General features: G+C 38.7%; 4 protein-coding genes across 12 annotated transcripts; 1 reads left to right on the top strand and 3 right to left on the bottom strand.

Moving 5' to 3' along the window:
- Positions 1-12,787: 12,787 nt before the first annotated feature.
- On the bottom strand, positions 12,788-17,068 carry cdca7a (cell division cycle associated 7a). Of its 2 annotated transcripts, none has more exons than XM_015055670.1 (10): positions 16,937-17,068; positions 16,265-16,402; positions 16,064-16,183; positions 15,784-15,984; positions 15,566-15,646; positions 15,300-15,491; positions 15,089-15,217; positions 14,852-15,001; positions 14,639-14,775; positions 12,788-13,876 (listed from the first exon to the last, which is right to left on the bottom strand). In XM_015055670.1, exons 1-10 carry the CDS (start codon positions 16,955-16,957, stop codon positions 13,840-13,842), a joined length of 1,206 nt encoding a protein of 401 aa, XP_014911156.1. In that variant the 5' UTR covers positions 16,958-17,068; the 3' UTR covers positions 12,788-13,839. The 2 variants fall into 2 exon arrangements, with proteins under 2 accessions (XP_014911156.1, XP_014911157.1); XM_015055671.1 differs by having other exon boundaries at positions 16,265-16,399.
- Positions 17,069-19,438: 2,370 nt separating this feature from the next.
- map3k20a (mitogen-activated protein kinase kinase kinase 20a) lies at positions 19,439-43,533 on the bottom strand. The gene is made up of 20 exons (XM_015055669.1): positions 43,326-43,533; positions 40,084-40,302; positions 39,133-39,220; positions 35,338-35,439; positions 33,766-33,831; positions 33,633-33,661; positions 32,937-33,074; positions 30,674-30,760; positions 29,534-29,608; positions 29,333-29,439; positions 25,641-25,776; positions 24,815-24,859; positions 24,707-24,737; positions 24,484-24,623; positions 24,321-24,383; positions 23,428-23,517; positions 21,576-21,692; positions 20,804-20,878; positions 20,549-20,693; positions 19,439-20,455 (listed from the first exon to the last, which is right to left on the bottom strand). The coding sequence occupies exons 2-20, from the start codon at positions 40,240-40,242 to the stop codon at positions 19,758-19,760; spliced, it is 2,391 nt and encodes a 796-aa protein (XP_014911155.1). The 5' UTR covers positions 40,243-40,302; positions 43,326-43,533; the 3' UTR covers positions 19,439-19,757.
- A 1,516-nt stretch (positions 43,534-45,049) lies between these two features.
- On the bottom strand, positions 45,050-80,002 carry LOC106961733 (rap guanine nucleotide exchange factor 4-like). 8 transcript variants are annotated; one of them, XM_015055660.1, is made up of 31 exons: positions 79,825-80,002; positions 75,107-75,249; positions 74,927-75,015; positions 73,223-73,378; positions 61,440-61,509; positions 60,125-60,189; positions 59,019-59,069; positions 58,840-58,946; positions 56,853-56,974; positions 56,568-56,751; positions 56,384-56,468; positions 56,018-56,078; positions 55,867-55,943; positions 55,634-55,780; positions 55,122-55,237; positions 53,782-53,867; positions 53,104-53,182; positions 52,870-53,014; positions 52,354-52,442; positions 52,207-52,237; positions 52,047-52,125; positions 51,349-51,495; positions 50,488-50,585; positions 49,978-50,103; positions 49,641-49,819; positions 49,444-49,534; positions 49,319-49,369; positions 47,643-47,730; positions 47,455-47,519; positions 47,285-47,339; positions 45,050-47,153 (listed from the first exon to the last, which is right to left on the bottom strand). In XM_015055660.1, exons 1-31 carry the CDS (start codon positions 79,890-79,892, stop codon positions 47,026-47,028), a joined length of 3,078 nt encoding a protein of 1,025 aa, XP_014911146.1. In that variant the 5' UTR covers positions 79,893-80,002; the 3' UTR covers positions 45,050-47,025. The 8 variants fall into 8 exon arrangements, with proteins under 8 accessions (XP_014911146.1, XP_014911148.1, XP_014911147.1 ...); XM_015055662.1 differs by having other exon boundaries at positions 45,050-47,136; XM_015055661.1 differs by having other exon boundaries at positions 73,232-73,378; positions 79,825-80,001.
- A 6,587-nt stretch (positions 80,003-86,589) lies between these two features.
- On the top strand, positions 86,590-112,199 carry LOC106961731 (neurabin-1-like; the record flags this gene model as incomplete). Its single annotated transcript, XM_015055656.1, has 19 exons — positions 86,590-86,780; positions 88,338-90,359; positions 101,215-101,347; positions 102,015-102,135; positions 102,350-102,454; positions 102,800-102,926; positions 103,534-103,698; positions 103,807-103,860; positions 105,119-105,348; positions 105,473-105,569; positions 105,663-105,783; positions 105,881-106,032; positions 106,343-106,667; positions 106,741-106,798; positions 106,890-106,964; positions 107,768-107,963; positions 108,527-108,571; positions 110,055-110,171; positions 111,960-112,199. Coding segments are annotated over exons 2-19 (4,233 nt in total), but the record flags the coding sequence as incomplete, so codon positions are not given.
- Positions 112,200-112,203: the final 4 nt, after the last annotated feature.

The following is a 112,203-nucleotide window of genomic DNA, read 5'->3' as shown; positions in this document are numbered from 1 at the left end:
CCCCCCCCCCCATCATTTTCTTGAAATAGATTTTATTATGAAAAGCTGGAATGTTTAACGTTGTCTCGTCTTTGCTTTGCTTTGCCTCATTTCAGAATCGTGTGCCGACTCATTTCAGTGCGGCGATCCTTACATGTATGTCCAGATTCCTTATTGCAAAAGAAAAATGTCTCATGTTTTATCACTTATGTCAGTCACCCCAGTATGCCTCGTGACTTTCTTGTCCTTTCTGAAACACACTCTCGAAGATTCACCTTACAAAGTAAAAGCTCCATCTAAACCTGAACCTGGAAAGGACAGGAGCTCTGTGGGAATGACGGAGCACAGTTTGCACCCAACAGCTTGTCTGGTGGTCCTCGGGGTGTTACCATCACGCGATGTGTGAAATTCAGACTGCAGCTCCCCCCCTCCAACCTCCTTCCCCCCCAGAGGGCAGGGAGATCAGATCCCTGGACGATACTCATTAGTCAACATGCTCCTCACCTTCTTCGTCACATTTATCACCAACACACAGTGAAACTTCCTTGCACAAGCATATTATATGCTCATTAATAACCTGCAGCAGCATTCATCTTGCAGAGAGGAAATTAATTCCCTTGCTCTTATGCACTTGTTCATTTTAATGTCAATTGTCAGAAAGCTTTTTCTTTGTTTTGCTAAGTAGGCTTTGCAGTGTCCGTTCAATCATAGTTAAAAAGCTAATGGGACAAATTTTATTTGGCATTGTTACTCTGAGTAAGTGTTTTGAAAGGCTCAAACTTTAATTATTTTTAGGGTAACAAACTTTTACAGAGTGAAAGGAGAAACAAAGGGGGGCTTTTCAAATGGGAACACACCTGCTGAGAAAGTTTAATCGGAGAGCTGTATGTATAACTCACTTCTTTAAAGAAACGAATGCCTCTTAAGAAGAGAGAAGGATAAAATTGCACTTTTAAGCAAACAAGGTGATCAAATGCAACTGAACTGCACATTAACGGAGTAGGATAGCATGTAATAAATGAAGATTCGTGTTTTAGGGCAAAAATAGCATTTTTTGCACAAAATTTAAGTGAAAATCACAAAGTACTCCAGTATTATGCTGTGGGGATGTTTTTCCTTTCAACTGAGAGGAAAAACAGGTGGAGGTGAACAAAAGAAAAAAACAACTCAATACAAACAGCCTTTTATCTACAATAAAATAATTTGGATCAAAGCATATGTATGTATTAGAATGTCCTAGTTAAAGTAGTGACCAACATTTAATTGAGGATCTTTGGCAAGACTTGAAAACCGATGACTCAGCTGGAGCTATTTTGCAAAGAAAAATGTACAGAAATGTATGTGTTTAACACATCCTACGACTTATATATTGTTTTATTTTAGGGCAACAAACTCTTAAAGGACAAAGGAGATGGTGGGGGGGGGTTGGGAGCTGGAGTATTTTACATGTGAACCTGCTGCTGAGTAAATTTAATCAGAGTGAGTAAAACACTCGGACTTAAATACCGGGATGCTTCTTAATAATAAAACGTCCAAACTGAGATTTTAAATGAACAAGGTGATTAAGAGCGACCGAGCTGGGCATTTATGAAGCAGGGCTGCATGTAATGAATGAAGATTCATGCTTTAGTCCCAAATTTGAATTTTTTTTTTTTTTTTGCACAAAATGTGCCCGAAGAAGGCAGCTGTTAATCACCTTACTGACAGGAGTAACTGCTTTCATTTAACCTTGACTGAAGATGGTGAATTCTGAAGCGTTTAATTGGATACATCATTTAACAGAATGAACAGAGCAAATTTTCACGTATTCAAAGGCTCAGATTGACAGACAGTGGCAGTAAGACCCACCACAATTAAAGCTGATCTGTATTCACTGGCCCTGTCACCCATCGCCATTAGTGATGTGACTGTTTGATCATCTCTGCAGAGAAACTTTGCTGAACTTCACCTTGTTTTGAAAGGAATAGACGTAGAATGAAAGACGAAGGTTGAGGAGGGGTAGGGAGGGGTAACAAACCACACACACACGCGCGCGCGCCCACACACCTCTGGGCCCAAAGTTCCCCCTGACGCACCTTCAGTCCTGAAACTGGACATGACAGGACAAAAGAAAACAGTGAGATTCTCACGCCATTATGTTTATTATCTCCATCAGTGGCTTAATTGAAATGTTTCAAAATCAGAAGATGACAAACGTTGGAAGTAATGGCTTTGTCTCGACGCTCTCGGCAGACAATTGCCCCAGCGATGTGAGAAACTGTGTCAAGCGGCACTCAGTGAAATGTGCGGCAGACACTTAATTGTTTTCCTGCCTTTGACTTTGGAGAGAACAAATCCAATCTGCATGCCAGACATTTCCTCTGTGACTAAGCCTAACCAGCCAAAGCATGTTTGGTTAAGCAACAAGCCCCAAGGTTACATTTCAGATTTTGCAATTACACTTTTTGTTTAATACACAAACTACATTGTGTTATTTAAATGAACATAGCTTTGGGATGTTTCTGGTAACCAGATCCGGTGTTGAGTCTTTATAGTGGCTTCCCTCAGGGCCCCTTTGAGAGTGCTGGGGGGAAATTCGGCAAAAAAATGAATTACATTTTTGACTTACTATTGAAGAAGTTTGATTTTTAGGTCATCAACAAGACGTCTATATGCTCAATGGTGGGAAATCAGCTTTCTGAGGCAGTTTAGAAAGCCCTTATCATGTCTTACTTAATATAAATATTTTTGATTTGTATGAAATTATTCATACGCTACCTGTAATTATTTATATAAATTCAACTTTTCCCATTTATACCATCACAACAACTAATTTGCTAATTGTAGCGTTTATTCTGATGTCCCTAAATACAATCCATTGGCTGGTTGGTAAGCAGAGTTTGCTCATGTGTAATGTAATCTCAGTTCAGATCCAGCTGTCTGTGAAGGTCTCAGAGGTTTGTCAGAGAACATTAATGAACACAGAACATCATGAAGACCAAGAGACAATATTTGTGATATTGTAAAACAGTATCACAAACTTTGAACATTCAGCAGAGCACCTTTCAGTCCATGATTCAGACTGCAGTGGTATGGTACATTTGCAGAAGGAGCCAAGAGCCCGTTATCAACTCTGGAGGAGCTGCAGATGTACAAACATCTCCACTTTGCAAATCTCTATACATGAAGAAAGTTATTGTTGAAGAACAAAAGTTGTCTTGTTTGGAGTTTGCAGCAAGTCTTATAGGGACACAGCAAACATGTAGAATCAGATGCGCTGGTCAGATGAGAGCAAAACTGAACTGTTTGGTCTACAGTCAGCTGAACACATGCTCAGCTGAGCACATCACCATAAAGTCACTGTTCCCTCCTGAAACTGGGCGGTGTTAGCATCATGCTATGGGCCGCTTCTGCAAGACTGCAAGATATAAGTGCTGGTATGCATTCTTGCTCCATCATACCTGAATTAAATAAATAGTAAAAGACCAGGTTTTTGCAAAACTTGCTGACATGCCAAAAGACATCCAGTCCTAAATTCAAGCACAAATATGTAGCAAGACGGTGCATTCTCTCCATCCAGTCTGACTGAGCTTGAGTTGTTTATCTATAGATGTGCAAGGATGGTAGAAACGTTCTCTAGATGACTTGCAACTGTAATTGCAGTGAAATGTGGTTTCCACAAACTCAGGAGAGCTGAACGCAAGTGATGAACTTACGTATACGAAGCAATTATGTGCTGCGTTGTGACGGTCTATCAAATAAAATCCCAATAAAACCCATTAAAAGCGAGGCTGCAGTGTGTCGGCATGAGAAAAAGTCGAAGGGGTTTGAATTGTTCTGCAAAGTGCTGCAACTGTTTATACAAATGCAGAAACATCAAACTCGGCAGCTTTATTTACTTCATGCCATCCTCATGGGAAAAATCCTCTCAAACGTTCAGCAACTGTGAGCGATAACAATGTCCTGCAGCTGGATTTGATCATCGCTGCCATTTTTCAAGCAGAAGAAAGGCATGCTAAAGGAAATGCAGATTGAGGAGACCAAGAGTCAGATCCTCTCGACTGTTGTTCATTCTGCCACCACCACAATACAAACCATGTGTGCTGCTTTTAAGTGGTGAAAATAATCTCAAGATTACAGAGTGGTCCATGGTGCTAATTGTCTAAGAGCTGTTTTTGTTTTGCTCCCAATAATTCTCCCTTCAAGAGCTCACCCAGAATGCCTTTTTTTTTACTGGATTTGGTCAAACTGTTAGCTTTGGAGATATTATCTGATGTCAAATGTAATGAGGGAATCATCATTTCAACATGTGCGGTGGAAACAGAGCCTCACACATGTTCTGCGGGACAGCTGTCGTAACAGATTTGAAATGTGAGGAATTTCAGACGAGAGGCTCTCAGCGCCGGCTCGCTGATGTGTGTGCTGTTCTCATGCTCACTTAGGAAGCCGGCGTGGATTTATAACGTGTGAAAAAACTTCAGTCATGAGGCTGGTCTATGCTGAATTATTTATTCTTGTTGGGTGAACACAAATCTAACAATTTAAAAGGAAACTCTCAAAGAGAGATTTTTGTTTTATGCTCCTAAAGAGATCCATAGTTGCTCAGGCTTTCTGAAGCTTTCTGAAATGCTTTTTTTTTTTTTTTTTTTTTTTTGACATAATCTTAATTTTTCTTTTCTTAAAAAAATTAAAATGTTGAGGACAAAAGAAGTATCAAGTCCAAGATGTTATTCACAGCGGCTGATGTTGAAGAAATGAACAAGTTTCCGCCTCTCTGAGAATCACTTTTGGGTGCAAAGCACAGTTTTGTTAGTCAAACTGTTTTCTTAGATATTTTTCCTAGATTCTGTTGAGGCATTGGGGCTCAGCTGTGTCTTTGTAAAAAGCAGCTACTGAATGTCTGAAGATCTAATTTAAATCAGGTTGGCTAAAATCTATTTTTATCAGTTGACAGTAAGACACTGCCTCGTCGTTTGAGATATGGAGTCACTTTGTGCGTAAATATCACAGTCAGTCACTAACAAATGTTCCTCTGAATAAGATCATGAAATGGGATAATAATTAATGAAAATTGTTCAAAGTCCAAAGGAAAACACAACTAAGCACCACTTCTTACAACAACATAAAAACAGATACAAGAATGTCTCACTGCTTCATGGAAAACAACAAATCATTGAGATTTTAATTTAATGTGTGGGTGTGCCTCAGTTTTTTTTTTTTTATATGTGATGAGTGTAGAATAACAGTCCATCTTCACCAAATCTGCACAAACCACTCATATTTAAAGTGGTCCTTATACCAAAACTGCAAAATGAACTTTCTTTTTCATTTTTTTTTATGTATTAACAAATTTCATCACACTGAACAAAGGTTTCATAAATCTCAAACTGTTTTAGAAAAAAAATCTCTGTTGAATGTAGACCAATCCATCTTAGGTCTCATTGTATAAATTTAGAACTCAAAATAGTCTGATATAGTAAAAAGTGAAAGAAAACTTTTTTTTTCCAATACTGCTGTGACGCCCCTGTTGAAATGGCTCCCTTGGCAGTGAGCCACATCACCCATATCGAAAACCACCCAACCTGCCAACAACTGTTGGTGATCCATTACCTGGATTGATCAGAATTACTTTGAAATGTTTATTTAATCACATCAATTTTGTCATATTTTAACCTGTTTGGATGAATTTGTCAAGGCTCAAACATGAAACAACCAAATTATTCTTGCCAAAAAATTCATTTTATTTCATAGACCTATTTTAAACAAATGAATCTATACTTACTATATTAAAACAAGTACAAAGGGAAGGTTTAATTCAGTTAATAAGAATTAATTTTAAAAAGAATTAAGTGTTAATCTAGCCAGTATATTTAAACGTAACTGCTTTATCATGAAAGAAACATATTGTGAGAGAATATTTTTGCATATTTGGCATAGATTTAAACATATTTGGTACATTTAAACAGTTTTTTTTTCAATGATGCCTTAACGGATAAGTATTCAGATTTAATTTGCTTTTAAATTGATGCACCATTGTGTTCCTCACAGGTTTTAACCAAAAAAAAGCTATTTTTCACATTCGTATATGTTTACCTTATGAATAAGTGTATGTATTTCCGTGTGTCTGCAGCCTTGTCAGTCAAGACAGCCTTGTCAGTTTGCACAAATGTCAAGAGGGAAATCTCAGCACTGTATTTCACACTGTGGTAAAGCCGGGCTTTTAGGAGGTGTAGGACACATCTAGGCGAGGAAGAAAATATAAGAAATACAGGCAACAAATAAACGGTGGGCATTTCTTGAAATCCAGTGTGCTGCATCTTAATTAAATCCAGGATCAGACAAGTTTCGTTCAAACTTTTCACAACAGCTTCTTCACATTGTCGCTTCTCACCCAAAAGACTCTCCTCATACACCTATACTGTTAGTAGAAGGATAAAGGTGAAGGAGGGTGAGGGTGGAAATGGTCGAGTTGGGTGGAGGGGGTGTGCTGCCACAGCAAAGCAACACCATCCATTTATTTACCTCCAGACAGCCTCCCTCTGCTCTCCCTGCGATCCAGCGGAGGCCGTCACTTCTGTGGAGTTAATGGCGATGCAGGGCATAGCAGCGTGCATAGGCGCTTTCATGACTGATTGATATTGTTAGGTTTAAGGCTATAATATTAAACAAATGGTCCATTCTAAAGGGAGGCCCACCGGCGACTCTGAAATTCCTCGCTGTGAGACAAAAAGCGACTGTCGAAGCACCACTCAGGCACAAAAAGTAAGTGAAAATACTGCTGCAGGAAAACAGAACGGCTGCCTTTTGAATAAAGGTGTGTGATTGTGAACTGACTTCATGGTGCCTTCTGTCTGTTGCAGGACTTTTATATCCGTTGCCGAATTAACTGCCCAGTCTAACTTTCTCCATTTTTTTACGTCGTTTTATTCTTTCTGAATCCATCCACAAGAACCGAGTGCACAAAATAAGGTTTGATCCGTGGGGTTTTTGCTCCTTATTTGTTTTTGACAGTGTCACTCTGTGCATCCAGCAGCTTGTGTCCGTTTTCCCGCAGCCTCGGCTTCGTGACCTGAAATGAATCCTATGTTGTAGGCTCTGAAGGAGAGATTTAATGAAGTAAAAATTAATGAAGCAGATGAGTAGCACCATCTCAAGGCTGCTCGGAGCTCCTCCATGCCTCATTTATAATGCATGATCTCAATAAAATCAATCCAGTGTACCAGCTCTTTCACTTTAAGAAAAGATTTACAGATCAGAGCTCTGGTCTTATTCATCCCCCAAAAGCAGCTTGCACAAGCTTCAGGGCTCTGCACCCGGTGTTGTAGCTGGACAACATTTTGCTTCAATATTTTGTTCAATCCCTGAATATTTCACTCTCTGAAATTAAATTAAAGCAAGAAAAAAAACTCTCTTGTGTTTTTTTTTAGATGTAAAATATTTTATGTCTGTTAAATGTGTAGTAGTTCAAGCATTTATTTTACTTTTTTCCTAAACACTAAAGACTTGTTGAAAGTTGAGACTATAGAGACGAGGAGGTTACCTGTATTAGAGCTCCCCCTTCAGGTAATGAGGAGAACTCGTTATCTCAATGTCAGCCTCTTAAGCATGCTTTGAATGAGAGAATAGGAGCAGGATTTAGGAGACGTGTAGATATGTCTCCGTTTTTTAATATTTTTTGTTTGGAAAATGTTTATTCATACTTGGCTGAATTTCTGTAGCATCTTTTTTGTTTCTTTGATTTAGTTTTAGTTGATAACTTAAAAATTAAAACATGTCTCTAACCAAATTACTATTGAAAAAATTTACTTATTTAAATTGTATTATTATTATTATTATTATTATTGCATATTTTGAATTTATTCATTATGTATTCTAAATGCATTTTCTCTGTTTGTTCTTCCAGATTTCCTGCCATCCTGGGATTCATCTGAAATATTGCGATCAGCAGTATTCCCAAGTAGGTTATGGTTATAATATCTGCAATTAAAGTTTAACATATCTCCAAACGTGCGACTCCCCTGCAGGATAAGCAGCTGATGTTGTTCCAGACAAACCCACAGAGTCTTTTGGACGTGCACCCGAGGAACTAAATTGCCAAGTTCAGCTGCCTGATGTGCCGAGCCCTCCACCTCTTGCGAACAATTCTGTATTTATAATGTCATCTTATCACGCTCCCCTTGAAGGCAGCAGCAAGTGCACTTATGCCTTTCTTTGTTAGGGTGAGTTGGCAATTTCCTGCGAGATGGAGCAACTACAGGCAGCCCTTTTCTTTGATAATGTCCCTGACACCTGGACCAAACTGCTGTTTCCATCACTTTCCTGGCTGTTCCAGCCAGGAAAGGAACATGTCATAAGCCTCCTGCCACCCAGAGTCACTCACTATGCATTTAGCAGCACTTTTCTCACTGTACTTCACAGGAAGTAGAGGTCAGAGCCAGTGGGGGAGACTTTATGTGGAAAGTCTTCATGATGAGCCGCATCAAAAATAGAAACAGTCGGTCTTTTCCCCTCTCCGAAATGTTTGTGTCTATTGTATTTGTCCAGGCAGTATTGTGTGTTCGGGATAATAGAGTAGCTTTAATACAGTCCACATTATTGTACCATGTAAAGCTGGTTATTAAGCAGCAAGCCTGAACGAGTGTTTATTACAGAGGCCTGACAGATTGATTCTAAATTATAATTAATCAGTTGATTTTGACCCACAGATTGTGATTGTGCCCTGTGAGTTTCATTTATTCAGCTTTTCTTCTGGCTCCGCTACAATCACCGTAGACCTGCAGGACTCTCAGGCAAATTAACAGTGTTCACGCTACCCTGCAGCCATAATGAAAATATCAATCAATCAAAACCCATATTATGCTGTGAAATCCTACCACATATCTCCAGACCTGCATGCAAATAAATCTGCACCCTGTTTTAGCTCCATGGCCTGCAGAATACCAGCAAAACAATGTTTTAAAAGCCTCTGTAGAGGGAATATGTGTCTTTAGGTGCAATATGGCGACGTATTTAGACGTGACACGTCCAGGTGTTGGGTCAAGCTGGAACGCGAGGTCCCATCTGCGGGTCTGGTTGTGAACATCTGTGAACTGGACAGCCTCAGCCAGCATCTCCGTATCGCTGCTCGCCGCGCCGTGCTACTCAGGGCACTTCAACCCCCAGACCCTCCTCACAGGTACCCCGCAGCCCACCACCGTGCGCTACTCATTTACTGCTACACTGGTTTTCATAATTAGCGCCGCAAGGCCTCATTAAATCTGCTCTAATGAATAAATATTGTATTTCATAGCCTGATTACCAGATCAGCTCAATGCTCGAGCGTTGTAAACAATTACTTCCCTAAATATTCATCACCCCAAAGTGGATGATCATTGATATTTAATACAGGACCAGTATTCTCAAGTGCATCTTTATTATACTAATAATAGTTTTCGAAATGCCCCTTTTGGAAGGAAATGCATAAGAAAAAGAGGTGACATTGTCATATATAGTGTCTAAAAATATGCATATTTAAGATTCAACTGATTGATAATTACTAAATCATGTTAATATTTAATTCAAAATGACAGAAAACTCTACATTTATGAAGTGATTGTGATTTTACAAACATTCAAAACCAAAAGGGAATATTTGCACTTTTTCTGACAGCTAATGAAAAATTTGAATTTGCTATTCTTCTTGCTTGGAAGATCTTCGAATTTTAGTCAAATACATTCTTAGCATAAGATAAACACAGAACTACACCTGCTAGACAATCCCCCCTAATAAATCACTGTTTAAAAATTCATATTGGCACAATATGAATTAGTATTAGGGAACCTTCTATGTTCATCTGCATGTTTTCCACTCTATTTACAAATAGCTGAATCTAATCCAATTTATTTATCTATTTACTTATTATTTTTGTCATTTACTTAATTATTTTAAAGTTGCATAAAAACAGATGCTCTCTTTACAGCACATGCTGCACAATAAATGGCCAAGCTAAAGTAACTTAAAAGAATCACAGACAAAAGACTAAGAAAACACTTATAATATGCAAAAAAAAATAAATAATAATAAAATCTAGAGTGACTACAAGAGATTCATAAAGAAAATGAGAAACAAAATGATCATGTGTAACAATGAATACTTGAGAAAAGGCAACTAGGAAACTATCACAAAGTGGTACACATTGTGTGAAAAGGTAACAAAGAATGGATCGCTGTATGCAGATAAACACACTGGGTCAATAGATCTAAGCTTGCATTTGGAGTGGCGTCTGCATATGTGAACTTGGTAACAATAATATGTATTGTGCAGCTCTGCTGAAGGTCTATCACATCTATTCTCAGTGTTCTGCACGACTGACATCAGGCAGCTTTAGTTCTGCTAAAGTCTTCATTTCTGCTAAACAAATGGCAGCATCTGTTGAGCAGGAAAACCTGAGGGCTGTAATAATAATAATAATAATAATAATAATGATGATGAACAGATGGGCCATAATGTGAGCTGTAAACACAACACTAAGTCTGAAAGTCAACGCTCAAGAAAACCATGAGCAGAAAACATTACAATAATCCATATTCTGTCATCAGTGACTTTAAACGGATGGATATTCACAGAACAACTAAGGATTTAGTTATTTAAATGTTAGTAAAAGTACAATACTGTTCTTCTCCATTTTTATAGGCTGTTGTAACCATCCATTTTCTGTACCTACTAAGTCCTTTTCAGGGTCACAGAGGCAGAATTAGAGCTGGACTTTGGACCAGAGGTGGCTGATCCATCACAGAACCAACAGACACACCTGAGGAAATTAGAGTTACTGGTTAACCTAACACCAATTTCCTTAAACACTGACAGGAAGCTGGAGCGCCCGCAAAGTTCAATCACTGTGACCACCCAAGAAGAATGAACATGAAAAGCTTCTTATAAAACCGGTGAAATGCTGTACTACTGTTTTTCCAAAAAGCTGAATCTTCATAGAAATGTTACAGGTAGCTGTGAGATATCTGTGTAATGAAACGTGAATCCCTCATTTTACTGCAGTGCTGCTAAATCTGCAATATAAATGGGTCAATTTTGGATCACACAAATATTCATCTTCTGACATGTTTCCAGTTTGATACTTGTCCTCAAGCATCACATCTGATTTTTGTGTGAAATAAGATTTCTTGATAAACTGCAATGATACAAATTTTCAAGATATACACCAATATGAGTCTGTTACATTGTTATGGAGGAATTGTACCCCATTCCTCTGTACAGGACTGAATCAGTTCATTGAGATTTGAGGGCATTTCTCCTTTGCACAACTTTCCTAAGATCTGACCACAGCAATTCAATCATGTTGAGAACTGGACTTTGACTGGGCCAGTGGAACATGTAAGGGACTGCACAAACTAATCAGAAAAACAAGACAACATTCCAAAAATATATTCTTAATCTATGTACAAAAATCAACTAAAATATTTTTCAAAAATTAAAAGTTGGGTCCACAACATAGGTCAGCACAACAACATTAGTAACATAGTAAACTCTAGCCAAACTGATCTAACAGGGAAGCTTAAATACAGGCTGATCAGACCGTTGTTGACACAACAGGAGACATACCAACTGAAAACTAACCAACAAAAAAAAATACAAACACAGGTCAGAATAGCACTAATTAGTAAAAAAGAAACAAAAGAAAAATGAATTCATTGGGTCAGGATTATCAGGTCAAAGTAGAAGATAAACTGAACAAATAATAAGCCGTCCTTCCTCCCACCCCTCACAGACAGATGGTGGTCTGATCCACTTCAGTGATTCTGCTATTTAAGGAAAACAGCTGTGACTCTGTACCTTGAATCCTCTCCCGACCTCAATGGCTCTTTGTGTCCTCTTACGAAAAATTTTTCTCACTGTAAAGTGACAGACTTCAAACTGTTTGAAAATGGCCTTACTACCCTACACAGATTGATGGAGAACACTAGTTGCAACTCCAAAGTCATTGCTGATGTGTTTCCATTAGGGCTGTTTTAAAAGAATATTTCTCTCTCTCTCTCCCTGAAACGTTATCCACGCAGTTGTGACGCAGAAATTCAACGCCATGCTGCTAGCACGTAGCAACAACTCATAAGCGGAAGTGACAGCGCTGGCCACCGCAAATAAAGACCCGGGCGGAAGACGGTGCGCTAAATAATAAAACATAATTTAACGAAGCTTCGATGCGCATACATTTTCCTCGAGGAATTTTAATAATCGAGGTATTTGAATCATTCGAGGAATCATTACAGCCCTAGTTTCCGCCATTGTTCTCACACATCTGGCTGCTATCTTTATGCATACTCAGTTTTTCACTGTCACAACTTGTAGCCTGTGGCTCTCTCAATTGAAGTTTTGGGTCTTTTTTCTGCCCCTTTGCATGCTTAAGGTCTTACAAAAAAATAATTCTAGTACCTAATACAGACCAGATCATTTTTAATATAAATAAAATAACTGAGTGGGAGGTGAACATTTTTTCCCTTATCATTTTTATGAAAGTGCAAAAATGTGGCTTTTCGTTTGTTTTTAAACACACCCAATACAGATTTCAATTGCACTCTTAATGCAGCACTGAGCTGATGTAAACGGTGATTATCTGACCCACTTAGGCTTGTGCATGTGACAGCCTACCTCACTGCTCGAGTGTTTGTAGGACATTGGCTCTGCTAAAATTTACTGTGAAGGAACGAAGGTCTCACCAGCTGTCCCTTAGTAACATTAGGAATAAGCCTCATGGTTTCATGTCTTTAGTCACTGGATTTTCTCCGTCTTTCAATAACAGTAATTACAGCTGCCACTGTTACAGAGAAGACCACTGACATGATTCTGCACCGATTAACGCTTTATTGAACATGTACATAAAACACAATGAACCCCAATCACATTTCCTTTGTGTTTAGCACATAGAACCAGCAGTACAACAACCTCCCCCTGCAATTACAGCAAAAGATTTAAAAAATGATATCTAACCGATCACATTTTTTGCAACAGCGTCGCACGATGAAGTATCCTCAACCACAGGTCAAACCAAGTACATTTCAACAATGAACAGCACCAAAGGTTAATTTTATGTCATTTCATTTAGAGGATCAGAGCTGTGAGCAGAAAACGCAGGCTATAACTCTGCTGCCACTTCAGTGGCACCTTCGGCCATTTCTGCTCAACAATTGAACGGCAGAAAATGAGCCACGTAGGCTGGTGCAGAGCGAGAACGTGCTTTAACAGGGGAAAGTGATTTACAGGTATGAGATTCCCATTAGAGTGTGCTAATTGTTTCCACACCATTAGTGACAGTTATCTAATGAAGGATATTTAACCAGGCGCTGCAGTTTATCACAGCTCCTCACGGTTTAGAGGAGGAAGGCAGTGGACCTCGCTCTATATGCCCTTTTTTCAACCTACAGCAGGAGGATCACTGGGCCATTTCTAGAACACAACAGGCAGGAAGGCTTTCTTTGATTTCAGCAAGCAACTATAAGCGCAACTTGTAAAAACACAAGCATTAATGTGAAGCAAAGGAAAGGGCTAATTTGATTTAACAGCATTTAAAGAGAAATACATTTAAAACAATGTACAGTACAAGTGGATCAGTCCAAAGGCAATGCTAACATCACAGGACTATTTCATTTGATCACAGGTAAGACTGCAGATGGTGTACTGGGCAATTTTTTTTTTTTGCTCAGTTATATTTTACAGTCTTAGTCAAAGGTTTAAAATCTTTAATTTTATAAGTCTGAGAACAACTTTAGATCTAAAACCTGAACAGAAATAATTAGCGCTGAGAGTTTCAATGCTTCAAACACTGAGCAATATAAACTGATCAGGAAGAGCGTCAGTCTTCAGGGGTATCTGCAGCAGATTCTCGTCCACTTTTCACTTGCTGCTTTCTTCCTCCAGCTCCTTTTTCAAGCTGCAGAAGATACAAACAATACATGAACTCAAGCTTTTAATATACATAAAAAAAAATTAATAAATACTAGAGACCTTAACGTCAGGCTCGAGGATTTTTAGTTCAAATGGCTAGTCAGTCAATCTTTCAAAGTAAGTGTAATATGCCTAATGTTGGTGCTACCGGGTTGCCTTGGCAACTCCCTTTGATTTAGAAGCCGTCACTGAGAAAGAAAAGTCAAAGCTAACAATTTTGGGAGATTTTTAGAAATTATGTCAGAGATTGCCAGAACTATTTAGAAGAAAACTGATGTCTATATGTCCGCTGTTCATTCAGGCTACAAAAAAGCAAGAGAGAGCAAGATTTTCAACAAATAACAGGAAGGATGAATGAATTTACAGTAAAATTGATTGCTTTTATACATTTGAACTTCCAACCCCTGTCTGTCAGACTCTGGATGTTTTTAGTAGTGACATGGACTTGAAAATTACAATGAAAGTGACAGTAAAAGTATTCAAAATTCCTCTGTCTCATTGACTGGAAATTGGTCCAGATTAGATTAGCTGCATTGACAGTAAATATAAATGCACATAAAGGATTGATATTAGATTTTAAAGAGGCAAAATCTTTAAAATGGGACATCTCTAATCCTTTTGTGTTTTAAGAAAGTAAAAAGTTGTTTCACAACAATGGTTCTCCAGTTATCAAAGCTTAAATAACCCCAAACGAATGGAAAATTGACAATTAACCCTTTATTGGGGCATCTCTTAAAGGCGTCCTCACCTTTTCAGGTAAGCGTGCACATTATCAAAGCCATGGTACTTAGCAAGGTAGACCAACACTCCAGTGGCACAGCGGCCTTCTCTGGCCCGACAGAAGCTGCAGTTACAGATCCCTCTGCACGGCGGGCACCACCACTCCTAACAAGCACACGATTTATTAATCAACACATTTATTACGAACGGTGATCACGGCGCTAAATGACGTGGTACTTACTGGATTCAGCAGAGCATCTCGAACCTCCTCTCCATATCGGTTACGGAGGCACGGGCCGCAGAATTGACCTCTCACCCCAAAACACTCGGGATTACGGCAGTTGGTTTTGGTATCGGTCGTCTTCTGGCGACACTGGTGGCAGGTGGAGCCCTGAAAACAGAATAAATTGACAATATTTCAGTCACACGGCTGCACCAGCGCTGACTTTAATCAGAGGTTCAATGATGCGGGACTCACAGTGGAGCTGTTGTAGACTTTCTCTCGGACGTTGTTGCAGATTCTCTGCAGCTCCAACTCGGTAATTTCCTCCACAGGCCGCACCACATGAGGAATGGTCCGCTGCCTGTTGCAGCAAAAGCGACGTGGCTGCGCAGAAAAACATTGTCATTACGAGACTACGAAAGCACAGGAGACGGGGTGATTCAGTGGTGTTCATGATTAGACTTACAGGTTCGTCATCTTCCTCGTAGTCGGGGTTTTTGCGAACCAGGCTGAACTTATCCTCGGTGTCTTCCTCAGGAGGCGGGCTGGGAGGGGCGTCCACTTGCGAGCGGGACCGCGTACGGGGAGGGAGCAGCCGCTCGGGGGCTCGCCGTACACCCCACGGTTTTCTAGGTGACCTCTCAGGCGCCTGTCTCAGCTGAAAGTAGAAAATATTAGTCCATGCCGAGAAGTAGATTTGTAACTCAGCAAATGCATTATAAGTCATATTACCGTGGTCAAAGCTGACTTTGCCATCCGTTTCCCTGGAAGGAGTCCAGGCACTTTGTTCAATTCTGCTAAGAGCTTTGCAAGCTGAAAATAATTAATAAATATATAAAGCATAATTAAGATATTTTTGCATGTCAGGGCTTTATAAAAACTGGTAGAAATTCTGATCAGTGCATCTCTGGCTTCAATAATTACTGTGACCTAGAAGACACAGATCATACCATTTCTTTGTTCTCCTTAATATTCAGAGCCCTTTTAGCCATGAAGTTCTCCTCTTCCTCGGAGTCGGAGTCCTGCACTTTAGGCTGTGGCAGCGGTTCAGATGCAGGTCTCTTCTTGCCCGTCTTCTTGGTGGGGAACGCCATGGCGACTTTCAGGACATTTGACCTGCGGCCAAGTTTTGGGGCCTCACTGCCGACTTTCTAAAAGAAAAAAAAAATTTATAGCCAACAGAAACCGAAGAGTTTTATTGAACAGTTTTAACATTTCAGCATTACTTACCATTGCTTTAATCTGCTTGCTGATCACGTTCTCCTCAAACCCGCTGCATGTGTCCTCCTCTGACGTTGCCTCGGACACCTTTGGTTTTTGTGTGGTTCTCGTCTGTTTCAAGCTCCTCCTCTAAAGTCAGAGACAAGCATCAGCTGCAACGATCGCAACCACTTGGTAAGTTCGCAGCCAGATGTTAAAGATTGCATTTACCGTATTCGCAAAACCTCCATCAGAACCGAAGCTGTCGCAGCTGTCGTCAGAAGAAGACGAGGTCTCCATGGGGACCAGGGGGACACTACGGAAGCTCCTCAGGCTCATCCTGGTTGGTGGAGACTGGGCAGCCAGCTTCTTTAAGAAACAACATGAAACAACCATGCAGTCAGATGAGCTTCTGTATTTAACTTAGCAACTCCTCAGTATGGCTGAGAGACTGTAAAACAAAAACTTAACATGCAAGTATTGTTCGGCACTTATAGCGTAATTAAATATCTTCAAAATTATAAATCAGGTGCATTAAAACCATCTTTGGATCATGTTGTAAATGCAACGATGCAGTGCGTAACTAATAAGATCGTGAGAAAATATAGCAGAATATAAAATGGGTCATTTGAAGCTGGTAGGACACACCCCTGAGCACAGAGTTCAAACTAAACCAGATGATGATCACCAAAATTAAATATACATTTAAAACCACATTCTTAGTCATAAATAATGGAAAATGTTAACGTAGAAATTGTTTTAATACTTAAAAAAAAGTTAGTCTAAAGATGGCGGAAAGTTAATGTCAAATCTAATTCCGCTTATGACCGATGTTTTTTTTTTTTTATTTTTGCAAGTATATGAAAGTAATAAAGATGATTAAAAATGAAAACGCAATCTTACCTTGGAGCGCGTCAGAGGCATTTTTCTTTCTTTTCGAAGCGGTTTAACTGTGCGATAAGAAAGCTCACCGTGCAGCAGCTCTGCAGCGAACAATGCAGGACCTGCAGCTGCTTGCAGTCAGCCTCCGTTCATTTCCCGCGCCACCGGAAGGTCCTGGAAGCTACATGTAAACATTCCGCGGGCGTTTAACTCCATTAATAAACAGATTGGTTAAACTGTAACGTTCGTCATAGTTTAGACTTCATTTTTTATTCTTTACTTGAGTCCAGCGTGTATTTGAATTTTGATACATTTCTGATTAAAACATTAATGCGAGGTTTGTTATGCATCTTCCATGTTCTTGGCAGTGGCGCGAACATTTCATTGCTTAATTTGCATACAAGGCGCGTAAAATATTGTAAACGATCCAAGATGTTATCAAGTTTCAGGTCGATATGGAGAAAAAGAATCCCCAGGGTTATGAGATTTTCTTTCTTTACAATTTTTTTACATTTGATGTGAGATAAGGTTTCCTATAGAAATAAAGGAAGTGCCTGATAAAAAAAGAAATCCAAGAAACAGACAGAAATAGAAGACTTCCTGTTGCGAAATCTGTGGTATAAATCACTTAAAGACCTACATTACAAAATTAAAATGTAGAGGAGATAAATGTGTATTATATGTTTTCTGAAATCAACTGGGAAGAAACATGACCTAGCCACTAGTGAGGGTGTAACTTGCTTTTCTATAAGCGGTGTAGCAGTGCATGATTTCAGGTATTGTTGAGAAAATATTTTACAGCTTAGACTACATTGTAGTTAAGTATTATGGAAAATTGTCATAAATGGTTAAAAAAAAATCTGAAATCTCATCTAATATCAATGCACACAGAATATTATTGTCTGAACACTTTGCTTTACACTCTGTTCCGAATTACAGTGGTTCTTTTTCCCTTTTGGATGACTACATATACCTTTATATTTTCAAATTATGCTTGTTTGTCACCTCTTGAAAATTAACATGTTTAAGCAAGTGTTAAACCTTTCGTTTATTCCACATTTCTAAATTAATAGTTTTTTCTATTGGTTTGGTGTGATATGCTAACCTTCAATGTTGTGATTTAGTCAGCTGTAGGTGGAAAATCATAATAATTAGCAAAAATAAAGGCTGCTGCAGCATATTTTGATCTATTCTAATTAGAATCCAATGGACGTCTTCCAATAAGGCAAATTTCCATATTGGCAATGTGGACGCTTGCTCAGATTTGCCAACATTGTGGTTTTAAACTTTTTAGATGAAACCAAGCTATCTGAAAACAACATTGCAAAAGTGGTAAGAAGACAATCTCCAAATTGACAAGGTAAATAAAAGCAAAGACTGAACCCCCCCCCCCACCCCCCCCCCCCCCCCCAAAAAATATTTCTTTTAAGATGTAGCATACCATCTGCAGGCTGGGTTTGTTTTAATGTTTAAATATCATAATAACTTGTCTGTGTTTCCACAAGATAGAACAACAAGTTTGATGTTGCTATGTAATATTTTTAATGTTCAGCATTCACACTTTGACCAAAGAGCCATTTATGAAGTCAACTGATGCAAGCGGTATTTCTGCAGTGTAATATTAAGATATCATACGGTTGCCTTTCCTTCATTATCCACTCTAGGCTGCATGGTGGTGCAGTTGTTAGCACCACCTGCTTATCACAGGGTAATAAGCAGTCACCCTGGTTTCCTCCCACCATGTATGGAGTTATTTGCCCTTGCTAAATTGCCCCCTACGTTGAGTGGATGGTTATAGAGGCCTGAGATAGATTGAGGACTTAGTCAAAGTGTGCCCTGGCTCTTGGCCATCAGCTGATGCAGACCCATGGAAGGATTAAACAGGCATGGACAACGGATAGATTATTCATTTTAAGTGAAATATTAGCCATTAAGTAATTCAGATTATGGATTGTGTTTTTTAAGACACTTTCTGGAGGCCAGTGTTAGACATTTGTCACTGTTATCTATTTTTGAGGTTGAAAAGCTAACCCCATATGTTGATTCAAACACCAAACTCAACCCTATTGTGTTAAATAACTGCAGGGCTGGGTTAGCAAAATAACCCAGTGGGTTGTGTTTATTCATCAGTTTTAAGAGAAAGATGGGTTGTAAGATAATGAAAGCTCACATGTTTGAAATAAAATGCTTTATTTTCAATGTCCAATTAAATAAAAACTTGGAATTCATTACAAGTTAATCAGGTAAACGATGAAGTGTCTCTCAGCTACCAGGTTATGTTTGCTGGATTTTTGTGTGTTTCAAAAATAAATAAATCGTAGATCCCGTTTTGACTGAATGGATAGGCCTTCTTGGCCAGACAACTTCTATTTTTGTGCTTTACTTATTTACTTCTCTTACTCTTAAGGCAGTGACTGCACAATGTGTTCATAGCTACATATGAATACATATGTTCATAGCTATAAGAACTGGACAGAAAATGATGTAAAAAAACAAAACAAAAAAAAAACACAGCAACAGTTCACAGACAAACCTCTAAAACTTCATTGTATTTTATTTTGGTATTGAGCTGCAATTTGCATACAACAACAATTATAAATAACCATCTTAAAACTAGTCTATTAGTGGATACAACCAGCCCGTAAAATCAAATGAATTAAAGACAAAATGATCTGTTTTGTGCAATAAATACATTCTGAGCATACGGACTCATTCATTTTATCCCGAGAAAGGACATGTAAAAGTAGTTGAAGCTTGACGGAGACGTCTCATGCCTCAGTATGGTTCTCTTCCGGCATGCGCTTCATGTAATTCATGTTCTGATAGAAGTAGTTGGGCCACATTATGATCTTCCTCCAGCGCCACGTCCTCCCCTGCCTTCTCTCCTCCCTCGACCTCTGGCTGGTTTATTGTCCTGGCGGGGTGGCTTTTTGTGTCGCTCTACTTTGATCCACCCTCCGTCACCGGCTTTGCCCCCCTCTTTTTCCTCACTGGGGCTTCCTGTCACAGACCATATACCCGGTATCAGCGGCGGGCGGCTCTGAGGTGTGACGCTGTAACTGTTTGATCGCGGCCTCCCCGGCTGCCGTGAGCCTTTTCCGCCCTTGTTGCTTCCTCTGTTGTTTGTCCACCAATGCCCCCTCCCCTGCCCACCTCCCTCTGCTAATGCCTTGCCGAAGTAGCTGTTCCTCCGTTGGTCGTTCATCCCTCCGGCGCTGCGCGGGCGCTCACGCTCTAACGTGCTTTCTGACGTAGTGCTGGACGGACTGCTGCCCTTAGACCCGAGGGTTAGCGGTGACAGTTTGGCAGACAGGCTGCCGGTCGGCGATGAGCAGCGAGAGTCGGTCCAGGGAGAGGAGCGCAGGTGGTTTGGAGAGCGGCGCAAGGCGGCGGCGTAGGAAAATGCTTGGCTTTCATGCACAGAGAGGAACTGAGGCAGAGTTTGGGCCTCAGACCTGTTCAGATGAGTCGTCTTGTGGTTTGACTTCTGCGTCATCATGTGTTTGTGCCGCACGTTGTTCATCCACGCAGGATCAAAATCTTAAATAAACAATATGCAATGCACTTTGAATATCTTGATTACTCAAAACAAGAGTATTACTTTAAAGATGCCTTTTAAGAGAAGCAACTTACTACAGTTTGTTCTATCTCTGGGGTCCGCCATAACTGGAGTCGTTTCGATGACCAGCTCCACGTTTTTGATCTCATCTTGTCCACCGCTGTGGGTCCACACCAACATGCAGCTGTGTCTGGTCGACTTTGGTGACTTCACGTCGTTCTAATATGTCAAGAGCGAAAAGAGCACAACGGAAATAGATATTTAAATAAAGATTTTAACCGTCACACAGGATTCTAGGTTCATAAATTTGCTGTGATGGAATGACTCGCCTCGTAATTGACGGTGTAGTCTATTTTCTGGTTCTGCTCCAATCCAACGATCCATTTATCCATCAGGAATGGTGGCTGCAAGAATAACATACAAAAAGTTAAACATTTGATAACTGCAGGGACAGTACATTCATCGTGCAGGCTAATTTACAATGCTTTGCAAAAGTCTTCATGCCCCTCGGCGTGTTTTTCTTAAATTGAGGAATTTCAATCTTGTGAAGAGGTTTAAAGCAGGACTACATCATAAAACAATATCCCAAGCTTCAGCATTTTATGGAGCACCGTTCAATCCACCACATGTAAATGAAAACAGGACGACACTTTGGCAATCTACCAAGAAATGTCAGTCCACCTAATCTAACAAGCCTGGCAAAAAGAGAATTAACTGAAGAAGCAAAACCTATGGTAACTCTGGAGTAGCATCAGAGGTTTTCCGCTCAGGTTGATGTATTGTAAACTTGTCAAAGTCATAAGAAGTCCAATTAGGAGTTTGCCACAAGCCATGTGCGACACAGCAAATCTGTGGAACAAATCTAAGTTTTCCCATTACATGCAAAACGCTGTTTTCTATAAAAAAAAAAAAAAAAAAAATTTATCAACTCATGCAGAAGTCATTTCATAGTTACGAGCCCAGCTCCCTTTTGTGTAAACCCGGAGGATCGCTGTGACCTAGAAGACTGAGGAACTTGACTGACATCGTTCAGGTAAAAATATTTAGCAATTCTAAAAACAAGGGAGAAAAGGAAAAAAACAAACGATTTTCTGCCAACACCTTAGTCATCCGCAGAACTTCCACACCCGGTCTGTTGGCGTTAAAGATGACATCTTTGATGTAGGTTACGGCAACCTCATCTCCATCAAGCTCCATGTACATTTTCCATTTGCAGTCCTGGAAAGAAAAGAGGTAACGGCGGGATAATGTACCTCTGCTTCACACGCATGACAAAGTTTCTAATTACACCATTATGTTGGGGAAGAAATGACTTCTTCTTGAACATAAATCAACAGCACAACCTACAGGTAGTTAACTGTAGCGGCAGTTTATGGCTTGTGAAGCCTCATGCACACGGTGAGACACAGCAAACTTTTAAACTCACAAAGAAGAGGTTTTTAAAAATGCAATTTGATTAAAAGGTTTTAGAGAAGATTTCAGTCTTTCTCTAAATGATGATTACAAATTATTAAATAAATTCAAATTAAGAAGAACACTGGATTTTTGGAAGAAGCCAGCAATAATTGTCCATCACAGGTCGATTTCTTACAGCGAGGAGTTTTTTTTGTTTTGTTTGTTTGTTTCCCATGAACTGCTGCAGCCTGCGTACATCCAACTCCCTGGCACAAATCAGTGCAGTCTCTTTCTGCATGCTGAGTGCTGACATTGCAGTAATGAATCCTCCTATCCTAAAGAGGTGGCCGCGGAGCCACAGGTCACCGCTTAGCCGTGCTGGGTTCACGGCTCGGGCCATTTCATTGTGTCGAGATCACAGAGAGAGACATCAGAGGAGTGGCGCTAACACACTCGTCTGAGGAGCCTTCGACCTCTCCTTCATCGTCCCTGGGGGCTGGAAGCGGCTCAAAGCGCGAGCTTCGGCAAGCCTCTGGCTCAGAGACACGCCAGTGGCCCCTGCGTTGGCCCCGGCGTCGGCCCTGGACGGTCGCACCGGGGGCTTCCCAGGTCCGCGCTAGTCTAATCACTCCAGCAGAAACAATGTCTGGTAATGATGCCTAGGACCCAAGTGCGTCTAATGACAACTCATACATAATTCAGCACCTTTCACTTGGCTGCACGGTGATATCCTCATTAGTAGGGGACCCTCAGTGGCTGTCAGATGGTGGCCGCACAATCGCAGGCTCTCATTTTGTCTTTGAGAAGTGCAGCTGCTTCCATGACATCGCCAGCAAAGAGGGGCAAAGGGAAAAAAAAAAAAATGCAGCGCGGGTTTGTTTTATTTAGTGCAAAAAAACCTTCCAGTTTGTAAAAACAAGGCTGACACGGAACCTGACACCAGGCAGGGGAAAATAATTAGCTCTCATTTTCTCAGCCTCCTGTTTCCTTCTCCCTGCTGTGTTTTCTACCCACTAAACCACCACATGTCAGAAGAAATGGGAGGCAATTAGCAGGCTCGTTTCAGCCCCGCCGAACACACTGAAAGAGGACTATTTATGATGGGACAATGAACAGCTGAAAGATTAAATAACGTTTGCCTTTTAAAGGAAAATGACTTCTGGCTAAATGGGCTATTTTTGATTAAATTCAAACAGCAAGTGAAGAGCGGCCGCTTTCTCCACAGTTTCACACCCCAACAAAGGGGCTGTGAGCCAGTCGAGGTGGATGCGGTACAAGGCTGAGAGTGAAATGTTTATTTGTCTGGTTTAATACATGTCTAGTGATGCCCTCAATGGCCAGTTTAACAGGCCGCCGTCATGCATCTTCAGAACAAACAGCTCCAGCAGCAAGCGGGCCGAGGAAAGTATCCATTATTATTGCCCAAATGTTCAAAGTCAACTCAGCATCTCTGTGTGGTATTCATTAATTGTTGGTTTCACAGAGCCAATAAGGAGCCGCATCAGACGCTCACAGCTGCAGAACATGTTGAAGTCAATGTGTCTCTGTGCAAACTTACAGATTTCCCTGTTCCTGCTTTCCAGTGGTACCCAAACACCAGCTCCAGATTGACGGTTTTACTCTGTTCCACCTCCTTTTCCAGCTCATCCTTACAGGGTGAAAAAAATACAACAAACCCAAATATGAGCAGAAAATAGAGATGTACCAAAATAAAAAAATCAATCAGTCAGTCAGTCAGTCAGTCAGTCAGTCAGTCAGTCAGTCAGTCAGTCAGTCAGTCAGTCAGTCAGTCAATCAATGACTGGCTAGTAAGAAACTCAAAAACATTAATTCAGCATAACCAGTAAGTCATAAATAACCACAAAGCTCTATCTGTTCGATGTAAAATAAGTATTAAATTTGGAAGATGTTACGGAGAATAAATGACTCAAAGCTAACTATTTCGGTCACCGTTCTGTTTAATCTGAAGACAACAAATTTTCAGCTTCATTCTGTTATGTAACACCCTGGATTTGGAAATGTTGGCAGCGTTTTGGAAAGCTCAGTTTTAAGCTAAGCCTCTACATTCATGGCTGTTTTCGTAATGCTAGCTGGCATTAGGCTAACGCTGAATAATTGGATGCAACTCAATTTCATAATACATGAAATTAACCATCTTTTTAGACTATGATGTAATTTCATCAGATTAAGTACTAGAAAATTTAGTTCATAATTTCTTATTTCCTCCTCTTTTGCCATTGTTGCTCTTAATAATGGGCATTTGCCAAATAACAACTTAACTTTTGCTCTTGAAAAGTTTGATGCAGTCAGTTCTTACAGATCATCCATAAACACAACTGGCTAATATCGGTGCTGTCAAGTTAAGGTTTTCAAAAAACAGGAGATTTTGATCAGCGCACCTCTCACTGAAAGCAAACAACACTTGTCAATGGAAAAGAAGAAACTCCATACCTTCAGCAGTGGTGGGAAGTGGAGAAACCCGAGGTAATCATTAGTTAACTTTTCAATCTCTGCCTGTTAGGAGGACAATCTTTGTCACTTTACAGTAATGACACAAAGGAGTAGTCTTTGAACCTATGCTTTATAGGTTATCAGGTTGTAATGAGCGCCTTGCCTTAAGGTGCATGACGTGACCTTTGGACTTGACTCCCATGTCCTTCATGTCGCTCTCTGTGAGCAGCAGCAACCTCTTCCCGGTGATGTGGTTTTCTTTGAATAGGTTGGCGTAAAGCTGCATGTCACACGTTCCATCTCCTGACACAGACAAACAATAAGTTAAGAGCTTAGAGTCTGAAATGCCCACACTGATACTAATAAGGTGCGAAAAAGGAACAAACCTGCACCAAATAAGTGCTGCATCCAGAAATACTGTAAAGGTAAAACAGGAACTGCATTAGTTTTAGTTGTTAAATGAAAAAATAGTTGCAAAAAACAGTGACACTGACCACATGCTCCTCTGTCCATGTGTATATGTCGAGGGTTGGCAGCAACTGCAGAGAAACACAGATTGAAAGATTATAGCAAAGGATTGTGTGTGCAAATAAACATCAGGTGTGTCTACAATATAAGAAAATGTCCAAATGGATTATGGTGATTTTTTTATAGCAATTTTACCATTTATTTTACTAGGAGAACTCTGCTTATGCGATTTAAAAACTTGTCGCTAATATTGAAGTGCACAAGATTTATCTTCTTATTTACAGAATTAATATATTGAAAATTATTTTTACACTATTTTGAATGTAAAATTTCTCTAAAATAATAAAATAAATAAAATAGACCCCTTTCCTCTGTTTTGAGCCGAGGTCAGTCAGATAAAGAAAAAAAAAAAAAAAAAAAAGAAACAGCTTGAACTTTTCTTACCCAAGTAAGAAAGTGCGTCTCAACAACTGCACTCCACCACATCCAGAACAAATTGGCCAATCTTAATGTCAGCAAAATGTCACTTCATCATAAAAGCCTGGACTTCTCTAAGCAGCCGGCTCACGCGGCTGTTTCTGCACAGCATGGCACTATACATCCTGAACACAAGGCCCGCAGGACATGACATCCATAATGTCCGCAGGTGGAGGGTTTTAAACATATCTGATCATTCCTACTTGATTCTTGCAGTTCTTAGAGAGAGTGGATCATAATATATCTAAATCAAATTAGTAAATTATTTGTGAGGCATTGTAAAAGCACTCACGAAGGCATGGCTTTTGCATTCAGCCTCTTTATCCCTAGATCCTAAGAAGGTTGAGAGTGAACACCGGATCACGAGAGACTCACTGGAGTGTTGGACTGTTCGATGAGTTTGCGCTCCCACATCTTCAGGCGGCGCTCCCGCTCCTTCAGCTCCTGCTCCTTGGTGCTGAGGTCCCTCTCCAACTTCTTCAGCCGCTCAAGAGTAGCTTCAATCTCACACCTTCAGCACAACAACAAACATCAGCTTTTAGAGGTTGGGCTCATCGAGATGCTTCCCCATCAGCAGACATGTGTCTGCACTGCACACTTTAACATACAAATCATCTTCCAGAGTTTTTGCAGCAAACATTTTTAATCTGCAACAACGAAGAAACTGGAAAGAAGGAAGGGAGCAAGGAAGGGCAGAAGGATCGACACAGTGATGGAAAGAAAGAGGAGACGATAAATAGCAGAAAGGGAGGTACGAAGAACACACAGGCAAGAATGAAGGAGACTAGGAAGAAAGAAAGGACAGAAGCAAGCAGGTGAGGAACAAAGGAAGGACACGAGAACGTAAACAATCAAGGTAAATTCACCAGTGAGCAGCAGAGCTAATGTAAGAGTTTTAATTAAGACCCTTCTGTTGAATTTTCTTGAATTATTGCACAGTGTTAAAATAGAGAAACAAACAAAAATATCCTAAAAATTCCACTCTTTACTTCACACATTACATTTTCTGGGTTTCTATATGCAATTGGGGATGCTACAATGGCATGAAAATATATTTTTTTTAAAGTTAAAAATTGATAATTTAATGTTCCAATTAGCACTGAGGAGAATACTCTCTACATTTTAGCAGCAGGGACTCATTTGTGTCTTTTCTAAACATAATCTTTCTTTTGTTTTTTTAGGATGTTACTGCACTTCCGATCCAGTTGCATTGTGGAGATAAAAGCTGAATCTTCATTTTGTTTCGTTGTGAATGTTGAGCAACAGCTTCACCAGTGCCTTCTTTGAATAAAACTACCTCTTTATTTGCTTAGTAATACATTTTGCCTTTATTGTTGATGGCATTCAAAACTGTTTCTACTAGAATTGCGGATGTGTCCTGTCGATGTTGGCAGAAAGACACTGATAACACACCTGTCAGACAGGGAACTCAATTGATGTGTTGAGCTATCCCAGAAAGAATCGTGAATTAAACCAGAGCAAAGCTCTGCTGGAAACCCATTAGTCCTTGGAAATACCCAGTGCATTATGCTCTACTCACGTTGGATAACTTTATTCTTGTCCAGCAGGTGGAGCTGCACAAGCTTCTCACATGGCAATGATAAGCAAATATTCTCCAGGCAGGAAGGGCAAACCTTGCTTTTCCTGTTCTTTCAGCTCTGAAGCTCTGAAGCTTCCCACTAGAAATAACCCTGTGTGTTAAACCATGTTACACCTTCCAGAGTGATGAACCCTTTTTTTTTTAACCTTTTAAAGTTGTGTGGATAAATACTATTTAAGGCTTTCTGGATGTCTTTCAAAAAATGTTTTTTTTTTTTTTGGGGGGGGGGGTTTTTGGTTAATTTTACAATTATGTGTGTTTAAAAAATGGAAAATTGCAAGAATGGAGTAAAAAAGAAGGCTTTAAAACTTTACCAGATGAACAGCATGGGAAAGATGTGTTGTAGACAAAATTAACTATTACCGGACAAAATCTGAAGGGGATTTTATTAAAACTTTTTTTAGCAAACAATTCTTTGGGAATCACCTTTTTGGAGATAAAATCCAGATTTATGTTTCAAAAAGTGTTTTACCTGATGCTTCCCATAGATTTAAAAGCAGAAATGGGAAGAGATTATGTTTTTGTGACAAACTGTTGGTAAGTAAAGTTCCTTTTTTTTTTTTTTCAAAATTGGCATTGTTAAACCTATATGTGTTGAAACAATGACAATGACTCTTCATTTGAATTTATTTAAGAGGTAGTAGCTAAATGGCTTAATAAATAATAAAAAAAAACCATTCATCTGAAAATGGTCTAGCCAAAATAATTCACAGGTAAAACAAAATTTTATTTGGATTTGTGTTTTCTGTGGCTCTGAAGGATATCCTTAAGCTCATCATTAAAAGCTGCACACTGCAATGAACATCAAAAATGAACTTGAGGGAAACGAGACATGCACAGAGATGCAAAACTGAAATTCCTAGTACGGGGCTCAGGGAACATATTCGGCTGTGAATGGCTAAAAACTTGGGACCTTTTCTGAAAATGCTTAGAACTGCCTGTTTTGTAGTTGAAGCACCAAAATATGCATTCATGCACACAGTGGAAACCAGCTTGGCTTTACCGCAGAAGCCAATATCGATGGCCTTCCTAATCTCTGTTCTCTAAGGTCCACCCAGTCAGCACCAAGGAACATAGCGTGACAAAATACATCCGCTTCCCAAAATATGCAAATATGTGCAGGTTCACTGTCACTGGACCCAGATGATAGCTAGGTGAGAATGCAAAAGGTATACTGATTTTGAAAAACGATGAAAGTAACGCAATAAGAACTAGCAGCTAGCTTTGATAACACCCAGTCTTTGCCTTCTGTGTAGAAGATGTTGCTGACTTTTTCAGTCGAGTATTTAAAAATGAGATCAGACAAAGCACGGTGTTGATAGAAGTTATCTAAAAAGAAATTATGTTTTCTCAACATGTCGAGAGATGATTAGTTTATTAGCACAGCGAGAAAAAGAGGTAGACTTTCAATAGATAACAGGAAGGCTGAATACAGAATGCAGAAATGCAGAATGTTCAAAACATCAACTCCATAATAATTTTCAGTTTGTTTTAAAATATTAGCAAAAGCCTATTCTTACAGTAAATCTCCACAAACTCTTTATGCTGTCACCTCTGCTCCTACCAGGAACCTACATAAGGACACTAATTCCTAGAAGGTTGGAAAAAATAATAAAAAGAAAGAAACAAAATAAAATTTGGCAAAGATCCAATCGAAATGTTGAAACTTCAGAATCATCTGCAAAATGTTGATCGACATATTTCTATATATACATATTTTATTCAGCTAAGTAATATTCATTTAAAGCCCAAAGAGTGAAAGCAAGATATGCATGATTATGCTGTCTTCTTAAATACAAAATCATTAGAAAAATGACATAAAAGCAGTAACTCTCTTCAGTCCAGCCAACACAGAACCTCTTTATCGTCCTCGCCGGAGCTCCCTCCTGCTCTCATCAGGCACAAGTCTCTTCCTTTATGCCACCATCCAGCAAACTTTCTGTGCAACACATTCTCGCTTTATGCTTTCCAAATCTGAAATTCCTCCACCTGCAGATGGCTGCCTGGACACGGTGCAACCAGCACAACTTCTCAGATGAAAAACGCAAAAACTCCTCAGCGAACAGACGAGGCCCGCAGAGAGGCAGACAGAGAATAAAGTGACAGCTGAGCCTCAGGCTGTGCTGAACATCACCAAACATCCAGCTGCTCATACAGGCCAATTAAACACTTCTACTTGAAAAAGATGGTTATTATTTTTAGGGTCTTATGGGTAAAGAGAGGAAGTATATCCAGATGGATCATTCTTTGGGGGTTTTCATGTCTTTATGTCGCTATCAGTGTAATTATTAAGGATCTATATGCACGATCTCAAGCTCTTTTTTATGCCTGGCGGCCCCCATCAGCTACATTTCCACATCATTCTTAGCAAACAGTTGCGCATTATCTTAGGCTGAGGCAGTATACTGGCAAGAGAAAAGCGTCATAAATGCATTTACGGGCTGAGCAGAAGAGCTGATCACATTACCTCCATTCAGCCTTGTTGTGAAGGAAAGAGTTGCACTGTTCAGGAAGTCGGCTGTCTTTAGCCATAGACTCCAATGTGCACAGGATCTGCTTGAACATCGGCCTTTCCTGCATGAATATATAAATGTACATATATTTATTCTGACTCCCAGCAAAACACACATTCTGCATGTGTTTGAATTGGACTGCGAATGCGACTCACTTTTGGCTCTGCAGTCCAGCACTTCCTCATGAGCTCTGCAAAGCTTTCCGGACAGCAGCTCGGGATGGTTAGCCTCTGAAATAGCCACAGGACAGAGTAACTTTACTCAGAGTGTCTATTACTTTGACTTAAAACATTAAATCAGAGAATTAAGGCTGCTTTCTTCCTGCTGAGTAGTACAATTTAAATGGCAGTATTATGTATTTTCCAGGCACATGGTGCAATTTTAGAGCACAATTAAGTAAACAAGTTATGTTCAGTTTTTATAAAAATGCTACATATATCAAACAAAAAAAGAAATTTTACTCTGCAATTTATTGCTTTGAAATTGTCCTCTGTCTCTTTAAGAAGCTTCTAGTGTTTCTGACACTCCACCTCCAACAATTCGTCACAACAATGGTTCTATTACAGCCGTTCTTAAGAGCGTTGGACTTAGAAGTAGTTTGTATGATGAGCCCAGCAGATGCTCAGTTCCACCAGGTGTTTGCTAATTGCTGCTGCCGCTAGTCTGGAGGAGCAGAGTGGGGAAGGCTTCAGGGAGGGGTTTTCTGTGAGGTGGAAGCTCCAAGGAGGAGGTTTGTGGAAATAGGCATCCAGAAGAGATCCAGCATTTGTTGCAGGTCAGTGGGCGTGGCTGTATTTGTTTCTCTGGCACTAACCAAAGAAACTGATCTCACAAGTCAATACAGTTTAGATCAAGAGATCAAGACTGCAGACAGGATATTTCTTCCTCTCTATTTCCAAACTAGTAGTCCATGATAAACTCTGCTTTGTGGGTTGAGACCCCTGAGATCTTGGAGAACTCAGTTTGTCTTCAACAGTAGAGATAAAGGGCTGCAGAATCTCATCTTGGTATCTTTGAAGTGAAATTGCGTCCAACAATAATAAGGCTGGTTATCCAGTAAAGACCATCACACTGTCTCCACCACAAACGGCTTGGCATTGACTGAGAAGTATTGGCAAATAAACAGTTTTACTAGTAGAGCTATCATTACATAGAACCGTTGTTACAACAACAAACAAAATCAACACTTTTACACTAAGTGTTTATGTATTAATTCATGATAAAAAAGCAAATAAAGAACCTAAAGCTCACAGGGTAAGAAATGTATGTCTGTATAAAAGCACATAATAATATACCTCATTTTTCTCCACCACCAGCCAGGCTACTTGCAGGCCTTCGAGGCCTTTAAAGGGTATTTCACGGGTTAGCATTTCCCAAAGCACCTGCCAACGAAGGTTAGGTAAAAGAGTCAGGAAAGAAAGTAATAATGCACACACATGTACAGTCATTACATCTATACATGCAAATAAATGTATTTATGCTAACAGCGCATTGTGTTCCACTCAGGATTTCTAAAGGTTAAAGATTTAAACAGTGTAGGTCCAGAATGTGGGGGGTCTGGCGAGATGTCATATGTCCTTTTCTTGACCCTAATCATGTACAAGTCCTGGATTCAGGGAGGTTTAAGCCTGGTCATCCCCTCTGCACACCTAATTATTTGTTGTTCTAGAGCAGGTTGAGCTCTGGGTGGTTCTGACCACACCAGTGTACCAGCCGGTCCAGATTCTGTCTGTATGCAGATTAATTACTGTCCCAGATCAGCCCCGTGGCGATAGCAGCATCTGCAAAACTGAGATGTTTCAAGTCCGCTGAGGTGTCAAGTCCATTGTGTAATCCTGTAATTTCAAATGTTGCCTCACTCACATCACTACAGAAGCATTTGAACAGCAGTAATATTGGTCTGTTTTCCTGAGGCAATAAAATGCTGTATTTACCTTTTCTGATGATAACGTGTCTGTTCATTTCTAAGTTAATGGTTATTAGGTTATTTAAGGCGCTATGTAATTTTAGTTATTTAAAGATAATGTCACTTTGTACTTAAAATGTTATTAAAACTTTGTGATTCAAAGGGATTTCACAGCCGATTTGACCAAGAGTGGGCAGTAATAGTTGATATGTTTAGGGTGATTTCTTTTTACCACATAGGATCAGGTTGGTTTAGATCATTTTCCTCCCTTAATAAATAAAACAACGATTTTAAAAATCTATTTTGTACTTACTCATAATGTCTATGTTTGATAATTACATTTAATTGGTGATCTAAAGCATCATCTCACGTGTGGGGGAAAAAAAAAAGGAGCAAAAACCAGAAGTAAATCCGGAAAGAGGCAATTACTTTTTTATGGCACTGGTACCATATATGAGTATGAGTGAAGGGATTTGTTTGAAAATGTAATCTACATACTGAAGGGACCTTTCTACTGAATACTGGATCGTATTTGCACTTACTGTGCAAATTAAGAGTGACTAAATAAGAGTCTAAATTAAATGTTTTTTTTTTTCCTGTCCTGCAGAAAGTTTCACGTTCTCCAATAGAAAGTTTAAAAGTGTAACTGAGAAAAGACTCATTTTATGTTTACTCCCAAACACCCCAAGGAGCTTTTAAGACCAATGGAAAAAACACCAAATTTCTAAGAAGTTGTTCTTCTGCAAAGGTCACAACTCCTATTTTTGACCACCCACGAAGAAAAAAAAAATGTATAAAGAGTGCCTGGCAGCCAAGAGAGAGACTAAAGTGCATTTTTGTGCAAATGTATTTACCGTATTAAAATTTTCCACAAGTTTGATTCCTCTTTGCTGGAAGAAAAAGCCTGTCACTCAAGTCTTCACTTTAGAAACAAAGTAGAGTCCAGATTCTTCAGCTCGGGCTTTTATCTTCCCAGTTCTCATCAATCACTCTTAAGACCTTTCACTTTGCATCAGATTGCCACTTAATTGCATCGGCTTATTTGTAGGACAAATCAATCAATCAAGAGGAAGAAAACTACAAGTATTTACAGGAACTCTGTTAATCTCTGAATTAAAAACTCAGATTTAGGAATGATGTCACATTTGATCAAACTGCGATGGAAAACTAGTGAGATTTGTTAATTGATGTGATCAATCTGCATCCAGAACCAAGCAGAAAACTGCAAAACGGCTGAAACACTGCGTTCCTTTAAATCTAGACTAAAAATCCAACTCGTTAGAGTTGCTTTTGAAAGAAACATAAATTAAACACCACAAACATTTTGATGTGTAATGATGGCAAAATGTAATATTCACTGGTTTTCTCAATTGATGACAAAAAAAACAACAAAAAAAACACACAAATTTGCAGGTTTTATTAGTTAGTTGCGTTACTATTGTGGATATTAGGGACTCAGCATCAGTAGTTTTCTGACGTCAGAATGTGATTATTTCAAGGTTTAACAGGCGTTAATCTTGTGTGCAAGATTTGTACAAAATCAACAGGCATTAATCTTCATCTTAAAGAAAGTGGTATAAACAAATATGCACATTTTGAACCTGAAAAGTGGAAACATATCAACTTTACACCAGTATGTTTTATTAACTCACCACACCGTATGAGAAGGTGTCGCATGTCTCTGACACAGGGAGGCTCTGGATAACCTCCGGAGCCATCCAGGGAAACGTTCCCACTAAGGACATGTGCGTGGTGTGGGATAAGAACTTAGATGCCCCAAAATCACATATCTGAGTTAACAAAAACAAAACGATTAGAACTGCTTAGTGATATTTAACATATAATAATTGCATCGTATTACAAAATAGGATGAACTTCAATTTTTTTCACACAATTTAGGTCACAATAAAAATAAAACAAATAGGAACAATCTTGAATTATTAAAGCAACTGTAATCAACAGTAGATAAACAGCTTATGCCTCAGACACTCATCAGCGAGCCATAACCTTGATTCTTCCAGCTACCAGATAACTAATCATAGAAAAGCCTAAACTCAATCTCGAAAACCCTCAACTGAAATGATAGTAGTAATTTTTGTTTTACATAATTAAATGTGATTCAATCTGCCCGGTAAGTTATACGGGCCGCACTTCCAGTGACTAGTTATAAATGTAAAGTTAGTCACTGCCCTCTTGTGTTCAAGCTGCAAATAAATACAAATACTTGTATTTTCCTCCTCTAAAACTTAGATAAAACATGACTGAAATTTTGTAAAATATCACATTTTAATGTTTGTATTATTATCATTAAAACAAAAAAAAGAAGCACAAGGAATCTAACGACTTACCTTGAGAACTTTGTCTGCACTCAAAACAACTAAAAAAAAAAAAGCAAACACATAAAAATACCGTCTCTAAGTCATAAGAGATGTAAATGTTGTGGACTTGGTTTAATTCATGTGTAGATATGAAATCCGTTACCATTCCTGGATTTCAGGTCTCTGTGGATCACCTTAATCGGGGCCTCTGAATGTAAATAATGCATTCCTACAAAAGAGGAGAGGAGTGAGACATCAGCGGAAACTCGCTTTGCATGAATTGCTTCTTGTCCCTAAACACAAGCTGCAGGTACCAGCAGGAGCTGCGAAATGCCCAAAAGTGAAAATGTTTAAAATAAAAATGCTTTCTAGCATTCAGCAAGTTTTCCTGCTGAATGCTAGAAAAACTAAACAACTGTGTTGTTGTTTAGTAAAACTAAACAACTGTGTTGTTTAGTTTCACAACTAAACAACTCAGTTAATGGCAAATCAAACATCATATCTGATTGTATCACTTTAAGATGAATTTAAAGAAACAGTTACACCTCTTTTTCTTCTTCATTCATAAAATCATAAAAGTCATGTTTTGTCCCTTGATAAGATTTATATGTAATGCTTTATGTTAGACTTAAGTAAATAGAATAATTTATGACTTTTTATGACTGTGTGTGTGTTTTAGTGGGTTATTCTGTTATTTAAACCATGTGGGTGGATTTGGATGAGTCATTTGCTTCAGGTTGCATTACTAATCACAGACGAAGATACGCCATTTAAAACAAACCGGTGACGTCTGACTGGTTTCCAATTTATTTGTTACTTTTTATGAGTCAGCACAATACATAATTACCCAGTAAGAAGGTTTCTAATCCATCTCAAAACTAAATACATGTCCAGACTCAGATTTCTGAACAGTTTTTAAGACATCCCGGACAATTGAGTGCAACACATTTACCCTGAAAATGCACACTCGATAGTCAGATAGTCAGATTATCTGATAATAAATAGTCGGATAATAATAATAAATACAATAATAATAAATAACAGCTGGTCTGTTCATCCCAGAAATTATGAAGTTGGCGTCTGATTTGATAGCGTGACGTTTGGGGCCAATTCACAGTTTTTTGGTATCAGCTGCTTTTTAAATCCTGTCATGTTTTAACTTGAATTAAATCTGGACAAAATTCTACAATATATTTTTTATATCTTTATACTCACAGTCAGAGATAGTCTCAAGTCTTTTTGCAGTTTCTCACAGGTTTTATTCCATAATGTTCCTATATTTAGCTCCAACCATCTTTCCATCAACTGTGACCACCAGATTCCCTGACTGTGCAGAAAAAAAGCAACCCCACAACATGATGCTGCCACCACTGTGGGGTGTGTTCAGGGTGATGTACGGTATTAGTTTACCATATATGGCAGAATGTTTAGTTTTGGTTTCATCTAAACAGAGCAATATTGCTTCATAACTTTGCCCTACTTTCAACATCTCCACAACTTTTTTCCTCACTGATCTGCACACCACACATTTCCGTTTTTATTTGTAAAACATTTGAAAACTGTCAAATAATATGTGTAGTTGTAATGAGACAAAATGTTGACAAACTCTAGACGGACGAATACTTTTAAAGGCACTGAACTTGATGTCTTGTCATCACCTCCAGATGTGTGTTGAGAGAAAGAATACCTCCTTGTTCTTCTGTATTACAGTGAAAAATAAATAACTCATGTTTACCTTTAGCAATCTCTGCAGCCCAGCTCATGATCTGCCCCATGTCCATCTCCTCGCTCTCATCGCTCGACAGGTAGTCATAGAGGGAGCCACCGCTTGCATACTCTGAGGAAACATTTGGAAATGTGTCTTTGATAAGAGGAAAACACCAAGAACTCAAGTTTTCTGAGAATTGCTTAAAAACTGACCCCACATGACTGCCAGTTGACCGCAGCGTATAGCTCAACCATTGAACTTCCTGTTGCCCTTTGTCTCCTCTCGAGGTATTTGTCACTTTCTTACAATCCCGCAAAACACAAAGGAATAACCTCTCTGGCCTGTTTTCAAAGGCTTCACTTGCATACTTCTAATGAGCCATTAGCAGGATATAAAACTTGACAATCACACTGCGCTCTGCAAAATCTGCTTTGCAGAAGAAAAAAAAAAAGAAAAAGCCCAAGACACTGGAAGAAAGGCTTTGATGAAGCTTCTGTATATCAAAGATATGTAGAGCAAGGGAACGTTTCATTTGTAGACAGGGGCTATTTAGGTGCTTCAATAAAGATAAACAAGCAGCAGCTAGAACAGCAGGAAGGCTCTGTTTGTGCATAATAACCAACAATATCCTAATGCGGTACTGTAAACATGCAGAGGCACCAAGACAGGAGCCTAATTAACAATCATAAAACACAAAAAAAAAAAGACTCATTATTACAGCGCCCGACTTCGTGGGGCTTCTTTCTACTTTCACAGCAGAAGAAGAAGAAGGAGAAGAAGAAGAAGTGTGTCTCTAGATGTAAATACTTGTTCCTTACAAAATAACTTCCTTCTTTCGATTAAAGCTTCTGCACTTTGCACCTGAACAAGTTTGTCCACATTGCACAGATAAAAGTGACAGCTCAGTTGTAAAGCGTACTTTTCATTTGAGTTCAGAGAGATGAAAAAGGCTAAGTTAACGTAGATTTAGTCAAGCGGGCAAACCCACCTTTACCCTCAAACAACAACTCAGCGAAACTCATCAAGTTTATATTGCTGCTAAGTGACAGCAGGTACGGATAAACTCCTGCAGGTCCCTGAGAGACTTCATAGAAAGAGGAAACTGTTTGTGTCAACATTCAGGAGCAATTTCCAGCAAGGTCGGTGAATGAGAACACGGCAAAGCAAACAAGTAAAGCTTTTTTTTTTTTTTTCTGTTGATTGTGTTAATTAGATTTTGCCGTCATAAACTCATACCGCTTGCCTCGCCGCTGCTGGAGGGGAGCTCAGGACTTTCTCTAACTCTTCTGCGGGTTTTCCTTCACTGTAACCAGAAAAGCTCGCCAACACGGTATCTCGTAAAAGTAAGAGTCTGTGAAAGGTCCAGCAGGATCATCCATGTTAAGCATGGATGGTATGCAGCTCTTCTGGGAATAATAAATAGTTTTTCTTCTGCTGCTGTTCCAAGAAAAAGGACATTATTTCAAGACAAACATGTTTCACTTTTACTGGAAAACCATCGCTAACATTAGATGAATCATAATTTTAATTTAAAACTCTAAAATATACCCAAAGATTTATGAGCGTGTACATTTTGCTGCAATGGTTTGAGAAAGATTTATTCTTGTCATTTTTTTATGGCAGTTCTGTGAAAAAAAATTAGGATATTTTGCTTCCAGTTTCGTTTTTTACTTTATGCCGCTTAAATTGCATTTTACACAACTTCACACGCACACCCCTGTTAAAAAAAAACAGCATTTTGTTATGGAAAAAAATGACACAATTATAAATTATTTCAAAATATTTTCACTGTATAATAAGACATATATGTTGAACAATTCAAGTGATCATGAAGTTAATTCATATCAGTACTTCAACTCAAAAAGGAAAACTGGGTCCCAATCACTTGAGTGGTCTTTGCTTTTAACCCCTGTAGCATGAATATATTTTTGTACCACACTTTTTTCTTCCACTCAACTTTCCTTGAAATTGACGCTTTGTTTAGCAGTGACATTTTCTGGCTTTTTCTTCTTGTGAAGAGTCTCAGTGACTGCTGGACAACGGTCAGGTCATCACTGTTATGTAGGTCATAACATACCCTTTTATTGAAACCTTGTATTCCATGTATTACAAGCTATTATATTCAAAATGACCAGAAATAAACTATTTAAAAGTATCTATTTTTGTGAAACGGCTGAATTTCAAATTTGAATTATGAGAACAATAACGTTATGGTTACACTGCCAAATAATTTATTGGTGTAAACTCAAAGCCTTGATGAAAGGAGGTGAAAGGCCTTGCTCAGGATGTGGGTGCGACTCTTATAGCTTTCATTCACAGCATATTTCCTCAACAAAAGCCGATCTTTGTTCAAATATGGACAGGACATTAAAAATGTGGGAGGGGGCTCTGCTACGAAGAATGCAATCCTTTCTAAACTTCACAGATTTTTACGCGCTGAGTCACCAAACACAAACTGTTTGTTTTAGGTTATTTTCGTTGCACGTTGAGCAACCAGGTCCAGGCAGCAACGTTTTCTTGATGGCTCATTTTCACATCTTCTGTGGCTGCTGTCTGAACCGATGAGAAAATCAAACTGCACAAGCCTGCGCACGTTCACATCTGCTGCTGAGGCGTGAGGACACATCGTTCTCCAATCCCAAAAGATCCCTTAGGATCAAACCACATGATCTACATCAGACGCAGCAGATCACCAGCAAGTCAACTGAGGTTTCAGTAAAGTTGCAAATGAGTAATTCATTAAAGTATATCAATTCTAATAAGGGAGAAGAAGAGTTGTGAATCTTTTTTAACTGTTTCGTAGATTGTTTTATATCTTTTGGTGCAGCCACTGTGCTTCTGTTCACTGGCTAAATAATCTTTTTACCTCAGTTCTTTGATTCTAATTATAGGACTTTTTTCTTGGCCTGACTTTCTTACGTTCTGTTTTATTTTGTTGTTGTCGATGATGTTATTTCCTGATAGAAGCCTATTATTGTGGTTTAGTATTCGTCGTCTGACTGGAATTTCTTTCCGTAACACTTCGCCAGAGCTGCAGAGGAGCCTTATCAGATTTCACAGAAATAAAAGACCAATAAAAGCAACGTTTAGCTCAAACTGCTGTTAAATAAAACAAAGCTAACTGAGATCAATAATGCTTCTAAATCCATCAATGAGGCACAACAGGCCTGCAGTAATCACCTCTATATCGTCAATGACGTCAGCTACAGGAACAACAGCTGAAGCGTCGTCTAAAACCAAAGAAAGGGTTTTTTGAACCGTGGTGAAGTAAAATAAACTGTGTGGACAGTTTTGCCACCATGGTCTTCCAGTAAGTTGAGTGCAGACGATGCAAAGCTCTTCAAGGCTGGCCAGTCCGTGAAGAAAACCAAGAAAGTCGTATTAAGTATTTTACAAAAGTGTTTAAAGAAATATAAAGAAAGTTTCAGAGTCAATACCAACATTCAACTTTGGTGCAAACATGCAAACTATTGTTGCTGCCTTTTAATTTCTCATTTTATTTATGATTGCATGATTCAATAAATCTTTGAACCATATTTATTACTTTAAGAAGGATTTTAACCCGTACTTTGTGGTTTAAACAACTGCTTTACTTTTTTTGCCCTTTACATTACTGGCCCTGAACCAAAGGAAGTAAATAATACTGTCAGGCACACAGAAAGGCTGTATGATCATTTGCACTAAACATGATTAAGTTTTTCTTTGTTTGTTTATTATTGCTTTTAAAGAAATGTATCCAAGACTCAGCTCTTTTTTTATGTATTTTCGTAACTTTGTAGTGTTTGATTTCTCTATTGGAGGAGGATTGATGTTTAAACTCACCAGTGACGATTCCATAGTTGGGAGCCTCGACAATCGCACCAAAAAACTGGATGATGTTCCGGTGGCTGAGGACACTGAGGATTTCTGCCTGAGGAAGAAGAACAAGAGATAAAAAATAACTTCAAAGATGAAAGTAGGTTAAATTGCTTTTGACTTGGTCTGAATAAAAACAGCTACCTTTAAGAATCAAACACATGAATTGCTTACATTTTGCCTGCAGGACTATTTGCAGACATATTTTGACAAGAAAATGTGTTTAAAAGTGGAAAAAAAACAAAAAACAAAAAAACATTTTAAAAATTATCCTAAAAAAAATAACTTTTAATTGCCTGTGAATGTATATTCCATCAATTGATTAAAAGTGTAGCATATATAAAGAACTACTCATGTCTAATTTTTGCCCAGAAAAGCTTGCGTCTGGTGGTTTCTTGAATGAACAGAAACCTGACAGAATGAGTTCATTTAATTGTTATCACAGTCTATAATTAAGGGAACAATTGGTTCAGTGTGAAAGGATTACATTATCATTTTCACTGAACAATCATCTCTTTAGCAGCTGAGTGAAGTTGAATGGATATCTGTGATCTCTTACAGTTTCATGAAAGAAACAATGGGCAATATTCAAACGTTCAAAGGCCAACATGCGTAAAACAATTTGCCCTGAAAAGATTTCAAAGATAAATCTTTTTTTTTGTCCTCAAGAGAACTAGGGTGTGCTTTCAAAGAAATTTCAGGAGCAGTCCCTGCAGTAATTGGGCCAAACACTTTCTTTCCTTTGGCAATAAATGTTTCTTCTTGCAGCACATTTCTCAGAGTGGGCGAGCATAATGACCATGAGTGATGGGTAAAGAAGTCACCACATCCAGCTAAATGGGGTAGTAATTAAAATGATTACCACACTGACAATTAAAAAGTATATAAAAGCGGCCCCCGGGGAATTACATCTCCTACCTCGTTCTCAATCTTTAGCAGTTTCTTCACTGCTACCTCTTTGTCCTGGGAGATCCACCTGGCCCGGTACACGCTCCCGAAGCTGCCGCCGCCGCAGTTCTCGTAGAAGAGGATGTCATCGAACTGGATGTGCACGAAGGACGCTCTGGGAGACGACATCTCATAATGACGCTCGGCTCCAACTCAGCTTCACGACAAGCGGTTGAGTCCAACCTACAGCTGCGTGAAATAAACAGACACATTTAGTTTTGATCAAACTCAGCGAAAACGAAAAGGCTGCTTCTCCGCTTGTATAAGGATGCTGGAGGCGATGCGGCTACAGACAGACTTTTCCTTTTTATTTCTTTTTTTGTTGTTGTTGTTTGGCTCAAGCACGGATTGTGATTATAAACCAATGCAAAGGCAGGGAGGGATCCTCATATTCTCTTTATCTTGCCAAGCCAAGAATGAGACAGCTCTGCTCATGTTGAGGCCAAACATGATTTGTAAACCCATGTTGGGAGCTGCCACAGCAGAATCCACAGATTGATTTTCACCTCCCTTGTTTGTCTGCAACAGCATAAAAGCATCTTGTACAAAAAAAAATAATAATAATAATTCCATCATTACAGGAAATTGTAGCTCTGTTATTGTTCCTGGGCTTCCCCATTTAACGCCGGAGCAATTACAGCTCTTAAAAGGCTGTTACCTTGGTCTTCATTGGGATTACTATCCATCACAGTGGGAAATGTCTCCATTGTCACAGAGGGGAGTCGCCGCTTTCTGCTGATTTACTTGTATTCATGCTATACTTAGCTTCAAAGCAATTTGCTCAGTAGCCCAGTTCCCCACCCTCCAGTATTGTCCGACCACTCAAGAAGCCAGGGTTACTGGGATATGGTGGCACTCCTCCGGTCGTTGCTGCAGGTTTCTCACCTGACAGCAAACACCGCTTCAATGTGCAATCACATCCGATGGCCAAATATCAAATCCAGAACCAGCCTGAGGCATAAGCAAACTAAGCTGGTTAGCTTAGAGCCTCTGGGACAAAAGAGGCTCTAAAATATGCTTGACTTATCAGCAGAAATACAGATATAAAGATATTGTACTGAAAGGTTTTATTAAAAATAAGCCTAATTTTGAACTTGATTACAATTTTTCTGTACATCGGGTTTAAAAGAAACATTTAAAAGAACCAACAAACACATTACTTGTCATCAAACTAAATCAAACATCAATTGCTTAAAAGTTATGTTAACAGATAAAATACAGTAGTTAAATAATGAGCAGCTAAATATGTTTTTCTACTTTCTGACTCACCTGAAAAAGGAAAGATGTCAACAACAACAAAAATTCAAACACAAATTTTTAAAAACAGCTCCAATTCTGCACAGCTGAGAGTCAACAAATACTGTAAAGTCCCATGTTTAAAGTCCTAGCTCATCAAAATAGTTTTTCATTATGAAAGCATAACGTGAGCCACATCAAAAGATATTCAAAAAAGTGGTGAAAAAAGCTTTAATTTACTGGTATGTGTGTGATTCGCCAGGAAAAAACAAAGAACTTTTACTGTAATATGTTCAGATTTATCTACAGATGTCCGACTGTCATCCTGAGCGAACAGATGGCATACATGAAAATGAAATACCTTTCCTTTCTAGTTTCTTAGAGTTTTTGCACATCCTCTGACTTTATGACCAGCTGAATTATAAACTGATTTTTAATGAACCGTATAACATAAGTTCGAACCAGATAAAATGTAACTCTAACTAAAAATCCATTTTCTGTATGGTTGCATTAATTCGTTCTAATATTTTTTTTTTTTTGTAAATAGTAAAGTTAATTTTTTTTATATAGCACTTTTTCAGCAACAAGACAATACAAAGTGCTTTACAGGAGTTAAAAGGAAATACAAACAAAATAACAAGCCAAAGGAATGAGCAAAAGAAGAAAAATAATCTAATGTTGATCTAAAGTATGTTTGTAACTAGGTGCTCCTGTTGCTAAGTATCTTCTGGTCTAATTCCATTTCTGGGTTGGAAGAACAGGAGTCTAAAAAGTAGTCTCGATCCAAAAGTGTCTCTGCATCTAGATAGTGAGTACTCTACAGTTTCTGAAAAAATAAGCTAAAAAGTGACTAATCTAATTCCTTTTCTGTGTTAAAAGTGAGTACTCCACAGTTTCTAAATAACTGATAACAATCTAATGATGAGTAGCTAAATTATAAGTTTGTTCTAGTACCTTTTCTGGATTAGAAATGAGTAGTCACAGTTTCTAACAAGTAGTAGTATAAAAAGTAACTAAGTAGTGACTGCTCCTGTATTTCTGGATTCTAAGTTTGTTGTAATTCTAATTCCGTTTCTGGGCTGTAGCAGTATGAGTCTCTCTGCATAAAAGTTATCTAGGAAGTATAATGTTGATCTAAATCGTGCGTAGTCCACAATTTCTGATATTACTAATGAACTAAAATAATCTAAAATAAGAAATGGGACCTGTTTGTCCTGTAACATCCCTTTAGATGACATTTGTCATTAATCCACTTCAACATTAACTAAAGTGGATTACTTTTTACAGCAACAACTTCCTCACTGAAGAGTGGTCTAAAGACACCTGTTGGTGCTCATGTACGGTGTGTTCACTAATCTGCATCTGGATAATTGATGACCAGTTTGGGCCCACCAGACGTAAAATTGCGTGATTCTGGTCACCATCTCATCTCTCAATGTATGTCCAAATTTAAAACCAATTTAATAATATCTGCTGGTTGTGTCTGTGTTGATAATCAGTTAAAGCTCACCATAACTATGGATACATTTTAATAAATAACGGACAATTCTCTGCCTTTTTTGTTTGTTTGTTTTTTACTGAAAACCCAGTGAACACATATTTGTCCACGCAATTTATTCATCGACTTAGTTATAACTCAGACTGTCACGTCACTAGAGTGGTGTTGTAGCAAAAGCCGTTCTATAATATCAATTCAATAGTTGGGCCCAGGTCAAAAATCACATGCAGACTTTACTGTATATGATAAATGGATAATTGCTGCTTACAACACATACAGGCTAGTACTGAATTGCAAATAGTAGATATTACGCAGCAGCTCAACTCCTATACGCCCTAAGAAATGCATCTTACTACAACTTGTCCGTCTCCACATGGCAGCAGAAACTCTTCCAGCCTGTAAATTTGCCTTCTTTTCCCACTCAAGGGGGAAGGAGGGGAAAGTCACAGGCTGGGAAGTTGTTAGAAACTTTACATACCAACATTCAGAGTTCGGCGTGAAGCCTCGCAGCAGCGGCTCGACTCGGTTCTCCTGGTCGCGCCGGGCACGAAACAAACTTAAAGGAATACAACTGGCAGTCCCGGAGAAATCACGTGTGACGATCTTTTATTTCTGATTTCCCTTTCCCTACTCCAGTTGTTTGACTGGTTGCGCAACTCTGGGGACGCGGTTATTTCAGCAGAATAACCCATTTTCCCAGCGACCAAACCGATGACAACAGCTCCCCCTGCTGGAAGACAGTGGGATAACCCAACACTTTTACTTCCGTATATTTTTTCTTAAATAGAAGTACAAAATTATACATATATTAAAAAAACACAGATAAAAAAGGCCAGTCTCGTACTGAGTAATTGCTTGATTGTAACATCTTTTTAAACTTGTGAAAATAATGTAACAGGACAGACTAATATAAAAAGTCATGCGCAAATTGTGATATTTTAAAGGAAAACAATGTAAAAATACAAATGTCACATTGATGCAACTAATTAAGACAGAAGAAACACGATAAGCTTGAAATCAGTACTTACAAAGTATAAAACTGCTAAATATTCTTTCAGTGACAAGGTGTACTGTGCACTGAATATTTACTCTCCTCCAAAGGGCTTAGATAGAAAGGAACAGTTGAACGATTAGGTTTTTGCACAAAAAAACCCTCCTCACTGAAAAGCATGCAGATTCATAGATAGGTACACAATAATAATAATATGAAAGTCTTAAGAGACTGTACAGTAAGAGCAAATTTACAATATGAGAAGTAATATAATGTACATTTATTAAAAGGCGTACTTACATAAAAGTAGAATAATTTAAAAATGCACAAAATAAAAAAAATGTACAAAAAACAGCTCAAAATAATATACTTCAAGTCAAAGTAAAGAAAAAAAATAAAATGCAGCAAATTGTTCCTATGACAACTTTTATTTATTTATTCAAAAATGTACTCAAGTAAATTTAACTGAGTAACCATAAATACAATAGTTACTATTGACCTCTGGAGAGAAATAACACTCAAGTAGGAAATACATTATTGTAAAATTTACTCAATAGGAATAAAAGAGTATTAGGTGAAACTGTTACTCAAAAACTTTACAAAGTACTAAACAATTTCGAGAGGTAATCTGTCATGTTTTTGGACTGTGGGAGGAAGTCGTGGTACCTGGAGGGAACAAACGCCATGCAGAAAGAACCCAGGCTGGGTTTGGATCCCAGCCTGGGGGAAGGGAGTTCAGGAGTGTCTTTAAAAGTTCAAATTACTTCCAGTCACAACATTTTTATTTAGTCTCATTCCCATCCTTATAAAAATGTCAAATCACCAAAAACTTAATTAATTTTAGTAATTAAATTCAAAGACTCAATCTTGTGTATTAATATAACTTGATTATACACAGTTATGCTTATACTAAACTAATTCATTCATACAGTATTTTAATATATGTAACCTATGAATACAAAGTCAGCAATATGTGACAAGTTGAAGAAGGAACACATACAAACTTAGAAACTTCAGAAAAGTTATTAATAAACATTCAGATAGTTTATCTCCAGCTTCAAAGCTCATCAACTCATCAAGCTCAGGTAATTTCACAAACCTTTGCCACCCAGACCCCAAACACTGAAAACCATCATTTGATCAGGCACTAAAACTCTCATCCAACATCCTTAAAAGCTTATTAGCTCTGACATTATTTTAAATGGCTGGGTTTTTTTTTTAACAATTTTTATTTTTATGAAGTATTTTCAGTGACTTCCCACGCTTCCTTTGTGAGTGCAGTCAGTTTTCTCATTCTAAATTAAAATCAACGTTTGACTCCCAGTGAAACGATTTTATAGTTTAACATGTTTTTTTTCTCCTTCATTGATTCTTTTGTCGTATAAGGAAAGCAACACATCATGTTTTAACACCACAGCACCAGAGCCGTTACTATTTGTTACTCTCAAGTATTTGTCTTTTAACCATCCCAATAAACCTCTTGAAAAAGAAGGAAAGAACACAAATAATAACTGGGAGATCAATTAAAAAGTAAATTTATTTCAGTAATTCAACCCAAAAAGCAAAACTCTTAAAATGAAATTAATATAATCTTACTTTACATTTAATTAAAAAAAAAAAAATTAAATACTGTTGAGCTGGATTCAACAACAATGTTGTGCTTGAGGCAAAGTGTTCATAAACTTTACTTTCTGAAGCTGCCAGAGGAGTTTCATTCAGGGTTTTTTGACTCCCTGTTTTCGTTTAGGTCCATATGGGACTTGACACCTTTAGTCATATTTGTCTTGGTCAAAAAAGAAAGCAGAAAAAAAATCTGTTCACCTAACTGTGTCCATATCTACCCTCAGAGCAGTGACAAAAAAAAAGCTTTAAACAACTGGAAATTTGACAAACAAGGCTCGACAAAAACCCAATTTTATCTTCATAATCCACACAGTAATCTGGCTTTTTTTGTAATTAAAGATCATTTTAATTAGTATGTAATCAATTTCCAAAAATCTAAGCTAACATAAAAAGTGACTCTTCATTAGCTCTAACAATTAAACTCTATTTTATAAATGCAAGCACTTGGATGGTATTTTCTATACCAATTTATTCCTCCCATAGCAACAGGGAGCAGGGGCAGATACCATTCTCCAGTCATTACACCCTGAAAGAGACGCCACAGTGTCACATAACCACTTCCAAAGGGCAAAATAGAGTTAGGCAAGTTAACGTGGACGATTTAGGATTGAGGGTGGAAGACAGTGTCCCCAGCAGAAAAATGCAAACTGCATGCAGAAAGGCCCTCAGCTGGGATTTAACCCCTGACCTTCCTGCATGGCAAAAGTGTGACCAACTTCTCCACTATGCAGCCTTTGAATGGATTTCAGAAAATCCCATCACATTACATGAAACATGGTTTGCAAAAAAAAAATACTTTTGTAAATTTGTCTCATTCTTCCATGTCTGTGCTCTCAGATTTTTTTTAGGAGAAATAAACAGAAGAAACAATGCCTCACATGTTCAGACTTCAATAATTCAGAAAATTATCCATTTATGAAAACTCAAACTGCACACAACTAAAGTAGGAATAAATACAAAACTGAACAAGCTGTGGTTGTAAACTTCATAACAATAAAACAGCAGATACCAACTGAGTTACAGTACACAATACAACAAAAATATTTAATTTTAATATCACGTTTAAACCTTAAAGAAAGCCATGCTGAATTAATAAAGTCATGCTTAAGTCTAATAAATATCTGTACAAAATTTACAACAAACCTAAATAGGAGTAAAAAACGGTTTGATAGAAAAGATACAAAAAATGAACGTCAGGATAATTGAGGCTAAAGCGTCACATTTTGTTTACATCTGAGAGATTGTACACATTGATCCCATAAATTAGACTCCCACCACCCAGAAGTCATCATTTCATTTGCCTGTTTGGGTTGGACATGATATGATATCTGCATGACATCGATATAAGAGGTACTTCATCCCACAACAATTACGGTTGTTGAAAAATCACAAATGACTGTAATAAAAGGCTCAAGGCGTTGCTGAAACAATATCTCATTATCAGACACCTCATCAGGTCCTCCATGTGATTGCCTGTGTCGGGAGTAAAAATGATACGAGCACAAGTGCTGCGTTACGTCGTGAAGCGGCATCGGAGGGAAAATGTCTCTGCCCCCGGCTGGTTTCAAGACCTGCGGGGCTCAAGTCCATGAGAGAGCTGAGTTAGGGTCCTTTGGTTGTCGATCACGCTGAGCTGACGAACGTAGGTCCAAACGTCGGGGTGATGCTTCCCAGCCTGAGGAGAATCCGGGCCTGATTTGATTAAAAAATGAGAAAAGTTATTAAAAAAAAAAAAAAAAAAAAAAAAACTAACAATGTGAAAGAGGATCCTTTGGATACCTTTTAGAAAATAATAGATTTGAGGATTTTACTGTAGCACTTACTGAATGTTTGGCTCCTATAATATCTCACTGTCTTCACTGTCTTAGCTATCATCCGCTGCAAAGCAGAAAACTACAGTCAGCGGCAAATATCTGCAATTGCATGAAAACTAAAGAAGGGAAAGAAATTCACACCAACTGTCAGACAACAACCTGCACCTGCAGTGCCTCACCATTTTCTCAAAATTGACCAAATTGTCGATAAATGTTTTGTTGCCCTCGTGAGTGAATGTCATGTCTGCGGGAAATAAAAAAAACAGGAAAACAATCGTGGAGAGTTAAAGGTACTGGAGAAGCAGTGCAACACCAAAGTAATCAAAGTGCAATAAAAATGAACAGTTATCGAATCAATGGGGATGACCTTTTATCATCAGCGGCATGAAGGGAATGACGGGCGGGGCCAGTTTGGCGACTGTGAGTCGATACGCCCGGTGATTCCTGGACGGATCCTGCAGAAACATTGAGACGGTTCTGAGATCGGCTTTCAGTGCCTTGCAAAAGCTTTCATAAACTTGAACCTTTTCACATTTTGTCTCCTTACAACAATGTTTATTTTATAATAAGTGTTAGGTCAGTCCAAAGCATCATAATTACTTTTAGTAAAAGGAAAATTATATATTGCTCTCTCATTAGCTCCATGACGGTGCCACCCCCACGTTTCCCCGATTGTGTTATTTTTCTGTCACAGGAAGTGTTTTGCATCTGGGTAGAAAGAATGATTAAGCTCTCAAAAATTAGTTGTAAATAAAAACATAAAAAGTGTGATGCCTATGTCCATGTAGGCCATGTTACTGCAACACTTCTAAATGAAATCCAGTGCAACCGTTTGGCTTCTGTTGCCTAACGTGTACATAACTTGACGCAGTTTATTCTCAATACGAATCCAGCTGTTCTGTGAATGTCTCAGAGGTTTATTAGGGAACATCAACGAATAAACAGGAACCAATGCACTGTAAGTAGGTCAAGGAGAAAGTCGTCAGAAATGTTAAGTTGTTATACTTAGCATGTTTACACTTAGCATGAAACATGCTAAGCATGTTTTTCTTCTCATAGAATATATAAAATGTGTGCATTACACGTTTTTGTAATGTCCTTTGGGCTGTACTGCTGATTGTGTTTAAAAAATAAAAAATAAAAAGGAAAGAAAATAATAAGACAAAATCTGTCCTGAAGTGCGGCTTGTTGATGAGGAATAAGGCGCGGTTTGACCCAGAGTAAGGTGAAGGAAAGACTTTAATAATATCCATAAGGTTCACAACACCAGGAAGACACAGGTACAAGATCATTAACTCAGGAAGAACAACGACGTGAACTATGACAAGGAACCACAAACTATGACTAAGACTAACAAATGACAAAGATCCAGCGGGGAGCAGGAGACACAGGTGAGGTTAAATACACAGGGGACAATCATGGAAACAAGAAACAGCTGGAACAACTCGGGGGCTAGACACGACAACTAAATTAAGTAATAAACACACACAAAAACCCTCAACCTTACGCAATCAATCTATCACCAGGAGAGAAGTAAAGACCCATCGACGTTCAACAGGGGTCATGGTAACATATCTGTAACTGATGATTTATTGAAGCAGCATGGCAGCTTCTACTGCTTTACCCATTCTGAAACGTAAAATGTTGTTTGTGTTTGTACTAAATGCATTTTCAGAGGACTGTTTTGTATGCACTCTGTGTAGTGCATTAAGTTCATATACGCATTCAATAAATTATGATCTGTGTTCCTGAGGCTTGTTTGAAATATCAAAAGTATCGTTTAAGAAAAACAAACAACTTAAGCAGGTATTAAATATGCTCTTTGTTAACTCCGATTTTGTTTTTTATCAGATTGCTGTCATATTTAAACCTTAAAATGTATAGGCAATGTGTCATTGTCCTTCCACCTCCCGGTTACGCACTGCTTCTTGTTTGTAAAAACCCCAATTAAATGACTTGAGGTTTGTGAAAAGTTTAATGGGTGTAAATACTTTTGCAAGGCACCCTAACTAATAAAAAGGGAAATTTACATTAAAGGCGTACCATTAGGTTTTCAAATTCTCCGTAAAACTTCTTAAACTTGCTGGGAAGTTTCTGCGGACGTAAACAAAATGGGAAGGTTAACCTGCAGTTTCAGATAGAGGACGACCAAACAACAAGTCACCCACCTCCCACGTCTGACTGAGTCTGCTCACTGCTGGGTGACTCAGTCCCATAATGACGGCAAAAAAGGCATTTAGATTCTTGTACTCTTTACAGCTTCACAGAAGATATAAGAGGGAGGGTTACAATAAATTTACAATAAAAGTTCATTTTGAAAAAGCAACAAACTGGCCAATTCCCCAGAGAAAAGAGATCCACTTACTGAGCAGCGATCTTGATGAACTTCTTGAGGAGCTGAACTCTCTTGTTCAGCTGGGAACACAGACAAACCTCTGTAATTACCCAGAACTGAATCTCATTAAATCTCTGGAGGAAGAGATCCAGATTCACTGTGGTTTTCTTGACGTGCTGTCTCCCAAACGTGTGATGGATGAGTTCAAGCTGGAAGACATCAGAGAATTAAAAAAAAAAAAACAACAACAAAGAAAAACAAGCTAGTATCACATTAGGGCCAGGAAATAAAGACAGTGTGTGCCAGCCTTGAAAGCAAATTTGATTAAACAGAACCTGCTAAGGCGTCCTTATTGCTCTATAAATACCTCGTGTACACAGTGGAAAAGCTCCCAGTCGTAGAAGGTCATGTGGTAAGCCACATCCTTGGAGCTCATCAATTCAAAATTGGCAAGAGACCCAAGAGACAGACCCTCCTGTTCAGACAGGGGCACCTGGGAGGCACAAGAGATCAGATTAAACCCTGAAACTTTCCACTCTTTTTTAACTTTGCAATCACAAATGCTAATGGATTGCATTGGGATTTTATATGATTGAATAAAGTGATATGTAACTGTGAGGTTTAATACAAAATACGAAACTTGCGCTTGTGGTTGAAATTTGCCAAATGATTTTAAAAAAATTCAAGTGTTATGAACATTTTCGCAAAACGCTATAAAACTGAAAAAGGCAAAGACACTTGAATCTGACTGTTGGTTAAAAATATAATAATGAAATTGTCCGTATGTACGATCAAATGAAAGTAGTTTTTTGGCATTAATGTAAGAACTGTGATGTTGGTATGTGATCATGATAAGTATTTGATTAAATCAACACACCAACACATCCAGCTGGTCCCTCTGGCAGGCAAAGAGCCGTCCGTTTATGCTGAGTGTGGAGAAGATGGAGACATCGTTTGGTTTGAAGACAACTTTCTCTGCCAAAAAGAAAACAAACCATAGTAAGATTTAAAAAAAAATAAAACAAACAAAAGAACTAGATTTATGTTGTCTCAACATAAATCTAGTTACGTTAAAAATAAGAACTAATTTATGAATGCCGACATTCAAATACCTTTAACCATCTAAACCTAAAATATTGAATTTAGTCACACGAACTAATTACTTCAAATAAACATAACATTGAGAAAACTCTGGCAACTTCTCTCAAAATGTTAATAGCCAATCTTGACAATAAATTATCTTTCTGTGCTATACATTTTGAAACAGCTTCTATTGAAAAGCACCGCATAAAAGCAATAAATAAAGTAATGACCAGATTTGATGGCATGTCTTTTTAAACTGCAGTCTGGTTTTAAAGTGTGCTGGAAATCTCATTGTAGCATTTATCCAGAATCCTTCTAAGAACTGTTCTTATTACATCCTTACTTTAATCTCATTTTGTAATAATAAACAGGAAATTAGCTTTAGGAATACAGTCTGATGATGGTAGTTTTTTTCCTCACAGTTTTATTGTCACTCTTTTCTAATCAGCTGAAAGAAAAGTGACCAAGTTGATTGGGTTTTTTCTAAAATTTTTCTACAAATATCATTTAAAAAGAAATACATTTAAAGACTCAAATAAATAAAAAAAAATATGCAAAGGGTTTTGGATTAAAAAATATATTTTATAGTTAACTACATTTGTGTTTCATGTTCAATCCCAACCATTTCCTCGTCATGTACAGCTGCTGCTCTCACCTCCTGCTGAACTGAGGCCGACCAGGATGAGATCCTCCGCTGACCCCAGCTTGTCGGCCACGGCCTCCAGGACCTCCCTGACCGAGGAGGCGACCGGGACCCGGATGGTGGTGTAGGTGTGGTCGCAGCAGTAGACTTTGAACAGGACTGGATGTAAGAATGGGAGGAAACGGAAGAAAAAGTGGGATACAGGATTCAATCTCTTATCTCATCGGTGATGAGAAAACAAAGGCACACCCTTTTTTGTGAATTGGAGTGAATATACGTATGAAATTGTAAATTATTTGCGAATAAAAATCTGGAAAAATGCAACAACGGCTTACATTAAGACTTCTTTTCGGTGATACGTGTAAATAAAATGCAGCAGATTCTACACACTCGTTATTTATTAAATAAAGGAGGTAAAAATGCACCTCTGCATTCACAATGTTTTAAAATCAACATCAGAAGCAACAACATACTAGAAGCCATTTTTCAATGACTACCAGTTTCTCACAGTTCCTCTCTTTATATATTTCTTTCATTGCTTGCATGATCCAGATTCAACCAGTACGCAGCTGTCACACACTTTACTTTACAGAAGAGCTTATGGTCTTCTCAGTGACTGCAAGGTTACACTTATTGTATTTCAATAATTACAACTAAAAGTGGATGTCCTTTATTTTTACCATAACTGCACAAGACTTTTCCGCACTTACTTTCATCGTCTCCTTTGATGGGTTGCCGTTTCTGAAGTTTCTCGTCTACCATATTGAAATGCTGCAGAAGGACTTTGTGCTGCAACAGAGAACATGTTCATAAAGCAGCAACAGAAAACATCTGCATTAAAATGTCAATCTAACTTAATTAGCTGTCTACCTTTCTCTGTGAGGATCTGGCATCGTCTGCACTAAAAAAGTAGAACCAACAGATGGGTTTGATATGTGTTAGTCCTATAATTTACTAATGGAAAACAGTATTTAGACCACATATCCATACAATTTATAACAGCTAATCCTAACTAACCTGCTTTTTATGATTTTCTCCAGCTCCGTCAGCTGATCCCTGAGGGCTGGAAGCACTTTGGCATCTTCTGAAACAGCCACGAGAAACTCCTGTAAAAAACAACAACCTTTGAGTGCAAACAAGACTTAAAACGAGATAAAGTCACGCCAATTTGAATATTTGGCCAGCAAATATTGACACACCTTTGGGAAACTGAAATACAGAAACTTATTTATTTATTCATTTATTTTCCTGGCAATCCAAGATAGAAGAATCTCTAAGAATTTGAGTACTGAGACATCATAATTGATCCATTAATCCAAATCTCCTAAATATGTGTATTTCTGAGGCCTTTTTTAAAAAGTTAGTTTTTGCTGTTTTTCATAAACATGCTGAAATGGAAACCATTCTGTTTGGATTGAAATATCCACTAACCAGATAATTTTTTTAACATCTAAATCTTAGCACATCTGTGACATTTCCAGAGGTGATTACAGTCAGCTGCTTTTGTCATGACTGTTTTAGAGACCCACTGACCTCAAGGAAGACCATGTCCTGCTGCTGCAGATGTTCTCCATGCACAGCAGCCCATTTCATCACCAGGCGGATCACCCGGCGCTTGTTGTTGAGCGTGTAGTCCAGCTTCTCCATCTCCGAGTCCTGTGAGGCCTGGGCGTGGTAGCTGCACTGCGGTTAAAGATCAACTAAACTACAGCAAAAACCACATTTCACTGGGAAGAAGACTTTTCTTTAATGTAGGCAAAAGGATATTGGTCGCTCAGCACAGGACATAGCCGACTGTTCGGGATGAAGACGCAGTGCGTGAGCACAAAATCATCTAAGGCCGAATCTGAGACAAATAACAGCGAAGATTCAGTTAATGGCACATCAAAGACACCTTCAAACACATGGCCGGGTCGGTCCCCTCTGCAGGGAAAGTGAAAACCATATGCATCGCCACACATGATGGTAATTAGATCAGCTTTGCGATGTGGAGCTAATTATAGATGGGAACAAACGGGTCATCGCAGCGGAGACCACAGAGGACAGATCAGAGAGATAAAACACACGGCATATCTGAAAACTGCTGGGCGAATTTGTATTCAGCCTCTTTACTCTGATACCCCCTAAACAAAACCCAGAGATTCAGAGCTTAGGTGGGGAAAATCAATACATGTCAATTAATTATGCATCCCCACAAAGGCCACAGGAGGATGGAGGAAGGCGCTCAGCTCAGACCAAACCACAACATTACGCAATGAAAGAAATATATAGAACAAGAAAACTGTCTTTTCTCCACTGCTCATTATAATTTGAGGTTGCAATATTATGAAATGTGAAAAAACCCAAGGCAGTGTGGCTGAGAACTCTTCACAGTAAATGATAGATATCATTAAATTATATATGGTAATAACGCAAGTCTCTTGTGTTTGACACAATGGGCAGCACCTGACTCAGTGAACTGGGAATCCGACCGCATCATCTCGAGAAGGTGCTCCAAAATCTTCTCCGGCGTCCCGGACATGATGTTGTATCTGAAGCAACACGACACACACACACACACACACACACACACACACACACACCCTTCATTAATCAAGATACACAGACTCTTAATGCCTAGTGGCACCACTGCGGCCCCTCAGCTGATTTCTCTTCCTTCGGTGTGTGGCTGTGATTGGCTCATTTGAAAACAATCCTATTTACAATCAGTGCTCCTGAAGATGAAGAAGAGGAGAAGAGCCACAAAAATAATCCTAGCAAATATATTTATAAAAAAAAAAAACAAAAAAAACTTGGAGCATCTCCCCCACACATGAAGGGGGACGAACACAAACCTCCCTTGGTTGTTTTTATTACTTGATAACAGCGTGGCAAGAGGGAAGGGCGCCATGAAAGCAGGGACGTGTCTTCCCTTCTCGCGGGGTAGTCTTGACACTCTTGTGTGTCAAGAGTGGAGTTGATTAGAGGGCAACCCTGAACAAGTAATTGTGGCTTGCCAAGCCTCCTTTCCCCCCCAGGAGCCAGGCCATCATTACCATTAATGTGTCTCTGTGCATCTCAGCCACCGTGGGGCAGTGACAGATGCCTCTATTAGGAGGAAACACTTACTGGCAGCAGAGCATCTGATGCAGCTTTACTTCATACTCACTCTTAGGATCAGACTGAGACAAATGACTCTGCTTTGTGACAATTATCTATCTATCCATCTATCTATCTATCCATCTATCTATCTATTGCAAATCAGTCACAGGCTTTAGCTGCTTGCAGTTTGCATCTGAATGTCATGAGAAGTTTGTTAATGTTTTGTCATCTGATTTACTTTGAGTGCGAGTGCTGCAGCATTGTTACAGCACTTACACAGCTGGTACAGATTCTTTTTACTGTATGCTTCCAGTCTATGGCTGTAGACTGTCACGCTGAGATGAAGCTGCTTTTATGTCACAATGGAGTTGGATTGAAACGACTCACAGCTGAGTTATGGTGGGAATATTTGATTTGTGTTTGTATGACTAAAGATTAATATGGTGAAAGTAAACTGAGTTTTTGTGAGGGTTTCAGATGGCAGGGAGTGACATTAAGCCAACACAAATTTTCTCTTAAGACAACCATCATGATACATCACCATCCGAAACGTCGCTGGTGAGTGAGTTTAGTGTACAATAATACAGACCATGCGATGCTGGTGAAGTGTCGCGCACTTGAACGCTACACATAAATGGCTCTCCTTAAATGCCTGTGATGGGTGTCCAACATCCATCTCTGAACTGGTTGGTGTGTTTAATTACTTGTGGTGAGCTGCAGAGGATCCCTGGACAGAGTTTCGGCTGCTGCTGAGACTCTTCTCCAACACCAGAACATCTTGGCCGTGCTCCTTCAGACGCACTGTGTTGGCCTCCACATCCTTTGTAGTAAGTACAAGCAGACAAAGTGAATACATCTATGTTGTTAATTAAAAAAAGGAAAGGTTGGAAATCTTATAGAAAGTGTTTGAAAAGCTGCATTTATTGTTTTTTGCAGACTTTGATGTTGGTGATTTGACTCTCAGAAAGCCACTCTGTCAGGTGAGAGAGTCCTTAAAATACAGCTTTTTCTTTTTTGTTAAAAAACTTATAACAGGATATGTGGTTTCCCATAAGATGATTTACTCTAAAAGTTGGTATTTAACACCGAACAATCAGCTGTAGCCTCATTTCAGAAGACAAACTTTTGACTGCGTTGCTACGTAATTTCCAGCAGAGGGCGATAGTGTTTTTTCTGATATTTGCAGAGCATCACAAGACGATGACCTTACACTCACCCTTAAAATCCTGTTGAAGTCCTCCTTGTCCACTCTCAGGAAATGACAGTCGTCCTCTCGAAGGACAATGGAGGCAGCTCTGGGGGCGTCATTGACCAGCGCCAGCTTCCCAAAGTCGTCTCCTTCGTAGAGCGTGCAGACAACACCCTGCGCAAAGCAGCACGCTGATCAGTAACTAACAGTCCAACAAAAGTAAGAATCAGAGGACCTTTATGAGGTGAATAATCACCTACTTTTCCATAGATGACAACATTCACCGAGCCTTTTAATATAATGTACCAGGATGTGCCCTCTTCTCCTTGATGGAACACTGGGAGAAAAAAAACAACAACATTCTGGGATTTGCCATATTTAACATCAGATAAATAATCTAAATATACTCACACACTGTTCCTGCCCTTTCATGGGATTCAAAGATGAGAACTCCTGCTAGTTCCCTCTTTACCTGTCCAATGCAGGAGAGAATGATTAAAATGTGGGAGAGACCTATTCTAACCTGAACTCAAGTGTTTCCTTGAGTACAATAAATTTTACAACAGATAAAAGTAAACGCTGTAGCACGCCAAGTGTTTTGAATCGACTAACACAGCAGTAACACTAATTTACGATTTACTTTTTGGCAGGTGTAGTGAAATAGTCACACATTTTGCCACATTGCAACCACTAATTTCAGTGTGTTTTATTGTGATTCCATTGGAGAGACCGACAATTATAGATTTTTTAGGACACAGAAAACTGTTAGTAACTCACAGTGGTGGACAGGTGAGATAAGGCCTTTATATGGAGCAGTTCTTCATAAATTATCTCCAAGTCATCCGGTGTTCTTTCAGACGGCCTAAAAAAAAAAAAAGAAAGAAAGGAAACAGGCTAAAGAAACCAAAAGCTGTCTGAAAGATCTCACTGTTCTGTGGCGAGAGCCGTGTCAGAGCCCTACGGTTTCCTCAGGATCATCCTCATAAGAGCATCTGGCCCAATTTGCGACAGGAAGAGCAGAGTGTCCTGCAGCTCCTCCTGGCTCTCCCTTCTTTCCTCCTCACTGGGTATCAAAGCGTCCTCCTGCTCGTCGTCCAGGAAGCGGTAGAAAAGGTACTTGTCCTGGAAGACCGTCTCTCCATCCACTGCATCACAGCGCAGATAGTCAGACTATCATTTAAAAACATATGTAAAAAGTTTCTGTGATTGTCTCGCATGCCGAGGCAAATGTCGTGCAGGTTCTAACCGTGGTTGAGGACGCCTTCCTCCAGCAGCACCTGCCACATGCCCACAGCCTGAATGCGGGAATGGACGCAGGAGCACTGCAGCATCTGCCAGTCCACCAACTCTGTCCCCACACAGCACTGCCTGGAGAAAACAAAAGTCTCCATAAGAACTAAGAGGAAGATAAGAAATTATGTAATATTTTAATCACCTTGGTAACACTTTAGTTGAAGGGGTGTGCATAAGACAGACATAGTACTGTCATAAACCTGATACAACACCTGCTATGAACGTGAAGGAGTTTTTATGAATGGTTATGACTGTTCGATAAATAATGACACTTCCAATGCAAAGCTAACACTTTCAATGGACTTTTAGTGCAAGTGTCATTAAAAGTGTCATTATTTACCAAACAATGCACAGTTAGTCATCTTAATGCCCTTTTATGAAACAATGCATATTAAAAGTGTCATAATTTACTGAATGACACTTTATGACAACAGTTATAAACATTTATGAAGACGTTTTCACGTCCATAACAGTTTCTCTTGATTCTTTTTATCTGATTGTCTGCGTTGTTCACGTCAGTGGGATTTGCTGGTATTTCCTACAGTCGCTGGACAAGAGGCGGATTCCTGGACAGACCTCCAATCTATCTCAGAGACAACACACAACCCTCTTCTTCATTATGCTCTAGTTTAATATGAATGAGGAGCCGTTTGTAACCAAGCCTCTCACTGTCAAAGTCTGGTCACTGAAAATAAACTCCTGATAAAATAAAAACCATAAAGAAAAAAAAAAAACTGAATATGTGGAATGATGCATGGCAACTTATTGGTGAGAAAAGGAATGTAGTGAGCACTCTGGCCACAAATATCACAGAAAATACAAGTTAAAAGAAGAAATTTCTTCTCAATCAAAAAAAAAATTGTTTTTTATTTCGGAAGCAGTTATTTTAATAGAATGACTTAAAATAACTGTAAATAATTATTACACAATTACAATGAATCTTCATTTAAACTATTTAGGCCTATTGTTTCTAAGGTTTGAGTCTAAAAAAAGCTTCCCTGTGTTTAAGGGAAGGAACAACCCAAAGCAGAGGGAAGAGGAAACAATACAGTTCATGCCACAAATAGGACAGAAAACTCAAATAGGAAGTCAACAGCCAGACCGTCAAGACAAGTCAGGAATCAGGATCATGATTTCATTTATTGTGTGTGGGTTTTTTTTCTTTCCCTCTGTCAATATAAAACATTTGCTGATATCTACAGATTGTGTTAAATCATTATCTACTCCCACTATCCACCTGTATGTTTCCCCATGACAATTAGCTTACTGCGGTTTGAGATGTTTTTGTGTCCGAGTCAAGTGAGAGTGTTTGACTGCAGCTACCGTCTGATTGTGTAACACCATTTCCTCTCTCCTTCCAACCACCATTTGTGTTGCATCAACTTTTTTAGGGCCAAACCACTTATCAAGAGGTCTACAGACTGACAGTGGCATAACATACAGTGTCCTCATAGTATTATTTTCACTTTATTATTGTAGCGCTGCCAAACCCTCTTGAGTAAGACTTTAGACACATTGGGTCCTTCATCGCCGAGGTGAGCTGTAGGCAGACTGGAATCACAACCGAGTGCTTTTCTCAATAGTTTGGTTTCCGTTTGGTTTCCAAGCTACTGCTCTCAGACAACATTTTTCCTGACCTCCTCCCCCTCACTGAATAAATTGGCATACAAATTCTCATTTTCTGAACTAATGGAAATGTCACTATCCCTACTTCTGCACTGATGTCTGAGTCTAGCTTTCAAGCTTGGCATCGTCAGGGTTCAAAGACTTTCATCTATTTTCTCAGCTCGACTCTGCTTTTTTCTTTTAGATTCTTGTAATGGAAGCAGATAAATCGCACGTATGCTACAACTCTGAGCACAGTTAACAGGGATTAGCTGTAAAGTTGCGTTGTTCATAGTCTTTCATCAGAATCCCAGAGTTACAAAATGCCAACTAACCTGTACGTTTTAAGATGATACTTTCTGTCTCGGATCATGTGAGGCGCTCTGGAAAGGATGGCATGGCGGAGAATCTTCCCCGCTCGCAGGATCTTCTCAGAGGGAACCTATTATTGTAATAACATTCATATTTTACAACTGAGTTCTGAGTCCTCTGAGATGAGGACTGAAGTTTCTACCTGAGTAGGACTTTTAGTATGAAGTTTGGCCGGACTTTCAGGAAAGGACTTCTGCAAAATGAAATAAAACAGAAAAGGTTTTTTCAACTGACTTGGAGGAGAAATTATGGCTTATGGAAAAAAAGACATAAAGAGTGAAAAGCCATTGTATGCTCAGGAGCCCTTCGTCTAAATCAGGCCATGTCTGCCTTTCTGTACAGTCAGGTTTTTATGAATCTTGAATAAAGTATTTTCTTGCTGCAGTTGGACACATAATATATTTTTCCACCACTTTTGTCTCTTGCTGAGACCAAAGGAGCTGCAAACGTCTGACATTCAAGAAGCTTTGGGAATGACCCAGAAATCATTGCAACTCAATCATGTTCGCAGCTGATTTTGGGCTTCATGTTTTATTTACATCAATGAGGAAATTTACTGGCACTATTTTTTCTGCTAGGCAAAAAGCACATTTGCTTAATTGCAACAAAAAAAGCAACCATACACTTATCTGCTTTTATTTTTATTTTTTTTCACAAAAGTCAACAACTCCGTGTTGTGACTAAACTTCATGTCTGAACAAAGCAGACACCATAAATCTGTTGCGGTGCCACACTATCAAGCAGGAAATGAGCGCCGGGGAAAGGTGGGACAGGAACTATTCAGGATGGAGACAAAAACTCCAGTCACCTTGTTTATTTTGGGGCTAAGCTTAAAACAGCTTTCTCATTCTTTATTCCCATCCAAGCATAAAGGAGTGAGTAAAATACTAAAATATGTCAAGGGAAGCAATTCACAACTTGTCTGCTTTCTCTAAGATACAAGGTAAAAAAAAAGGATGCATCATCTTAAGCTCTTTTGATTTGCCTTTGCATGATTTAAAATCTAAACGCAGCACTCTTCAAATTGATTGGCACAACTGATGAAAAAAATCTCAACAGAATCTTGAAATCATAGTTTAGTCTAGTAGAATAATCTCACCCTGAAATGTTTATTACTATTATTATTAGTTTCTGGCTCCGGTGCTTAAATAAAAGATTATTTTACCTTTATGAGAGGTGATTAAAAGTGATGTAGGTACAGTAATACAAAGACATTGAGATATTGTGTCGTTCTACCATAAGAAATACCTTATTTGGATGTTTGGACACTGACACAAATGAATTGCTGCTTATGTTCTCCTTTTCTGGCATTCCTATTGGAAAAGAGAGAACACAATAAAATATGCAGAGTAAAAAAGTAAAACAAAACTGATTTTTTTTTTAGGAAAAACAAACAATCCACAGGCAACACTTGATTGATTCAAAACCTTATTTGACAAACAAGACAAGTAAAGAAAGAAGTTTTGTTTAAACGTTGCGAGTTATGAGGAGAGTTGTCAAACCTCTTGCTCATTAAGTTTTCCACAATCCAGGTGGCATTGGGGGATTAATTACTGCCATCATTTCAGCTTTGCGAGATCAAATCAAAACAAATAATTTATTTGGTTTTAGCACTTCACTGCTGTGAATAATTAAAAATGCCAGTCTCCGCTGCTGTAAGTGTTAAAACCAGACTGTGCTACATGCATGACTGGAATAAATCAAGCATGGCCGAATTTAAAAGCACCTTGCTGTTAGCGCCCATATTGCGTAAAGGAGCAGGACTTCAATGGCAAGCTGTTAAAACATGCTTTATTTATATGATGCAGCTACAAATCCATTCAGCTGCTTTGAACAAGAAAGAGTACAGCACTTTCCACCCTGCGACTCCCGTTCAACATCTGTCACAATGTAAGCAATCATAAAACATAAGTTGTAAATCCAACAGGAACTGGACTGCAAGTTACAAAAACAGAGAGAGTATTTCTTCTTCAATGCTGTTGCATGATGGAAACAAGATTACAGGCTTCCATAAAACCTCAACTTGAGAAGATGAGTCTATTATAAAGCAACCATTTATCCGTTACGCTTGACAAATATTGAGCAGCATCTAGTTCGCCCGCCACCTGTAAACCAGCAGTTTCTGGATTTTCTTCCCGCACACTGCTGCTCATCATTTTTATGATGCGTGATGTAAAATCTGGTTACAACAGCTCTCAGAGCCAATATTGAGTTAACTTGCAGCAGAAAACTGTGTTTCAGATTTTATCAAAACATCAGAGGATCGAGTGGGGGATTGGGATCACGGAGACAGAAATAACACTGGGTTGTTTTCTGCTAATTCTCAGTTTAGCTGGCTTTTATTAAACAAGAACCCCTTCAGTATAATCTTCTTCATGTACTCTTCATCTATAATAGTTTTAGTTGACTTTAATCTTTCTAATTTAAGTCTTAAATGTGGGCTTAATCTCCAATAAGTCACAATATAAGTGTAAAACAACCATGAATACTGTAAGAACTTAAACAATAGAGAAAATTCCATAAAACAAACAAACAAAAAAAAGAGCATCTCTGAAATACTCACTGTCAGATCCACTGCTGTCCATGACGCCATAGGGTGGAGCGAGAAGTCCAGCCATGCAGTGGTGAAATTTCTGCAAAACAAAGCCATAAATATGGTTTTAATTTGAACAATTTAAAGTCAAATCAATAATTTAGCAATCTTTATACATATTCTTTAAATAAAGTTCAATACAGCATTGGAAATACTGACATAGAATTGGAACCAAATCTATAAAGTACACACACTACTATTAAATCATGTTATTCCTGTTTCTAGTAAGCCAAGATTTTAAAACCATATTGCTACGTTAAAATATTTAGTCTGATTCGGGGTCACATTAAAGCAGCAAAGGCTAGCCAGCAGCGCAATCTGGTGTTTATCGGCTACTTGAGCCCAAATAACATGCTCTGTTATGTCTGAACACATAGGAACAGCAACAACTTTCAACTCATCCAGAACCAGGTCAACAATATGCTAGTGAACTATTGCAATACTAAAAAACTTAACTTGGAGCGAACAAAAGAAACCCTGATACACTCAGTAATGCATGAGCTGCACTCTGTGTCTCTGCTGCAGCAGTTCAAGTGTGCACTCAGTTTGTGGGTGGGGAAATTAGATAATTTAGGGTTCTAGCCCTGAGGGGCACATCTACACAGAGCTGGAGTTTAATGTAAAAATCATTAAGCCTGTTTACCAGGTTTGGCCATAAATCAGAGTAAGCTGCTTCCTGGTACTGCTGATGGCTCTTGAATGCAACTTAAGAGACCACCAGAATGATTACTGTACCCCCAGTGGGAAGCATAAATCTGGGTACAGAATTTCAGAGCAGTCCATTTGGTGAGTGTCAGTAAATTCCTCTGTGGACTACAAATATTAAAAGTAGTTTTACGATTCAACCTACAATGCCAAACAGGAAGGCAATGAGATTTAACACAAAGACAGAAAAATCTGTCTTTACACTGTTTTTTTGCACCTTACTATATGTCACACTTGGTTATGTCACAACCAACTTTTGTGGATCTGTCTGCTACCTTTTGTTCAGATTTTTCATTCCCACCATGTTATCTAAAGTAAACAAATGCCTGCCTGATTCTTACTGGTTAAATGTGCAATGTCATTCCCTCAGTGCTAAGCTACCGTGCTGTGTTGTGTTAAAAGAGAACATGGTACATGCTGGATGTCACATGAATGGCATGTTTTCCTTGTTAAGTGGTGTGTGTGCTTCGCTTTCCCTTTTCTTTTCCTAATATGGTAAATTGAAAATCAATGGGATATGTCAGCTAACACGTAGGGGGCAAAAGACATGCGAATGGCCAGCAACACCTCCAAGCCCCGGACCTCACCCGACTCTAAACCAAACTGGTTTCTCGAACATGACAATGAGTTCACTATGCAATCTCTGAAAGCTCAGCTGACAAATCTGCAGGATTCTTGTGATGCTATCATGTCAATATGAAGCGAAACCTGTCAGGAAAAGTTGAATCTATACCATGAAAAATTAGGGAAGTTTTAAAGGTGAAAGTGCCCCATAAGTGTAAGTATCTTTTGTTTGCAGAGCCAGAAATAATATGAAGTAAAACCAGAAAGGTAATCTATTGATCTGGGGTGTAACCAACTCATCTTGTTTCCACATACAGAGCACTCAGCTGCAATCTCTTTTGTTGTGTATTTTTTTCCTGTTGCCTAAAGAAAATATCCTGCCTCTCTGCTTCTCATTAGTGTACTCTCTGGTGAAAGAGACCGTCCTCCATCAAGCAGTCCAACATGCAAAAGAAAAAGGAAATCATTCTCTCTGTCCCTGCATGTTTCCTTGGAGGTTAAGAGTGTTTTTGCAACTTTATCCCTGTTGGTGTTAACATACAAGTAGGACTCAATGCCTAGAGGACAGTATTATATAAAAATAGTATTCACTGTTTAAAGTGAAATTTAAAACCTCTCTTGTTTTTGTGGGAGTAATGTCCAGTTTTATTCCAGATCAGATATGGTGAGATTATTAAGCAACTTCTGTCTCACAACCCCGCAGTGCCCAGTGGCAACATAGATATTACATAATGAACGCAATGAATAATCGTTCTGCACCACTGCGTTCATGCAAATGTCATGTTTTTGTTTACAATGCTGATGCAACAGAAGGTCAACTCGTATGCAGCCAAAGAGCCAAAAGCAAATCATGCTTTATATAGACTAGATTGTTATTAATACATTCAAAGATATTTCAATATTTATAAAGACTGTGACTGGATATGTGAGTATAATGTGAAATCCTGGATATTTATAAACCAAATTTCTCCTGTCTAATAGAATATAAACAGTCACTTTGCAAATTATTCTTATTTCTTTTCACAAAGAAAAAATATCTGATTTCATGTGGGAATTTGAGTGTGGGAAATGCTTCAGTTTATTTCTGATGGCAGGGACCAAATATATTCTAAATGATTCACACAAATTCAAACAAGCCTCTATATATTTTGAAGAAAGATAATTTTAAATGGTCATGCCTAATTTCAATACAAAACAGTGAAGGACTTAAATTCAACCTATGCAACAAAGTCTCATAAGACCAGACTACACATCAATTCAAAGCATTGCTGGTTGTCAGGCAATGTTGAACATTCAGGTACATGAATCTGTATTAGTCCAGCCAAAAAAAAACCAAAAAAAAACTAATGTTTTTCCAAGTCGGTTTATCACTTCAACCAAATTTTCAAAGCGGTATTTCTAACAGAGTCTCGGTGATTGGGTTAAATGGCACAAAGTGGTTATGTGCTGCAGAAACTACACTGCAGGTCAATCAAAAACAGATTGAGAGCCTCTTAGCAGCAAGCTAATAATCTTTACCTTTCTATCTGATGGTCAGTAGAGACTGAAGGAAAATATAAACACAGAATTTCTTTGCTCCCCCTGAAGGAAATGTCCTGAGAGGTCATGCTTATAATTCAATTCTGCAGGCTGAAGTCAGTAAATCGCTTTAGAAAGCCATAAGGGAACCAAAACCAAATAAGCTGGTAACTGTTTCCTTAAATCACTCGTTCTTAAAAAAAAAAAAAAAAAAAGAGTTATGTCATTGTCAAGTAAGGTTTATGAAATATGTGCCTTAGGGTGGTTTTGAACAGATGCAAACAATAGATTTAATTACTGAAATCTAATCAATGCAGATTCACTGAAGCCTTCAGAGTCAATTCAGCCGTCATATCAATCTTTGTTGACAATTAAAGGATTAGGATTAACTAGAAGCACTTAAACTCAGGAGCATATGAACAAATGAACCAAGCCTCTTTGAGCCCTCAAAGCTGCTCTCCCAGAGAGACAGGCTCCAGGGTGCAGAGTTGATTTAAAGAAGGATTAAATCCGCAGTCAGGTGTTAAGAAAAAACACTTAAGAAAGACGGTCTCCAAATTTTGTGGAACACAACAATTCAATTGCAATTAGCTACAGTTCGGTAAAGAAGTGCCAGTGTCCATGCAAATTGTTTTATGTTCTTACTGTTATTACATTTAAACATTTCAGATCGTTAAACTAATTTAATCTCAAATAAATTTAACCTGGGTATAATTCAAAAATCCGTTTTCATGGCACCATGTATTAAGAAAAAACACGCTATCCAAACCAGCCTGTAACCTCTTTGTTTGTTAAATCAGAAATTAGCTGTCATTACCCAATGTTTTTGGAAAACACAGTTCAATCATATCAGCCACACCCAGATCAAATTAGTACAAGACCTGCAGAATCAAGAAATCGCCTAAACAAAAGCTGTCTGTTCGCACCAAAATACAAGCATCAAAGAAGAACAATCATATCTTAATAAGCATGAATGTTTTGAATGAAATACCTCAAAAAACAACAACAGTGAACACTGAATCTCTACCTCCTGTAGACCAGCAGCACAGCTTGGTGCCGTGGGAAGTAAGAAAAGTAGCAGTGTTAAACGTCAAAGTTTGTGGGATTGGTTATTAACCTTTTACTGACATTTGTCATCTGGGAACCAATCAGGTGGATACTACAGTCATTGTCGTTCAGCAGTTTTCAACACTGATGCTCGTATGACTGAGCTTTAAATCATTATTTAAAATAAAGGGATAGTCTGAAAAAGCAGAAGCATTAGTTCTCTGCTACTTGCAAGGATGGTATTGTGCTTTAAAAGCCTCAGTCAGGGATCTACCCACATTTCCCCAAAAAAGTCTCCTTCCTGCTCACATGTGAACAGTTCTTAAAATATTTACAAGTCTATAAAGCAACGTCTGTTGCATCTGCGATTCAGTTTACGTTGTCACTTCATAGCCCTATACCTGACAGAAAAGTCCTTAGTAAGGGGAAAACGTAATGGTAAACACTCTTTATGATCTCTTAGATGTTCCAGCCCATCAGCTCTATTGACAAATGGACGATCGATAGTTTTAAGGCACAAACATGTCCTACTGAGAGACACAGGCAGCGGTTCTGCACACTCCATCCACTGAAGAATTAGTGCTCCTTCTTGTGAAAAGAATGGATTAGATTGACAAAATATCATGCTGTCTGTTAGGTAATGCTGCATGGTTACATTTTTATTCAGAGAGCGGTCGGTTAGCGCATGTTTAAATCAGAGTTGCTGTCAAAAAATGTTGTTTTTCTTAGAACCGATTCAATGAGGGCGACTTTGGACAATTTCATACAGATAAATTAGTCTATGAATACTTGCATGAGGACAATGTAAATAAGTTGTCACCTTACTGAAATGTAAATTTCATCAATTTCCTTATTTTCAGTAGAATTACCCAAGAAGTCCCACCAATATGCTTTTCCTGAAGATTTCAGACTTTTTTTTTTCGTTATTTCAGTTTAAAACTCATTCTTACTTTCACAGTTAAGAGCTCACTGGACTAAATGTTTGAAGTTCAACCAGGTTAAATCTTCTTCAAAGTGCTGAGTAATTCTGTTCTCACCATATCTACATGATGTCATAGATTTGTGTGTGATTTGTGCTATTTTTAGTCATAATAGATGTGGGGTGTCCCAATTTTAAATATTGTAAAAAAAAAATTATCACATTCATTACATTTTTTAAAGAATATTTTCTTCTGGTTTTTTTTTTTTATATTACTTAAATTTTTTGGTATTGATAAAACTGATCCTAACTGGCCTAAACCCAGAGAGTTGCTGGATGTGAAAACTTTTAAATGTGACTGCATACAAAATGTACATCTTTTAAGAAGTAAAGAGGTAAGTTTGGCTTTACCTTTGGCTTTAGACGAAGCATTCATCCCCTCAGTTCATTCTTACTTCAAGCGCCCCCCGCTTGAGTACTTCGATGCACCATGAGCATCACTAGGCATTAATGCACGCCTAAATAATTTGCAACGAATTACATAATCAGCATGGTGAGAACTGCTCTTAAAGTGCTCAGTGTTTACTCTGAATCCTCAGAGTCACACTTCAGGATCTGTGGGAGGAATATATGAGATACCTTTCTAGGAATTTAATTTTGCATCTTTGAATAGAGTAAAATAACTGTGGCATTTTAAAACTTAAAGGAGCAGGAATACAGGTTTTTGACATTTCAGCTGATAATTTCTACATTTTCTACAAATTACTCCAAGAGAATGTTGATTTATAAGTACCGAGCTAATTCTAATAAGTCGTTCTTGTGCAATATTGCATTAGATTTTTTTCAAAAGTTTAGCACAAATTACCTGCAGATGTTACCGTTAGCACCCTGAGCCGCTTGCTGTTGTTAATGTCCAGTCTCCCCTAATCCAGGTGTTACCAAACGCTCCAAGCAGGTTCAACTGGCTTTTAGAAGGTTATTCAGTCTTAGCAGATCCAACATCATCCAGCTGCGCCTTCCAGGCTTTCTGAGAGCAGTGCAAGCAGACTTTCAGCCACACAGCTCAGCAGAGCAGTGGTCAGCTGCTGACTTCTTCTGAGCAGCAGTAACTGCAGGATTATTCAACTCCACTCGCCTGAGCACACAGCAGAGTTCACTCAATCTCTCCTCCTCCCCTCAGTCCGTCACAAATACGAGCTAATCTCTACGCACAAGGTGGGGAAACTCCTCGTGTTGCAGCAGGTTCATGCTCAAACAAAGAATAAATCTGAAAAATATTCATGTTGCAAGTGTTGAGATATATATGCATACATATTTGAAGAGTGGCTCTTCAGTATATGTATGTTTTTTTTCTTTCTTTTTAGCCTTTACAAAACAGAATTTGTATGCGCCGATGTCATTTTGTCGGTGTGACTTTAAAATATTAAATCAAATGTTCTGGTCTGTTCCTCGGGGCTTAAGTAGCTCTTTTACCAATTTATTTTTATTTTTTTCAGAATAACTTGAGTAATTTCTTGGACAGCTACTTCTCAATCGAGTGAAATCATGCTGGAATGGTGCTACTCTTACTTAAGTACAATTTTTGGTCCATCTACTCGCCTCTGCTTCTAATCCAACATTCAGCACGTACAGTTCAAATTGTCAAGTCAAGAAATCTTGTCAACAGAATGATGTGTTCATCCTGACTCGTAAAAGGTAACAACCAAGAAGAATAACATAGGCTTTCAGACTTTTCAGACTAAGCTTTTCAATCATGCAGCAACTCTGTAAACAGAGAAAAAAAAAAAAAGAAAAAAACTGCACAGATACGCTGTGTGCTGTGCAGAAGATACATTTTTCCCCCTCAAATCTCCCCCTCACCAGGCTTCAAACTCCTGAGGGCATTTTACATCCCTGCCACTTCCTTTTCGTCAGGTTTCTCCTCTGGCTGCTCACTAGTCTGACTCCACAGGCCAACAATAGTCACATGCCACACTCCAACCCTCAGCTTCGTTTCTAGCACATGTGCTTCGAATGTAAAAAAAAAAAAAAAAAAAAAGCATTCAGAGTTCAGCTGTAAACATGCATACTTCTATTTCACTCAAAGGATGCAGAGGTGCCAGGTCTAATGCTCAGAGCAAATGTTTCCTGTCCAGACCCGACGCGGGCTGAAGAGTCTACAGCAGGGAACAAAGGCAAAATGTAGCCTGGTGTTACATTTCAGAGACGGTGAGCATCTGAAGTAGATAACAAAGCACAGAGTACAGTTGATGATAAGGTCATCTAAAGCCACAGCCAGTCTCCCAACTGTGTGCTGCTGAGCTTGGCTAATGTCTGCTCTGTTAAGCAAACAAGCCAAAGGCTGCCAGTTCTTGGCGACTAGATCCAGATTCTGTCACATGCAGAGCTGCATTACAGCTCGAGTTATTGCATGAGACAGCAACACGAAACACATGAGTATCTAAATTACAGAAAGAAATCCACAGGAAGTGACTGTAGTGTGTGTCGCTGTCAGACACCAGCTGTTGCTGAGAAATGTTGAGGAGAAATGTACATCAGTGATGTAAATCCACATTTTGTTTTGCCAAAGATTTCTTCTGAAACAGATTTGAGCAGCAACACAGATCCATAATAATATAGCAACAACTGCGTTCTAGCTTTTTATTGACAGTCTTATAAATTCAGTGATTTCTATGTATTTTTCAGTTCAATACCACCTTTGGCTTCAATCACAGCCTTCAGTTATCTTGCATGTTTCTCCACAAGCTTGGCATACCTCTTTCTGGGCATATTCCACCGTTCCTCCCCGGCAGAACCTTTCAAGCTCAGTCAGGTTGGATGGGAACTCTCAGCTGTTAGCTAGACCTTACATGGAGAAGTGTTTTCCACTCCAAGTCATTAACAGTCAGCTGAATTTACCACAGGTGGACTCCAGTGACGATGCAGAAGCATCTTCAGGTTGATGCATAGAATCAACCTGAGATAAGTCTTATGTGTAGTCAGAGGTGAGTAGAGTACGCAAAAAAATTTTACTCAAGCAAGAGTAGCGCTAGTTCAACATGTTTTTACTCAATTCAAAGTGAAAAGCAGTCATAAAGAAATTACTCAGGTAAGAGTAAATAAAGTATTTGATAAAAAATGCTATTCAAGTATCATTTAATATTCAAAAATTACATCTTCAGACAAACCAAAATATAAAGTTACATGGAAATTTTGGTAGTTTTAAATATAAAACAAAAACAAGGACTTCAAAATAAAATCAGGTAAAAAAATAAAAATAAAATAATAATAATTCCAAATCAATTTTCAGTACGAAACTTTAACAAAAACTACAGGTGCGTAGCTGTCTGGTAAATTTTTAAAACAAGCCTGTTCTTCCGTCAGTGAAGTCACTCACGGTAGGTAGAGTCTCCAGAACTGTTCCTCAAGCAAAAGCAAAGATGCTTCATAATACAATTACTCAAGTAAGTAAAAAGCATGGTATAGTAAAAACACTCCTAAAAGTATTTTTTTTTTCTGAGTTGCTCAAGTAAATGTAATTAGTTACTAGCCAACTCTGATCGTAAAAGTAATGATTTGTCTACACTTTTTTTTAAAAATGCATGTAGATTCCCATATAATTCAGAACCTTTTCTTTAGAAAACTGTACTCAGCTCAGTTTAGAGTAAATCTGTTACTTTGACAAAAGTGGAGTCGAGTTATTTCCACAGCGGATCTTCTTCTTAAACATTAGTCTTTCCACTCTCCATATAACAGCTCCCATGTGGCCGTATTTCTCTCCACGCCGAAGCTTTCAGGGTTTTAAGCAGCAAGAGAACTGACCTCATCTAGCTTAACTTTGCTCTTGCACCACTAAACACAGCTCAGCTTAAATCAAGCCTAAGGGAAGCAGCAGAATCTCATCTCCCAGTACAATGGCATCTTATTTCCAGGATAAAAAAATAATTATAATTTCAAACAATGATAGCTGTTTAAACTGCAGCATGCTGAGATCAAGGGAAATAAATACCTGTTGACAAAGTATCTGAATTTTTACTCAAGATATAATCAGAAAGGTTGAACAAGAAAAGACGGGACTAATATGCAAATCACTTTGTGGGCCAACATCTAATAATTTAGCCAATCGGCAAAACAGTAAAAAGTTGTGCTTATGTAATTTACATAAAAATGTATACGATACAATGACAAAAAGAAAATCGCTTGAAACTGACAGATTTTGGTATAGGAGAGACATAAATTAACCTAAGGTTGTAAAAATATGTTTTCACAATATTAATTTAATATAATTTTTTGCATTATCTGAATTACGGAGCGAGAGTCTAGCTTGGTGTCTGAATGTTTTGAAACCTAGTTTCTTCTATGGTTCACATGTCATACTTGCGCAGATTGAACTGTTGATGCTGAACAAAATATACATTGTCAGGATGGCTCCATATTAACCCAAAACAATGTCTTTTTATGCAGGATCCAACCCACAGCAACAGTGCCTCTTAGTGAAAGCTTAGGTCATGCACAACTGTCCAGACATGTCACATGCTGACATGTTTCAGCATTTTAGGAGCTTAAAAATGTAACAAAGTAAGTCTCAGATTGTTGAGCCACAAAGACATCAGGTGAGAACTGGAAGACAAGTTTCTCTCAAAACAGCAGCAAATCATTTCCTCATTTCCAGAATTATTTTTTTAATATGTGTGCATCAAAAACCTAATCACACAAATGAAATGTTTTCTGAAACATTTTTGTTCTTCTCCCATATTTGAAAAAATAAAAATAAAATAAAAAATCACGCATTTAACTTGACACAGATTTTAGCATTAATGAATTTAACAGTAAAGATGAAATGAGAAATAAAGTTTCTCATTAGAAACTTATTAGAGGACTCCATTTTGGCTTGGTCATGTTTCACGTTTCTCATGTTTGCGCTTTTAGGTTTAGTGTTTTGATGAATGTTTATTCTGGTTATTCTTAAAGTTTTTGTTGCTTTGTCATTGAGGGCTCTCCAATTATTGTATACCTGACAGAGGAGCCATGTCTGCAGTCTCCTCAAAGGTTGAACTTGAGTTCGACTCCATAAAGGTTGACCTTTGAACTCAATCCTGTTTGTGGGGCTTATCAACAGGACAGCAGACAGTCAAATTTGGGAACCTAAGTTTCATATTTTCTATTGGCTGAGATGACACTCAGTGCAATGAGAAAAAGTCAGTTTTATCAGCAGCTCCTACGCCTGAAACGGATCACAGGTAGCTGCACCTTGGAGCATCAACTTCAGGCCCGACACCATGAGATTAGATTCTTAAAAAGAAGATAATAGAGGAAGTTTTTCGATTCAAATTTGATGACCAAAGTGGGATCTCGACGTGGAGCCACCTCTCCTCTGCATGAAAACTCTTCAGCATTTCATCAGGCCCTTCCTGTAATAATTTCAGTCAGACAGAGTTGGTATTCTGAGATCCCCCAGAATGAACAGGAGAATTGGAGAAAGGGGTGCCTCCGTGTTGCATCTGAGACTCAATCTCGGATAAGCGGAAGAGAGTGGGTGGATACTCACTCTTGGTTATTTCTCATCCATCTAATCCCATTATCTAGAATATATACTCCAAGATTTCATCTCTAACTCCTCAAACTCTTCTGCCTGCCATCAATGTTATCGTCATGCTGCCTTGTTTGCTTATTTAGCAGTCCTTTTTTGCTTCTGAATCTGCTTTAAAGATGTCTGTATTTCGGGCCTTAAACTACAATTTTATGACAGGCGTCTTAAATCATGTTCATGCATAATTTCATGCACACATCTTAAAATCAAATTCAGTTTATCCTGTGCAAACATTTTAAACAGAATATACCATATTAGTCTAACAAACACCCACGAAAGAGAACCAAGCTACAACAAAAACAAGTCTCAAAATGTGAATGAGGCAAAAAGATGAAATTTGCAGCTTTGCAGTGGTGAGTTAAAACGTACAAAAATGCTGCATAGCATATATAGCCAAACATAATTTCATCACAAGACTAAGTTCAGCGGCGTCTAATGACAGCATAAGATAATGTAAACATCAGAAAGAGCAGCTGTAAAATCTAATTTGAGCCTAACCTTGCTGAAGATGCCGCCTCGGGGCAGAGTTGAAATGTTTATCCTGGTAGTCTTTCAGTGGGATCGTTTGTCTACGTGCTGCCAGAGCAAAGCTGTCAGCCTCACTGCTGTTGGCCGGCACACTAACACCAACACACAAAGACCATCATCTAACTTACTGATGCCCTGTGGTCCCAGAGGAAAGGGGCTCGCTCTCTCAGGAAGCCTGCCTGGTATAAAGGGGGAGGTACGGGGCGAGGTGGTCCGCGACAACATCCACTGACTGTTGTCATCAGTTAAGGCAATGCAAGGCTTTACCCCATTCACAAATAGTAGCTACATAATTGCCTATAACTGTCCTCTAATACAATTATGCACAAGCCTATTTAAAACAAGGGCTGGCTGCTAAAGACGCCTGAGAGAAACAGGCTCTGTACCACAACTCCATCTAGTGGACATACAGTGAACATAAAGTGTTTTACAAAAAGATTTGACTGGATGTGAGCTGTTGTGTGAAATTGGCTAAAACTTCCACTTACAAATTTGTAAAGTTGGTACAGATGTCTCTCCCAAAGACATGTAACTAAAGCAAAGGGTGACTCTAAAAGGTATAGACTCAAGAGGATAATTACAAATGTAAAGCCTGTGTGTAATTTTCCATGCATGTCTCCAAGGTACATTACTTTCTGTTGGTCTATCATATGAAAACCCAATAAAATAAAGAGAAAGGAGACATTTTAGTAATCAGACAATTACAGCTGTGAGGAGACACCTAACAGTTTGTTCATAATCGAATCCTCATTAATCTCCTTCACTATAACGACTCTCTGTGTTATAGTGAAAATTGCATCTGTGATACAGAGATACACTGACAGCGCCTTCAAATCATACGTTTTTATCTGAGATGTACACTGTAGTAGGCAGAACATTTTCTTAACATACATTACAACTCACATAACACACCTCCCAGAGAGACCTGAACTCCTTTTGTTCAATGCGTAGGAGCTCACTGAATTCCCGAGTGACAATCGTGGCATGTCTGGGAGTGTTATCCAGGATCGACTCTCCAAACGCTGTGCCGGTCCCCAGCGTGCAAATAGTGACAGCATCCTGCAAGAGAGGCAGACGAGGTGTTCTGTATCAAGCATCACTACTTCTAAACGTCCTGAGGAGTTTTAGTATTGGAAAGTGTGATCTTCATACTACATCAGATTTAAGGTTTTAGCATTTCTCTGCAGAATATTTATGAACCTTTTCACAGCATTGTATCAGCTCTTAGGAAGAAAAATGATCCTAATGTGAACCAATTTTGCCATATTTTTGCATCTTTATGTTTTCATAAAAATCTACACCACTGGAAATAAAATTGAGACCACTGCACTGAACCCCATTGAAAAACTCAGTTATTCCACCAAATATTGATTTCTGAACTCTTCCTGAGTGAAAACATTAGTATTGTTGTTTCTGAATGAAATTTAACTTGTTTTCTTTGCACTATTTGAGGTCTGGAAGCACTGCATCTTTTTCGTTATTTTGAACATTTCTCATTTTCTGCAAATAAGGTTTTGCTTGGAATTTCAGAGACATGTTGTCCGTATTTCATAGAATAAAATAATGTTGATTTTACTCAACATTTACCTGGATGTTTGCAAAATCATCCCCAATATGTTTAATTTTTTAAAGTTAGCTTTCTGAAACAATATCTCTAAAAATTAGAGTATGAGGAGAGCTATAAACGAAAGTTTTCGCCCATGAAAACAAAAGAAAAACAACACCCACTCTTCAGCCCGTGTGCATTGTGGGTGGGTTGCTGCCCACGTATTGCTGGATGTTTGTTGAATTGCTGTTGAATATTAATCCTGCAGTCTTTTGCACGGCTGTCCTGATTGTAATAGTGTGAAAAATGTGCTAGCCCTGACATTTGCCGAAGTTTTTGTTTTTTCCTTTGATGGCTCACTTAAATGTTTCATTTTATTAAACTATTTTTTATTATCTGAGATCCAAGAAAACCAGTTAACATTTCAATAGAGTGGAGGTGAGAGAAATCTCTGCTGATTTTGAGTTGAATAAAAATGAATGTATGAGAACTTCATCCTTTCATGACTCTTCATCTTTAATAACTCAAATAGGATTGCTGAACATTTTCTTCTTTCAGTAGATTATTTATTCTTTGTACTTACATGAACGCTAGTTCCTTTTAAAACTTATATTTCTAATCAATCAAATGCTTGTGTCTTACTTGTAAAGTTACAATGAAAACTAGTTGTTTTTTTTTAGTTAAACCTTTAATGATCACCCTCAAAATACTTATATGTATGTCAATGTTTCCATGAAGACACAGGTGTCATCTTGACACTCCCACATTATGGAATAATTTTGAAAACATCCAGGTAAAATAAATGCTCTACCCAACAATTCATGTAAAAAAAAAAAAAAGTAACTGAAGAATGTTTTTAAAGTTATTTTTTAATATATACTAATCAGCAATCCAAAGTCTTCTTTTCCCTACGTGTAAATATGACAGAACAGAGATCCATTTCTCTTAGTCACTGTGAAAGATGGATTACAAGAGGGCAGACGTGTGCCGAGTTAAAAGGGTAAAACCAAAAGTAGCGGTTGTCTGTCCCTAATAAATGAATCGTTGGATTTAGGTTGTACCTGATAGCTTGATGTTTCAGACACTTTCACATCCAGGGAACCAGAAAGAACAGCATACCAGCTCGTACCAATGTCTCCCTGTCGAAACACTGTGAAGAAAATATGGCCAAGCTAGAGATTTATGATCAGTGAAATTTTTAATGAGCTGCCTATCTTTTGATCTGCTGCATTTTGACCTACATGTTATCCCTTTTTCCAAGCATTCGTAGAACCCACACAAACAAATCTGCTGCAGCAAACGGGGGTGGAATCTCTCCAAAGCCTTCACATTTCTCAGACGAGCCAGGATTATGTCGACATCTTCACCCGAGCGCTCTGCTGGTCTGGACGAACACAGCGATAAGTAAGAAAAGAAAGTTAAATATTAACATTACAAAAACTCAAACAACATGAGGTGAAAGCTAAAGTTTAAATGAAATAACTTGAACAATCCTGTTGGCAAAGTAAGAAGGTGAGATTTAAAGCTTTGTGTCTACAAAAACCAAATGCATTCATGTAGTAGTTTAAATTGTGTATTATTAAATTGTGTTTAGCATAAATTAATTCAGTGGTTCCCAAACTTTTTCTTCTGCGCCCCCCCAGTGGTTTCCAAACATTTTCTGCGCCCCCCCTATGGATTACAAATGGCTGTCTGGTTGAAACGACGAGTGTGTGTGTGTGTGTGGGGGCGGGGGGGGGCATCGACTTTTTTGGGGGCAAAATGAAAATAGACACCAACATCGGTAGCCACCAAGAATTTGTTAAGCTTAAGGTTCTGTATTGATATTAGCTAGACATCTTTGAGCTAACATTACCTGCATCCAACAGCTTTACTCAACTCAGTCGGTTAGTTTGGAGGGAAAAACTGTGAAAAGTTATTTGCATTTTGCTGGTTTGCTGCCGTGATTCTAACACAAACCTACGTAGCTCCGCACAGCAGCAGCAGGTCTCCTTCACAGGTGGAAACCCAGCGCGAGCGTCGTAGCGCTCATGCTGCGTTTAAAGGCGGCTCGGAAAAACAGGTTACAACATGTTAACAACAGATTAAACAGTTTTAACTGCTGATAAAAGTGACAGAGGACACAAATATGGGAAGTGTGGAAGCATCTACTGTATCAAATTGACATAGGAATAACAGAGAGTTGACCATTCTAAGGTAAAAACCCAGCGCATACAGTGTTCATGTTTTTTTTTTTTTCATCCAGACGGCTTCCCGCGCCCCCCCTGCAATGACACGGCGCCCCCCCCTAGGGGGCGCGCCCCACAGTTTGGGAACCTCTGAATTAAGCCATGGAAGTTTCAAAATTGACAAGAGCCCCCCAAACAAATTTGAATTGAAAATACAGTTTTCCATTCCACAAAAATACTGTCTAAAAAATCTGTTTCTGTTTTACTTTGGTCCAGGCCTTTCTTACTAACTCTAATTTATAGTGTTGATTTCATGTGTCTAGTTATTCTTTGTTAGTCTAGTTTAATTATATTTCTTAGGTCTAGGTATTCTTTAGTGCAGTGTTTCTCAACCCTGGTCCTCACCACCCCCCTGTCCTGCATATTTTAGGTATTTCCCTTCTGCCACACACCTGAATTGTATTTCTGGGTGATTAACAGGCTTCTGCAGTACTTGATGATCATGCAGTCATTTGAATCAGCTGTTCTGGAATAGAGGCACATCTAAAACATGCAGAGCAGGGGGTGAGGACCAGGGTTGAGAAACACTGCTTTAGTGTTAGATTCATTTTCTAGTGCACTCTTCCTTGCAGCCTTTGCCATTTTTTTTCTCTCTCTCTCTCTCTCTCCTCACACCTGGAGCCCATTAGCTCATCAGCCCTGGTCTTTTGTTTCAGTTCACCCTCACGGTATCTAAGCCTTTCTCCTGCTCAGGGGGAACCAACAGTACAGCATGTAATGATATAGTGTGAAAAGTGGAGGGTAAGTAGAGAAAAGTTAAAACAACAAATTAGGAAATATGCTGTGGAGACATTAAAAATTAATAAGATATTAGTTCAACATAATAAGATAAACAAAGCAGTTATACAATTTTTGAAGGAAACAGAATTGCATAAGAATTTAAAATAATGGTTGATTATTTTTTCACGATGGGTTAGGCTGGTTTGAATGGCTCCTATCAGTTAAAATTATATTTCTTTAACGTCAAAAAATTCAGATGGACAAGATGAATAAGGAAAACAGACATATCTAAGGGCAAATACTTCTTACAGCACTTTGTATCCTTATAAATGAGCATTTTTTCCACATGACAGCAGTGCAGTTATGTTTTACATGCAGAGTGAACAAGATGAGTTTGTTCTGTTTGTTGAGCTTAAATCTTTTCCTTTTCATGACTCCATGGTATTTGTTCAGCTCCTTCTATTACACTGCCTCCATTTGAAATCTAGAGCCCCTGACGTATACGTAGGTGGTTGAAATGCAGCTTGCAGCACCTAAAAGACGCTGTCCTTTCAAAAAGTGAAACCGAACACCAGTAATGAGCCAAAACAAAAAAAACAAACAGTTTTGCTTATGACCTGCTGTTCTAAAGACATGTTTTTGTACTTTGCTATGTGTCTTTTACTCTAAAACTATTTATCATGTATTATCTGGCAAATCACTGTTGGGTTAAATGCTTTGCATCAGGGGTCTACGTTATTGCTCTCTGTGTGAAATTTAAGACTTGGAGACATGTGTAGGAGCAAATCCTTTTCTTTTTTTAAGTTGAAACCCATTGGAAATATTCTCAAGCTTGATAAACATTTTCTCTGATTTGACTTCATATCATAGATGCACTTTTTGACCACTTCAATTTCAAGATTTGGAGCTAATAATGGGGAGTATTTCTCTTGAGTTTCATGTAGGAAATGTGCAGAAAAGGTTCTACATTCAAACTTGATTCAACCTTGAATGGTGACAATAAGAGGGGTCTTTTATTGTCACCATTGGTTGGAAAAGATGAATCATACAAGAATCAGTTGATTTAAGGGGAGCATGTGGCTTCTGCAAGCAACCAGCAGATGCTCGTGGGTAAATACGTCTGACTTACTCCGTCAGTTTGTTGGTTTTTATTGCTGATGAACTTTGGACCCACTCGCGGTTTGCTTTCTTCATCCGTTACCTCTTGATGCATCTCTGCCTCCTAGTTGTCTCCGAGTGACGTTCAACTTCTTTGCTTCTCACATAAAACGTGTTTATAAGCCAAAAGTGTAAAGTAATGGTTACCATTTTAGAAAAGCCTTCACAAAACCCAGTTTTTCTTAATCCTGATAAAATAATTGCAGCGACTGTAGCTTTGAAACTGAATTGAATGTGATGACATACTTTGCTTTGCAGCTAATGAGCAAAGATAATTTTTGTAGTTGCGTCACTGGAACTCCAGTGTTGTATCTTGGATGAAGAACTGGGCAGCTCTCCTTACTTTCTCCTGCCTGGTTGTGAGTTGGATCTGCAGGGCAGGCTGATGCCCAGATTTGTTACAAACCAGGCAGAGGACCTCTTATTTTCAACTTGAACCTATTGGAAGGTTGTTGTCTTGTTTTTGTTTTTTTGTTTGTTTTTCCATGTTAGAGGTGCAAAACCCTGAGAGGCCATAGTCAGAGGTTTGCAGATTCAGCTTCCCAGACCTAGGGGGTAAAGGTCTTTGTTTATTGTGGCAGCAATTAGAGGTAATGAAAGCCTTCAATCAGCAGAAGGAAGTATTTAGGGCTCGGCTGTCTTTGGGGACTGCTAAAACAGCAGGCAAGGTACCAAGTGGCCAGAACGTCTGCAGCTTCAGTGGGTGCAGAAGTGAAACTTTGAACATGGCTGGGAGGAATTCAAGAGATGTTGCACATTAGTATTTTGGGAAAAATATAGAAACTAGTAGCTGTTTGCAATAAACTAATCCAACAAGAACTGACATGGCTTAACATGACCAATAATAGAAGTTTTGCCAAATTTAATACAACACATTTAAAAACTATTGCGGGTATTCAACCCCTTCATACTAAGCATTTTTAGTGCTCAAGAGGAACTACCTTTAGCTGTTATGACTGGCTGTACATACAATATACTTGACTGAATCGATGTTGCCCCCCCACCTGCAACACAGCTTAAGTCTTTCTCTTACTTTGATCCAGAAGTTTGAATAGTTCCTGTTTTGCTTCATTGATATACAGAACAGAGTAATGGCTTCTTCTTTCTGTAACATTTCAAAGCTGTAGCCATTAGTCGACTTTAAACTTAAGAACTGTGCTTCCACTTATATCTTTAGGAACGTCCAGGCCCTTTATGTCTGTTTACTTGTTTATGTGAGAAGAGTATCTCTGAACGTTTGATTTAGCCACATTTCTAACATTCATCAGTTCTGGTATTTAAGATGTTCTGTTTCAGCACACTTGATGTTAGGTGACCACTTGATTAGCTGCATCATTTCTACCTGAGATCAGCTCTAACATGCAAATATATGCGCTCATAATTCTGTTCCAGGGATGTGGAGATTACAGGAGTCGATGGATTTAGTGTGGAATTTGGATACAAACCTTGTAATAGTTTTATTAAACTAATTTTGAACAACTGGGTCCAGTTGTCATTTTTTTTAGATCAGCAACAACTGAAACACATTCAAGTGAGGCAAATGCTTTTCTCCTTGATTCTGTTGATTAAAAAAAACAAACCATGCTCTTCAGTGTTCCCATTCAACAGCAGATCTTTCATTCTAAGCTTTGTCGAATGGGAGGTCAAAGGCTCCGTTAGCACACGGTAACCTTGGAGCCCTCCAAGGAAGCACTATTTATACAGATCCATTAAGTTCCGCTGGGAAATTTAAACTACAGCCGCCTCTACCGTGGCTGTTGAAACACAACGCCAAGCTCCTTCACGAGGAGAAGCCAAATAAATCTATCATAAAATCATATTAAGTAAACCAATAAACTGGAACATGGAGTTACCTTTTATCCAGACAAATAATCCACTCGGCAGATTCCGACGAATGAGAGGATGTGTGCGCTGCTACCATCGTGTCTGATCCAGTGAAAACTCCTGCTGTTTCTGCTGCTGTTGATGCTGCAGAGGAGGAAGAGGAGAGGAGGAGCTGCTACAACCACTGCGCTTCATCTGCCTTCTCTCACTCAGCACTGACTCCTCACCTCACTCACTCGCTCACTCACTCACTTAGGGGAGAGAAAATCTTGTTATAAGAAAAAAAAAAGGCGTGAGCAAAGTCACTTTGTTCTTAGAAATCTGAAAAAAAGTGACAAGCTTTTTGAAAGATGAGTAAATTAATTTAATCTGGTTTAATTTCGTATAAAAATTGCCATAAACTCCTTTAATAATATAGCTAATGTAATAGTCGATCTGCAACACCTTGGTAAATATTACAACATATAATGATGACGGTAATAACGGTATGATAGTCCTAACAGGAAGTAAGTACAGTCATTGAGAGCCTTCTGATTTTATAAAGGATCCCAGGTGTTTTTCGAATTTCGCTTTAATTTACAAAATGCAATTTTATCTATTTTTTTCTCAAAAGTAAGAATTTTTTTAAATTTTGTTTTCATATTTAAAAGGTAAGAAAAACATCAAGCTGCTACCACAGAAAAAAACATCAATTTAGCATTTTTCTTCCCATATTCCTAGACGTGTACCTTTCTGTGACCGTCTTGACGGGGACTCTAGAGGGCGCTGTTTCGTCCTCACGCGTTGAGTTTCTCTCCTCGAGGAAAGTCCCGAATGGAGTAGACGTGTTTGAGGTCAACCCAAAGCAAAGAGTCGGTAGTCTATATTGTGTCAGGTTGCAATTCTCAGGTGAAAATGTTTTATTTGCATTACAGTTTGCATTAAATTTTATGAGGTTGGGAGTTACTGGGTTATCATGCATATGGGAAGGTACACATAATATGCACAGGACTCCTTTCACACATATAAAGTAGGATTGATTTGTGTTCATGGAAACAGTACATTTGATAGCGAAATCTTTGATCTCCGTTTTCATGATATCAAGACATCTGACATAGCGTACACTTGTCCAGGAAGTAATCAAGTAAAAAAGTAAAATCACAAAGTTATGAGTGGCTGTTACAGAAACAAGACACAGGTAGCCATGGTAAAGTAAAACAAGTGGAATTTGCAACAGGTTAACAAAACGAGAGACTGAGGCCGTGACAGGGATCTCATGAAAATCTATTGTGATTCTTTAGTGTACAAGAACTCGCGCCCCTCAGGCGAACTGTGTGCATTCAGCAATGTATTTTACTATTGCAGCCTTACTGCAACTGTAGTGTGGGGAATGACATTGTATCTTAAGTGGGAACATTTCCGTATTGCCCTGAAAAAAAAAGCTAAGTAAGAAGAGGCCACATAATGAAAAGGTCATTAGCTTTTCTGTGTTACCTAGGAAACAAACTATTGCAGAAAGACTTTGGTGTAGCAATGCCGTCTGTGCTGGCAACGTTGTAAAAGAAAAGTCATAGCATGCCTTTGTTACCACACTTTTTTTTTTTTAATCACTTGCTGCCTAATGCGCATTGTTAGATACAAAGGATATTTCTCTCACTTCTTTCTCTCCTGGTAAACGAAACCAGCATAATACCATACTGAATAATTTTGGAAAAATCAGCCTGTGCAGAACGAAAATCCCAAGTTAAGAAATTTTTGTTTTTTAAAAAAAATTGCCAACGTCACACTTGTAAATACATCTCCACCTTCGTCATGCATCTGTTACTGTCGTGCTGCAACGTGGGTCTTCCTCAAATGTCCCAAAATATGTCACCAGAGGCCTTAGGCTGACAGAAATTGACCTCTGTGTCATGTCACAGATGTAGCCCAGGGAAACAGAAATTCATTGATAATTAATTAGAAGTTCCTAGAAACACTGATGTCCATCCATCCATTTTCTGAACACCCTTGTCCCTCAGTGGGGTCGGGAGGGGTGCTGGTGCCTATCTCCAGCTAAAGTTCCGGGCAAGAGGCGGGGTACATCCTGGACAGGTCGCCAGTCTGTCGCAGGGCAACACAGACACACAACCATGCGCACACACACCTAGGGGCAATTTAGACAGACCAATTAACCTAACAGTCATGTTTTTTGGACTGTGGGAGGAAACCGGAGTACCCGGAGAAAACCCACGCATGCACAGGGAGAACATGCAAACTCCATGCAGAAAGACCGGGGCTCGAACCCAGAACCTTCTTGCTGCACGGCAACAGCTCTACCAACTGCGCCACTGTGCAGCCCAGAAACACTGATGTGCTGAAAAAAAATTTAAATATTAAAAAGAAAAACAATTGTCAATTATTTTTGGTCCACAAAAGAGATTGTCCAACAACTGAACCAGCTTTAAAAATAAAAAAATAAAAATCTTAACACAGGTTTTCTTTTCTTCCTGGTATCCTATGTACTCAAAGTTTACTATTTTTTCAATAATTTATTTAATATCATGCTTTTGAAATAAAGAATAAAATGCCGATATTATGAAGTATAATGTTTGGGTCAGTACATACCAGAGAAGCCATCGCAGAATAAAACCCCCTTCTCCAAACATAAAATGTAAATTCATCTTAAATGAGTTACCACACAAAGTTTTAATAATTTCTACTTTTGAAAGCATTTCTAAGACAGACTCGTCTTCTCTGCACAAGAGGGCAGCATTGTGTCTGTGTAGGTATACTGATGGGATTATGAGACCTGAAATTATTAAAATCATGTTACAAAGACAGCAGAGGAGGATTATTTCTCATGTATCCAAATTAACAAAAAAGTGAACTTTTGTCTGATGGCCTGAAATCATCTGCTTAATCTTTTGGTTGTTGGAGCTTAGATTAGGATCGTTTTGCCAGTGCCCCACCATTACTATCCTTGCTGTTTTAGTCTTGCCCTTGCTTGCTAAAGTAAATCTTGTTAAAGTAAATATCTGGGATACAGGACTGGGTTCAAGCTAGGACATGAACAACACAAAACACACATTCCTGCAATGCAGCATACCATCTTCATCCAGCTGCCTCACATCAAAAACATTGAAGAGGTTATGCACTGCTGTTTGTTACCATCACCTAAAGCTCACTGGTCACAGATAATATTCTGCTGGTAACCGTTGTTACATCTTGTGATTTCATACAAAAAATCAGGAAAGAGTTGGGAGCCTCTTTATTCAACACCCTTTACCCTGATTCCTCTAAATAACACACAATAAATAAAATTACCTTCTGAAAACCCCTAACAAAAGAATAGAGTCAACTTGTGTGTAATTTAACATGAGTATAAATAGAGCTGTTCTGTGACGGTGTTAGAGAACTTTAGAGAACAAACGGCATCACGAAGACTGAAAAACACAAATTTCTGGAGATGTATAAAACCAAAGTTGAGTGACAAAACAATATCGCAAAGTTTGATAACATACTGCTATTAAATGTGGCTGGTTTTATTTGCTGTGAGTAAATAAGCTCAAAAGCATTTCTCTAAAGTAACAAGAGATGCAACTATGAGAGTTGCTTTGTCCCTAGCTACAAAGAAAATAAAACATTTCCTGCAAATCTCCACTTGTTCCTCTGACCAGATCACCTGCTAATTTCTCTTTACATTTTCCTTTTCTTTTTCATTCCATGTTGTTTGACATGTTGCCACAGCGACCACTGTTGCTTGGACGTTACCCCAAGCCTGGAGACTGTGGGGCATTTCAGACCTACAGTTGCTAGGAAATATTCCTGCAAGCTCCAAAAGTAAAACACAGAGACACATGGAGCCCTCATGTGCACATGCAGCATAAATCTTTAATGCGTCTGAGCATTTGGAAATAGACCACTGGTATTTTGAATGTACGCCTTTAGAGAATAAAGCGAATTTGAGATGTCACTTTTGCTGCATATGCAGAAGTATTTCCTTAAGCAGCAAAATTAGAGTAATGAAATTGAGGTTAAAAGCAGAGTGCTCCATAACTGAGTCTGACTCCATGGATTTACATAAAACAAATGAGGGGGGAAAAGCCATGTTTTACACTAACAACAAAGAGCTTGCATAACCTATGAACATGAGAAAACTTAGAAAAAGCTCCACATATCAGATAATGACGTCTCAGATGGAATGTGAATGCAGATAACTCTAGAGGAAATGCCTGAGGACTCAGACTTTTTCAAAGACGTCTCACTAGATGCTTTAGGACACCAGTGTATGTACAAAAGCAGGCAATATGCTTTTAATACATTCTTAAAATTATTTAGACCAGTGAGGGAGGATAATAACAAAATAATATAGAAAGTCAGTATTTTGTGTTACATCCAGTTGAAACTGTAAGTGGGATATCTCCTTAGGATACATAAAAAGATGACAGCGCTCTCAGAAAGCGCCCGATAACTAGATCACCATCTGTCCAAAGCTTATGCTGCAGTCTGGTTTGTTTTTATCAATAATTACTATGCTCTTTGCATTTTGTTGCATAATGCTGCGTTAAATAAGGCCGGGTGTTCAAAGTTACTGATAATAATTTATACATTGTATTGGAGCAATGAAAAATTCATAATTGTGTTAAAATCTCACGCTTAGCAGGTATCAATCAAAGTGGAGGTGAGATATATTGTCCTCCAGATCCACTAAACTGCTTCGTATGTGTTTCCTGGGTCAGTTGGCTGGGTGATATTTTTGTAACGTAGGTTCTTTGCCACCGAGGAAATCAAACTACAAGACGCTGAATGGCAGTGTCTTGGTAGACGATCACAGGAAACAGAAAATCTTTATTTCTGAGTGGAACCGCAGAAATAAAACTGTACAATATTAGATGTCAGCAGTACAGAAAATCCCAGATACCAGCAATAAAGAGAAGAAAACTGTTCTCTGGGGACATTTAAAGCAGGAGAAAACCCAAAACAAAAATTGAAAGTTCAGAAATTAAATGAATGAATCCAGAAAAATATGCTGATTTAAGTTCTTTTAATTGAGCAAAAACTTCATGTACACATGTCTGATTGTGGCCTATTTTTATCGAGGTCACATATACATTTGGTGGATTATCTGGCTTTTCTTGTATTGTTCTAAGGAATACCAAAAGGAACCACAAAGTCACGTGACACTAACTTTAGAGGAGAGACAAGGCATGGAGAAACATCAGTGATGTGGCATTTACTCACCATCTGAAGCTCAGAACTTTAAACCACACTGCATTGTGCTCAGGTGTTTTTCTTGTTTCCTTGTTTTTAATGCTCCATTTTGTTTATCCCAGTGTTTCTGCATGTTTATATTCTAATAAATGTCGCTGACATAAAACAACAGCTAATTGAGCTCACAGGCATGTCTCATAACAGGCTGCACCTTTCAAGCAGCTGTGATTCCTCATCTGCTGTGAGCAAGAGGCCTTCTTCAAACATCTTGAACTGTCATGCAAACAAAACAGGGATTGTCTGGCAATGTTTTTCTGTTTTGGCACAAATGTGAAGTTTTGCTATATGTGATAGAACAACAAAAAGTTGTGCATCGTTTTGAAATGGAGGGAAAATGATGCATCATTTTACATTATTTTACAAATAACATCTTGAAAAGTGTATGTGGCAAGTATTTCCCATTTTTTACTCCCATAAGCTTTAACTTTATGCAATCAACTGCCTTCATAAATCAGTAAAAGGCTATGTCTGACGTTTTAGTGAACAATCAACATCATGGAAAAACAAGAAACACACCAACAAGATCAGGGAGAAAGTAGAAGAGAAGTTCAAAGCAGTGATAGGCTATAAAACAATATCCCAACTTGTTAACACATTTCTTCAAGTCATCATCTGAAAATGGAAAAAGCACAAACACATCTACTAGTATACTAAAACAGATGGAATGGGCATGGAGAGCAGTAATCCAACAGGTCCATTGTAACACTGGAGGAGCTGCAGAGTTACACAGCTCAGGAGAAAGAATCTGTCAAGAGATAATGGAAAGAAGAAAGCCATTAAAAGAAGGTATTAAGATCTCATGTGTTCAGGCCAATGCCAATGCAGGTGATACAGCAAGAATATGAAATAATGTGGTCCGCATAGTTTTGAGTAAAACTCAACACATGCAAAATGCTGTGTCATACAAAGTCATTACTTTAGTTTAAGGTGGTGGTGGCAGTATCGTGCTGTGGGGAAGGTTGTCATTAAAAGGGAAAAGGAGGTTGGTCAGAGTTAACGAAAAGATGTAGGTCAGTCCTGAAGGAGAACCTGCCAGAGGTTATAAGAGATTGAGGTTAATCTTGCAGCAAGACAAAACTCAAAATGTTGAGGCAGCGCTATAATGGAATAGCTTAGATCAATAGACACGTGTTAAATGAAAATAAGTTCATGGGCCATGAATTCTTTTGCAAAAGGATTTGCAGATAAAACATGTTATTTCAAACATGAAATAAAGTAGAGTTTGCTCTTTTTATTGCTCATGTTTTTAGAGCTACTGCTTCAGTGACAAAAGGTAAACTATCATAGCAGGAGAGTGAGGTCACTGCTCAAAAATCTTGAAAGAAAGAAAGTCTATGTTAATCTGAACAATTTACTGTTATAGTCCAACAACATTTCCATCTTCGTACTCAAGATGAGTCATTTTTTTCTTTAAGTAGTTCAACGTGAGCTCTAGTTCCCACGCGTTTCTTTTAGCATTTCTCTTTAATGCAAGCTGTGCTGTGGTGAAACTGTTGGTCGGGGGAAAAGAAAAGGAGTAGTGGGTTACAGTCCTGGAATGTGCGCGCGCTCCCGATCTCTGCGTTCCCGACTGGAAGTGGCTGACTGCGCGCGCAGCTCGCGGCACACACAGATCTGGAAGTGCAAAGAGAGGAGGCAGGGAAACGCCGCTGGAGCGGGGAATGATGGCGGAGATCGAGAAGGAACAAGTTTGATACCGGAGCAAAACTGGAATCTCGGACGAGCTCTTCGGCTTCAAACTCTGTAACGCAACTAGGTGAGAGGCCGGGAAAGTTGTTGTTTACGTTTTATTTTCACTGCAGACCGTGTTTGACCGGTGCGAACTACTTCAACGACTCGTACTTGAAACGCAACAATGAATTGTTTGAAGCTGAGGTACTAACGTTCGGGCTTTATTGAAGTGTTGCTAGACTGAGTTGAACTTTATGTCGCTCTTTATCTGTGGGTGGAGTTGCCAGTGATATCGACACAGGTTAACCTACCGATTTAAGTACCGCAAATGGTTCTTTTTACTTTCGAGCCCGAGTAGTTTGGCTTAAGTTTAGCTCAAGCTAGGAGTCAAACAACTATTCAGATCCACTCAAACGGTTGTGCACGCGAGCTAACCTTAAAATCAATGTTGAGTTGCACCTGAACCTTTCTGATTTTCGTCTAAAATGTGTTTTTATGTCATGACTAGTGTTCGTTCACAAGGTTGTACGAAGGAACCACCTTCCACCACTTTTCGCGGTTAACAAAAAGTTATTTTAAGAAAAGCACAACTAGTCTAACGTAACTTTTTTTTTAAAGATAAACAGAGCACAAGGACTTAAAAAGACATATGAATTTAGTTGGATTACGACTTTACAGTCTTTCTTCTGAGCTCTGTTGAACATTAAATTTGATTTTATAGTTTTCCAGGTCTGGGTAAGTATAGCAAAAGCGAAAACTGAATATGGATCAAAATACACTGACGTCACTCTCTTAGCAGCAGAGGTGCAAGCCACAAGCAAACCTTACCTCCAAGCCCGGTGACATTTAGATGTTTCTTTAAGTAAAATGTTTTTGTTTTGTTTATTCTCAGATGAAATAAGAAGTAATTAATTAACTACTGTGCTCTATTTGTTTTCATCTCCTAAAATAAACACTTCCAAAGAACCTGAATGAGATATTTTGATCCATGTGAAAAGCTTGAGTTCCCAAACTTCATATCTTATTCCATTTTCTAAAAGTAGTATGGGACTCTATTTAAATTTTTTAATTGGGTTAATTGCAGGGTATGTAATTTATTGCCATTCATCACAAGTTAATCAGAACTATATGTCGACAAAATAAGCAGCATTTTCAGTTGTACATCCTTTTTTAGACATTTGAGCTTAACAATTATATTTATCATTCTAATATGCTTGAATTTTCATTTTTATACATCATAAATTTAGTTACAAACAAATTTTGTTTTACTAAATAAAACTCATTCCCTTCATTGTGAAAATAGATGTTAAGAGCTAAAATTAAAAATTGACTCATATTTTGGTATCTGATTTTGTTGAAAAAACTATTGTTTTTCTCATCAATCTAACCTCTGTTTCAAATTTCTTGTCATCAGTAATGGTCCTCTGAATCCTTTTTTGACTCTTAAAAAACAGAATGCAGAAGATCCATTCTGTATCAACTTCATGCTTGACAGCTCCTCTCATTACCTTAGCTATTCCAAATATTAATGGACAGTTAGCAGCCCTAGTTGTGTCTGAGTTAAATTATCATTTTTGAAATTGTTGTTTAATTCCGTGTCATGTCTGTTAATTAATTAAAACGTTAATTTTCTTTTCTTTAGATGACTTCGTTTGATTTGAGAGGACAGTGCTCCAGAAAATCTCTGCCGGACCCATGGAAATGGTTGCCTAAACTCAGATTGTAGTTCTCCATCAAAACATTTGCAAAGCTGATTTGTTTTGGAGTGAAGTTGCAGCGATAAACAACCAAGATGATCAAAACAGAAAACAAAGGAGGGGAGAGGAGCCTTAGAAGCGCGTCCCCTCACAGAAATGCTTACAAGTCTGACTTCCACGCCATCAAGTGCTCCTTTGATGGGCCAAAGTCCGAGGATGCCTCAAAAACATTTGCAAACGGATCAAGTGAAAGCCGGGATGAGTCTAGGGGAAGGCCTTTTGGAACCAGAGTGAATAAGATCAAGAACATATTTCTACAAATGGATGGACAGCAACCAGAGTCTCAAGAAGTCAAACAGACTTTAAAGTCTGACGCACCCCATGGTTCCCCAACAAAGTTGCAGTTTCCAGTCAGCACTCACAGAGTTAATTTAAACAGCGCTTCAAGCCCCGAATCCCACAGTTTAGATAAAACACCCAAGGGGGAAGATGTTGAGATCGACAAAGTGGCTCTGGCGGAGAAGTTTTCTGTGACCAGAAAACTCTTTGAAAGAGGCATCAAGGAGCAGCCAGCAGCTGAAAAACAGTCCCCAAATAGAGTGGTTAATCGTCTGTCCCTCGGAAGTGCCTCGGATGAAGAGAAAAACGCAAGGAGAGCGTCGGGATGCAAAGAGAGTCCTGGCAAATTGGAGCAAACACCCACATTGGCAGCTAAAAGTTGCTCAGATGAGATAGCTGACGGTGAAAAAAGGCATGTGTCTAGAGTGTCGCTGAATGCAGGGCCTTTGTCAAAGAGGTTGGAAAATTATATAGTTGAGGATGACTCAGACGACAACAACACATCTGCTGGGACAGAAGGAGTGGTATCTCCTAAACAACACAGCACCACTCAACACATACAGCCTACCGTTGTGTCCAAGGACGTCTCACACAAAACTACTTCTCCTGTCAAAGAAGTCACCGACTCTTCAATTGTTAATAATGTCCTCATCAAAAATAAAGATAGCAAATCTGGATCTTTGGGAACTAAACCGACATTACTGGCTAGTGGTGATGTATCTTCGGCGGCAGATGCCACTCCGAAACTTCGCTCATCAGAGCAAACGACCTCACTTAACCACAGCTACAAGTGCCCCTCACCAGCAGTTGATAGATTTAGTAGGACATCTGTTGGTGAGGGTGGTAAACCATCGAGTTCACCCCCAAGGGATGGGAAACAGCCCTTGCCGTCAGCTGGCGGATTTCTGAACGTAGATCGGAATAAACACCCGGAAAAACCCAAGAGTAACGATGGCCCAGCTCTCAGCCCTACAGGGCCCAAGCCACAAAGCAAGGCTTCATCACCTGACTCCAAAGGGGGAAGCACAGTGCGAGCTGAACTGGTGGTGGTACAGAATGAGTCCTCGGACAGTGAGGACGATGAAATCACTGAAGATAAGCAGAAAGACGAATTCTGTGAAGACCTACAAAGAAGCTTTCCATCAGGACAAAACCTCAACTCTCCTTCTCAAATCTCATCACAAGAGACTACAGAAGAAGCACAAAGGGGGGCAGACACTGTATATGAAGGTAGAGTCCCAGCAGATGACAAGAGATTTGGTTTAGAGAAAAAGGAGGATAACTTAGCTGTGAGTCAGGACACTAATGAAGAGGATGAAGCAGCAGCGGAGGAGGAGGAAGAGGAGGAGGATTCACTAGAGAAGCAAGTAGAGGAGAACATTCTGGATAGAGTCTCTCCAGTGGTGTATGGGATAGAGAACGCAGCATTTGTGGATGATAGAGATGTAGACCAGGTCATCAGGGAAGAAGACGAGGAGGAGGAGGAGGAGGAGAAGGAGGAAGACGATGAGGAGGAGGATGATCAAATCTATGAGAATTATGATGAGTGTTATGAAGTTATTGGTCTCTCGGATGAGGATGAACCTCCCCCAAAAAGGAAAATTAGGTTCTCCACAGATCCCATTTTGGTAAGTGTGTTGTTTACGTGTAAAGCATTGTTATTCAACTCAAATGTAATGTATGTTGTGCAGTATTTTCATCATAAACCACTGTCTCACTGAGTCAGCAATGGTGTCTGACCTGGTGTTCCCTGTAGACACAGAACAAATTAGCAGAGGCTGAGAATGAATGCTGTTGTCTGCTATGCTCGCGTCACTCCATAGAAATCTATCATCAGATAAGATCTGTGACTGTTAAGAAAAAAAAAAAAAAAGGTTTATTTATTCTTGTTGAACAGGAAGGCAGGTGGTTTGACAGCCTACCTCCTTAATCTCATGAGAGCTGTGAGAGGAGTTTGGAGACTAGGCCAATGTAGTAGTAACAGTATTTTTGGAAATAGTGTTGACTTTGCAAAGTTCCTGTGAAATCAGGACTATAACCGGCAAAAGTTGCAGTCAGGGTTTCGTGTGAAGCGTTATGCTGCATTGTAGAAAATCTCGGCCGCTTCTGCGTGAGTGCCCTGAGTGGATGTTTTTCCAAACATGCAAGATTGTCTTGAAGATTTTATTGAAACATTTTTAGTGTGTGTTTCTGACTTCGTAGTTGTTTAAGGAAAAATTTCATATGACGTGACAGAAAAATTGTAATTGTTCAGGGGGTTACAAGGATTCTGTGCATGTTTGTAGCACAAATTGCTTTCTGTCTGAATTTACGTTGCCTTGTTTTCATTTGTTGGTGCTGCTGGTTTGAATTTGTGTAGTATTGATGACAGAAAAAAAGTCTGTTAGTAAGCTGTCCATCTTCACAATCTCCTGTAAATGGTGTGCTGCAATTATCTGACCTCTTTCCTTCATTGTATTTTTGAAAATTTCTCCCACATACGGTGGGACTTATTCACATAGAAGAGAAATATTACCTGTGACGCCATTAGAGATGGAGCAAATATTCAATTGCAAAATCAGTGTTTGCAGGCACAAAGAACTACTTGGCTGCAGTGCCTGGTAGCCAGTTATATTTTAAGTGCCAGGTGTCACACTCTGCATCCTGATAAATATTTGACCAGTTGGATAGATTCCTGCCTTTGGTTCCTAAACCTGATTCAGATTAGAGACAGATTGCAAAGCTTTCAGGTGATAGAAACTTCATTTTGAGGGAAAGGAAAAGTCCAGGATTGAAGTTGTGTGGATTTACTGCAACAAACATCTTTTTCACACTGTTCAACAATGATTCTTTAATTACATGTTTTTCAAAAATTATGCCCCCTTTGGCTGCTGGTTATGTTTTTGTGCCACAGCTGTCTTGGGTGTTTGGAAGTGAATCATATCCCTTCTATAGCCTTGCTAGAAGTATATGACTTTCACTGCAGCTCAGTAGATGGAGCTGCAGATAAAATCGGACTGTTTTTAACAACCGGTAACAAAAGAAGAGTCTCTAGTCTCTAACATTCCTGTCCTAAGCCATATCAGAGGATGACAATTTCATATGTGACAGTAGAGCATGCAACACAGTCAATTTTTTATTAGACACGGTTATGTAAATGTCATTTCTTGGTTACCTAACCTTAAGGTTAAATTAAATGAGTGAAAGTGAAGCATACTGATTGTAGTTGAATTATGTGGAACTGAATTGACCTTAATCACACTATTCACCCCTCAAAGACTTTAATTACATCTGATAACCTGCATGACTGCTCTATAGAAGGTTGCTTTGTGTTTAAAGAAGATATGTTCGTTCCACTGATGGAGTAACAACAAGAAATGCCTTGTGTTTTGGAAATGGGTGTGATAAACGCTTTGGATGGATACAAACGTCAAGTTTAAAATTATATACATTTATGTTTTTAGATACTGCAATATCTAACCAACATTAAGATAACAGTCGCAAACAAAATAACACTCCCTTGTACCCCAGCACGGTTTGACATGTTTATTCAGGCCTTCAAAATGTGTTGTTATCACAGGGTGTGGATCCCCCTCCCAATTTCCATCCCAACCATCAGGGGTCCTGGGAGAGGGAACCAGAAGATGACCCAGAGTGAAGACAAAAACAGACTGCTGTATGTGACTAAAATTAAACTGGGACATTTAAAAACCTATCCTTCCAGTCTCACATCAGCGCAATAAGCCAGGCAGTTGCCCATTTTTAATTTTAGCTGCTAAAGCTGCTTAATAAATTGAAACATGAAGGTCTTTGCAATTTCAATGTTTTCTGTTTTGCAAAAGATGAATTGGAAGCATGACTTGGTTGGACATCCTCTTTCAAGTGCCAGAGATTTAGGATCTGCCTGCCAACAATATATTTATCCAATTGTATGGTTTCTAACTGCCCTTGGTAAACACCTTATATATTTGTTGGTGGCTGAGATGCTAAAGCTCACAGAAAATGATGGGAAAGTCTTAATGATGGTAAAGTAAGGTAGGAGACTGATAAAGACACGGATGGTTTTCAGACATTTGTCTCTATGACATTTGCGCATAAATCTGGAAACTCCTATTGAGCTCATGCATTTTCTGCCATTGCATTAGTATTTTTGGGACTGCAATAAATATGTTGTTACCAAATCTAATTGCTTTAAGAAATCATAATTTGCTCGAGTGGCAGTGGTAAACGTATAATGCAGAGTGGGAGATTAAGCAATAAAGAGGAAGTACATAATTTAAAATGATGTGAAATATTGTTCCTTTGGTAGCTTGTAAGAGAGGAGACCTTGTGAAGACTTTAAATCCAAACTTTAGTCCTAAATATGTACCAGGTTTGGGTACAACTGTTGGCTTAAGAGGAGGTGGCGAAAGGTTTGTGTCATAGGTATTTGCTCTGTTTACATCTCTACCTGTAGCCTGACTAGCTTTCCACTAACAGTACATTCTACTAGATAAGTTGGCACTGGAATTGGATTCATTGGAGCTTTAGCTGACCAGGAGAGAAGAAGTGCTTTGTGCTTGTTGTTCACATCAGAATTGGATCCCTTAGTATCCTAGGTCTTCCTGACAGATGAGATGTCCTGTGTGGAAGAAAGATCCTCTTTGTGAAGGAAAGGAGGGAGTCACTTTCAACATGCAACAGCCGTATCTGGGCTACAAAGGAAAGCTTGGATGAAGACAGCTTCAAGGACAGAAACAGAGTAACTACTGCCAGATGAAGTTAGCGTCTGCTGCTCCACATGTGTAAGCAGATCACAGAAAAGCAGAAAGTAACCGCTGCCATAAAAAAAAAGTTTTTTTTTGTCATGCTGATTATCAACAAATGTTAATGTCAGACAGAGATGACCAATGTAAATACAATATGGGCATCACCAGTTTTTATTGGGCGAAGAAAAATGTCGTACCCAACCTATTAGAAACAGTTATTTGCCTTTATCAGTCTGGATAGGGTTACAAAGCCATTTTGAAAAATGTTGGTACTCCAGCAAACCACAGTGACCGCTATCCACAAAGGCATTGGTGAAAATGACCTTTAATTTCTTTAATATGATTCATCTAGAAGGTCACTGAAGAACCCAGAGCATTATTTAAAGTAACAGAAGCTGCAGGTTTCTTGGTTAATTTTAAGTGTTAATGATTACACATTAACCAAAACCTAATGGGGGAAAAAAGATCATTAAAGAGCATATCTGTCACATTTGCCAACAATGGTCCCTTACTTCCCCAGTTCATCTTTAACTTTATGACTGTGGTATCTTAAATCATTTAATATCCCAGTCTTAAAGGGATGAGTGCAGCAGGGGAGCTAAGGGTCTTAGACCTGTTAATTAATCTGGTTTAATCTGCAGAAACAAACGTAACAAGGTGGAATAATGTAACAGGCTTATATAAAACACAATGCTAAAGGGCAAATGCAATATTTACTTCTGGAGATTGATTGATGATGCTCATGATCAGACCTATTTCTTCGAGGGATTTTTTTTCTTAAGCAGTTGCAGCACTTAACAGCTCCACAAGAAGTTGTGAAGTTGAGAAAGCAATGTCTTCTAAGTCATTAATTTGAAAGAATACCACCAGGGCCACAGCAAATGTTTCGGACATTTACTTCTGTCATGTCACCCCCCACCTCAAAACATTTCAGGAATGCATGAAATCTATATGGCCGTATTGAAATTGAAATGAGCTTGAATGGTTGTAATCTGGAGCTGAGTGTTTCTCTGTATGTTCCAGTACTGGAAAAAGTCAGAAGTAATAAAATGTGAAGTGTGCCGTGCTGTAGGTGTGTCCTGTTTGGAGGACAAAGAGCGCAGTGCTTTTTAGAGCATGCTATGTTGTATATCTAAACAGGTTGTCATAGTATTTGTTTCATATTGAACAGAAAGACACTTAAAATGGTAGTCAAGAATAAAGATCAAAACTAATATTTGCACCTGCTGTCTTTGCCCCACCCCCTACAAAAGAACAGGAAGTCCCAACCATGGTTCAGTCAAGCAACCACCTTCTGTGTTCACTGGAAGCAGGTGTGGTTCAGGAATTTAGTTCATTGCATTATTTGTTTACCTTTTACTTATTCCAATGTTTGTTTTGCTCATGCAGGAAGCATGCACCTTCTATAATCCGATTAACTTCCTGTGCACCTGCATTTTCGTCTTTAAACTGATTTGTGGATGCTTCACCTGTTTCAAAAAGAACAAAGTTTTAAGGCATGTTTTACTTTGTTGTCTTTGCAAAATGCTCGGATTAATATTTTGGCGAGCGAGTCATTTTCAAATGCTCTTAAAATCTTTGTTCTAACACTATCAAAGCCAATCTGTATTAAAACCACACAAAAATAACGGCTTCCATCTGCAGCTAAATGCCCGCTTTGCTGTCATGGTTTTGTTTTCGTTGCCAAAATGTCTCAAAGAAGATCTGACTTCCCTTCAGCCACCTGGGCTAGTGGGAGACAAGAGAGGGCAGAATACTAATACAGGCAGACCAACGCTGTTCATTAACCCTGTATGTCATGAGGTTAGAGCTTATAGTAAACACTTCGAAAATGTCTCTGATTATTAACCTCTTGCCACTTTCTACTGAAACAACAGATTAATTGTTGAGAGTTTTAGCAGCTTTTGCAAGGACAAAAATAGCCTTTTGTCGGCCATGTTTGGACAAACCTGTTAAACCTGTTCGTGTGCTCCGGTACTTTGGAAATTTGATCCTATCTGCAAATGTGAACTCTGGTTTTGTTTCACTTGACAGTTAAAAAAAAAGCCTAATTTATATAACTGAAAGATTTGTCACCGGCTGAATTTAACCCTTTTACAGACGCACACATACGCTCTTTATTGCATGCAGTGTCATTGTTTTTCTTTTACTGCTCTTCCCTTGTTGTTTTTTCTTTATCTGCTGCATTCGTTGAACCTGTTGAGACGAGGAAATATTGCTACAGTCGGCACATGAATGCAGTGCAGTAACAAAAAATCGGTGCTACGTCATTACATCCATAAAAAGTCTTCGTTGGCGTTATTGAACAGGTACAGTTGTAGAAAACTACGATGCACAAGCTTTGCAAAATTGATACCTAACAGTAGAGAAGACAGAGTTATTAATTAGGCATTTTGGAAAACATACCTTCAATTTTCAAATCTGAGTCAGAAGTCTGTCTGCATAGAGTTTGCAGAAAGGCCCGTGAATGTTGGTTCTCTATGGGTACTCTGGCTTCCTTCTGGTATACAAAAACGTTATTTTTAGGTTAATTGATACTCAGGTGTTTGTGTGTATGCGTGTGCGCGCGCGCGCGATTGTGTGTGTGTGTGTGTGTGTGTGTGTGTGTTTGTGCATGTCATCTGTCCTGTGTGTCTTTGTGTTGCCCAGTGATGGACTGGCAACCTGTCAAGGACGAATCCCGCTTCTAGCCCAACGTCGGCTAGAGTTGGGCTGCATTGTAGGTTTCACTGCTATTTTCTGATTGCAGCATTTGTTTGTAGTGTGTTTCTGTTGCAATTCTTTTTATTATTATTATTATTTATTTATTTTTTTTTTTTTTTAAGTTTGTAGCGTGTTTCACCTATATGTTTCGTCATTTGCTACGCGTTTGCACCTGTCAACCACGGCATTATTCAGAACCAACAACAATGTCTTCACTAACAATTTGGTCATTTGAGATGCCTGGGATTTCCTCGCACAGTTTATTTATATTTAGATTCACTTGCAATCATGTTGAATGGGCTCCATGGATCAAATTGAAGTGCAGCAGAGTCTTAGTTGTTGCAAAAGAAGTCTTTCTGTTTCTAAAAACAAAGTTCACACGCAAATGGAAAGCCTTTCACAATTATCTTTTGTTTGTATACCTGCTTCCTGAAACAATCTCCGACTTCGTCAGTAAATCATTGTGAACTCAGTCAAGTGTTTATCATTTTAGAGGCATGTGCACAGGAAGTACTAGAGATATAATATGCTCCTTTTCCTGGTGTTTATCCAGGATCTCAACCAGGCTCCAGTTCCTTTTTTTTCCCCCTGACTATGCTGTGATCCCTCCTGGCTGCCACTCCTGCTCCAGCTTACCCTCACAGCAGGTTTTAATTTGTTGTCTTTTGGTGGTTCAGTTTACATTACATGCTCCCCAATCCAGTGGACAGCCTTTGTTTTCTTTTTTGCACTGGCAATAAGTTTTCTCTGGTTTGCCTTTCCTCACAGCTGCTGACTCATTTCCCATTCTGGTGTTCTGTAGTATGAGGGGTAATTGGAGGAAAGATGGAAAACGTTTAATTTTGGGTGTGTGCATGGACGTGTCTGTGCGTTAAAACATAACAGAGTCGGCACAGGCTATTAAGACTGTAGAACATGACATATAAAAAAGGCTGAAACCATCAGCAAGTAACTTATTAAAAGCCTCGTGTAAAGGTTTCGTTTAGAATGTAAATGATGCTGTTCGGTATGATCAGTGGTTCCAATGGAAACAGTTGGCTTTTAAATATGGTGTTTGTTTTCTCTGCAGAAAAAGACATATTGGGTGGTTTTAATTTGATCCAGACTGTGCATGTTCTGAACTGGAGATTGGAAAATTTGGCTAGAGTGATCAGAGGGGACACTGACCTTTGTTTAAGGACATTTTTTGCTGGAAAAAGATAGTGAACTTGTGATTGATTTTTCTGTCTTTCTTACCAACAAGGATGTGATTGTGTGATCAGGTTTCAACAAAGAACTTTTTTTTTTCTTTTTCAAAAAGAAGTTTTAGGATTTTATGGCAGCAGGAAAGCCAGAGCTAACTAATCAAGAGAAGATGAGGGGTGAAAGTCAAGATGCTACAAGCTAACGCTAATGACTAGATGCACTGGTGTTATCAGCATTATAATCTTTTACATTTTCAGCTCTTAATTACAAAGTCTAAACTAAATCTTATATTTCTGCCTGATCTAATTCTTAGGATGTTAATGTGAAAATTTACAACTTTTGTCATCAGAGTTGCCTTTAAGTTTCGAAGGTCAACGTAAATAACTTAAATACAGTGAAAATCAGATGAAACAAATTTGTTCTGCTCTTTGTCTGTTGCTTTTAAACCAATTAAAAATCAATGCTATAAATTTGCTTGTGAAATCTCAGCTAAACATGGAATCCAACAAATGGAATCAGCCTACATTACAGACTGGGGGCTGGTGTGTACGTTTTAATCTTTTGAAATAAGTGCAAAAATCATCCAGCACATGCAGTGTTGTAAACGAACATTTATGTCTTCAAGCCTGTGTCTACTATTCAGTATAAAATTGTTACAGTGACTTTCTTTGCCAATTAAAATATAGCGCTTGGTGAGTTATTCTGGAAATTTACTGTCTGCACTGCTTTGGGCTGCATCCAATGTCTACATAGTAGGGAGACTGAAGGACGATTGTTTTTTGTTCGTTAATTTCTTAACTGCTGCAGCCTTTTTTCCCACAGTAAAGTAGTTTTTAAGTTTGTGGCAGATTCCTCAGCTGTTTTTATTCCATCATCATAATCTAATAATGACATCCTAAAAATGATTTGTATTTAAGTCTATCTTAGATATTCAAATTTCTTTTATCTGAGGAATTTAACAATGACAACTCAAAAAACAGAAGAAATTTGTGAAGAGGCAAAAACGTTTTTTTGTAGAACATATTAGAAAGTTTATTTGCATTAGCAAGGAAAAAAAGACACGAGTTACATTGACTGATTAATTAAATGTTGATTTTTGAATGTTTTTTTTTTTTTTTTTTTAAATCAAAGCAAAGAACAAGAACATTGTTAGAAGATCCCACTAGTTCAGATTTTTTTGTACAAAGCCAGCAGGTATTATTGGGGCCCTCCGTTCATTTCAATTCAGCGCTGTGCATCTTCTCAATGAATCCAAACCAGTGTCACCTTTGAAACACGTGAAAAAGTCCATTAAGACAGAACAGATTACGAACCGGTTCAGAAAAGATCCCTGGGCTCTGCTCCTCGGGGTGTCAGTCGTCAACCAGATGCTGAAGATAATTAGCGGTTTATTCTACAATGTAATGTTTTTGTGTGCACATTTGGGTGTTGCTAATCTAATCCAAACAAATGTAACCTGCATGTATTTGAAAACTAAATCTGCGTTATGGAAATCTGATCTCTTTGTTAGGAAACATTTCTAGTTTACAGTTGCGTTCTCTGAGCAAATCTATTGCGTAACATCTTAAGAACTAAAACATAAGCAGGTTAAGTCAGTATGAACATTTCTATACTTTATCTACTTTCAGATCATTTAGATTTTAAAATTAACTCTAAAATTCAAAAGATTAAGCTGCTCCGTTTGTTTTTAAGTCGTCTGTTTACTGAGAACTGTCATTCTCCTGTACAAATATTGCAGTCAAATTATCAACATGCTTGCGATGTTTTTGTGACAGAATCATCATGACTTCACCCAGATAAGTAATAGCAATGATCTAAACAGAAAGGTTTTGTTGACGGTCCTTTGTTGGTTCATCCTTATAATGAGGCATAAGCTCCTCATGGAGTCTGCTAAGCTAATCTACTTTCTCATCAACAGTTCACAGGCTCTGTTCAGGATTTAATTAACTCCTGTCTTGTTTCTAATAAAAAAAATGTTTTTTACACTCCAAAGTTCAACTGCAACATGCTGAATGGGTTTCTGTTTTTTTTGTTGTGTTTTTTTGTGGCATTTTTGGTCATTAGATAATTCCTCTATAATTTATTGAACAGAAGTGTGACGCTATTTTTAATTGGCACAAATTAAACTAAATTATTTTTTTTTTTAGAAATTCTAATCTGGTGGTTTTATACCTTTTCTTTATTTATTATAATCAACAATGGAAATAAAAAAAACACGTTATTTTCTATAGGTAAAGTAGATTATAAGGACAATAAGGTTTAACCGTCAATACTTATGCGCTTCAACTTGCTTGCTCTACTGGATCACATTGTTTATTCCTACATTCATTTTATAGTTATTTCTAGCTATCGATGAATAACTTGGATAGTTCCAAACCATTATTGTATAATGGTGTATATTTGTTGTCCACATTAATTTTTGTATTTTATTTCATACATTAGTAGCTAAATTTGCTTAATCCATCATCAGAAATCAGGTCTTTTGGCAGTGTATCCAAACTAACAGATGTTTGCAAGAAGCATCTCAAACAAGGATAATTTTTAAATGACTTATAGCAACTAATTTGATTAGTAATATGCTCAAATTAAACACAAGCTGACATTTTAAAGCATTGCTTTCCTAAAATAACTCAAATCCTCCATGACGAGCATCTTCAGTACTTAGTACAATCCCTTTGCTTTCATGACCTGTTGCAAACATGATTAATCGGTCAGATGCCAGCATCCCGCCTGAGTGCTGCATGTGTGTTTTTCAAATCCTACCAGAGATTTTGGATGACTGTGATGGCCACTCTAGTTGGTTCCAGGACATCTTCTGAAACCAGGCCTTTGTGAACCTGGAAACATGCTTGTGATTGTTCTTTTGTTTGAAGGCCATTTCGCAATTGTTTGCGTTTTCATTGTGGTCTGAAGTCCAGGAAGGATTAGATAAATTATTTAGCTCCTTTCCTGTTGGGTTTCTCAGGAATGAATCTTAAACAGCAACAGGATTATATGTGTAAGCTATGGCTTCTGTAGCACTCTGAAAAATCAACAATGCCAAATATGTTTATGTTAAAGACTGTGTTTTTCCCTTTGCAAACCCCGTGGCCCTCCAAGGGCATAGAACATGCGCAGAAACAGTGTGATCCTGCAGGATTGGGGCTGTGATGAGAGCATACTTAGCAGACAGACTTCTGAGACTTTGAATGCAGGAACAGCTTGGTCTTATGTCAATCATTGTGACTTGGATAAATGTTTTGTTTATAATAAACAATCTTTAGGAATCTAATTATCATCAAAATGTATATTTTTTCTTTTACATATATCCAGTTTATTTTCACTGAGAGGAATATTTGTCATATATCTTTGCTTGATTACCTCTCCACAGCTGTGTCCCACTTTCCGCAGTACCTCATGATCATCACTACTGCATGTCTGTTCTTTGTAATTGCAACCAGAAAAGTCTTTCTGAGATGCATCCAGCGCTTTGAGAAACCCGCCTGCAAATTTCACAACTCCTGACATCTCTGCAGCATATCGTTAGGGAATTCTTTTCATGCTTTAGTGTCATTACATCTGCCAAATATGTGAAGCGGCGGTCTCAACAGACAGATGAATAAAAATTAGGCATCTATATATATATATATAAAAAAAAAAAGAGAGGGGATTTCAGTGTTGGTGATCCAAAATCATTATCCATCTATCAGCATTAAAGCAAAGTAGCTCATTTTTCTATAAGAGCTTAAATTGTGAGTGTAATCACACCATTCTTAAGAAAAGCAAAAAACAACAACAAAAAAAAACAATGCATCCTCCTTGCTTCACTGAAAAAGGAATGCTTAAAAATTGAAGCCATCCAAATAACCTATTTTAATATTTTGCCCAGGTCTTCAGCACCTTCTCCAATGAGGATTACGATCGGCGCAATGATGATGTGGACCCTATTGCAGCATCTGCAGAATATGAGCTGGAAAAGAGAGTGGAAAAAATGGACGTGTTTCCTGTGGAAATTCAAAAGGGTGAGTCACAAAAGGAAGTTTTTAGTGTATTAAGCAAGTTAATTCAAGAGGAACGTGTAAGGAAAGTGACATTCAGATGGTTCTCCAACCTTCCACCTATGGCAACGTCACTCACCGCAGAGGAGAGCAGCTACGGTAGAACATGGATTTACAAGTATTTTAAAAACAAGACCGTACAATTAATAGAGTTTAAGCAGACCTTAGCATCTGGTACCAACTGTTTGGATAACATTACTAAAACACCAGTAACTTTGAACCTCAATTAAAGCCTCCCAGTATTTTTTAAATGTCCCATAACGGAGAGGTTGAAAAGCCAAAAGGAAACAATAAGCTACGTCAGTGATTTGCAGCATGAATTAACCACAAACGTATCTCCACATGACAGGAAAAAATGTTTTCCTTTTTATTAGCTTCTTATCTCTCTTTTCTGTGACTCTGTTTTAAACACAAACATCCATCATTAAGTCTTCATCCCTCCATATAATTTATGTAATTTATTTATGTAATTTTTAGCATGCTTTACTCACCAAGAGTTAAAACATCAGGTTTATTTTTACCTTAAGCCAAATGTTAGGCATTTTCAATTTTTAATAAAACTGTGTAATTCAGCTTATTTGTCCGTTCTTCCTGTCTGTCCTTTTACATCAATATTTTTGTTTGCCAGCAGGAGACAATGGGCTTGGGATCAGTATCATAGGAATGGGAGTGGGAGCTGACCAGGGTTTGGAGAAACTCGGTATTTTTGTGAAAACTGTAACTGAGAATGGAGCAACTGAGAAAGATGGACGGTAAGTCAATTCTGCGGTAGTTAGACCCGTCACAATACGTTCTTCCCTTTTTTTTTTTCTATTATCTGAATTATAACACGGTGAAAAACGTTTCCATGTTTAACGTAAGAGACATGGAAAAGAAACAATCCCATTATTAGAAGCTGTCTCAAAAGAAAGTAAAAGCGACGTGCTTTAAAGTCCTCCTCACAGATTTAACTTCCTCTTGCTGTAGGATACAGGTGAATGACCAGATAGTAGAGGTGGATGGGACCAGCCTGGTGGGAGTCACCCAGCTGTTTGCTGCAACTGTCCTGAAGAACACCAAAGGCACAGTGAGGTCAGTTTAACTCCTCTGCCCTCAGAACAACCTCAATCTAAATATCCAGCTGGCTGCCAAACTGTGTTGCTGTTATCCCACTATAATTAAATAAGCTGGTTGAGAAACTTTTCTTTCGTGAGAGTTTAGACGGGAGGCCAAGGTTCAGTTGTATTATGGTAATGATTTATAGGCAAATTTAGCTCCCCTGCATTACAAAGTGAGTTCAAAAACACATTTCTAGTTTGCATACTTTAGTGTCAAAGACACAAAAAGTTGTGTAGTAGGGTATCCAAAGCAACATGTACAATACTACATTGTATAGTATGCTTGTTCCTATAAAAAAAAAAACAAAAAAAAAAACAGGTTTCTGATTGGTCGAGAGAAGCCGGGAACTCAGAGCGAGGTGGCCCGCCTCATTAGTGAGACACTGGAGCAGGAGAGGAACCAGCAGCAACACCTGGATGACCCTTACGACCACTCTACAGAGGAGGTAAGTCAGCTTCACAGTGACCCTTAAGCTGATCGTTTAGTGCTTTGTATGAAAAAACCCCCAAAATGTTTACAACAGTAAATCCTGTAATCATAATAATGCAGTTATGACATTTGCGCAGCATTAGCCATTTTACCGCTACCACACCAATCCCCCCCTGGATCATCCAGGAAATTAGCAGCTGCCTATGAGTAAGCCATGTGTCACAACTCTGCTGTTGGAAAATGTTCATTCAGCTGCCATCTGTCCATCAGAGTTGGGAAATGTTTGTTTTCTGAAGTTCAAGCCACCACAGGAGCCTAATTTTGCAACATTGAGACTATCCAGAGATTAAATGGGCTTTTTTAGAGCAGAGAAAGACAAACTTACAAAGGTGTGTGGCTGTGCAAAGAGTGTGGTCATAGTCTTATCTATTGAGTGGGTTGCTCATGTTTGCCTTTATTGCCATGAACATGCTTAGCCAAGCCCCTGAAGTGACTCCTGTGGACTAATCCAATGTTGTTTCCTCCAGGCAAGGGGTAAACCCTGGGAGTATTGCTGTACCAATGTTCAATGTGTATGAGATCATCAAGGTGTGTTTGAGCTCACAGTGAGCGATATCTTTCAGGAGGAGAGGTATGAGGACGAGGACGACGACGTCATAGAAGAAAGAATCCTTGGGTCCAATTTCTCTCCAGGGAGAAACGTGGAGGTGTTGGAGCTGCCGGACTCAGAGGCCTTGTTCATGCCGACGGACATGAACAGCTCTCAGATGGCCTTCAAGTTCAAAGAGGTACACCAAATCTCTTCTCTGTTCATAAATGTTTAAACTTCTTCTTGCTGATACAGTATCTGATTTATTAGATGGAACAAACTATCTAATTTTAATCATATCCAATAGCTGCAACTGAAGCACAGCGTTGCTACAGATGAAATACATCAACTGAAGGAAAAGGTAGGATGAGAAAAAAAAATTACATATCTTGTTTAAAATTATACACATGACAAATATTAGAAAAACTGCAATCCCATGCAAAAGTAGTCACACTCTGAAACATTGTAAATTCTGTGGCAACCACAAACTTCAGGATACGTCATTCGGGTTTTATGTGATGGACCAGCACAAAGAAGAACATAGTTGTGAAGTGGAAGGACAACGGTTCATGATTTCTAACGTTTCCTTGAAAAATAAGTCCAGGATTCATCAATAAGTCAATACTTTGTAGAAGCACATTTTGCTGCAATTAAAGCTGCATATTTTTGATATTGTGCTCCTCCTAGCTTTACTTATACCACTGTTATTGTCAGTTTTGCAAAATAGTTCATTGTCAATGAGATTTTATGAAGAGTACCTGTGAACATTGGTTTTCAAGTCTTACTACAGATTTTCATTTGTTAGGATAAACTTTGTCTGGACTATTGTAACATGTTTATTTGAAGCCATTTCACTGTTGCTCCAGCTGTATGTTTAGTTTCTTTGTCCTGCTGAAGCTCTGCTTTATTCTCAAGTCTGTAGCAGGCTCTAGCAGATTATGTGGGATTTCCCCGTGTTACATCCGTCTTGCAATCAAGTCTGACTGGTAAACGGTAGCATGATACTTCCACACTCTTATTTCATTGTGAGGATGGTGTGGTCAGGGAGATATGCGGTGTAACCTTCCATCACAAATAGTTTAACTTTGGTCACTTTTGGCCAGACGACCTTTTTCCAATGTTTGTTCTTCTGCATGACTTGTGGAAAAATGCTCACAGGTTTTCTTATGATTTTTTTCTGTTGACTGATTCTTCGTGGATCTCTGCAGCTCCTCCAGCGTTACCATGGACCTCTGAGCTACTTCTCTGGTTATTCCTTATTAGGAATAACCAGAGAAGTATTTATATTTCATGCAACTTCATTACTTTGCGTCAATCCATCACATAAAATCCAAGTAAAATAAATCAAAGTTTTTGGTTGTAAAATGACTAAATGTATCCAGGTTCAAGTAATATGAATATATTTACCAGGTGGTGAATGTAATGGCTGTAGACAGTAATTAGACTGTGCATGTATATAGAACAGTCTTTGTATTTTTAAATAATTGTTTCACCTATAATTGAATTGTTTCCCCTATGTTAGTATTTAGCTTTAAATTAAAATGCACAGTTGGCGCCACAGCTAGAAGAAAACCAACATTTCTGTGAACGTGTGGTACAAGATTGTGTTTTTGTTGCAGCTAAGCAAATCAGAGGAGGACAAATCTTTGTGGGAAGAAAGGCAATCTGCACTGGAACAAAAAATTGAGGAGAGCAACGACAAAATCCTAAAGCTGGAGAATTACTGGCTGGAAGCCCAGGCTGTGTGCAAGAGTGTGAATGAACAATTAGCCGAGAATCAGGCTCAGTATGAGGCCCTGGACAAGAAGTACAACAAGGCCAAGAAACTGATCAAAGACTACCAACAAAAGTGAGTTTAATTTCTTTTTTCAGCTAAGATTGTGATTTTTTTAAAGTGTTTTTAGTAACAATCAGCTGAAAGCATTATGTCATTACCAAAAAAAAAAAAGCAAAATTTTTCATATCCCCAACAGAGAGATAGATTTTGTGAAGAAAGAGGAGGAGCTGAAAAAGACTCTGGACGAAAAAGACAAATGGTACAAGGAGCAGCTGGAGAGCCTGCAGAACAGGGTAAGAATTCGGGTCAGACAGTGAAAGCTTCTACACCTGTTAACCTGCTGCTGTCACTGAAATAAACATGGCCATGACGTTTTCTGTCCACAGATTGCTGCCCTGGAGTCCAGAGGGGCTTCAGCTGTGGAGAGTCAGAGCGGTCTGGACTCTGAGGACAGACTCAGCAGCCAAGACTCGGTCAACAACTCACAATCCATTGACTCTCTCTTAGGTATATAGTGCACGCTATGGTTAAAATCCCAAAAAAACATAAATCTGTGAAGGTGAACCCCCTTCTTTAGCAAGCACCGCTTATTTTTCTGTTGAAGATCAAGACTGGACCGAAGTGGTCCCTGAAACTACGCGCCTGGACACCAGCGCTCAGAAGGCCAAGTGCCGGTTGGCTCAGATGAGCCGGCGCCAGGCTCCAACTCGAAGCAAACTAAAGGAAGGCCTGGCTGAACCCGCTCATCATTCTCAGGTCTGAAACTCTGAAGCCCCTCTGTTCTGCTTTAGTGTATGGTGCAGCATGCTCACTATGGAGGTAGGGTTATGTGTCATAACTGGCAGGATGGACTGCAGATTTGATCAACTGTTGTGATATTTGAGTTTGTTATCATTCTCTAAATGTACAGACGTGTTCTGAAAGACAGTAGAATCCTTTCCTAACTCAGTTTGAAGACGATAGCATAACGTTGAAACACAGCTAACCAGAGGTTTCTTCTGCATAAATAGCTTTTATTCTCCCTTCCTTGCATTGTCCTTGTAAATAATTAACTCGGTCCCTGCAGGAAACTGAAGAAGAGGACGAGCAGGAGGAGCAGGAATCTGCCGGGAGGCGGCAGTCCACCCAGGAAAGCCCAGCGCTCCCTGTCGACATCTGCCACCCTGGAAATGGACAGAAAGACGATCCGGGCGAGACCGGAGATACTTCCAAAAGCAAATTGGAGATGTCCAGCAGTCCATCTTTGTCCCCGTCACTGGGGGACAGTGCTGAACGCTGTAGCAATCCTTCATTGTCTTCTCCAAAACACACGTCCTCACCACACTCTCCTCCGGGTTTCATGCGCAACGTGAAGAAGAGAGAGTCCAAAGGCAAAGGGAAAGAACTCAAAGGTACGCAGGAACCTGATTTGATGTCTGCAACAGCAAAGGCTTTTTCTTCTCGCTAATCTCTGCTTTGTTACAGAGGATTTGAGTGAGTCTTCTACAGCAGTAAAACCTAAAAGGCGATTTCCAGATTTTGGGCAAGTATCCGAATTATTCACTGATCATTTGCAGCCAAGATCTCACCTTCTTAAAAAAAAATTAAACACATATCCCTAATGATCAAAACAGAGGCCTTCGGAAGTCAGGCGGCAAAGGGAAAAAAGACAAAGAGAAAGAGGCCCTGAGAGCTTCTTTGGACAGCAGGTATTACTCTGCTAATATTCTATATTTTCTTAATGTTAAGATGTTTTCTAATTTACGCCTAGCATCCAAATTCTTTCAAATTGATAAAATGTCAATGAAAAGTCAACTTCTACTTGTTTCAGCAATTCTGTTCCAAAAGTGAAAGTAATGTATTATTTAGAATAAGCACAAACACATTTCTGTTGATTTAGAAGGCCTAAGTTAGTAAAAACCTTCAATGTTTTTCATCAAATTAAAATATTAGATAAGAGTAATAAAACAGTATTTTAAGAAATGCTACATTCTAGTCTTTGAGATGCACAATATGCAATATCAGACGCCAAGTCCATTCAAGAGTTTGCAGGAGAGGTTCTGAAGTTTCCGGTCCTGGTCCTGCTCTCGGTTCTGTGTTCTATCAAGTCCAAGTTTGTTGGAGATGCTGAGTTCATCTCCTACCTGGTTATTCTCCCAGAGGCTGAAAAACGGGGCTTCCTTAATGCCTCAACAACAGTCTGATCATCTTTATGCATTCACTGCATTGATAGATGGATTCATGCAAAAAAAAAAAGCACACTTTCAGTAGGCAAAACCTTTTATTAATTTTGCTATTAGTTTCAAACATAAACACTTGAAGTGTATCACTCTGTTGCAATTTCTACATTTTCAGTGATAACCTTGGTACAAACTTGAGGGTGATATATTTTAGGCTTGTTGCCATAGCAGCTGAATAGCTGAGGCTTTGAAGCAGAGAAATATTGTAGCTTTTGTCTTTTTTGATGTCGGAGTAGCAGAACTCTGCATCTCACTACTGATCTGATGTCCAGGGGATCTGCAGAGCTACTAGAGGAATCTGGAGGGAACCTGTCTCCTGCAGAGTCCATGACCTCTGTCCCCACTTGTATGCCTTTCTCCTGGTTTGGAGACAAAGACAGAGACAGAGAGCCGTCCTCGTCCAACAGCAGCCTGCCATACGCTGCAAACGAAACCAGCAGTGAGCAAAGCCAGGATCATAAAACTAAGGTAGACAACTGTTTTGTGAATTTATTTAGATACATTTTATTTAAATTGTCTTTAATGTCTCGTCCTGTCACTCAGTGTCTAAATATTGTGTGTAAAACTATTCCAAATAGCCAGGATGAACTTCCTTCTTGACTTCCTTAGGCAAAATGTTTGGATCTGTAGAGAATGTGGTAACTCTGTTCTGGTTGGGTCCTGTGGTGTTTTTCCATCACGTGGTACTCTGCAGCTCCTCATCAATAGTTAGGCATAACATTTTGTGTATTCGGTAATTTAGATGGTTTTATTTGGTTACTGCGGGGAAAGTGGTTACAGCATCCAGCTGTTCGTATTAGAAATATTACAGCCTGAATCTGCAGTGATGCTGCTAATCTACCGAGTGGAAAGCCTGACTGTCACCCAGGCTTTAGTGGGCTGCTGTTCCCACAATTCCCTTTTAATGAGTTCAAGACACGAGCTGAAGCTTTGGCTTCACTTTTCGAAGAAATGACTGATTTTGTGGCTGTTTTCTTACTTTACTGCTTTGCTTTCTGACAAGTCTCCATTGACCATGTTTCTTTAAACAGACAAACCTCTCCTGGTCCTCTTTATTCAGTCGCTCTTTAGATTTGGTACAGTATACACGTTTTATTATTCCTTTGACTCTAGATCACAGTCAGTAGTGTATTACTAACCGTTCCAGTCCTACATCCCTGGAATAATTCACTACTTGTTTTGTAGTGGGTATGTGGTAAAGTTTTAACTTCTAATTTTACCCGTTTTTTTCCCCTTTTACATTTACCTTAAGAAAGAATTTAGGCTGGTTGGAGAACAAACAACCCATGGGTAATTTTCTAGACTTTATGGCTAATTGGAAAATGCTCTTAAGAGTTTTATGTGTAAATAAATATAAAGCGTTTGACTTCTGCCTAACTTGCTGTGTGTCATTTGAGTTTATGCATTTATTATTTTAATGAGTCACTTTGATTAAATCAAACAGCCTGCCAGTTTGGATGTTGTTTTCTTTCCTCCAAGCTCAGCAGCAGTCTCCTTGTAAAAGTATTCACACCCTTTAATCTTTTTCTTTCTTCATGTTGGAGTCATAAACTTGGACTATTTTTTTGAGGCTACATACACACTGTGCTGAAAATCGAACACACTTCACACTGACCACGCCTTTACCCACAGTGAAACATGGTGGTGGCAGTAATATACTGTGGGCAAGCTGCAGGACAGCTGGTTGGAGTTTGTGATGACGGATGGAGATTAATACAAGGCAGTGTTTGGGTGAAAGTTCACCTTCAAGCAGGACCAGCAGCCCAAACACAGTGCCAGTAGAATAGTTTAGAGCAAAGTATGTTCCTACGTTAGAATGTCCTAGTCAAAGTTCAATCCTAAATCTTTAGACTTAATAATTATGCTCTACAACAGATCTCTCCACTTGATCTATATAACAAATAGTAGGCTAACCATTTAGTCTCTAGATGAAAGAGGTCCCAAAAGACTTGAAGCTGTCCACACATTTTGGGTTAAAATTTGAAAAAAAAAAAAAAAAAAAAAAAATTGAGAGCCATATATATTACTTTGCTATTTTACAATAACGGGCTGTTCTGTTAGCTTCTCAAATAAAATGCTAATGAAATGCATAAACGATTGTGGTTGCAACAGAGTAAAATGTGGAGACATTAAAGGGGTGTGAATACTTCTGCAAGGCTCCATGTAACAAGTCAAACGTATAAACATTTATGAAATGCCTTCAGAGAAAACATTACCTCATACCTGGAGTTAGTGTTTGTTTTTGTTGTGTTTTGTTTTGTTTTTTTGGTGGGGGCGGGGACAGTTTCTCAGTAGAAATGGCCTCCTTGTAGTTTAGCGTGTCATCATGTAGTTTGGGTGGTGGATTGTTTGTAGTTTGTAGGATCTGACCTTTCTTCCCCTCACATGTTTAAGGTCACAGTCATGACTCTGCTGTGTAATCAGTATTAACTACTCCCACTGTAATTACTTTTAATCCCCATGAAAACATCCCTTCCCTCAGCTGTCGTCCTGAACAGAAACTGGTGTTTTGGCTGATGTTGCTTTAGTAAATGCGTTCCTTCTTTCCCATTGTTCCAGAGTTTTTCAGTCATAGATGATTCTAGCCCTGCCAGCCCCAGTTCAGACATCTCTGGGTTTGTCGCTGAACCCAATCTGTCTGGGCGCTCACACACTTTAATCTTCTCTTCCAGCGAGGTGAGTGCTCTCCTTGTTGTTGTGGTCACAAAAGCTGTGTGGGGACGCCCTGATGCAACTGAAAGGGGACATTCTCAAGCATGCCCTTTGAGCCTCGCCCCCTTTCATAGCACAGATTAAACCGTGAATGGACAGAGACAATATGAGCGCTGCATGTCTGTGTGTTAAAGCCGGTTTGTTTTGTGTTGCCGCAAGTCACGTGGCTTAGCTTTTTCTTAAGTTGGCTATGATTTGGATGGTGCATACTTATGCTTTATCGTGGCTGTGTCCTGTTTTTTCCTGTTTGCTTAGTGATGTTTCTTTCACCTTCTAATCTGATACAGTTCGTCTCTGCAGCTCAGTGTGAAACCGTCTGTACACGCTGCAGAGTTTGGGGGGTGTTTTTCTAGGAATGCACGCTTGTTTTTCTGTGTACTAGCTTGGGGAATGTTTATCAGATTTTACATGTTGTAGTTAACTCGTTTTTAGAGATTTTAGGAAAGTTAAAATTTGCTTTGCAGCATTTCTGACCCTTCAGTAGAAAGGTAAAGATTTTACTCTCCTTTCTCAACATACTTAAAGTCCCGTTGAAACAGCTATCACATTGCTTGCATTGACCTGTTGTTAATATTGATCAGCACTCTCACAGAAATAGTTATAGTGCCATATCATGTGGCTGCTGAACCAAGTTGGGGGGGGGGAAATCAGTAGGGGTGCACCGATTTGAATCTTAAATCGGTGATGTCTAAGCACTGATGTCATCTACTACAGCAAAGGTCTAAAAATCAAGCACAGTCTTTTTTCCTCTGCAGTGAGATAGATTTGACTGGTAGACTGGCCCACCAGGTCATTTCTACACGTTTGCAGTTAAAAACAATTTTAAAAATCGGGGATCGGCCAAAAAAATCTGCAATCGATGCACTCCTATAAATCAGTTCCAAGTTTTGGCCAGAAATTTAAATAAACTCAAAGTCACGTTGAAAAATACGTTGATTTGGACCGTTTTTGATATGACATTTAGAGTTCAAGGAAGTGTTCTTTAAAGTTCAAGGGCATGTCCTTGAACTTTAAAAACAGGAATTTGGGATGATGTGAATTTACTGTGAAATTTTTAAATTACTCTGATAAACATGAAGAGAAAATTATGCATACAGACTGAAATTGTCTACACATAGTTACAGAGAAAGTACAACATTTTAATTTAACCATCAATAAACTGGTTTAAGTTTGACTGAAAATGTAACCTCACCAAAAGAAATTGAAGTCATTTCAATTTGTTCATTTTCATGTTGGAACAACCAGTTTTGTCTACCATGCTTAGTGCTCCTATGTGCAAAACATGAACACAGTCATTTTTTTTCCAACAGCACAATGATCCTAAATGCACATCGAATCAAAATTTACACTGGAGCCTGTTTCATATCATTTTAATCTGGTTTTTGGATTAGAAAAAATTCACAGTTTAAACTTGCACACCCAGATCATGTTTTTAAACTTAACTGTAGTTGTATGTTCTTAATATCCCACCCTGGAAAAAAATGCAGAGAAATCAGGGACTATGATGAGTATATGCAAACTTCTGACTGGAAATGAATGTCTTGCAAAAAATTTGTATGCAATGGAAATAGTATAATCTGTAGGAGGAAACAAAAATAGTGCTGACAGCCTCCTGGTGCCCAACTTTTAGATTTGGTTTTCAAATTCATTTAAATTAATGAAAACATTTTGCCTGAAAGCAAATAAACAATGGATTAAAAGCAGCAGTATTTATATTTTTACTTCCATCTATAATATCTGTTTTCTTTACAGACGTTGGATGATGAACCAGTCCCAGTTGGGAAAGAGTATCAGTGGCAGAATCGGCCCATCTCCGACTGGACCAATCAGCAGGTCTGTCACTGGCTAATGGGCATGAACATGGATCAGTACACATCTGAATTCACCGCAAAGGGAATCGATGGCCAGCAGCTGCTGCACTTAGACAGCGACAAACTGAAGGTAGAACAAATGCACTTTCAAAATATTCCAGTAAAACCAAGATACAGCATCACTT

This window comes from Poecilia latipinna, unplaced genomic scaffold (assembly GCF_001443285.1).
Source record: "Poecilia latipinna isolate Pla-1442-1.1 unplaced genomic scaffold, P_latipinna-1.0 Scaffold1329, whole genome shotgun sequence".
In the NCBI taxonomy this organism is placed as follows: Eukaryota; Metazoa; Chordata; class Actinopteri; order Cyprinodontiformes; family Poeciliidae; genus Poecilia; species Poecilia latipinna.
The sequence above is the reverse complement of the archived record's forward strand: the minus strand, read 5'-3'. Positions and strand labels throughout refer to the sequence as shown.

Coding starts and splice junctions, on each gene's coding strand:
- cdca7a (XM_015055670.1), bottom strand. CDS start 16,957: ATGCCTCTGACGCGCTCCAAG. Junction 16,403..16,936: donor TGCCTCTGACGCGCTCCAAG/GTAAGATTGCGT, acceptor TGTTTCTTAAAG/AAGCTGGCTGCCCAGTCTCC. Junction 15,218..15,299: donor ACGAGGAAGATGACGAACCT/GTAAGTCTAATC, acceptor TTTTCTGCGCAG/CCACGTCGCTTTTGCTGCAA.
- map3k20a (XM_015055669.1), bottom strand. CDS start 40,242: ATGTCGTCTCCCAGAGCGTCCTTCGTGCACATCCAGTTCGATGACATC. Junction 39,221..40,083: donor TGCTAAAGATTGAGAACGAG/GTAGGAGATGTA, acceptor CTTCTTCCTCAG/GCAGAAATCCTCAGTGTCCT. Junction 24,860..25,640: donor TCGAACAGTCCAACACTCCA/GTGAGTCTCTCG, acceptor GTTTCTCTGCAG/TTGCTGCCAACCCTCGACAT.
- LOC106961733 (XM_015055660.1), bottom strand. CDS start 79,892: ATGGTAGCAGCGCACACATCCTCTCATTCGTCGGAATCTGCCGAGTGG. Junction 53,868..55,121: donor TCCTCTGCAGCTCACCACAA/GTAATTAAACAC, acceptor GTGTTGCTTCAG/ATACAACATCATGTCCGGGA. Junction 49,370..49,443: donor GACTCAGTCAGACGTGGGAG/GTGGGTGACTTG, acceptor TTACGTCCGCAG/AAACTTCCCAGCAAGTTTAA.